The sequence below is a fragment of the Phaenicophaeus curvirostris genome, chromosome Z (genome assembly GCF_032191515.1).
Source record: "Phaenicophaeus curvirostris isolate KB17595 chromosome Z, BPBGC_Pcur_1.0, whole genome shotgun sequence".
Taxonomy (NCBI): Eukaryota; Metazoa; Chordata; class Aves; order Cuculiformes; family Cuculidae; genus Phaenicophaeus; species Phaenicophaeus curvirostris.
In genome coordinates this window covers 65,223,292-65,357,787 of record NC_091431.1, presented here as the reverse complement: position 1 = coordinate 65,357,787, position 134,496 = coordinate 65,223,292, and the positions used below count along the sequence as shown (strand labels likewise).

General features: G+C 55.3%; 9 protein-coding genes across 30 annotated transcripts; 7 read left to right on the top strand and 2 right to left on the bottom strand.

The window, feature by feature from the left end:
- The first annotated feature begins 6,746 nt into the window (after positions 1-6,746).
- Positions 6,747-8,133, top strand: LOC138733344 (avidin-like). Its single transcript, XM_069880456.1, has 4 exons — positions 6,747-6,884; positions 7,016-7,217; positions 7,724-7,844; positions 8,100-8,133. Exons 1-4 carry the CDS (start codon positions 6,813-6,815, stop codon positions 8,131-8,133), a joined length of 429 nt encoding a protein of 142 aa, XP_069736557.1. The 5' UTR covers positions 6,747-6,812.
- A 2,803-nt stretch (positions 8,134-10,936) lies between these two features.
- On the top strand, positions 10,937-12,848 carry LOC138733237 (avidin-like). 2 transcript variants are annotated; one of them, XM_069880262.1, is made up of 5 exons: positions 10,937-11,018; positions 11,656-11,775; positions 11,882-12,092; positions 12,516-12,636; positions 12,710-12,848. In XM_069880262.1, exons 1-5 carry the CDS (start codon positions 10,953-10,955, stop codon positions 12,783-12,785), a joined length of 594 nt encoding a protein of 197 aa, XP_069736363.1. In that variant the 5' UTR covers positions 10,937-10,952; the 3' UTR covers positions 12,786-12,848. The 2 variants fall into 2 exon arrangements, with proteins under 2 accessions (XP_069736363.1, XP_069736362.1); XM_069880261.1 differs by having other exon boundaries at positions 11,879-12,092.
- Positions 12,849-17,193: 4,345 nt separating this feature from the next.
- On the top strand, positions 17,194-19,013 carry LOC138733342 (avidin-like). Its single transcript, XM_069880453.1, has 4 exons — positions 17,194-17,292; positions 17,897-18,110; positions 18,528-18,648; positions 18,865-19,013. Exons 1-4 carry the CDS (start codon positions 17,221-17,223, stop codon positions 18,962-18,964), a joined length of 507 nt encoding a protein of 168 aa, XP_069736554.1. The 5' UTR covers positions 17,194-17,220; the 3' UTR covers positions 18,965-19,013.
- A 1,911-nt stretch (positions 19,014-20,924) lies between these two features.
- LOC138733564 (avidin-like) lies at positions 20,925-22,584 on the top strand. The gene is made up of 4 exons (XM_069880876.1): positions 20,925-21,022; positions 21,553-21,763; positions 21,853-21,985; positions 22,396-22,584. The coding sequence occupies exons 1-4, from the start codon at positions 20,951-20,953 to the stop codon at positions 22,427-22,429; spliced, it is 450 nt and encodes a 149-aa protein (XP_069736977.1). The 5' UTR covers positions 20,925-20,950; the 3' UTR covers positions 22,430-22,584.
- Positions 22,585-25,573: 2,989 nt separating this feature from the next.
- On the bottom strand, positions 25,574-31,683 carry CREB3 (cAMP responsive element binding protein 3). 6 transcript variants are annotated; one of them, XM_069880443.1, is made up of 9 exons: positions 30,910-31,683; positions 30,560-30,827; positions 30,215-30,327; positions 29,904-29,993; positions 29,256-29,371; positions 27,836-27,904; positions 27,597-27,681; positions 27,407-27,468; positions 25,574-26,829 (listed from the first exon to the last, which is right to left on the bottom strand). In XM_069880443.1, the coding sequence occupies exons 1-9, from the start codon at positions 31,045-31,047 to the stop codon at positions 26,730-26,732; spliced, it is 1,041 nt and encodes a 346-aa protein (XP_069736544.1). In that variant the 5' UTR covers positions 31,048-31,683; the 3' UTR covers positions 25,574-26,729. The 6 variants fall into 6 exon arrangements, with proteins under 6 accessions (XP_069736544.1, XP_069736539.1, XP_069736542.1 ...); XM_069880444.1 differs by lacking the exon at positions 25,574-26,829 and adding an exon at positions 26,856-27,010; XM_069880438.1 differs by having other exon boundaries at positions 25,574-27,010; positions 27,407-27,681.
- A 1,974-nt stretch (positions 31,684-33,657) lies between these two features.
- Positions 33,658-71,079, top strand: TLN1 (talin 1). 4 transcript variants are annotated; one of them, XM_069880758.1, is made up of 58 exons: positions 33,658-33,714; positions 39,768-39,931; positions 42,180-42,277; positions 42,504-42,633; positions 42,867-43,019; positions 43,316-43,458; positions 43,864-43,991; positions 44,473-44,533; positions 44,828-44,932; positions 45,257-45,412; positions 45,649-45,750; positions 45,970-46,046; positions 46,228-46,408; positions 47,386-47,499; positions 47,817-47,925; positions 48,358-48,566; positions 48,677-48,775; positions 48,971-49,021; positions 50,677-50,844; positions 51,115-51,409; positions 51,511-51,677; positions 52,042-52,170; positions 53,190-53,303; positions 53,430-53,543; positions 53,692-53,826; positions 53,977-54,105; positions 54,218-54,320; positions 54,394-54,602; positions 54,697-54,816; positions 55,884-56,081; positions 56,417-56,556; positions 56,656-56,749; positions 56,924-57,013; positions 57,172-57,294; positions 57,476-57,619; positions 57,903-58,064; positions 58,153-58,293; positions 58,544-58,725; positions 59,068-59,200; positions 59,324-59,425; positions 59,555-59,725; positions 59,889-60,038; positions 60,153-60,254; positions 60,378-60,497; positions 60,799-60,945; positions 61,973-62,139; positions 62,384-62,567; positions 62,823-62,948; positions 63,253-63,369; positions 63,449-63,634; positions 63,744-63,863; positions 67,046-67,142; positions 67,284-67,408; positions 67,712-67,837; positions 67,977-68,039; positions 68,299-68,481; positions 69,154-69,279; positions 69,861-71,079. In XM_069880758.1, the coding sequence occupies exons 2-58, from the start codon at positions 39,802-39,804 to the stop codon at positions 69,990-69,992; spliced, it is 7,680 nt and encodes a 2,559-aa protein (XP_069736859.1). In that variant the 5' UTR covers positions 33,658-33,714; positions 39,768-39,801; the 3' UTR covers positions 69,993-71,079. The 4 variants fall into 4 exon arrangements, with proteins under 4 accessions (XP_069736859.1, XP_069736860.1, XP_069736861.1 ...); XM_069880759.1 differs by having other exon boundaries at positions 33,659-33,714; positions 63,744-63,851; positions 67,037-67,142; XM_069880760.1 differs by lacking the exon at positions 48,971-49,021 and having other exon boundaries at positions 33,659-33,714.
- Positions 71,080-74,886: 3,807 nt separating this feature from the next.
- On the top strand, positions 74,887-89,812 carry TPM2 (tropomyosin 2). 12 transcript variants are annotated; one of them, XM_069881036.1, is made up of 9 exons: positions 74,887-75,064; positions 76,129-76,254; positions 83,612-83,745; positions 84,767-84,884; positions 85,021-85,091; positions 85,828-85,903; positions 86,035-86,097; positions 86,437-86,506; positions 89,516-89,812. In XM_069881036.1, exons 1-9 carry the CDS (start codon positions 74,951-74,953, stop codon positions 89,596-89,598), a joined length of 855 nt encoding a protein of 284 aa, XP_069737137.1. In that variant the 5' UTR covers positions 74,887-74,950; the 3' UTR covers positions 89,599-89,812. The 12 variants fall into 12 exon arrangements, with proteins under 12 accessions (XP_069737137.1, XP_069737135.1, XP_069737140.1 ...); XM_069881034.1 differs by lacking the exon at positions 85,828-85,903 and adding an exon at positions 85,320-85,395; XM_069881039.1 differs by lacking the exon at positions 89,516-89,812 and adding an exon at positions 88,311-89,508.
- Positions 89,813-95,839: 6,027 nt separating this feature from the next.
- Positions 95,840-103,859, top strand: LOC138733014 (gamma-secretase subunit Aph-1b-like). The gene is made up of 7 exons (XM_069879886.1): positions 95,840-96,033; positions 99,440-99,610; positions 101,566-101,639; positions 101,810-101,932; positions 102,246-102,373; positions 102,566-102,689; positions 102,930-103,859. Exons 1-7 carry the CDS (start codon positions 95,921-95,923, stop codon positions 102,965-102,967), a joined length of 771 nt encoding a protein of 256 aa, XP_069735987.1. The 5' UTR covers positions 95,840-95,920; the 3' UTR covers positions 102,968-103,859.
- A 655-nt stretch (positions 103,860-104,514) lies between these two features.
- CA9 (carbonic anhydrase 9) lies at positions 104,515-122,035 on the bottom strand. Of its 2 annotated transcripts, XM_069879883.1 has the most exons (12): positions 121,816-122,035; positions 114,356-114,385; positions 112,927-113,097; positions 110,360-110,502; positions 109,497-109,589; positions 109,151-109,217; positions 108,654-108,811; positions 108,370-108,511; positions 105,366-105,389; positions 105,156-105,185; positions 104,950-105,043; positions 104,515-104,797 (listed from the first exon to the last, which is right to left on the bottom strand). In XM_069879883.1, exons 1-12 carry the CDS (start codon positions 121,934-121,936, stop codon positions 104,734-104,736), a joined length of 1,137 nt encoding a protein of 378 aa, XP_069735984.1. In that variant the 5' UTR covers positions 121,937-122,035; the 3' UTR covers positions 104,515-104,733. The 2 variants fall into 2 exon arrangements, with proteins under 2 accessions (XP_069735984.1, XP_069735985.1); XM_069879884.1 differs by lacking the exon at positions 105,366-105,389.
- Positions 122,036-134,496: the final 12,461 nt, after the last annotated feature.

The window sequence follows — 134,496 nt, the reverse complement described above, 5'->3', positions numbered from 1 at the left end:
ACAAGTCTTACAAGGAATGGCTGAGAGATTTGGGGTGGTTTAGCCTGGAGAAGAGGAGGCTGAGAAGAGACCTTATTGTTCTCTGCAACTACCTGAAAGGAGGTTGTAGAGAGGAAGGAGCAGGACAAGAGGAAATGGCCTCAAGCTCCACCAGAGGAGGTCCAGGCTAGACATGAGGAAAAAATATTTCATGGAACGGGTCATTGGGCACTGGAACAGTCTGCCCAGGGAGGTGGTCGAGTCTCCTTTTCCTGGAGGTGTTTAGACGGGTGGATGAGGTGCTGAGGGGCATGGTTTAGTGATTGATAGGAATGGTTGGATTCGATGATCCAGTGGGTCCTTTCCAACCTAGTGATTCTATGATTCTATGATTCTATGATCCTTCTTTTTCAATTTTACGTCAACCTCTAATACATCTGTTTTCTTCCTGTTTTCTAAAAACTTGGCTAAAGGCGTCCCCTTCTCTGTGTTGCGTTTATTTTACATTTTAAATTGATCAGACTGTGTAATTCTCCCAGTTTTCTGTCTTATGCAGACCAGGCAGCATAACCCTCTTCTATTTTACCACAATTTAACATTTTGAAGCAGGTAGGCAAGATTCACTGGGTTTGGTGCATCCAGCATCAAAGATTGAGGCAAACTCAACCATTGGCACAGACAGGATGTTGGTTTAGATAAAAGAGTTTCTGACTGTAGTCGCTTAGTCCTAAGTGAGTCACCAGTCTGTTATGAATTTACACATGACAGCCACTACAACAGACCCCACACCTAGGATCCCACTAATTTATGTGTTTTCCTGCCAAAAGTGCTTCTGTGGGGAGCAGGGGTGCCCCAGGGCTGGACCTTCACTGAATCACATCCTCGTTCTGCCCTGCCTGGGGCCAGTCATTTTTACATCCCTTTCCTCCTTCCTCTATCAGTGAAATATCTGAAGGCTGCACCTGCACGGTTTTTGGGGAGCTGTCCTTGCTCCTGGGACAGGAACCCCGCGGGCACCATCCCCCCGGGACTGGAGGGGGTTCTGCCTCCAAGTTAGAACTACAGGCACTCCTCACGACTTTAGTCGCTCCCTGCCCACAAAGGCCAACATCAGTTGCTTGCTCTGATGCTGTCCCTTAATCCTTAAGTGCTGTTAGGGCCAGGTGGGAAGCAACCTGTCCTCCCCACTGTGATTGCACCCCAGCCCTTGCCTGCCCTGGAAGCTGGAGCTGCCCAGTGCTGCCCATGGGTGACAAATACCCTTTTTTTCACTCCCCGGGAGAGCGTTCTGCATCAGCCTGGGCACAGGAATAATGCAGTCCGGGCAGCACAGGTTGTCCCTGATGCAGCCCCCTCAACCAGCCCAGGTCTGATGGAGAACCACCAAGCTGCTCTCCTTTAAGGTCACTGTGTTGAGGCTGGAGGGGAGCAGGAGTGCCAGGACAGGGGCTGGGCTCACCTGGGCTGCCTGCCTCCATTTGTCTTGTGTTGGCAGCCACCAGGGACAGTGATGTCCTGATCCAGCTAGCAAGGGACAAAAGCTGGTGCCAAAGCCAGCACAGTTGCTGACCCAGCTGGGTGTTATTGCTGTGACCCATCAGCATGGCTCCTTAACCCCAGGGCATGGGCTGCCCACAGGCTTTCTTTCAAAGGTTGGGGCATTTGGTCTGCAGGAAGGGGCAGTTCTGCTCTCTGCCGCTCTCTTGCCTGTATCACATCGATAAAGGTGGTATCTGCTCGGCTCAGCTATCAGCAGCTCCCGCAGGGCCACTGCTGCGGGCTGGGAGGACGAGACTTGGTCACAGATAGGATTTTCTATAACATTTGCATCGCTACCGTTTTTCAAGGGTGACTCAATCTCAGCTGGAGCAGCAACTTTAATTGTTCATTAACCCTTTCTTCTCATTATCCATTATCCCCTTCTTGACCCCTGGCGTACACCAGTTTAAACCGCAGCCCTGCCAGCTTTTGACTTCTTCATAGAATCATAGAATCATAGAATCATAGAATCATAGAATAACCAGGTTGGAAGAGACCCACCGGATCATCGAGTCCAACCATTCCTATCAAGCACTAAACCATATCCCTTAGCACCTCGTCCACCTGTGTCTTAAACACCTCCAGGGAAGGTGACTCCACCACCTCCCTCAGCAGCCTGTTCCAGTGCCCAATGACCCTTTCTGTGAAAAATTTCTTCCTAATGTCCAGCCTGACCCTCCCCTGGTGGAGCTTGAGGCCATTCCCTCTTGTCCTGTCCCCTGTCACTTGGGAGAACAGGCCAGCTCCCTCCTCTCCACAACCTCCTTTCAGGTAGTTATAGAGAGCAATGAGGTCTCCCCTCAGCCTCCTCTTCTCCAGGCTAAACAACCCCAGCTCTCTCAGCTGTTCCTCATAAGGCCTGTTCTCCAGCCCCTTCACCAGCTTCATTGCTCTTCTCTGGACTCACTCCAGAGCCTCAACATCCTTCTTGTGGTGAGGGGCCCAGAACTGAACACAGGATTCGAGGAGCAGTCTCACCAGTGCCGAGTACAGAGGGAGAATAACCTCCCTGGACCTGCTGGCCACGCCGTTTCTGATCCAAGCCAAGATGCCATTGGCCTTCTTGGCCACCTGGGCCACTGCTGGCTCATGTTCAGTCGCTGTCAACCAACACCCCCAGGTCCCTCTCCTCCAGGCAGCTTTCTAGACAGACTTCTCCTAGTCTGTAGACACTTCGGCACATTCTGCCTCGGTCTTCCCTGCCCGTTCCCCCTTGCCCAGGACTCCAGCCTGGCACTGCAGGATTTACCCGTGCTAATGATTGCCAGCACCGTGCCGCTTCGCTGGCTGCCCTTTGGAGGGTGCAAACCCCGTGGAGATCTCCCAGCTCTTGCCTTGTTTTACTTTGGAGTCTGCTAAGAATGGTCAATAAATCCACATCCTTGAGAAGCGAGCTGATCCCAGTCCTTGCAAGACACTTCACTCAGATAGAGATTGTTCAGTACAGGAAGTGTTATGAGCAGATAACACCAATATTGTTTGTGTGATGCTCGTTATCACAAACCTTGGCTATGCTACAGATGGTGCCTACTTTCTGAGAAAACAGCCAAAGCCAACTGCAGCTTCATGGGAAAACATACCTTGTTGTGCAGTTAATTTCCCAGACCGAGAGAAACAAACACCAAGGTTGGAATTTCCCACAGGCAACTCCTTGCTGGCTGGGGGCTCCTGTGGGCAGGGGTGCGAGAGGGCTGTAGGGCTCCAGCAGAGGGGAGAAGGGGCATTGGGATTTTGGCAGCAGAAAAGCAAAGCTCCCCAGTGCAGGTAGCAATGAATTTTACTGTCAGAGAGAAAATGAAGCTGAAGAGTGAGATTATAAAAAAAGAAAAAAATTGGGAAGCATTTCTGAGATGTTGCATACAGTTGCCTTGACTCCATTTTAAGAAAAAGAACATTTTCATGTAACAGAATCATTTAGGTTGCAAAACACTCTTAAAATCATCGAGTTCAACCATTAACTTAATAACATGAAGTTCACCACTAAACTATGTCCCTAAGTGCCACGTCTATTGGGATTTTTGGGCTGACATACCCATAGAAATCCTCCTAACTCTTCTTTGTGTCACTTGCCAAGTTCAGCCCCAGCTGCACCGTAGACTTCCTCATCTTGTCTCTACACTACCATACACCATTTCTATACTCTTCCCAGGATACGCGTCCCCACTGCCACTGGTTGTGCATCTCTTTCTTGCCCTTTGGTTCCACCAGCAGGTCTCCACTCGGTCATGCTGATCTCTTGCTTTCCCTCTCCCAGTTTCTTACATCTGGGGACTGAGAGCTCTTGTTCTTTATGGAAAGCTTCCTTAAAGATCTGCCAGCTCTATTGTGCTTCCTCATCCCTGAGGGCAGTGTCCCACAGGGTCCTATTTACCTTAAAGATCGGGAATTTTGCTTTCCTAAAATTCCAGCTCCTGATTTTACTCCCCATCTGGCCCATTTTCCTCAGGACTACAAACTCCACCAGTGTGTGATGACTGCAGACCAGGCTGTCTCCAAACCTGACATTACTGATTATCTCACTTGTGCTGCTGACAATCAGGTCCAGTAACACTTCCCTGCTGGTAGGGTTGACTGTGTTACCTGGCCTAAGAAGTTATCCTCAATGCATTCCAGGAGTCTCCTGCGTTGCCTACAGCTCACCACGTAAGTTTTTCAGCAGATGTCCGTGTGGTTGAAATCCCTCAGCAGGACATGAGCCTGTGAGCATGAGGCCTCCCATAGCTGGAGTAAGATGGCTTCATCAATAGGGTCCCCTCAATTGCGTGGCCTGTAGTAGACACCACACGTGAGGTTCCCTTTGTTGTCTCACTCTCTAATTCTTACCCATAAGCTTTCAACCTGCTCATGGCTGTTCTTCAGAGACAGCCCTTCACAGCCTATCCATTTCTTGATGCAGAAGACAATCCTTCTGCCCCTCTTCCTTGCTTATCCTTTCTGAACAGCATACAACCATCAATAGACACACTCCTGTCATGGAATTTGCACTACCAAGTGTCAGTAATGGCAAATAGGTTGTAGCTTTCTAGCAGCACGGTGGCTTCCAACTCCTGTTTGCTGTCCATACTGTATGCAATTGGTGTAGAGGCATTTCAGCTGGGCTGTTGGCCATGCCACTTTCCTAGACGAACACACCTTAATTCCTGTGCTGTATTGCACCACTGCTCTCCTGCTGTCTATGATTACCCCAGGACTCTCTGGCTCATCTACGTAAGACTTCAGGTGTGCTGCAGTGCACCCAGCATGTCACAGGACAACAGGCTGAGGGCCCTTTCTAGCACCCCATCCCTTTAACCCTACCACGTCCTCCCATGTCTTGTCACGGGTGAGCCCTTCTCTCTTCAAGCATAGTTTCAAGCTCTGTCAGTCATCCCTGCTAGCTCATGAGCAAAGGCCCTCTTCTGCCTTTGAGAACCAGCAGGCCTAATTCCGTGTCATCTATCCCATTATCAACAAATCCAAAATTCAGCTGGCTGCACCAACATCCCCACGTCCTTTTCCCCAGGCAGCTTTCCAGCCACTCTTCCCCAAGCCTGTAGTGCTACACAGGGTTGTTGTGGCCCAAGAGCAGAACCCAGCACTTATCAACACTCACCCAGAACTTACTGAGGGTGTGCTCCACCAGATCATTAATAAAGCTACTGAACAGAACTGGCCCAGCACTGAGCCCTGGGGAACATCACTTGTGACCAGCTGCCAACTGGATTTAACTCCATCCACCACAAATCTTTGGGACCAGCCATACTGCTAGTTTTTTTTTATGCAGCAAAGAGTGCACACATCCAAGCCATGAGCAGCCAGTTTCTCCAGCAAAATGTTGTAGGAAATGGTGTCAAGGGCTTTACTCAAGACCAGGCAGACAACATGTGCAGCCTTCCCCTCATCCACCAAGCGGGTCACCTTGTCATAGAAACAGATGGGGTTACTCAGGCAGGACCTGCCTCTCCTAAATCCTTGCTAGCTGAGTCTCATCCCCTGGCTGTCCTGTATGTGTCATGTGATGGCACTCAAGATGATCTGCTCCATAACCTTTCCCAGAACTGAGGTTAGGCTGATGGCCCTGTAGTTCTGGAATGCTCCTTCCAGTGAGTCTTGTAGATGTGCGTCACGTTTGCTGACCACCAGTCAATCTGGATCGCCTCGGTTAACCAGGACTGCTGATAAATGATGGAATGTGGGTTGGTGAGCACTTCCGTCACCTCCTTCAGTACACCTAGATGGATCCCATCCAGCTCCATAGACTTACGTTTGTCTAGGTGGTGTTAACAGGTCACTAACCATTTTCTCTCAGATTATGGGGGCTTCGTTCAAATCCTCGTCACCGTCTTCCAGCTCAGGGGTCTTGGTAGCTAGAGAACAACGGGTCTTACCATGAAAGATTGGGGCAAAGAAGACAACAAGTGCCATAGTTTCTGATGCAGGGGTCTCCATCAGCTCTTGCTGTCATGACTGGGGAATTAAAACACACATGTATTAGGAGACTGTCTTGAAAATCACTGAGGAATGTGTGAGAAAATCTCCTGTAAACTGAGTCACCTTGACTTCCCTGTCCAGCAACAACTATGAAGTAAACAGAATTATATAAATATGTGCTGAGAAGTATTTGAGAATCCCTATATAAATCCAGTTTTTGTCAGCTTTAAAATGTGATATCTAAGATAGTCAAGCAATGTTTATTTTTCATAAGCAAAATAATTTCCTTTCAACAAAAGCAATCTTGTGAAAACAGCAGCAAACCTTCATGCCAGTCCTAGGCTAGAGACAACAAGCACTTTGTGGCTGTTTAGGTACTGGGATGGGTATAGAGCAAAGCCCCAAGAGCAGCCCAGTGCTGGGGGGTTTTGTGGGAGGATGCCTGAAGAGGAGAGTCAGGGTGAGTCTGTGTGCTGCAGCCAAACCTGGGGTGCATTTGTGCTAAGGGTCTTTGACATGTCTATGCACCCTGGGCACAGCAATGGGGTGACAAACAGGTGGCAGAAGGGACAACAGCCCTTGAGAAGGGATTTCCCTTGCTAAGCATCCGTCTTGGCAGTCACTCATGTGAAGAAGCCAAGGCCTCCCTGCAAGGTGCAAGGGAAACGTGAGCAAGGATGGGTGGTTTCTGGGAATATCTGTGAGCACTTATCCTCTCACGTGTCTGGGATGCATGAATTTGGATACACTCAGGTTGCCCAACATCCTTACCAGAGCTGCCACCCATAATCTGGCAGCAATAAAAGGGCGAGGGAGCAAGCACATTGACAGAGCCCTCCGAGGAGCATATCCCTGCGTACATTAGCTCTCTGCCTGCTGCGGAGATGGAGCAAGTGACTCCCTTTCTCCTGGTGCTCAGCCTGGCCCTGGTGGCTCCTGGCCTCTTTGCAGGAAAGGTAATGGCAATGCTGGGATGCATGGGACAGGGTGGGCAGGGAGGCTGCGTCTCCTGGGGCTGCCCACCCCTGCCACTCTGTCTGTGCCCAATCTGTGCTGTGGCACCTATTCTAAGTCCCCTCTGCTCTAGTGCAACTTGACTGGATCCTGGATCAATGACCTGGGCTCCAACATGACCATTTGGCCCATAGACAAAGAAGGCAACTTCAACGGCATCTACTACACGGCTGTGAAAGACACCCCAAATGACCCCAAACGTTCACCACTTCTGGGGTCCCAGCAACCCTCAGAATACCCCACCTTTGGCTTCACTGTTAACTGGACCTTTACAGGTGCTTCACGTTTCCCAGCATCCCTGCAGTGTCCCCTGATCTCCCTAGTTCCCCTTGTGACCCAAAGGTCCCCTACCCTCCCTGAGGGGTCCCCAGAGTTCCTCTCCCTTCCTTGTGAAGACCGTGATGCTCCCCTGCCATCCTCTGTGGGCCCCTGGTGATTCCCTGGCTCCAGCTGCGGTGACCCCAGTGCTCTCCCATCTCCTGTGGTGTCCCTGATGGTCCCCCACCCCTGATCCTGGAGCTCCTTGGCTGGTGTCACATCCCAGTCCCAGAAAGCAGAAATTGTGCTGGGGGCTGAAGCGCGCTGCTCTCTGCTCATCCCCACACGAGATGTTGACCTCTCTGACACCTCCTGCCTGCTCTCCCCATCACTGCTGTCACCAGAGGGCAGGGACAGCCTGGATCTGCTGTCCCCTGCTCTGAGACAGGCCGCAGAACCACTGCTGAGAACTGACCTGCCTCCTTGGCCGTGCTCAACCCCAGCTCTTGCCCTGTCCCTGCAGACTCCGTCACCGTCTTCACAGGCCAGTGTTTTGTGGATGAAGATGGAAAGGAGATTTTGAAGACCATGTGGCTCCTGCGTTCACATGAGAACAGCATCAAGGACGACTGGAAAGCCACCAGGTAAGTCTCTGTCCCTGCCCTGCATGGGTGCCCTGTACATCCCTGAGGGCCTGGGGAGCCCGGCAGAGCTGCTGCCAGTGCAGGGGTGACTGAGGATGAGCCACTCGTGCACAGCGTCCTTGGGGGTCCTGCCAAGGTGAAAGGGCTGCTAGGGGTGGGACGAGGCTGGGGGGTGTTTGGCAGCAGGAGAGTGTGTTTGTCCTGCGCAGGGATGCATTTCCCATTCTTACATGTCCTCCCTCTGTGTACCTGCAGGGTTGGCTACAACAACTTCACTCGCATCAAGTGATGGGGATCAGAGATGCCTGCACCCTGGGGCCCACACCCTGCTGCCCCGCTGGCATCCAGAGGTTCTCTGCTGCCCCAGGACTGGGCTGGGATCCCACCTGCTCCCAGCATCCTGGCTGGGAAACACATTCTCACACTGCCCTGCTTCCTCCCAGTGCCTCCCGTCAGCCCGGTGGTGGGTCCCTCCCCTTCTCGAGTCTTGCTGCTCCTGCTTATGGAGTCAAATAAACCCTTCTCTGCCTTGCAGTGAGCTGTGTTCTGTGTGTCCGTGGGGTGCAAGAGGTCACTCGGTGGCCATGGATAGGATGATGGTGGTGGCTGAGGCAGGGCCTGCTGGTGATTCAGGGGTCTGAGAAGGTCTGGTCAGGACAGCAGGTGCCTGATCCCTCTTCATGGCCTTGGCTTCAGGCCTCAGCAGGTGCCTTCTTGCCTGTGCAGCCACTTGGGGTACACACAGGGCCCCAGGCAGCCTCCCCAGAAGGGAGCAGCAGAATGCTCCACAGCTGGGCATCAGGGTGAAGGATAGAATTATAGAATCAATAGGTTGGAAAAGAGCTTTCAAATCAGCAAGCCCAACCATACCTGTCCAGCACGACAGCTTCCACTGGACTGGAGGATGGCTGATGTTGCGCCCATCTACTAGAAGGGGCAGGGGTAAGGAGACTTGGATGGGGCAGGGGCTTTGAGGCAGAGAGCACTCAGTGCCCTGGGAAAGCTTCAGGGCTGGCTCACCATCCTCTTCCTCTCATGGTGCACCTGTCCTTGCCCAGCTTTCCACAGGCTCTGCTCCTCTCCCTCCTTCCCTGCTGGGCTTTGGGACTGCTCTCAGACACAGCAGATCCCAGACACACACATTCTCATCCTCACCTCTGCATCCTTACCCTCACCACTGTAACCTCATCCTCACTCTCCCACCCCCGTTGTTACCCTTGCATCCTCATCCTCACCCCTGCCTTCCACATGAGACCTCTCGATTCATCCCTGTTGCACACAGGCATCCTCGGCACTGTGCTGACCACCCTGGGCTCATTCTCATCCCCGTCCTCCCCAAACTCCCACAATCACTGTCACCAGCAGCACGAGTGGGTCCCCAGTGCTTCCCCAAATGTTGTGTGAGGGTGAAGCCCCGGGACCTGAGAGGGAAGGTGAGGCTGGGTGCTCCAGGGGAGGGAGCCCTGCCACCACGGCACAAGGTGCCACTGAGAACACACCTGACAGCAGGAGTCCCAGGGTGTAAGACTTCATTTCTAGCCTTTCATCATGTACACGGCCGCAAGTTCCCTATCTCTCTGTGTCTCCTGAGAAGGCAGCCAACGGGACAGGCAGCCAATGTAAGCACTCTGCTTGCTTAACAGAGGAACAGAAACAGCAAGAAAAACCATGGTGTTTACAGGAAGCCAGCACTGATAATGTCACCATCTCCCAAGCTGTGCCCCTCGGCTAACCCAAACATCTCTCATGCTGGCCTTGATTCCCATACATCCCTGCCCTTGATCCTTCAGGAGGCAGTTCTGCACCTCAGCAGCAACAGCCCACCCTGGTCTGATCCTGCCCCTACACTCACTGATCTTTTGCTCTCTCCTGGTACATGACACCAGAGTTGCCAGCCTCTGACTCACAGCATGTTCCCTGGGGTTTTTCTGTTGCTGTTGAGGCAGGTTTGCTTCCTTCATCTGCCTAATGCCTGCAGTGACTGCAGACCACCAGTTGTCCCAGCACACTCAACTTCACCCTTCCCTCATGCCCCCTCATGCTTCTGTCCACCCCTGCAGTGACCCCTCCGATATCCACATCTCTGTCTCCATCTGTGCCCATGCCCATCCACATGCTTGTCACTGTCCCTACTCCTCCTCCCCTGCCCACAACCCCATCTCCATTCCCTCCCCTACCCCTATCTCTGTCCTTGTATCCGCCCATCCCATCTGCATTCCTGCTTCCACTCACATGCCTGTCCCTGCCCCCATTCCCTCCTCCTCTCCTGTCTGCCACTCCATCTCCATCCTTACTCTCCCCTCTGCCCTCATCCCCTTTCCTATACCCATCTCTGTCTCCAGCCCTTCCTCCATCCTCTCCTCTGCCCCAATCCCTATCCCTGTCCTTGTCTTCAACATTCCCCCGTCCCTTTTCCCATCCCATCTCCATGTCCATCCCCATCCCAAGCGACATCCTTGCCCCTGACTCTATCCCCATCTTTGTCCTAGCCAGTGCCCCCTACCCCATCCTCATTTCTGCCCTCATTCCTGATCCCACCTTCCTCATCCCTAAACTCATCCCCATCTCATTCCTTGACCCTGCCCCAATAACTGTCCCTGTCATCACCCATACCTCTGACCCCTTTCCCATCCCCATCTCCGCATCCATCCCCATCTACAGAACCTTCCTCAACCCTAAACCCATCCCCATCTGCGTCCTAGCCAGTTCCTCCATCCCCATCCTCATCTCTGACCCATCCCTGTTCCCATCTTGTATTCCTTCTCTTTTTCCTCACCCTTGCCCCCATCCTCACTTGTGCCCTCATCTCCTTTCCAGTCCCGATCTCCATACCCATCTCCCTCCTTGCCTTTACTCCCATTCCTATCCTTGCCCTCACCTGTGGCCCCATCCCTTTCCTCATTGTCACCTCTGCCCTGAGCCCTATCCCCATCTCCACCCACACCCCCATCCCCATTTCTAGCCTCACCCCTGCCTTCATCCCCCTCCTCGTCTCTCCTGCCAGTGCCACCCCCTTTTCAGGAAGGCAGCGGGAGCGGGGCTTGGCCGAGGCTATAAAGACCCGTGAAATCCTGAAACGCCGGGATTCGGTTTCACAACTCAGGCTGGATGAGCCGCCTCAGCTCCATCATCGCGCTGCCGGTCGGGGTGGCTCTGGCCGCGGTGGGAAGACAGGTGGGAGTGGGGAGCGATCGTGCTGGGAGAGACGTGGGAAGCCCCCGCGGGAGGATGTACGGGGGTCCCGGCGTGCAGGGGGCTTGTGCGGGAGAGCATCACCGGGAGGACAGGGGTGGGAGATGCAGCCCTTGGGGGGGGGGGGGACACACGCGTGGGGCACCCACCCTGGGGGGTTAAAGGGGAGGGATCTGCAGCCTTTGGGGGGGACACGTGTGAGAGATCCACAACGGGGGGGCGGGGGGCAGGGAGGCGCATAGGTGGGAGCTGCAGCCTTTGGGGAGGGACACACACGGGAGACCCACCTTCAGGGGGAGAATCACTGGCAGCAAGGGCATTCCCTGCTCTAGCAGGGGGTCTATGTGTCCAGGGGTCAGACAGTTCACCTGGCAGGGCTGGAGCAGGGTTCCTGCCTGTAATTCCTCCCTGGATGGGGCTCCCACCTTATCTTTTCATCTTCACCTCCTCCTGTTGCTCAGCTCCCCCCAGCTTTTGGCCCTCCTGACTCGGCAGAGATGGTGTCAACTTTATAAATCGTGTCTCTTAGAAATGAGCGTCTGGGCACTTGCGGGGCTCCAGAGACACCCTGCAGTGCCGCTGCCCACACCTTGCCCCCACATTTCCTCTCTTTTCCAAGATCCTCTGCCACGCCGCAGAGATCTCCAGAGATGAAAAGGCTGAAACAAAGGAGAAAAAGGCAACCAACTCCAAGTGGTGGCTAAGCCACAAGCAGAAACACGCTACAAGCAACACCAAGGTGAGTTTGACACCCTGTGGGTACAGGCATGGGGCTCATCCTGTGGGACGGGGTAGGGGCTGTGCGCAGACAGTCCCTGGGGACACGTCTTTTTGTTCTCCAGCAGTGCAACCTGACTGGCTTGTGGGAGAATGACCTGGGCTCTAGGATGCAGGTGTCTAAGGTTGACGGCCAGGGCAACTTCTCTGGCGTGTACCACACTGCTGTGTCAAGTGCCCAGAAACCCATCGAACCGTGCCCCCTTGTTGGCTCCCAGCACTTGGATGAGGACGGGCAGTGCACCTTTGGCTTCACTGTGAACTGGAACAAGTTTTCTGGTCAGTAACTGCAGCGGTGGCTGTGCCTGGATGGGATGGTGGGATGGCAAGGGAGCTCAGACAGGTCCCAGCGCCCATGCCATTTCCTCTGTCCCCTGTCCTGTCCCCAGTCTTTTCCCCCAGTCCTTTCCTCATCTCTCCCTGCTCTGGACAGTGCCAGAGAATCAGAGAATCCTAAAATGGTTTGGGTTGGAAGGAATCTCAGAGATCATCCAGATCCAACCCCCTGCCACAGGCAGGGGCACCTCCCACTAGACCAGGCTGCTCAAGAATCCATCCAACCTGTCCCTGAACACCTCCAGGGATGGAGTAACTGCTAGTTCGCTGGTAACCTGTGCCAGGGCCTCACCACCCTCATTGTGAACTGTCTGCAGGTAGCAGGACACATGAAACTCTGTCTGCTAACAGCCACTCTTCTCTCAGACTCCACAGCTGTCTTTGTGGGACAATGTTTTGCTGGGGAAGGTGGGGAGGAAATCCTGCACACCTCCTGGCTGCTGCGGGAGAAGGTTGACTCCCTGCCCGATGACTGGAAAGCTACCAGGTGAGCCAAGGGACACCCCTCTAGGCCTCCTGCCTCTTCACTGCTCGGGCATTTATATTCCGTTTCCCCACAGGACTGGCCGCAACGTCTTTGTTCGGGTTGGCCAAAAGGAGGAAGGAGAATCCTCTCCATCCAGACAGGCTTTGTAGACCCGAAGAACCCTCAGCAGCATCAATGTGTTGATCTCTAAATAGAAATAAAGGTTTTTTCCTTCAAACAACCTTTTTCAGTTTGTGGCTATGTCTGGAGAAGCTAAGCTAAAGCACTGCAGGGAGTGCGGAGTGAAGCTCTCAGCCTGTTATTCCAAGAAGAGACTGGCTGCAAGAAACCCCCTTTTCCAGCCCAAAGGGACCCTCTGACAGCAAGTACAGGACAGCACTGAGTCTTTTCTTCGTGATGCTGGGTGATCATGTTGGGAGGGTAAGGTAGGGGGCCCTTCTGCACCCCAAAAACTGGCTGGAAGCCTCCCCTGCCTCCGAGTCTATCCTCAGACAGGCAGCTGTAGGAGACTGTCCATGCTCCTGGTGAGCGATGAGGGCTCCTCTCTGCTAGCAGCACAGTGCTGGTATCTGCAGCACATACAAGCCTCAAAACTCTTCTTAGGGAAATGTGTGTGATTTACGGGAAAGTGGACCCGCAGCCAATCCAGCCTCAAGCCCCGTCCTACCAGACCTTGTGACTCATTGTAATGGGCAGTGCTGATGCTGCCTGTCTCGCCTTCCAGTTGAAATGAATGATTTCCGGGAAACACAGCTCCAGGTCGGAATCACTTCAGATGGTGCCGTACATCCCATGCTGGCACGCTGCCTGTGATTGGAGCAGCCTAAAGGCAGCAGTGGGCTGGCAGAGCTGCCGCATCCCAGCGCTCCCCGGGTTTTCCTGCCACAAATGCAGTGGGAGAGCTTTACTGACAGCATCTGTGGCTTTAGTAAGTTTTCCTCCTGCTCTGTATTTTAGCCTATTATTGCCTCCATGTCAACATTTCCCTGGGACAGGGCTTGCTGGAGGCTGTGCAGCAGTCCTGGGGCGCTCCAGCAAGGCAGCAGTGCTGACCATAGTTGGAACTGTCTGCAGACCCTTGCAGGTGGCCATGGTGCCAGTGAGAAGCTCAGTGGGCTTGGGCTGGCAGAGCTGTTTGCAAGGCCAGTTCCTCAATGCTGGCACCCAGCAAGGCTGTGATGCATCCAGCATCTTGATTATGGGGTGGCAGTTGGTAGGACGTGGTGCATTAGGGTGCCTGCAGGCATCCACAGGGGAAGTGTGGCTGAGGATGCTTCCCCATGGGTGCTGGAAATGCATCAGCATGGTGTTTTTACTGAGATGCAGGAGCTGCTCATGTTTGCTCTGCCCCTCTGAGCCCCAAACCCAGCACTATTTGCCTCCTTCCAGCTTGGGTTCATCAGCAAGGCAAAGATGAGCAGTGGCATCCCCTGCAGCCCCACTGCAGACCTACCTCTGGGAGGAAGACTAGCCGTTGCGGTTGCATGGCAAGCCTTAGTCATGGTCATTCACATGCTGTGAATCCCTTCAGAGAGGTCAAGGAGGCAAGAGGCACCTGCCAGTCATGTGCAGCCTGTGGCTGCTGCCTTGTCTGTGTTGCACAGGATCTCAGACAGTCTACTGGTTAAAGAAGGAAAAACTAATTTGTTGGGATCTTGGCATGCTCACATAGGGGATCAAACCCTTGAAACAGTCAGTCACTGTCCAGATAGAGAAGAACTCTCCATTGCAGGGGTCCTACAGCACTTCCATGTCTTAACCACATGCAGCATTTCTGCAGGGACTGTTCCTATTGACTGTTTACAATTGTCTCAACACTGAACATCTCAGCACCCAAAATCTGTCTCAGTCCAGCCCTTGTCCCACCTAAGCAGATGCAGCCTGGGCATTCCCAGGTCACTCAGGGACACCATGGCTGGTCAGCCCACGTGTGAGCACAGGCACAGCCTGGTCCCCAGACACACTAGAGTGATGACAGAAGAATAAATTTGATTTTCAAGACTATAAGTTAATTTATAAATTAAATCCCATAGGTCATGCTCCTTCTGACATGTCCACGTGGTTGTCACTCCCACCAGCTCAACCACTCAGCACCACACACCTTGCTCTGCTTCTCCACCTCTCTCCTTGCCCAGCTCTGCATACAGTCTTGCCAAGCGTGGACTGTCATCCTGGGAGGATGGAAGAGCTCCTTGGCCAGGTCCCCAGCACTTTTGGGGCTGGCCAGGAGCCAGAGCACCCTCCCAGGCATGATCTGCCTCCCCAAGCCGTGGCTAAGCTCATCACACTCGGCAGCATCTACTCCAGGGTGGCTGGTGGACCTGCAGCTTGCCCAGCTCCCCCTCTGCATCTCCCCGGGATGCCCACTCCTGTCACCCTGCCTGTACCCAGGCTGTGTCACAGCAGCAATGTTGAGTCCCTTCTGCTCCAGTGTGTGCTCACCAGGTGCTGGATCAGTGATGTAGGCTCCAGAACAATCCTCAGGGCCATGAATGGAAAAGGTGACTTCAGTGGCTCCTACCACATGGCCAAGAGAGACACCACAAACAAGATCTGGCTGTCAGCCCTGCAGAGATCCCAGCACTGCATGAACCAGAAGAGCCAGCCCTCCTTCAGCTTCACTGTCAGCTGGAGGATTTCAGGTGCTTCTCCTTTCCCAGCCTCCCGCAGCGTTCCCAGAGCTCCCCTGGCCTCCATTTAAAGTTCTTTATGCTATTCTGTTCTCCCTGCAGCATCCTTAATAATGACCCTCTGTCTTCCCCTGTCCCCAATGCTTCCACAGATCTCCCCAACTTTGTCCTTGATGGTCCCCTGCCTTCTTGTGGTGTCCCCAGTGGTCCCCAATTCCCAACCCCAGAGCTGCATGGCTGGTGGCACCTCCTGGTCTCACCTCTGCCTCTTTTCCAGGCAGATCCTGTCCAAGACAAGGTGGGGCAGAGCTCAGTGTAGGCTCATCCGGGCTCATCCCCTTACCTCCTACATATCCCAGCTCTGTCCAGTGCTATGTCACTGGTCCCAGCAGGGCAGGAGGTTGAGGAGGGAAATATTACTCACCCACAAACAGCCTTTTCCACTCACAAACCAGCAAGCTGGTGGCTTAACGGATGAAAACCCCCATCCTGGTGCCCTCTCACACCTCCCACACCTTTCCCACAGTCTCCACCACCATCTCCATGGGCCATCGCTTCATGGGTGAGGATGGGGAGAAAACACTAAGGACAGCATGGATCATTCAAGATGAGATTGACAGCCTCCAGGATGATGGAAATCCAGTGGATGGGTCCTGGGCAGACCAGGGCTGTTGGATACTTCTCTGTCCCTGCTCTGTGGTGAGGCTGCACCCACGGGTGCAGGATAGAGACTCCTTGGTGTGTGCTGAGTTCTAGGTGTGGGTGCCAATGCTGGGAGGCAACTTGGCATCAAACAATGGGTAACAGTGCCAGAACATCAAGGACTTTTGGAGCAAGTCCCTGGGATGGGAGCTGAAGGCAGCTACTGTAATTTTATAATTAAAAATAAAGTGCAATTTGCACATGCGAATCACTGCATCCCATTCCCCAGGAAAAGGAAAGCGGTCCTTCTCATGTCCTCATGCCCAGGGAAAATGTGTCTCTAGAGGATGTCCAAAGCAAATACTTGTCCCCCATGCAGTGTCCTGCTTTGCACAGAAAGATCCTGTCAGAACTGGACACAGCCAGATGCCAGCTCTGTCTTCCCCTGTGGCATCAGCAGCAACATATTCACCCAGCAGGAGGGATATCTTGGAGGAGGTGTCTGTGTCTGTACAAGAGCCAGGTGGTTCAAGGACCCCTGCCCACTTGCCCATCTTTGTTAGTCTTCTACTGTTAGGGACCCCTCGGGAGGGCTCTGCTGTGTAGCTGTACCCTGCCCAGCCTCAAAGCACCATGCACAGGGCATCGCCTCCCTTAGGGTCTGTGCACAAAGCATCCCTTCCAGAGGGACAACCAATGTTAAAATCTGCATATCCCCCAGAAGAGCACTTCTGCTGTGACTATTTCAGGGTTCCTACGAGCTCCCACTGCAGTGACAGTCACAGTTCCTAAGCTTAGGGGAAGTCCACAACAGCTGGGAGGAGAACAGCTTAGAAACAGCAGCAGAAACTTGTAGTGCAGTAGAGCACTGCCATGAGGATAAACTGTGAGCAGACACACCACCCATCAGCACAGTAGAGAGGAGTCGGTCCGGCTGTGCTTGCTGCAGCATTGAGTTTGGATGGCAGCACGGGGACGGTGGCAGGGGGCAGTGCAAGGCTGTGCCCACCCTAAGGACATCATCGCAGAGCAAGGAATGGGCTCTGGCAGAGCCTCTTGGATACTGGATGTGCAAGCCATACCTATGCCCCCACCTCTCTGTACAGCCGTGCTCATCCCTGCATTCCACCAGCACTGCCCAGGTCATGCAGACCTCCTTGCCTCGCCTGTGCTGTTCCAGGAGCTGCCATCCAACTCCTTGCCCCTCGACTGCCAGCCTGGAGCCTGCTGGGCTCCAGTTACAGGCTTATAAAGGGGGTCGGGGTGTGGGGCTGGGAGGGAGCTGTGCCGGACTCTTCACAGCCCTGCAGCCATGGGGAGCAGTGCAGTCACCCTGTTCCTCGCCCTTGTCCTGGTGGTGTGCGTCGCCTCGGCGGAGAGGAAGGTACGGGGGCAGGTGGTGATGGGGATGTGGCAGGTGTGGGACTGGGATGTGGAGCAGGCAGCTGGGAGGTCCTCTCTGAAATGCCATTTTAGGCTGGAACAAGTGGGAGAGCTCTGCAAGCACCTGGTTCAGGCAGTTGCAGGGTATCTTTGCTTCAACCCCAGCTGATCCATCACAATCTCCACAAAGCTTTGCACCCACAGAGGCACCACGTATGGGGCATCCTTCCTGCAGGCTCTGTGTTGAGGGTTACCATGCAAGGAGCATCCTTTCCCACCTGGTCTCTGCCTGGGGGTACCGTGCACGCAGCTTCTCCTCCCATGGGATCTGCACCCAGGGAACCAGAGCACGCAGAGGACATCTCTCTCTACAGGATCCTCGCCCAGGGGCACCACCCGTGCTGCTTGTCTGGGATACGCTGGCAAGGCTGCATGATCCATTCAGCTGCTGGCAGCACTGGGGGAGCATTTCTTCAATCTGGGGGCAGGCAGAGCTGTTGCAGCCACAGCGGGGCTCATGGCTCTGGTGGTGGGGTGGTAGGAGGGATGGCGTCCCCCTCCGCACCACGCGGAGGGGTGGAGGACCTGTGGCCATTTTCCTTCAGTGCCAGCTCAGCGGGCTGTGGAGAAACGAACAGCAGTCACTGATGGAGATTTCGGCAGTGAGGGACAACGGGGACTTCCATGGAAAATACCTCACACAGGTCACCCTTGCCGGTGTCTGTGCCCGTGCCTCCCCCCTGAGGGGTATCCAGCAGCAGCCCAGCGAGAGCGGCTGGCCAACCTTTGCCTTCACGGTGCGCTGGGACAAATTCTCCAGTAAGTTCTGCAACACCCAGGATTGGCACCACAGGGATGGTAGGAGCCACACAGGTAGCCAGCAGGAGTTTGACTCTGCTGGAAAGTGTGCTGGGTGATGCTCTGATGCAGCCAGATGGAGGGAGGCAGCAATGCCTGCCCAGCATGGGGCTGGCAGACAGTGCAGGGCTCATGTAGGACATCCTCTCCCCACCTGCTATCTTTGCGCTGCAGTGGGTGCAGGCTCTGTCAGTGCACAGGGGATGCAGGGCTGCGGTGTCTGGCTCAGCTGAGGGAGCCGCAGGGAAGGACAGGTCCCCCCAGCGTGGGTTGGGTGGGCATGCGGCTGTCAGGATGGGAACGTGGCTGTGGGAAAGGGAAGGAGCCAGTAAGTGTGGTTGCTGTCCCCACCAACCCCCCAGAAAATGCTTTCCTCAGATGCCACCACCACCTTTGCGGGTCAGTGCTTCGTGGACTCAGGCGGGAAAGAGACGCTGACCACAATGTGGCTGCTACGCGAAGCTGTTGGATCCCTCCAGGAGGACTGGAAAGCCACAAGGTAGTGAGGGGACGTGGCAGGCAGCAATCCCACAGAGAGCCCTTGAGGATGAGCATCCCTCTGGGCAAGTGGTTCACCCTTCATGTTCCCTGAGCGTGGGTTTGCAGCAAGGATGCCAGTGCCTCATGGCTAGGGGCTTGCCCTGGGGCATTTAGGGACATCCCTGAGTAGGTCACAATTGCAGGTCATCTCACAGAAATTCTCTGCTTCCCATAGGGTGGGCAAAAACGTCTTCACACGCAAACGCACCCCAAAAGGAAAGATCCTGCCGAGTTTGTCCCCTTCCTGTGAGGACCCAGCTTCACTTGCCCCATGACGGCATCCTCTGGCTACAGCCTGAACTGTTAAGGCAAGCAAAACCAGCCTCTCACTTTATATAAAAAATAAATAAACAAAAGTAATGTCAGTTATAGTTGTCTTTTTTAAAACTACCTTTCCACCCCATCGGAGGCAGCTTCTTTCTACATGGGTGCTGGTGCAGAGGAGAGGACTCACCACTGCCTTTCCCTGGGGACATCTGGATCCTCCTCAGTTCCCCCCACCCAGCTCCCTGGGCTCATTTCCCACCTCAGTCTAAGCAGAACTTCCACCCTGCGCCATCACTTCCCGCCTGCCTCCTTGTGGGTTCTGAATCCAGCCACCTTCCTTGCAGTGCCCTCATACCCATCCCCACCAGATGCCTTTCCAGCCTTGGGATTTCCCGTAGGGTTGAGTGGTGGAGGTAACAGTATTGGTAGATGTGAAATGTTGGCAAAGAACTTCTTTCACGCTGCTCAGCACCCAAAGTAAAATGTGCATAGTTGTCTGTCTCCCATTTGCATCACATCCTACATTTGCATCACTCCTACTGTCTCCCATTGCATCACATCCCATCACATCTCCCAGGGGTACAAAAAAGGGATTTTACCCTTTTCTGCCACTGGATTTCATCACTGCCACTCATCTGACTCTTGGATGTCTGCCAAGCTTAGTCAGCTGTTTCTTTTGGCAGATCCACGGGTGAAGACAAAGTCTCTTGCGGAATCACTGCAAATATAACGAAGCCCCAGGGATGCCAACACACTATCCGCACAGTCTGTTGAGCCTGGGCCAGCTCCAGCAAGGGTGGTGCGGGCTGCCATGTGGTGGAGTGGTGGCTGTCACCTCCCTGGCACCTCAAAGAGGGCAGCTTGTCCCTGCCAAACAGTGCAGAAAGACGGGGGCTGATGTCAGACTGAAAGGATGGAGCGTAGTGTTCAGGGCAAGAGCAAAATATCCCCTGAGGGCGGAATTTCTTATGTAATAAGCCCATGAGTTTGGAACTGTGAAGGGTGACAGGGAGGAATGATGTGCTAGGAAAGGTCTGATTTCTGCTCACTCCATCCTTCAGGGCCATCAGAACCAGTAGGAGAGGTGCCGAGCAGCAGCACCAGTGGGGTCCCAGGGTTTGCCAGAGCTTATGGCAGGCACTGAGCCCCAGGGTGGGATTCAAACACCTCCAGCACACACACCACAGCCCTGCTACCATCCAGTGCCCCAGACACTGCTCTCCTAGGGATGGTGTGGCTGGATCCCACCTTAATTTTCAGTTTCCCACAGTCCCATGCTTGCTCCAGGCACTGTAGTGAGCAGGAGAGCAGCTGAGGAATGTGGGAACACTGCAGACTCTGGTTTGTACCTCCAGAGTCCCTAAGAGCAGCAAATACAAGAAAGAGGTGGAAATACATGGTTAGCATGCTAAGTGTGTTTAACAAACACACTCACTAGGACCTGAGTACCTCTCTGTGGTTACTTCTACCTCTAACTCTTGCAAAAATGAAGGCAGCAAAATTAGCAGCTTGTATCCAGAAGAGGCTGGGGAAATGTTATTACCATTTAAGCAAAAGGCAGGACAAGTGTTCCCTCTGCCAGCTTGCCTCTGCCAGGAGTGCCCTGGCACCATGTGAGTGACATCCCAGCCAGGGAGTGGTACCAGCGAAGCAAGGAGTGGTTAGATGTTTAAACAGGTAATGGTTTCCTGCATACACAGGAGGTGGGTTCCCAAGGAAGGTAGTTGATGCTCTCTGGACTGACATAAGGGCCTTAAAAACAGCCTGTGCTCCCTCCTCTCTGTACAGCCGTGCTCATCCCTGCATTCCACCAGCGCTGCCCAGGTCATGCAGACCTCCTTGCCTCGCCTGTGCTGTTCCAGGAGCTGCCATCCAACTCCTTGCCCCTCGACTGCCAGCCTGCAGCCTGCTGGGCTCCAGTTACAGGCTTATAAAGGGGGTCGGGGTGTGGGGCTGGGAGGGAGCTGTGCCGGACTCTTCACATCCCTGCAGCCATGGGGAGCAGTGCAGTCACCCTGTTCCTCGCCCTTGTCCAGGTGGTGTGTGTCGCCTCTGCCGAGAGGAAGGTACGGGGACAGGTGGTGATGGGGATATGGCACTGGCACCCTGCGAGACCCCAAAGGCTAGGGGATACAGTGTTCAGCAAGGAGCTGGAGATGGGCTGCCAGAACTGATGGGACCATATCTGGTGCTGGGGGAAAGCCGCAAAGAGGCTGGGAGGGAGGGACCGCTCCGGGAAGGATGTTTCTTCCTATTGGACTCTCTGGAGACAGGCAGAAGGAGCCGTGCCCCACAGAAACCCCATTTCCCATGAAGCATGCAGGGAAATCTTGCACACCCATTGCTTTAGTGTGAGCAGGACCTGCTTTTCCTGGGGTGGGAACAGCAAATAGCCCACAGAAGTGGCTGGACTGGAGTCAGTTAGTGCTGCAAGTGCAGTGCCCGTGCGGAGGCAGCAATGCCAGTGGCACCAGCTTCACACAGGGTCCACAGCGCATACCCTAGTGCTGCAGCCATCTCTGGGCAGAGCCAGCATGGGAGCAAGATGCCCTCTCTGCCTGGCTGGTCACCTCGAGCCACAATGCTGGTTTTTCAGTGCCTCCTCTCCGGGACCTGGCGGAGCGACACTGGCTGCCGGATGGTCGTGTCTGTCCTCAGTGAGGATGGCAGGTTCTCCGGTTCATACCTGCCAGGGCCAGCAGCTGGTGGCCCCGAAATCCTCACCTCAGCACTGGAGGGGTCCCAGCAGGATGCAGGAGTGGTCCCACAGCCCACCTTCTCCTTCACCGTGCATTGGCGGCTCCAAGGTATGTGGGAGTGGACCATCATCCTGCAGCAGGGATGGGATGCCATTGTGCCTCACCACCCTGAATCATATCACTTCGGACCCTTCCAGACGCCGAGACAACCCGGACGAGTGCTTTCCTTGGACAGTGCTACGTGGGCACCAAGGGGGAGGAGACCCTGCATGCCCTGTGGCTCATGCGAGAGGCAGCTGACAGCCCCAGCGATGACTGGAAAGCCACACGGTGAGCATCAGGTCCCAGCTACTTCCCTGCTGAGTTTCCCAAGCCCTGGGGCTGGAGAGGAGATAAACCCCACCAGATCAGGCATGGCAGGATCAGTAGGGTGAAACAGGTTTGTCACCGGTCACAAGCAGGGGCTAAGGGGCATCTCTGCAAGGTGGCTCCTGCATCCTGTGTGTGCCCCCGGGTGGGTGATCCCAGAACGAGGTCTGGCAGGGATTCTCCTTGCATGCTCTCCTGCAGGAAAAGAGCAGGACACCGTGCCAGCACCTGGTGCAGCCTCCACAACAGGGTGTTTGGGGCCTGGGGCATCCTACTCAGCACCCAGCATGGCAGAAGGGAGCACAGCGCTCCACCTTGGAGTGCTCCACCTTGCCCCAAGGTGAGCCACAGTGATGTGGGATTTCCTGCAGGATTGGCACCAGCATTTTCACCCGGATAAATTAGCAGCAAGCGGAGAAATCCAGCTGGCACAGGACCACAAAGAGATGGCACTTCCCCCAGACCGGCTCTGACCATGCTGGCGTGCTGCATTTCAGCAGCTCTCGGCCCACAGGTTCATGTTTTCCCAGGCAAGTTCAGCTCAGTGTGAATGAAGAGTGTCAGGCGCGAAATAAAGGGTTTCTGTGAGGATGCAGGGCTTGCCTCTGGTTTCTGCCCTGCCTCAAAGGTGCTTGTTTGTCTTGCCCCACTGCAGCATTGCCAAGGGAAGCAGAGTCCCTGGAGATGGGGTTGTCCCATGTCTCTTCCCTGGCAGCGTGCAGCATTGCTTTGCCTGCAAACCTACCGCTGTGCTGCAGGCACCTTGTCCCTTAGGGGTTGCTTCCAAAAGGTGTGCAGAGCAAAACAATCTGTGTCCAGGCAGCCAGGTGAGACACAGCCTTGGTGGGATGCTGTGGGCAGCGTGTCCCAGGGCTGCAGAGCTGGCTGCAGGCAGAGCCTTCCCCGTGCCAAGCAGAGCAGAGGAAGTTTCTCAGCCGCTGAAACGCACAAGGTGGCTGCAAATGGCTTTTGCAGAGCCGGCAGCCTCCTGTTCCCAGGGACGGCGGATGCACGACGATGGCCAGATGCCAGCCACCTCAGGGCTAGGGGCAGCTCCCAAGCAGCCCATCCCAGGAGAGTCCCCTTGATGTGGCTGCGCTCTCTGAGCAATGCACACATGGGGGTCTCCAGCCAAGCCCCTGCTGCACGGCATGTGTCCAGGGAAAGAGAAGAGGTTAAGGACATATTTGGCACCAGGTGGGGTTTTTTTCAAAAAAAAACCCAGCCCAGCCCAGCATCCCTGCTTTCTGCCTCAGACACCTCGCCAAAGCGGTCCCAGCACTACTGGTTCCCTACTACACCAGGGCTGAGATGCCCAGTTTCAGGACCTGGGGTGAAACTGTGTGTCCATCATCGAATTCCCTGTTGTTTTTTAACCAGGCATCCAGATTTCTGCTAGTTTTTCTTTTTCAACCAATACCCAGCAGCTGGTGCTAGTGGATAAAAATAGGATGGATGATGACATGGGGTTTGGGTTTCCCTTCAAAAGGAGTGTATGTCTTACTTCTGCTGCTGACTGAAATAACCTACTTTCCCAGAAATCCTAATTCCTTTAAAAGAAAGCAAAACTTGATTGCTTTAAAGCCATGAAAAGGAGGTGTTTTTTACTGGCCTCACAATCCAAGTTCCCCTTGGCAAAGGCAGGCAAATTTTGTTCCATGCTTTCATAACTTTCAATATTTGGCTACCATGGAAAGGAGGTGGCACTACTGACACCCAAGGAGTCATCAAGCAAAAAGAGAGAGCTTCCAGTCAGCAACGCCCACATGGGACTTGCCAAGGGCTAAGCAGAATATTTTGCTCTGAAAGACTCATATTTCTGGTTTGTTGGTGTTCTCTCACAATGCTGATGCAGGTACCTATTGGGACATGCGTGGGGTATGGGTCAGGCTTGGGAATAACAGTTGGAACACAACAGGGAGGGCAATCAAGGGCCATAAAACCGACCGAAGCCGGAGCGTGGGGCTGTGTGTGTGCAGGCAGCACCGATGCACGCACAGCCTGTGCTCCGATCCCTGCAGCATGCAAGGGAAAAAGATGCCATGGAGGGTCTACAGTGAGGAGGAGAAGGAGGAGGCAGAACTAATGGGCTCATCCTGCCCCTCTGCCTGATGGAAACAAGGTGTGAGCCTCTTCAGCCGAAGGATTCATTCCAATCATTTTTATCACAGCTGCCCTTTAACCCAAGGCATGAAGCCCAGGCTGGGCTTCCTTCCTCTCACTGCTCAGAGCTGACGGTTGTGGGACCAGTGAAAAACAGCAGCCCTGTGGCAGCACAAGACGAGAGCACAGAGCAACCACCCCCAAAATTCTCAAGGCAGACACATCCCCGGTGGGCTCTGTGATATCCCAGCCTCTGCTGCAAGCTCTCTGCATAGAAGAGCTGCGCTGGCTGGCAAACACTCGCTGGAGCATGTGTTTGGCTGTGTTTGATGAGGAGCCTGCTGTGCTCACCTGGCTCCCTGCCGGCTCTCCCAGAGCTATCTCCTCTCCTGACATTTGGCCAAGCAAGCCAGACCGTTTCGGAGCGTGGTGCTGACCACCGGTCACCGGTTCGGGTGATGGCTGCCAGCTTGGCTGGCAACACCGCTGTATTTTGCTTTGGATGACTCAGACAAAATCAATTAGTGCTGGGGCAGGAACTCTAGGTGACATCAGTGGCATTACACACCCTGCCCTTGAACTGCAAAAAATGAAATGAAAATGAGGACAGGTTTGTAGACCTTCCTGCTACTGCACAGGGCTCCTGAGAAAAACGGTCCAGTGGTTCCCCGGGGATGCTCTTGGGCTGCCTGCCCTGGCCAGCTCATATTTGTGCCCTGATCCTGTTGTGAGGGTGCCACTGCCTGTTCTGAGACCAGGCCAGTGGGTGAGCATTCAATTTTATATCTCACTTGCCCGCACAAACACCCTTTGCTTCCCAAGTGAGTTGCAAGCATGGTGCTGCCGGCACCCATATCCTCTCTGGGCTCTCATCCCCATGCTGGGCTCCACAACCTGAGCCCATGGACCCAGTGATCCCAACCAAACCCAGGGCACAGCCCTGATTTAGCAACCACTCGGCAGGCAGGACCCTTCCCGCAGCCGCCAGCCGAGGGGACAGGGCTGTTGCACCATCCTGACTGTGCTCCGTTTCCTGCGATTGTGCAGCTCCTCGTTATGACAGCAGCAGTGGGGCCAGACACCGGCTCCTTGCACTTCCTACTGGGGAAGCTGCTCGCTTCCGCGGCAGCTTGGGTGCTGGGTGCTCACAACATCCACTTGTCTCCAGAAGTGGCTGAACGGTGCTTTTGCCCTCTTGAAGGGAGGTGAGCAGAGAGCAGCCACCCCACAAATCCGCACCATGCCTCAACCAGCCCCTCTGCACAGCCACGGGAAGGGAAGGCAGTGCTCATTCCCTTTCGTTAGGCTGTGAGAGATATCTCCCCCCAGCCTCTCCCAGATTCCTCCCATGTTCCCAGCCCCTGGCGCAGCCCCTCTCCTGCACCCACAAGCACAGCCCCTCACTGAACTGACCACAGACAGCATAGTCACATAAGTATTTATTTATTTACTTGTTATTAGTAAGTAAATTATTATCCAGGTCTATTTGAAGATAGCCCTGCTTATTGCTGAGAGCTTGAACTATGCAACCTTTAGAGGGCCCTTACAGTCTATTCTATGTGATTCTATGAAACGTCCTGAAGTAGGATGAGGAGAGATGCTCAAAAGGTACCACTAAGTTGCACTCCAGGAAAAAAATATTGCTTGCCCACTCTAAGTGTTTCTGCTCAGCCCTGGGGAGCAACCAGAGCTAGCAGACTGAATCATCAACCAGCACAGTAAAGGTAGGGGACACAAGGACACAAGTTTGAAACTGTCCTGTGGACAAAAAAGGCTTCAGAAAAGCAAGCAGCTCTGCTGCTCAGCAGTCCAGTTCAATGAATGCCTTTTCCAGGAGGCCCAGAAGCCCCGCTTTCAGGGCTGTGGTATATAAAAGGCTCAGCCACTACAGAGGGGAAACAGCACACCTAGCTTGGGAAAGGCTTCACGTTACCTTCTCTAGCCAGGCCAGGAGCTGTGCCCATGGCTCAAAAAGCTAGCAGGAACAGGGGACACCCAGGGTCTGTCGCAATGGCAGGACCACTCCCCTGTGAGGGCACTGAAGGTCAGCTTGCTATCTCACACCTAGAACTCAGGCACCACTGTGGGGTTATGTGGAAGGCACAGGGGACATGGTTAAAAAGTGGAGAAGCCAATTTGTTCACCTCCATGTAGGCAGGGAATATGCAAGGCAGTGGCTCTCATCACCAACTTCATCCTATCAGCTAAAGCATAGGCACCTCTGGCCCAGCCTCCTTCCTCCTCTGTGTCACAGCTCTTTCCCACGAGCCACAGGATGTACCCCGGGCTGCAAGCCACATCAGCAACTAGCAAAGTTCCTACCACATCTACGATAGTCTTGCTATAGATACACAAAGCAAAGTGGCAGAGCAGGTCAACCCTAAAATAACCCTAGTAAGCCCTCTGAGCTGCTAGTAATCAAGAGAGTATTCAGAAGTACCAGATCTGATAGATTATCTATTAATACAGCTCTGTTTGGCAGGATGCCTAGCATCACCGCAAGAGGCAGGAGGCAGAGGTGGTTACATCTCATCAGCATGGTGCTGCGGGATGACAGAATTGGCAGTATGTTGCATCTGCTCCTGCCCATCGGCTTTCCAAGCTACTGCTGCATGCTAGTAGTTGCTCTGGGAGCGCTGCACGGAGGCTGGGGAGGGCTTTGCTCGGAGCCTATTGCTGCCATAGGGTCAGAAGATGAGCCGCTGTAGAGAGAAAGTCCGGGATCAGGGTTGGGTGGACTCTGCCCTTCCTCCTGTAACATATTGAGGCTTCCTGACATGATGAAGGGGTCCTTAGGCTCTGGGTTGAACCCCTCTACCACAGAATCCTCCTGCAAATGAGGTTTTAACTGGCCTGAGAACTCAGGGATCTGCTGTGATAGCACTGCAAGAGAGGTACAGACAGCCTTGTTACTCCTAGGCTCTTGCCGTCCTGCTCAAAGCCCATGAGAAGGGAACAAACTGTTCAACTAGGGCTGTCTCCTCCTCCCAGGGGAGGTGGGGACAGGACGCTGCACAGCTGCCAGGCATAAGCACAGCTTGTGCTCCGAGAGGGAATGGATCCCTCCCGCTCTTGTACTGACCCTGGTGCAGGGCCCTGCCCCCAGGCCAGCCCCTGCAACAGGGCTGAGGAGCAGTCCGGAGCTGGGGTGAGGAAGCACAGCCAAACGTTGTGGCCACTCCAGGTGAGGGGCTGCTAGGCTGGAAGCATCCCAGAGTTCGGGCTGTCTCTGAGAAAGTGACTTCACTTGGAGCCACACCTCAGCTCCTGAGCACTCACCTCTCAGTTCCTCTGGCTCGGAGCAGGGGAAGAGGATGAGGCAGAAAGACAGAAAACACGACCTGGAAGAAGGAAGGAGATCACCAAAGACCTCAGCAAGGGACATAACCAGCTGCAAATAATGCCTCTCTCCCCAGCCTATAAGGATGGCAGAGACCCCTTCACAGACACTGGGGCTGAAGCCACTCACCATAGTGCAGGCTTTCCTTCTCATAGCTTTGGTGGTGGGCTTCCTGACCAAGGCCTGCAGTTTCCTTAACCGCTTGGGCAATAGCCTGCAGGAGAGCAGGTAACACAGGTGAATGGAGCAGCTGAACCAAAAGCTGAACGCTTTCCTCCTCCCCTTTGCAGCCAAGGACAGACCACAATCCCGAGAAGAGGAACGGCGACACATCACATCTCCTGTCACATCCAACAATGGGAACTCACATGTTCCGCTTTCTGACCAGCTGCACCTTCTTTGCCAGCTTGTGGTTCGGAGCCGTACCAGCTGCCACTCTTCCCAGAGCAAGATGAACAGCACAGGGGAAAAACAGAAAGGTTTTGTTAGTGAGCAACAAGAACTACCCCAGAGTTTCTCCTCAGGTAATCGGCCACTACCTTTGGGTGGCTGGGGCAGATAAAATTGCTCCTGGGGTCTACCTGGTACAACATGGAGCAAAGCCCAGAGAACAACACCTCACACCAGGTTTGGGGAGGGGTAGCCCTGCCCTGCCTAGTCCCACAGAGAACCACCAGACTAATCCCTAAGGATACTCGCTCTTGGTGACATTCCTTCCCTGCAGACTCACAGCATCAGGCCGTATTGCAAACTAGCCTGAGCTGGAGAACATGCTGGACCTGGCAGGCCAGCACTTGGCTTAAACAGAGCAAGCTCTGACCTCCTCCAGTCATTGGAGGGACTATGCCCCGAGGAAAGCTGCTGACGCTTCACAGGGGCAGCTTCACTTTCTTCCTGGAGTGGCAAGACCCCCAGCAGCATCACAGCACAGCTGCTTGCAACCAGTTCCTCCTGCTCACAAACCCTGGCAGCACAATCGGCACAACTAATTCCATTTTATGAGGGAAGTAGCTGCAACCCAGCAGGTCACATGTTTGTCACGTGTTTGTTCTCATCCCCTCATTATCAGGCCCTGAAGGTCCCGGGCACCAAGTAGACAAACCAAACAGATTTCTTCTTCCCTTCCCTACCAGCCTCAAGGTTCCTGGGTACCAGGCCGATTACTCTCTTCCTTACCAGCTTTGAAGGTCCCAGGCACATGGCCAGCCCAGTGTTGTTGATGACCCTGTCACAGAGCAGGGAAGCGTAACAGCACACAGAGCACTGTCCATAAAATCAAGCAGTTACAAGTCCTAAGGGGAAATCTGGACTGGAGCTGCTATTAGACAGCGAGACCCAGGACCTTTCCTGATCAGCAACACCTCCACCATTGCCTGATTCCTCCCAGGATTGAGGGAGTGGCTCATATTCCTTTATATCACTTTTAAGCCTAGATTATGAGCATTATATTTACACAGCAAACCATGTATTAAGATCTGACACAATCTGCAGAGGGTCCAGGTGATTAGAAATCATAAGTTAAGTTGTATTAGGATCTAGATGATTAGAAATCCTAAGTTGTATTATAAATTCTGTATTGCATCACTTTTTGATTGTACTACATTGATTATGCTGACAGAAATCCCATGCCATTCTCATCATAAATTCTGTGCCACAGTAATCATAACACATTACAAAAATAAAGTTTTAATTGAAATAACGATGTATTACCATCAACATTCCGCCAAGGATTCCTAAAAGAACCTGTCTGTCCCCTCCATGTCGGGTGACACTACTGTGTGCCCATACCTGTATTCCAGGCCATCCTCAAACATCCTCCTCCTGCGACGACTATTCCGACTATTCCGGGCTGACTGCTTGTTTCGGATCCTACGACGCACTTTCTTCAGAAGCAGTTTTTCAGCCTGCAAGGGTCATTTGTCATTAGCAGCAATGCCAAGGCACTGGCAATCCTTACAAACCCCGCATACATCTCAGTGTTCAGCCCACATGTTTTGTCCACTGTCCCTCCCACGCCACTGAATGAATTGCAAGGCAAACTCTGGCCTGCTTATGCTGCCGGCAGCTTCCCCAGTGTAGCAAAAGCGAGAGATGAAAAGCACACAGCTCACAAGCCACTAGGGAAGCAGGGAAAAATAAGTTGGAAGCATCTATGGGGTAATCGCCTTCTGCAAGAGGTCGTGAGTTGGGAGACCAAGAGCAGCCAGGTCTCATTGCTTTCTGTATCTCCCTGAGGCTGTTGCGCACATGGACACCCCTCAGGCCTCGGAAGGAGGAGAAGGACACCAAGCCCTGCCACACACCGCCCTGAACACAGCACCTTGTCACCAATGCTCTCATCAAGGCACCATCCTGTCTTTTCAAATCCCTACTCTAGCTAAAGTGTTTGTGCGGTCCATGTCTGTGAAGTAGTGACAGGCTGTAGCGAGGACTCACTTTGATCAACGGCAAACAGCTCAGTAATGCAACACTTTCTTTCTCCAGGAGCAGCCTTTCCTCCTCTGTCAGGACCACCTGTGGAAATAACTAGAAAATAACAAAAATATGGCCACTGAGAATAGGAAGCAAAAGGAGTCCACCTCACAACAGAGATGGCATTCAGAAAGGACATCCAACGGTGATCAGCTCTCCCAAAGCAGCACCATGCTTTCCTCAGAGATATACCCCCCAGGACCCACACCAGGAGAGAAGGGGATATGTGACCAAAACTAGCAAAGGCTGGGGCCCGTGTGCACAGCAGTCAGTACCTGCATGATGGCTTCAGACAAAAACTGGGGTCCGTTGTCCACATCAACGACCATGGGGAAACTGAAGCTCTGTTCCAGTGCTCTGCTTGCGCCTTCCAAACCCATCCATGTCCCTGGAGAAGGGAAAGAAAGGAGAGTTGAGCGCTGAGCCTCAGTGAGGCAGCACCTGATAAGGCAGCACCTGACCAGCCAGCCCTGAGTAGCTTAAAAACACAATTCTACTGCAGCAGAAAGCCACTAAACTCTGCTCCCTCCACCACTGCCTGGCACCCACCCCAAAACCCCCTGTGTGGGACTGCTTGTTTGCCTGTACCAGGATAGAAGGAGCCCAAACAGATCACTTACCAAAGCCAATGGAAACATCTTGTTGGGCCATGTCAGACATCACACTTTGCAGACCAGGCCAGTCCTCATGGAGGGAATAGTTGTGATCGACCTGCACAGTGCCTGAGCTCCAAGGGATGCTGACAGAGTTGCTGCCAGGGATATGGGACAGATGGCAATACTCAGAAATGCCACTGTCAGGAGGGTAACAACCCTGCAGTGTGCCTGGTTTGTCTTCAATGAGGCCTAACACAGAGTTGATGAGGTCATCCAACTCCTTGTCCAAGAGCTGTGGAGAAAAGGCTTTTACTCAGCAGGGAGCCAAACCTCCTGATCCACAACCCAGCAGCAATTACTTACAGAGAACTCACCTCGGGGTCTTGTAGGTTACAGTCTTCCAGCAGACCGTTCTCCTCCACTGGGATTTTAGAGCAGGGAATATCATCCCTCAGGATGATGTCAATCAAGTCCTCCTCTCCCAGGACAGCCAGTTCATCCGAGCATGACATCTGAGCAGGACAACAAAAGCGAGTGCTGGCAGTAGGGGAGACACCAGCAGTCCTTCAAGATGTCCCTCATCTCCTGTGGAGAGTTTTCCCACACAACGGCAACAGCTGTCGGGGCTCTGCAGTGACGGTTGGCCCACAAGCCCCAACAAGGCTATTACACCAGCACCAGCAGCCCCACCACACCAGTTTCCCCACCAGACTACTGGGATTCAGCCACAGGAACCCCGCTGCACCCAGAACAAAAAAGCTGAAGGAAAGAGAGGGAAAGTAGAAGGGCCCTATACTTTCTACCGTGCAGAGTGCACAAGATCCTGCTGTTCCACTGAAGCTCAAAGGTGCTGTACCCACAGCATGCAGCCGGCAAGGCCAGTCTCCTATGGCAGGCAAATTATTAAAGAAAGTCATCTTGTGGGGCTGGCTAAAAAGGTTGTATCAATGATTAGAAGAAGATAAAACGATAATTAATTGACGACTGAATGAAAACGAAATGGTAATAAAAGGGTGATCGAGTAACAATTGGAGAGTAATTAAACAGTGACTTGACAGTGATTAAAACAATGATTTAGGCAGCCGGCAAACACCCAACCTCTCACCACAGTTCTAATATTTAAGCTGTAGCTGTAATTACAAAAATGTCACTGGTACGCAATGTACTTACAGGTGAAATGTAAAATGTTGCTTACCTTGATGTAGGTACCAGATGATGGGACAAGGGTCTCAGCCCGAGGAGCAACCCAGAGAAGTGTCCCTGCTGTAGGGTGGCTTGCTGCTGCGTGCGCTGCTGCTGCACAGGAGAGCTCAGTGGGCTCGGGGAGGCTGCAGGCTTTTATAGCGTAAAGCGATGGACTCGTAGCCTTGGTGTTTGTGCAGGTATGCCAGCAGCAGTTTTAGTTTTGTCTGGTCCCAGCTCTGGCTGGCGCCACTATCTCTTGATAAGACATGGCCCAGACTCGTTGGTCCCTGAGAAGATGCAGCCTCGCAGGGTTCTCACGGTTTGCCTGGTGGGGCAGATACCAGCCAGCGGCTCCTGGACCAAAGCATGGCTCGCTCACTCGGAGCGGGGCATCCTTCACCCATCCCCACCAGCACCGTTAACCTTTGACACGTGGCTGGGAGATGCTACAGCCCCAAAGTGACCACAATAACCCCACACCCCCACCCAGAAAAGAGGAGGCTGGGTCAGACACAGCACAGGGCGGCCGTGCCAGCTGCCTGGGAGCGGGAAGCGGAGTGTGTGAGCACAGCCTCACGGCTGGAAAGTGGGACAGGGCGAGGAAGGAGAAGGAGCTGGCAGGAGCGCCTCGGACCCCACTGACAGCGAGGGTGCTGGGAGCAGGGACCGGGCAGGCAGGGGGGGACGGGGAATCAGAGGGGACAGCGGGACGGGGGACGAGAGCAGGCAGCGCTGGCACCACCCCAGAGGGACCAGGAGACCTCGCGCAGCCCACAGGCTGGGGCGTGCGGCAACCGGGGCGCTGTGGCGGGGCAAGGGTGGTGACATCGGCGGCGGTGGGGACAACGGTGGCAACAGGGACAGCGGCGGTGACATCGCTGGCGATGGGGATAACGGCGGTGAGGGGGGTAAGAGCGGTGACACCTGCGGTTCAGGCTCGGCCCCGCCCCGCGCGCCCCCGGGCTCGGCCCCGCCCCCCGCCTCCCCCCCCGCCTCCGCGCCACCGGCGGTGACGTCACCCGCCTCCCGGCGCGCCACGCGCGAGGCCACGCCCCCTGCCGGCGGGTGGTGCCGCGGCGCGCGCCCATTGGCCCAGGCACGGGGCGGGGGAGGGGGGGAAGCGAGGGGGCGCGCGGCCGTGGCGGGAAAAGCTGGATGGAGGGTGGCGGGAAAAGTTGCATGGAAGTTGGAGGGGGGGGATGCGGGCGCTGAGCCGAGCCCAGCCCGTCCTGGATACCGGGGGCAGGGTCTGAGCTGGGCCCATCCCGGGTACCGGGGCTACGGCAGGAGAGGGGCTGAGCCGAGCTGAGCCCATCCCGGGATGCGGGCGCCGTTCCTAGCCCGTCCCGGGATGCCGGGATGCAGGCACCGTTCCTAGCCCATCCCGGGATGTCGGGATGCAGGCACCGTTCCCAGCCCATCCCGGGATGTCGGGATGCAGGCACCGTTCCCAGCCCATCCCGGGATGTCGGGATGCTGGTGCCGTTCCCAGCCCATCCCGGGATGCTGGTGCCGTTCCCAGTTCATCACCGAGATGCCGGGATGCGGGGATGCGGGAGCCGTTCCCAGCCCGTTCTGGGATGCCGGTGCTGTTCCCAGCCCGTCCCGGAGTGCCAGGATGCGCGGGCCGTTCCGTACCCATCCCGCGATACTGGGGCGCAGGCACCATTCCCAGCCCGTCCCGGGATGCGGGGATGCCAGCGCCGTTCCCCGTCCATCCCCGGGATGCCGGTGCTGTTCCCAGGCCGTCCCGGAGTGCCAGGATGCGGGAGCCGTTCCGTCCATCCCGGGATGCGGGGACGCGGGAGCCGCTCCCAGCCCGCCCCGGGATGCGGGGATAAGGGAGCCGTTCCCGGCCCGTCCCGGGGCACCGGGAAGCGGCGGGGCGCAGCGCATGCGCGGCGGGCGGGAGGCGGGCGGTGCCGCCCCGCTCCGCTCCGTTCCGCTCCGCTCAGCCTCGGCGGCGGCGCCGCGCTGCTGCTCCCCGCGCTCAGGTACGGGGCCGGGGCCCGCCGGGGCCCGGTGTCCGCGGGAGGGACCGGGGGCGGGGGGCGGGGGTGATCTCCGCGCGGGGTCCCGGTGCGCGGCAGCGCCCGGGGGGGGCCGGAAACGGGTGTCCCGGGCGGAGCCACCGCCCCCCGCTCCCCCCGTCCCGCGGGGGATGGGGAGCGTCCCGGTTACCGGAGGCTCCGGGGGGGACCTCGGTCTGGCTGCGGGGCGGGCACCGACGCTCATCCGGGTTGGCGGTGGGGGGGGGTGTCCCGATAGTCCCGGCGCCGCCCCGGAGGAGCCGCGCCCGCATCGCCGCCCCGGGGCCACGGCTGCACCCCCGGTGCCGCTTGCCGGCTGGAAGGGTGTCTCCGGGCCGCGTCTCGGGTTTTGGGTGGGGACGGCGGGGGACGCGCTCCCCGCGGCCCCGGGGGTCACTCCGGGGCGGGACGGCCGGTCGCGGACCCCCCGGGGTGGGACACGGGGTGGGACACGGGGGTCTCACCGGCCCCCACCGCGTCCCGGCTGCAGCAGCAGCGAACCGGGCGAGGGAATCGCAGCCCCGGCCTCCGCCTGCTCCTTGCTTCACGGACACCCGGGATGGGGCAGCGGGGTGGGACGCGGGGCTCTGACCCCATCGGGGACGAGTGTGGGTCCCAGCTGGAGCTGTGAAGGAGGCAAAGGGCGCTCTGCTCCGTCCTCTGCCTGCTCCCTTCCCAGCCCTGCTCCCCACAGCCGGGGAGGTCACCCCTGCGCTCACACCGATCGTTCCAGGGTGGGACAGCTGGCCGTAGCCACCCAGGATGGGTCACTGGGGTGGGACACGCGGATCTGACCCCGTCGGGGACAAGTGTGGGTCCCCACCGGGCGAGGGAAACGCAGCCCCGTCCTCTACCTATTCCCTGCATCCTGGCCTGGTGTCCTGGGAATCCTCTGCCTGTTCTGCTGGGTCACAGCCACCCATGATGGGGCCCTGGGGTGGGACACGCAGAGCTGACCCCATCGGGGACGAGTGTGGGTCCCAGCTGAGGCAGTGAACCAAGTGAGGGGGTCTGTGCTCTGTCCCTGCCCAGCCCTGCTCCCCACAGCCAGGGAGGTCATCCCTGCGTTGGCACCAGTCATTCCAGGGTGGGACAGCTGGTCCTAGCCGCCCAGGACGTGTCGCTGGGGTGGGACAAGCGGATCTGACCCCATCGGGGACAAGTGTGGGTCCCCACCGTGTCCCAGCTGGAGCAGCAAACTGGGTGAGGGAAACACAGCCCCATCCCCTGCCTTTTCCCTGCCTAGCCCCGCTCCTCGATGGATCCTGCCCATGCCCCTGCGAGCTCCCCGTCCCTTTGAATCTGCCGGCAGGATGTCTACATGCTTCTGCTGTGGCTTCATCGCTGGCTGTTAGACCCATATTTGGTAGCAATAATTGTTTACTCTCTTCTTCTCTCTTCCCTGCGCCTTGCTGCTCAGAAGGGGAGGGGACATATTTTTGGGATCTTTGACTTCCCCAGAGCCCATGGGCTGCCTGGTAAAGGGACCAAAACCCCGCTGCAGACTATGGGGTGAATCCCCCGAGAACTAAATGAGCAGTGCTCGGACATGCGTCTTGCTTGCTGGGCAGCAGTGGCAGGAGCTTAGCGCATCCTGAAATCCCAGCAGATTTGGAGAAGGAGAGTGGGAAGGCTGGGGAGGAGGGAACAGGGGGCTTCCTCTTTTGAATTGGGTTTTGCAGACCGCTGGGTGAAGAAATGCCCCCTGAAACCCACCTGCGCTCTCGCTTTCGTCTTTCTGCCTGGCATGGCAATTGGCAAATCGCTTGCCCTGGCAAACAGGGATGCCCAGGTTGGGGCACCTGGTGGTCTCTGGAGGCTGTGTGAGTGCCGTCCACCGCCCAAGTGCTGCCACCGGTGTGTGGTGCTGGAGGGTCAGCTTGCTAGGGACACGGAAGAGGCTCCAGACAGAGGTGCTGGGCAAACGCATTGGATGCATGAGAAACATCAGCAGTTAATGTCCAGAGCTGCTTCACATCGTCGTGCGTGAGCTTGCGTGCAGGCCGCTGCTGTGATTCCCCGTTTCCCACACCAAACTGGGCTGCTCTCCCTACAGGGGCAAGAGGATGCTCCTGCCGCAGCCGTGGGTAACACCCAGGTGGTTGCAGGGATGCCAGACTCAGTGGCCACTTGTGCTCCCCAGGAAAAACCTCGGACCTGGCTGGAAGAAATCATTTTGCTGTCCAGTGTGGATGTGCAGCTGAGAAAGAGGAACAGGGCTGAATCAGCTCGGCAGCAAGCATCACCATCACTGGCTGGTGCCACCAGCTCAGCTGTCCCATCGGCGTGGGGCCGAGCCACCCGCGCCCCCAGTGCCAACCACGACTGTGTGTACTGGTCCCATACTGGAGAATCCTGCCACTGTCTGGTCTGGCTTCTTACCAGGTTAATTTTTGACCCGGTTCATTGTGCTGTTGTGCAAATTGCCATGTGCCAGGAAGGCCACTGCTGGCAAACTTCTCAGTGGCCCAGTACCTGCCTGGTTTTGTCAGCGGCCAGGCTGGCAGCCCCATACCTGTGGAAAACCCCAGCAGCTGATAGAACTTCCTGCAGCCAACTCCCAGCCCCGGGGTGGTCTAGTGCAGGGCTTTTCCCAAGGGGAATGTGGCATTGTCTTAAAAAAAAAAAACAAACAAACCCAAAGAAACACAGACCTCATCCTGAGTCTCCTTTAGCAAGAGCACATTAAAAACCTTAAAATTGTTGTGTTTTAAAGATTTGCAGCTTGTTCTGGAAACTGGCTGCGAGTTCGCCAGCAGGCTGCTGTTGGATTTTAGTTGATTTGAGGGTTTTTTTTTGAAAAGATGTTAGACCTCCTCTGTAACCGTTCTCACAGTGCTGAACGCCACCGGTACAAATATAGCAGTTACGTCACGTGACGGAAAACTCACTCGCAGTGGTCCCGGCAATGATGCTGTGGTTCCTCGGTGCCTGCAGCCACCCCTGCCTGCGCGGCTCCTGCCTCGACACAGAGCCCAGAAACCTCCACCACCACGGTGGGTTTGCTCACCTGGTGCGAGATGGAGACAGCCAGGGTGGGGGAATAAAACCCTGTCAAGAGCTGCCTCCCTGCATTTTGGGATTGGCTCAGGAGCGCGTTTGCGGCTCGAAGAGTTGCATGCAGCTTGCTATAAAATGCAGAAGTGTGTTAATCTGCCCGCTGGCTGGTGGGCTAACTGCTCGGGTGGCTTATCTGCCTTTGCATACCAACAACCGATTGAGAACTGGTTTGCTTGCTCTGGAGGCAAGCCAGCGCCAGAAATTCGGTCTGTGTTCATCAAGACTTGGTTTGTTTGGGTTTTTTCTTCTTTTTCTTTCCAGAGGAGCGGCTTGAATTTTGCTGCCCTTTTTCTTTCTTTTTCTGGTTTGCAACACCGGGCTCCCATGCTGTCTCATCCAATTATGTCTCATCCAGCTTTTCCTTCCCCATGTGGTACCCAGAGGGGAGAGGTCTGCAGGGACCGAGCCCTCAGCCAGTGCCCTCACAGGAGGCAGCAGATTTCCAGACCCTGTGTGATTAATTGCTGCGTTCTCTGAGACATTGCTCCAGGGTTTGATGAGGTGTGTTTCTTACGCAGCAGAGAGCATTTCTGCTTTAGGCATTGATGCCAGCGAATTTTTTCTCCTGGAGCCTGAACTGTGTCCGTAGAATATGGGAATTAAAAGGAAACATCTCCCTTTCCTGCGAAGGATTGCTCGATATTGTGAACACCTTGCTTATTGAGCTCTTTCATCTTTGTAATAGCTTGGGAGTAGAAAGGCTTGAGCAGTCATCTTACTGTGGTGTCTTGGAAAGCGCAGTGGATCCTTTGATGGGCGTGCTGAGTTCGCCGGCACAACACCTCATTTTTTGTGGTTTTGGGACGGCAAGATGAGACTGCAGAAATGACCAGGCATGGTCTGGCTCCTCTCAGTTCCTCTCTGCCATCCGGTGTCCTCCCCTCCCCTTCCTCCATGGTCTCTGACCTTGTCCTAGCAGTGGCATGTTCTCCTTTTCCTGCGGAGGGAGGAAAGCAGCGTTATGCTCAGCTTGAGAATATTTTTAGATATACAGAAGATGGCCTGGTGACCGCAGCAGTCTGCCCCTGCATATGAAATATTCAAAAAATCCTTTCTATGGCAGGGTGTTCCTTGTCCGTTCAGCTCCGCAGCTTTGCTGAGGCTTCTGGGTGGACAGCAATGACTCGGGCGGGCACCTTCGCCTCCTCCTTCCCACTGCCACCAGGCTTCCTCACTCCGGACCTCCCTTGCTCTGGACCCAAAATGCATTTCATTCCTTGTCAGCAGAGCTGGTGGGGGCCGCGGGCCTCCACAGAAACATTGCTGAACGGCTCAGGAATGCGGAGCTGGAGCCACTCCATGTGCTGGCGGAGGCGGCACGTTCCTCCATCCCTGCCCGCCTCCCTGCACAACTAGCATGGCTTTATGGCTCTGCAGGAGCAGGACCTCTGCCCCCTGACTTGCTCTAGGCAGGTATCAAATGTAGGAACTTCTTATCTGTCACAGGTCCTGCCCCTAGCCCACTCGGGTCCATGGTTGAAAGCAGCTCTTGCTGGTGTAGCCCCTTCTGTGAGCAATTGGAGCTGGCAGTGCCGGGCAGGGATGCTTGCTGTGTGCTGCTGTGATGTATGAGAGGCAAGGAGAGCTGCCAGCAAAGCCTTGCCCAAGAACCTTCCTATGCCAGGCTGAGGATGCACGTGGCCAGCAACCTTTCCTTGACAGCCATAATAGGAGGCCTGGTAGGAGAAAATCAATCTAAAAGAGAACAAGCAGATAGAGTGCATCCTGCCAGGGCTCTTGCATCCTCCTGCCAGCTGGGATTTAATGGAAAGACAGCCTGGGTCGAGGCAGAGCAGTGGTCTCCTTCCCCATGAGCAGGCTCTTGGGGAGAGGAAAAGGGATGTCACTGCTGGAAAGTGTCAGTTTGGGACCAGCTGCAGACTGGGGATGCTAAGAAGGGCAGGGAGAAGGATGTGATGCAGCCTCCTCGAGGGGCGCAGCAACCTGGGAAAGAGCTGGAAACTGCTGCACAGCGAGTAAACCCAAAGGAACAGGCTCTACAGCAGGCAAGGGGGGTGCTTATTTACAACCTCCATTTACTGTTTGTCATTTATTTCCAAATTTGCTCTGCTGTAAGAATATTGTCATTTTAGTTAAGTACTATTAATCGTGGTGGGTGTCAGAGCCCTTTTGAGCAATACTTGCTCTGAAGCTGATGTACGCAATCCTTCAAGCTTGAAGCTGATCCTTCAAGCTGGACCCAGCTTGGGGCCTGTTTCACGTGGTGCATTGTGCCTATCGTGTGCCCTTGCAAGGAGACTTGAATCCCTTGCCCTCCTGGGCACGTCATCCTGTGCAGGGATTCCCTGGCCCTGTGTGCAGCCGCTGCTGCTCTAGACCCTGATCTCTGAGCACTCACTCGCTATGAGTGGTGCTTTCCCTAGGTAATTATTTTTAATGGGTGGGTTCAGTGCCTGCTGCCCTTATCTCGCCTCCCCAAGCAGCTCCAAACTTTTCCATCCCTCTGGGTCTGTGTGTCCTTGGGCTGCCAGCTCAGCACCATCCAGTGCTGATGTGGGGGACCCTGATAGCAAGGGCAGAGCCACCACGGCTCTGGGTCAAAGCTTGGTTTTCCTCTTGTGGCTTCTGTGTCCGGCAGGTTTAATTATAACCCTTTTGTCGCACTCTCCTGGCTTATCTCTCCTGCTCCTGCACACTTGCTTCCTCCGTGCTGGCAGTGCATCTGCTGGGTACCAGCACCCATTGCTCCTGTGGTCACTCAGACTTTGGGACCTTGGAACGAGGAGACAAGGATCCCAGCCCTTGCCAGAGACCCTGGGGTTGGCACGGTGCTGGAAAGTTGGGGTCACCAGCACAGGGTGCAGCCTTTGCTTGCTACTAGAAGCCGTGTCCTGCCTTTTGGGGAGCAGAGCTGCTGCTAGAAGGGAGGAGGAGGAAGGACCTCGTGCACTGGAGGGGCCAGCAGCCAGAGGTAACCCATCTGTCTCCTCCAGCAGGTGACGCAGGAGTGGGGACAGCCCAGCCGCCACAATGGTTGCCCTCTCCCTGAAGATCAGCATCGGCAATGTGGTGAAGACGATGCAGTTTGAACCCTCCACCATGGTGTACGACGCCTGCCGAATGATCCGCGAGCGGGTGCCTGAGGCCCAGATGGGGCAGCGTAAGTGCACGGTGGGGCTGGCTGCTCTATCAGGGCCACCCCAGCTTTGGTCCTGGTATTTCACTGGTGTCCCTTTCCTTTCCTGTCTCTGTCCATCTGCGCTTTCCCAGAGCAGTGGAGGTAGGGGGCGGGGGGGGAAGTAAGGTCCAAGTCCTTCTGCCCAATGGAGATGAGGGGCTGAGCTCCTCATGCTCTTTCTTTGACACCCCAGAAGAAATCTGGGGGTTTGGAAGGTAGGAAGGCACATCTAGAGTGAATATTCATCGAGCAATGTGCGCCTGCTGCTCTTTTTTATCTCTGTACCTCTCTTGCTTGCATCCATCAGCAGTAGCCAGGACTAAGTAGCTTTAAACAGTTGTGGGGATTATAGCGAGTGTTAATAAACCATGTAAGTTATTTTTTCCTTACTTGGGGGATATATATAGTCAGACCTTTGTCAGGTCAGTCCCCCACCAGTAGCTCTCTGCCAGACCTGTGGTGGTGCTCCATGACCTTGCTAAGCCTTCTCGGTTCTAATATTTCCCTGCTGCTGCCAGGCTCAGTATTAGGCTGATGGCTCACAAGCTCATGATGTGACTCATGCCCATGCGGATGTGGCCTGTCGCTGATGTGGATGGGGGGGGATGGAGTTCTGGGACATCATTTTGGGGGCTCTCCTGGGTCCCTGCCGCCCCCGAAAGTGGCTGTGCCACAAGCAGCAAGCAGGAGGTCAGGAGTCGTGGGAAGAGGAGGGGGAGCGAAGCAACATCTGGGAGCAGTGAATTCCTTGAGGATGAAAGGAAATGCCTTCTCGTGTCATGCCCAACTGTCCAGTGGTCTGACAGACCATGGCTTTCAGTTTTAGAAAGGGAGTGGATGTTTGCGTGGATGCGGGGCTGTAGCCTTCGTGGAGGCAGCAGCATTGCATTTCCTGCTTCTGGGTGTGCGCCAGACTGCTTATAAAAAAAAAGGCAAGGGGAAAGCCTTAAAGGGAACTGCTTATTCCCGAGTTCCTTTTCAGTTGCTCACAGCTTTTCTTCTCCTATCAGTTTGCTGCAGCTTTTGTTTCTCTTTGCTCTACTTACTCAGGGACACTCGGCGTTCCCTTTCTGAGCTGCCTGGGTATTTTGTCGATTTTGTGCTGGGTGAGCTTCAACATAGGTTTCCTGCTTTCCTCTTAACTCTGTTTTGGGAACTGTCTCTCCCTGCCCAAGCTATGGATCTGGGGCAAGCTGCTCAATTTTCAGTGCTTTAGAGTTATCCTATTGGAATTTGTTTTCAAAATAGCTTTTTTTAAAAAAAAAAAATTAAAAATAAAATGGCATGCCTCCCTGATTTTTCTGCTCCGTATTTAGTTGAATCCTAATGGCAGTGTTAACCAGGCGGGAGCAGGGCGGCTCAGGAATTTGTCCCTCCCCGCAGAGAGCTGCCAATGAGATGACGCATTATAAACATAGCCAGCCAAGACAGCCTGCGGCACAGGGTTGTTGCAAAGGTGGAGAAGGACCTTTCCCAGGGCAAAGCCAGGCGTGGTCCTGGCCTCTTGCAACAGGAAAACAGAACTATCCCTGTGGGTATGAGCTGGGGTGCCACTGCCTGAGCTCCAGAAGCAGCACTTTCCCAAACTACCCCATCCCTGAGGGAGCTCTTTTTGGTGAACAGCGCTCATTCACCAGCTCTGAGACCATGAAAGCCTTGATCCCATTCTCTGTCAGCCTTCTCCTCCCAAAACAGAGGAATCCCAGCTCCTTTAGTCCCTTGTACCCAGGCTCCATCATTTACATTGCTGCTTTGTGTATCTTTTCAAACTCAGCCACATGTTCTGGGGAGGTTCAGACAACTCCATGACAGAGCCCTCCAAGTGTGGATGTGCCTAGGTTTTATAGACCAGTTCCCAGCACCCTTCTGGGTGATGCCCAGCATTTTACTAGCTTGCTTTGGCCACTGCTACACGTTGCACTGAAGACTCCTGAGAGCTGTCAGCCACAGCTCCACGCTTTTCCTGCTGTTGTGACTATCAGTTCCAAGTTCAGCATTGCGTAGGCGTGCTTCAGATGATTTTTTCCATAGATAACTGTGTTAAAAAGTATACCTGGAGGTTTGCTTGCCAGGGTTGTTGCCACTCATTAGGTTTAGGCTCTGGTGTTCATGGTACTGCCGTGCCTCATGCTCTAACCTGTGCTGCTGCACATCTCTGGGCACCGGCTGGCATCTTGGTGGCTCTGTCCTGTGCAGGATTACCCAGGCAAACACTTCACCTGTTTTTTAGCCAATGATTTTGGGCTGTTCCTCTCGGATGAAGACCCAAAGAAAGGGATCTGGCTGGAGGCTGGGAAGGCTCTGGACTACTACATGCTTCGGAATGGGGTAAGCGTCCATCCCATGTCCCGTGGTACCAACCTGGTACCCACCCATCTTGGCTCCGTGGCTGGATGTGACCACAGTGTAGAGGTGTGGGTGGGTGTCTGTCCTGCTGCTTTGCATTGTGCCCTGCAGCACCACACGTCTCCTCAACAGCTGCGCTGGGGAAACGGGGGTGTTTGGTATGATGGTGGGTTGTGGATGCCCTGCTCCAGTGCCACTGTGCCCACAGGACACCATGGAGTACAAGAAGAAGCAGCGGCCCCTGAAGATCCGCATGCTGGATGGAACAGTGAAAACAGTGATGGTCGATGACTCCAAAACTGTCACAGACATGCTCATGACAATCTGTGCCCGGATCGGTGAGAGAAGGGGGCAGCAACAGGGAGGAGGAAGGGAGGTTGGGGAGAGATTGCAGCATCTGATGGGGGAACTAGGGGAGCAGCAGCAACTCTGTGGCAGATGACTCGGCAGCAGGGATATCAGAGTGGCGCATGACACTGGGGAGGGGACACTGCTCTGCTCCCCTGCTTCACTCCAGGCTCTGTACTGAGCAGCATTGTCATGCTGAGCTTGGTCCTCTGCTCTCCTGCAGGCATCACCAACTACGATGAGTACTCACTTGTTCGGGAGATTATGGAAGAGAAGAAGGAGGAGGTGACTGGCACTCTAAAGAAGGACAAGACCCTTCTGCGAGATGAGAAGAAGATGGAGAAGCTGAAGCAGAAGCTGCACACAGATGACGAGTGTATGTGCCTGCACGTGTTAAGGACAGGTTCAGCCTTTGCTGAGGGCAGTGGGGAGTGGAGGGGAAATCCCTGCTAGGGGAAGATCCATTGCAGGGGACTGGAAGTGGCAGTGGGGAGGATTGTGACAAGGGAATATGTGCCCACGCTCCCTGGATTGTCTCCTGCTTGGAAGCCCAGGGCAAAGGGGGAGAGTCAGGTTGCTCTCATGTGTTTCATGCTCCACGTGAGCAGCCCTGAGGCCAGAATCTACCTGCCTGGGTGCCTATTCTTGTTCATGTGCTGGCATTGCCTTTAGTGAATTGGCTGGACCATGGCCGGACCCTGCGTGAGCAAGGCATTGACGACAACGAAACACTGCTGCTGCGGCGCAAGTTCTTCTACTCTGACCAGAACGTGGACTCAAGAGATCCTGTGCAGCTCAACCTGCTCTATGTGCAGGTACAGATCCCTAGAGCTCCCAGCTCTGCTGCCCTATGCTTGTCCCCTGCTCGGGGGCTGAATTTTTTGCCAGCAGCCACCACACAGGGCACTTCAGGATGCCCAGTTATCTCCAGGATAAAAGCCAGCACTGGCAAATCCAACCCTATCCCTCTGTGTATCCTGGAGCTCCCCAGTGGGTTCCATGTCTCTTTTAACTGTTAGGAACCATTCTGAATTCCTGCTGCTGTTCCTCTCCCAGGCATGGGTGATGGTCCCCGTGGGAATAGCCTTGTCCTAGATCCTGCTCTTTTCCAGGACTGCTTCTTTTCTGTCTGGAAAACAGCTCTTGCCTGATGTGGAGGGAAGCAGCGGCAGGGCTGCGTGGCTGCCCAGCCCACAGCGGTGTCTTCTCTTCCCACACAGGCGCGTGACGACATTCTGAATGGTTCCCACCCTGTCTCCTTTGACAAAGCCTGCGAGTTTGCTGGCTACCAGTGCCAGATCCAGTTTGGGGCGCACAACGAACAGAAGCACAAGCCAGGCTTTCTGGAGTGAGTGTCTTAGGGAGTCCCAGGAGGCTTGAGCGGCTCGGCAGCCCCCAGCACTGCACCAGCACATGGGGCTTAGGGACAAGGATACCCCTGGAGCAATCCCTTTCCTCGCTGCAGCACGGTGCTCAGGTGTAGAGGTCCTCTCTGGCTGCAAGGGGTGCCAGCCCCATCTCCTACTCCCTCTTGTCACCCCCCAGGACATTCAACCACCTCTGGTGAGGGGACCTGCAGCCTGTTCTCCCCCAGTAGTGCAGGAGAGGCTGCAGCCTCAGCCCCTCCACTCCACTCTCAACAGGGCAGCTCCGGGGTTAGCTTTCATTACTGCAGCAGCCTCTCTTGTATCCTTCCCGCTGCCCAAAGCTCCCAGGCCATGCCCTGGCAGGGGTTTGTCCAGGGCTCTGGGTTGGGCGTCTCTGTAGTTGAAGGCAAATGCTGGCTTCGGGCTCTGCTGCTAACAGCTGGTTTGTCTGTCTCTTGGCAGACTCAAGGATTTCCTGCCCAAGGAGTACATCAAGCAGAAAGGGGAGCGCAAGATCTTCATGGTACGTGCAAGGGTCATGTTCAGGCCTAGGGCTCTTGTTCTTCCTCACCGAAGGCTGTGGCTGCTCTTGTCTCTGGGGGCAACGTTCAGCAAGTAGGTGGGTGAGAAATAGGCGTGTGAAACTGTAGGTGTGCAGACAAGGCAGCTCCTGAAGAGCCAGAGGTCACAGGGATGCTTTAATAGGGGCGGGGGATGCCATTGGAGTGGGGGAAACTTGGAAGGGCTGTGACAATGCAGAAGGGGCATAGTGAGGGGACGGTGAAGCTAGCACCTTGTTCTCTCTTTGCTATTACAGGCCCACAAGAACTGTGGGAACATGAGTGAGATTGAAGCCAAAGTTCGCTACGTGAAACTTGCCCGTTCCCTGAAGACGTATGGAGTCTCCTTCTTCTTGGTCAAGGTAGAGCAGTGGCTTCCCAAAGTCCCACCTCTCACCAGCCAAAATTCCTCTTCCCCAGCATCCCTCCATCTTTCATGTCTACAGCTGCTGCCCTTCAACCCACATTGCTTTGTTATTTTCTGTGTCTCCTTCTTGCCTTTTCCTGTACACTGCCATCCCACTTCTTTGTTCCTGCTCTTTCTCTTTTTCAAACCTCATGCCATGTCATGACCACTGAAAAGTGTGACCCTAGGGGTGTTTGGTAGCCACAGCAGGCCTCAAAGGTCTCTACCTGGATGGATCTGTCCTGGGGACAGCCCACAACCCATCTCTTGTGGCCTGCAGGAGAAGATGAAGGGGAAGAACAAGCTGGTTCCGCGGCTGCTGGGGATCACCAAGGAGTGTGTGATGCGCGTGGATGAGAAGACCAAGGAAGTGATTCAGGAGTGGAGCCTGACCAACATCAAGCGCTGGGCGGCCTCGCCCAAGAGCTTCACCTTGGTAGGTGCCAGCCCTGGTCCTCAACCTCCCTCCCTGACAGTGTCCTCGTAGCGGGCTGCTTTCACCTCAGCCCTTCTCCTGGTCATTGCCCTGTGGTGGGAGGCCTTGCCCTTCACTGGTGCCTCTCCTGGCTGCCTTTTTGGAGGCTGGCACTTGGGTGCTTAGCGCATACCAGAGGGGCTCAGGATGGCTGCCAGTGCCCTGCTCCGGTGCTACCTTGTGCCCTGCTATTGCAGGATTTTGGAGATTACCAGGATGGTTACTACTCGGTGCAGACCACAGAAGGGGAGCAGATTGCCCAGTTGATCGCCGGCTACATCGACATCATCCTCAAAAAGGTGAATCTGTGCTGAGAAGGGCACCGATAACTGGCTGCTGTCTGGAGAGGGGTGTAGAGTGCCCCTTCCAGCTACCTCCAGGAAGTCATTCATAGAATGGTGCTGCTTGGAGAGCTGGAGATGGGTCAGGGGGACCCTGTGGTATAATGCCTGGGCTGCAGGAGGAGGAGAAGGCTAGGAGTTATGTGCTGACTGACACATTTCTCTTTCACTCCACAGAAAAAGAGCAAAGACCACTTTGGACTGGAAGGGGATGAGGAGTCCACCATGCTGGAAGACTCCGTGTCTCCAAAGAAGTAAGTCCTCCAGAAGCAAGTTAGCTGCCAAGCAGAAGGTGAAAGGAGAGCGAGCTCCAGCCGAACTTACAGCACAGCGTGTCTGGAGGAATTGCTGCTAGTCCTTCAGTGGCAGCACTCCCGAAGAGCCTGATGCTGGGGCTGGGGGCATTCCTTGACCTAGTATGTCTCTCCATTACAGGTCAACAGTCTTGCAGCAGCAGTTTAACCGCGTAGGCAAGGCAGAGCTGGGCTCAGTGGCTCTGCCAGCCATCATGCGGACAGGGGCTGGAGGGCCAGAAAACTTCCAGGTGGGCACGATGCCACAGCCCCAGCTGCAAATCACCAGTGGCCAGATGCACCGAGGACACATGCCTCCCCTGGTAAGCTCTCCCCGTGCCCACCCCCGGGCACAAACTCCGCAAGGTGCCCATCAGGCTCACATGGACTCATCTATTTGGGTTTGTGGCTAGGCGTTGGCTTGCCATGAAGAGCTGGGGCTCTGTGCCTCTGGCCTCATGTCCTTGCTGGCCTGGCTGAGCTGGCGTCCTCCCACACCCATGCAACAAACTTGAGCTACACCCTGGTGCTTTTCCCTAGCCAGCAGCTGCAGCCTCTCCTTCAGGTTGAGCTGCTTCTAGCTGTGTGTCCCATCCACCCCTCTGGAGCCACCTTGTGCCTGGCTTTGGCACCCACCATGTACTCTGCAGCCAAAGAATCACTTGGAAAAGGCCGCAAAGAGGCTGTTTTCTTTGGCCTCGCTCAACCCAATGTGGGGCTTGCTGTTAAAGCCTTGTGGGGTCCCATGTCACCTGCTCTCCACTCCCCAAGAGCTGGTTAGTTGTGAAACTCACTGGTATTCACGTTTGGATGGGGCATTTCCCAGTGAAAGGTGCAGAGGAGAGACCCTCTTTTTGTTAGGTGCACCCCTCTTTGTGGAGGCGCCTATGTGGTCGCTGTCATAGAATCATAGAATCACCAGGTTGGAAAAGACCCACCGGATCATCGAGTCCAACCATTCCTATCAAACACTAAACCATGACCCTCAGCACCTTGTCCACCCGTCCCTTAAACACCTCCAGGGAAGGGGACTCAACCACCTCCCTGGGCAGCCTGCTTCAGTGCCCAATGACCCTTTCTGTGAAAGGCTTTTTCCTAATGTCCAGCCTGAACGTGTCCTGGCGGAGCTTGAAGCCATTCCCCCTTGTCCTGTCCCCTGCCGCTTGGAAGAAGAGGCCATCACCCTCCTCTCCACAACAGCATGTTATCTCATGTTGCGGGGGCGGGGGGGCACTTGAACAAAATATTTAAGCCTAGATTTCAAGCCTTTGGCATACCTCAGTCTGTCCCTATGTTCCAGACTTCAGCCCAGCAAGCCCTGACTGGAACCATCAACTCCAGCATGCAGGCTGTGCACGCAGCCCAGGCCACGCTGGACGACTTTGAGACCTTGCCGCCCCTCGGGCAGGATGCTGTGAGTGCCAGCTGAGGACAGGGTGCTGGGAGGTGGAGTTTGCTGGCTGGGCTGGGTGACTGATTGTGTTCACAGGAGAGCTTTCAGCAGCTTCGGGGAAGATCTGCCTGTAGAGGTGGGGTTGTCTCCCACTCTAGGAGCCGGAGTTGAGGAGACACTTGGTCACATTGCTTTCTCAGGATGGGCTAAGGAGTTTTGGGTGGTCACAGCTCTTCCTACTTCCCTGCCTCCTCTTTTCTGCATCTCTCTGTGTGGGCATGGGTGTGGCTTCCCACCATCTCCTCCGCTGCCTCTTGACCGTGTTTTCCCAATTTCAGGCATCTAAAGCTTGGCGGAAAAACAAGATGGATGAGTCAAAACATGAGATCCACTCCCAAGTGGATGCTATCACTGCTGGCACAGCCTCAGTGGTCAACCTCACTGCAGGTATGTGGAGGGCTGGAGAAGAGAGATGCCCTCCATCAGGAGGAGCCAGGCTGCTCTAGCTGGAGTTAAATCAGCCCCTGCTGCTGCTAATGTGCCTGTAAAGTCAACTGTGCCCTTGCAGCTTGCCCTGCGTTTAGATGCCCCAGCATCCCGGCCTGTGCCCAGCCCAGTCTTTCCCAGTCCTTGGCTGACCTCTCTGCTGAACCAGGAGCTCCATGCCTAGCTCCAGGCACAGCCATGGCACAGTGTAGCTCTCCTTTCCCTGGCTCTCCTGCCCAAACTAGGCTGATGTGACCACCTTTCAGGCTTAGAAGCCAGGAGTTCCCTCCCCGTGCTCCCAGAAAGGAGGACCACAGCAGTGACAGGCACAGGGATGCTCTTTGAGCATCACTTGGAGCACGTCCCATCCTAACTCATCTCCTCCTTGTGCAGGAGATCCAGCGGACACAGACTACACTGCCGTGGGCTGCGCTGTCACCACCATCTCTTCCAACCTGACGGAGATGTCCAAGGGCGTGAAGCTGCTGGCCGCGCTGATGGAGGACGAGGGAGGGAATGGGCGGCAGCTTCTGCAGGCAGCCAAGAACCTGGCAAGCGCCGTCTCAGACCTGCTGAAAACAGCACAGCCTGCTAGTGCTGAGGTGGGGACAGGAGGGACTGTGGGTCCTAGGAGAGGGTGGGAGCCAAGGGGAACCTTTGGTTAAGTTTTTAGGGCTTATTCCTAGTGTTGCTTTTGCCTTGTTCCTCACAGCCACGCCAGAATCTCCTGCAGGCTGCTGGCCTGGTGGGCCAGACCAGCGGGGAGCTGTTGCAGCAGATTGGAGAGAGTGACACCGATCCACGGTTCCAGGTGAGCGCAGTTGTTGGCAGTCAGGGACACCGACTCCCTAGAACATTTGGCCTTTGCACAGAACTGGCAAGAGGGCTCTGAAGTTTGGCCAGAGCTTGGCAGTGACTTTGCTGAGGTAGGGGATAGGCCGTTGCCCATCTCTGTGCCTAGAGCCACTGTGATATAATGCCTCTTATCTTGTGGATTCCCATGTAGATCCCAGAAAGCCGGCGTGCTTGGATCCTGCCTACCTCAGACCCAAAGACGGTAAAAGGGGGCTGTAGGCTTGGCTTGGTGGTCCTTGCCCTCTCTGATGTGAAGGGTACAATCAACTGAACTCTTTGGAGAAGGGCTCTTGTCAAAAAATCTGCTTTTCTGGTGGTTGGTCTTCAGAAGTCCATGCACTCGGGTTGCCACTCAGGTGACTGCTGCTCCAGGTGTCCTTCACAGCAGCCTTGGCTCCTGCCTGCTGCTCCCTGCCTGCGGGAGCTGCCAGTGTGATTGTATCAGAGAACCAGGTGGCTAGAGAGAACCTTGTGGGGCGATTTTTTTGTCTGAGCTGACTTTGATCTGGCTTGCTTTCCCATGACTACTCCCTCCAGCACCTGAAAAATAGCACACCGGCCTAGGGAGGAGGATTTAGCTATAACATAGGCCAAAACAGACTCCAGAAAGAAGGGGAGTCTGTTTGCAACAACCACACAGCCTCAGCATGAGCTGAAAAGCCTGCATAGAGAGCCAAGGGGAGCAAAAAACCTATCACCAGGGCAGGAGGCCATGTTCAGCCAGGCAGCAGTACCAGGAACAGATTTAGGACCTGGAAAGCGATTTGCACGTGTGCAATGGGATGTTCTGCCCTGCAGCTGCCAGACCCGAGTGTATCTACTTCCCTCCTTGGTCTTGGATGCTTTGATCTGGGATCTCTGAAGCTGGGTGCATGCATTCTCTGATCTCTCCTGTCTGGAAAGGTGGCAGATCGCAGCGGGAGTAGTCTTGGCTTGCAGAAGGCAAGGGCATGCTGTAATGTTTTTGGCTTGGTGGCCAGAGGTTTAGCTGTCGTGGAGGGGTGTGGAGCCGCTTGCTGTGAGCGCACACACACCAGAAGAGCTGCAGGTGCAGCAGGCAGACTGTGCTGCCCTGCATACCACTTGCTGTCTGGCACTGCTGCTGCCAGTTTTCACCAGCAGTGTGTCACAGGACCTGACCCCAGTGTCTGCAGCGTGCTGTCCTGTCACGTCTGATGCCCTGCAGGAAGGCGTGTTGGCAAGGTGGCCCCGTGACTTCCCTGCTGTATGCTAGGGAGAGGAGGCTGGCTGCTGCATCACACCTCTCCTTTAGCCCTAGGAATGACAGCAGGGATATAGCTCATCCCTAGTGAGCTAGAAAACAGCTGGCAACCAGTGTGGACAGCATCTCCTGCTTAGCTCTTGCAGGTGGGATCAGCCGCTGGGCAGGCAGCTGCCCCCAGTGCAGCTGTGCTGTGGCCAGCCCGTGCCTGCCTGTGTCTGGCAGTGTTTGCTATTTCTCTTGCCATTTGGCTTTGCACTCAGCAGTGCCTTGCCGCGGGTTGTTGCTGTGGTGCAACTGAGGATTCGTTGCAGGTTGTTGTCTGGGGAGCGGACAGTGAGCAGTTTGTGGGTGTCGGGGTGATGCTGAGCACTGCCTGAGCTGCTCTGAGCTGTGTTTGTGGCAGTGCAGGCTGTGACTCAGGGCCAGCCTACAGCCTCGCTGCTGACTGAAGCACAGAGTAAAGATGGGGTCAAGAAGTTGCCAGCTATTCCATGTGTTCGGTGCTGGGACACAGTGGATGAAAGGCCCCGAGAGCTCACATTTCCCCACTGAATATTTCACAAGAGCCCTGTGGGCGGCTGCCGGTGCTCCCGCTGTGGTGGCTCCCGTGCTGACACTCTTTTCCTCCCCAGGACATGCTCATGCAGCTTGCGAAGGCGGTGGCCAGTGCTGCTGCAGCGCTGGTGCTTAAAGCCAAGAATGTGGCTCAGAAAACAGAGGATGCGGCGCTGCAGACGCAGGTGATCGCAGCAGCCACCCAGTGCGCCCTCTCCACCTCCCAGCTAGTGGCCTGCACCAAGGTAAGCAGCGATTTTAACCCTTGCCTTGGCGTGGCTGCAAGCAGCACCTGGCTCGTGGGAGCTCCATGCTGGGGTTGTAGGTGTGTCAGGATCACACATCCTCAGGCGGGATAATAGAGATCTGTCTCCAGAAGCCTGGGCTGCGCTTGCCGCTGTATGCAAGCACTGAGTGTTTTCTTCAGAGAGGCAGAAGCTGTGGGCAGCAGTCCCTGCACAGCTCTTACAAGGAGCCCACCATGCTCACTGCTCAGTCTTTCTCCTCTCCTCCAGGTAGTGGCTCCCACCATCAGCTCCCCGGTCTGCCAGGAGCAGCTGATCGAGGCTGGCAAGTTAGTGGCCAAGTCAGCAGAGGGCTGCGTGGAGGCCTCCAAGGCAGCCACCAACGATGACCAGCTCCTGAAGCAGGTGGGGGTGGCTGCCACTGCTGTCACCCAGGCCCTGAATGACCTGCTGCAGCACATCAAGCAGCATGCCTTGGGCGGGCAACCCATCGGGCGCTACGACCAGGCCACGGACACCATCCTCAATGTCACCGAGAACATATTCAGCTCCATGGGTGATGCTGGTGAGAGTGACTGATGGCACCCAGCATAGAACGCAGTGGATGGGGAGATATCAGGGAGCCCATGGAACTTACTAACAGGCCACCCTTCCTTTCTTTCCCAGGGGAAATGGTGCGTCAGGCTCGTATTCTGGCCCAGGCCACCTCTGACCTTGTCAATGCCATCAAAGCTGATGCTGAGGGAGAGACAGACCTGGAGAACTCGCGCAAGCTGCTGAGTGCAGCCAAGATCCTGGCCGATGCCACTGCGAAGATGGTGGAGGCTGCAAAGGTCAGTGGTGTGGGGAAGGATGGATGCTGGCTTTGGCACCAGCCCCATCCAGTGCTGTTAACTTAGTGCTCTAAAGGGCACGAGCAGCCCCTGGAAGGGGGAGTAGTTTCCAGGGCAAGATCCTGCACCGAGCTGAGGTGCTGTGGTGATGGCATGAGGCTTCTGGAGCTGTGGGTAGTAGCAGAGGAGCTACTAGCTCTTCTGCTGCCGAGCTGTCCTGGAGAGGCTTCGGGCATCTCCACTGCAGGAGAGCAGGCTGCCTTCGGGGGCTTCTTGGCATCAGGCTGGAGCAGAACTGCTGCTGCAGGAGGACAAGGGACCTTGTGATTCCTGCGAGGTGCAATGGGTTTCCTGCTTTCTCTAGGGAGCTGCAGCTCACCCAGACAGCGAGGAGCAGCAGCAGCGGCTGCGTGAGGCAGCAGAGGGGCTCCGCATGGCAACCAATGCTGCAGCCCAGAACGCCATCAAGAAGAAGCTTGTGCACAAGCTGGAGGTGAGAAGCCAGGAAGCAGCCACAGAGGGCAAGGAAGTGTGGTCTAAGAGTGAGATCTGGCCAGAAGTCCCCATGTCCTTGTACTTTCCGGAGGGATAAAGTCCTTCTCACTTTCCCTCCTTTCCCTCCTTTCCCTCCTTTCCCTCCTTTCCCTCCTTTCCCTCCTTTCCCTCCTTTCCCTCCTTTCCTTCTGCCCTTTCTCCTTCTTCCCTTTCTCCCTCCTTCCCTTTCTCCCTCCTTCCCTTTCTCCCTCCTTCCCTTTCTCCCTCCTTCCCTTCCTCCCTCCTTCCCTTCCTCCCTCCTTCCCTTCCTCCCTCCTTCCCTTCCTCCCTCCTTCCCTTCCTCCCTCCTTCCCTTCCTCCCTCCTTCCCTTCCTCCCTCCTTCCCTTCCTCCCTCCTTCCCTTCCTCCCTCCTTCCCTTCCTCCCTCCTTCCCTTCCTCCCTCCTTCCCTTCCTCCCTCCTTCCCTTCCTCCCTCCTTCCCTTCCTCCCTCCTTCCCTTCCTCCCTCCTTCCCTTCCTCCCTCCTTCCCTTCCTCCCTCCTTCCCTTCCTCCCTCCTTCCCTTCCTCCCTCCTTCCCTTCCTCCCTCCTTCCCTTCCTCCCTCCTTCCCTTCCTCCCTCCTTCCCTTCCTCCCTCCTTCCCTTCCTCCCTCCTTCCCTTCCTCCCTCCTTCCCTTCCTCCCTCCTTCCCTTCCTCCCTCCTTCCCTTCCTCCCTCCTTCCCTTCCTCCCTCCTTCCCTTCCTCCCTTTCTCCCTTCCTCCCTTTCTCCCTTCCTCCCTTTCTCCCTTCCTCCCTTCCTCCTTCCCCCCTTTCTCCTTCCTCCATTCTCATCCCTTCCCCCTTCCCTTTCCCCTTTCCTTCCCACTGCTTTGGGACACTGGGCATCAAGGGTGCTGGGGATGCTCCAGTGTCAGAGGGGGAGCCAGAGAAGAGCCGCCTTAGGGCAAGCAGGGCCCTGGCCCTTGCCAGGGCAGCTCAGGGCGGTCTGCCCCTGCTAACCTTTGCCTCCCTCTGCCAGCACGCAGCCAAGCAAGCTGCCGCCTCCGCCACACAGACCATTGCCGCCGCGCAGCACGCCGCCTCCTCCAACAAGAACCCTGCCGCTCAGCAGCAGCTGGTGCAGAGCTGCAAGGTAAGGGCCTGGGCCTTAGTGCTCTTATGAGACCCCATCTTTCCATCACTGCTACTGGATTAGATCCTTGAGGAGTGCCATCTCCTCCTAGATGAGCCTCTCTCTAGTCACCCTTCTCTCCAATAGGTGGTGGCAGAGCAGATCCCAATGCTGGTGCAGGGCGTGCGAGGAAGCCAGTCCCAGCCAGACAGCCCCAGCGCCCAGCTGGCTCTCATTGCTGCCAGCCAGAACTTCCTGCAGGTACCCAGAGCTTTCCACACTGGCTCCAGCATGGGCATTGGTGCATTCACGCTGTGCCTGGCCCTCCTAACAAACCTGCTGCAGGTGGGCAGCAGAGAGAGGCTGCGTGTTTGTCCTGTTCTCACGGCTTCTTCTTTTGTCCCGGCAGCCTGGTGGGAAGATGGTAGCTGCAGCCAAGGCCACCGTCCCCACCATCACGGACCAAGCCTCTGCGATGCAGCTCAGCCAGTGTGCTAAGAACTTGGCTGCAGCTCTGGCCGAGCTCCGCACAGCCGCCCAGAAGGTGAGAGGCTGTGTCGTGTCTTGCTGCAGGACCCTGGCTGTGAGAAGCAGGGGGCCGTGGTGGAGACAGCCTGGTGGCAGGTCACAGTCTCTGCGGCAGCTGGATGGATTTACAGTCACCCCACTCACCTTCCCTTTTCTGCCATCACAGGCTCAGGAGGCATGCGGACCCCTGGAAATAGACTCCGCACTGAGTCTGGTGCAGAGTCTGGAGAGGGACTTGCAGGAAGCCAAGGCAGCTGCCCGCGATGGCAAACTCAAGCCTCTGCCAGGAGAGACGGTGAGGGCACGGGGAAGGGCAGTGCAGGGCGGTGTGGGGTGGGCGCTGGAGTTGGGGGAGCCATAGGGGTGGAGGCTGGTCCACCAGCACATCCCTGTTTATCCACCTGCAGATGGAGAAATGTGCCCAGGACCTGGGGAACAGCACGAAAGCCGTCAGCTCTGCCATCGCTCACCTCCTGGGAGAGGTGGCCCAGGGCAATGAGAACTACACAGGTACTGGCCTCTGCACGAGGGCTGGGAGAGGGGAGGGGTCTGTGCTGGCAGCGACTGACCTCCATTCCCACAGGGATTGCTGCCCGAGAGGTGGCCCAGGCCCTGCGCTCACTCAGCCAGGCTGCCCGTGGCGTGGCAGCCAGCACCCCCGACCCGCAGGCACAGAATGCCATGCTGGAATGTGCCAGCGACGTCATGGATAAAGCCAACAACCTCATCGAGGAGGCGCGGAAAGCAGTGGCTAAGCCTGGTGATCCGGAAAGCCAGCAGCGCTTGGCACAGGTAGGGAGAACGGGGACCCCTGTGTCCCCTGGCAGCTCATGGGAAGAACATGGGACTAGCTGGGTGATGGTGACCTCTTCTTGCTTTTCCACAGGTGGCCAAGGCCGTGTCACAAGCTCTGAGCCGCTGCGTCAACTGCCTGCCAGGGCAGCGGGATGTGGACGCTGCCATCCGCATGGTGGGAGAGGCCAGCAAGAGGCTGCTTGCAGATTCGGTGAGCTGAGCAGTGGTGGAAGAGGAAGGGGAAAGCCTTGTAGGGATGTGAGCTAGTCCATCCACACTGGTTTCCTCTATAGCCTATCCACAAGCATGTGCCAGATCTTCATTATAGAATCATAGAATCACCAGGTTGGAAAAGACCCACCGGGTCATTGAGTCCAGCCATTCCTATGACACACTACACCATGCCCCTCAGCACCTTGTCCACCTGTCCCTTAAACAACTCCGGGGAAGGTGACTCAACCACCTCCCTGGGCAGCCTGTTCTAGTGCCCAATGACCCTTTCTGTGAAAAATTTTTTCCTAATGTCCAGCCTGAAGCTCCCCTGGTGGAGCTTGAGGCCATTCCCTCTCATCCTGTCCCCTGTCACTTGGGAGAGGAAGCCAGCTCCCTCGTCTCCACAACCTCCCTTCAGGTAGTTGCAGAGAGCAATGAGGTCTCCCCTCAGCCTCCTCTTCTCCAGGCTAAACAACCCCGGCTCTCTCAGCCGTTCCTCATAAGGCCTGTTCTCCAGCCCCTTCACCAGCTTTGTTGCTCTTCTCTGGACTCGCTCCAGAGCCGCAACATCCTTCTTGTGGTGAGGGGCCCAGAACTGAACACAGGATTTGAGGTGCAGTCTCACCAGTGCTGAGTACAGAGGGAGAATAACCTCCCTGGACCTGCTGATTTCTGATCCAAGCCAAGATGCCACTGGCCTTCTTGGCCACCTGGGCCAGTGCTGGCTCATATTCAGTCGGTTGTCAACCAACACCCCCAGGTCCTTCTCCTCCAGGCAGCTTTCCAGCCAGACTTCTCCTAGTCTGTAGCTGCACAGGGTTGTTGTGCCCCAAGTGCAGGACCCGGCCTTTGGCCTTGTTAAACCTCATCCCATTGGTCTCAGCCCATCGGTCCAGCCTGTTCAGATCCCTTTGCAGAGCCTCCCTACCCTCCAGCAGATCCACGCTTCCACCCAGCTTAGTGTCATCCGCAAACTTGCTAAGGGTGCACTCAATGCCTTCATCCAGGTCATTCTCTATCTCCATCCTCCTCACTGACTCACCTAACTTCCCTCCCTGCCTCCAGTTCCCTCCAAGCACCAAGAGCTTCCAGGAGGCGCAGAGCCAGTTGAACAGGGCAGCAGCGGGGCTCAACCAGTCTGCCAACGAGCTGGTGCAGGCATCACGTGGAACCCCACAAGACCTGGCCAAGTCCTCTGGCAAATTTGGGCAGGACTTCAATGAGTTTCTGCAGGCGGGAGTGGAGATGGCCAGCCAGTCTCCGGTGAGAGCAAACACAGTTTGGGAAATCTTGGGAGCGGTGGGAGGTTTAGGATACCCAAGAAGGTGGCTGATCATAGGCAGGGTGGCCGGGCAGCAGTGGTTAGGGTGGCTGTGGCCTGTGGCCCATGCAGCCATTGAGATGGTGCCTAGAGCTGTGGAAAACTGCAGCAGCAGGGAGAAAGTGGCCTGGATTAGTTCAGTGGGTTAGTTCTGCCTTGCTGTTGGCGGACAAGTTGGATGAAGGAGCCAGCTTAGCTTGAAAACCACCAGAGAAGGCCCAGGGTGGGCGTGGAGCTTGGAAACCTGCTGCAGGTAACTCCCCTTGGCTCTTTGCAGAATAAGGAAGACCAGGCACAGGTGGTGTCAAACCTGAAGAGCATCTCCATGTCCTCCAGCAAGCTGCTGCTGGCTGCAAAGGCGCTCTCCGCCGACCCCACAGCCCCCAACCTCAAGAATCAGCTGGCAGCAGCAGCACGGTAGGAAGAACTGCTCCCTGTGAGCTGTTTGCTGTAGCAGTGGAGCTGGGTCGCAGAGCCAGTGTTGATCCATGGGTCTGTTTCCCTTGTCACCGGCAGGGCTGTGACTGACAGCATCAACCAGCTGATCACCATGTGCACCCAGCAGGCGCCAGGGCAGAAGGAGTGCGACAATGCCCTGCGGGAGCTGGAGGTGAGAACATTGCATCTTGGCGAGGCAGTGGAGGGGCTGAGATGATTGGGTGCTGAGGCGGCAGGGAGAGGGGAGCTGCTCCTCACCTCAGGGGAGAGCAGGGAGCAAATAGGAGCTGGGAGCAAGTGGAAGGTGTGGACCCTTCCCTTGGATGTGACACCCCTGTCCCTACAGACGGTGAAGGAGCTGTTGGAGAACCCCACCCAGACCGTCAACGACATGTCCTACTTCAACTGCCTTGATAGCGTCATGGAGAACTCCAAGGTGAGCAATGAGCTGGAGGTGGAGGTTTGGGGAAGGATGGGGAGGTCAGGAAAGAATGCAGGGGCAAAGAGGGAGGAGTTTCATACCCCGTTGATGAAGCACATCTTCCTGCAAGGTGTGGGAGTGGGACTCTAAGTGGTGTATGGTGTGTCCTACAGGTGCTGGGCGAGTCCATGGCTGGTATCTCCCAGAACGCCAAGAACAGCAAACTGCCCGAGTTCGGTGACTCCATCAGTGCCGCCTCCAAAGCTCTCTGTGGGCTGACAGAGGCAGCTGCCCAGGTGAGACGTGCTCAGTCCCAGCCTCATGCATTGCCCTGGTGCATCACTGCTGTGTGCACCTCCCTCCTGCCCCTCAAAGCCTGGCCCCATGGTGTGGTGCTGCAAGCCTCCTCCGCAGCCCATGCCTGCTCAGAGCCTCTCCCCTGTGCATGAGCTCTCATCAACTCTTTCGTGCTCCTAGGCTGCCTACCTTGTGGGGGTCTCGGATCCCAATAGCCAGGCTGGACAGCAGGGCTTGGTAGACCCCACTCAGTTTGCCAGAGCTAACCAAGCTATCCAGATGGCCTGCCAGAACCTAGTGGACCCTGCCTGCACCCAGTCCCAGGTACGTACGAGCTGGGGCACCATTACAGGCATTTTCTTGCACGGAAGCAAGTGTGAAGCTAGTTGAAAGAGCTGCACATCAAGAGCTGGCCAAGACTGTGGCTTTGCTGCAATGGTGACAGTCCAGATGGGGAGCTGTATGGGTGTGCAGGACCTTGGTGATCCTTCTTGGATCCCAAGAAGGACCTCTGCTTTCTGGTACTAAACTTGGCCCTGGCAGGGAGGGAGGACTGCGGGGATGGGGAGTCATGATGGATCCTGCCTCACGCTGCTCTTTCCCACAGGTGCTGTCAGCAGCCACCATCGTAGCTAAACACACCTCAGCCCTGTGCAACACATGCCGTCTGGCCTCCTCTCGCACCGCCAACCCTGTGGCCAAGCGCCAGTTTGTCCAGTCAGCCAAGGAGGTGGCCAACAGCACGGCCAACCTGGTGAAGACCATCAAGGTACCATCTTCCTGCCTCAGCTTCGTGGTGGAGGTGGAATTTGGGGCATGGTGGGGACTGGGTAACTGCTCTGGTCTTTCCCCACCAGGCCTTGGATGGTGAGTTCAATGAGGAGAACCGAGAGCGGTGCCGTGCTGCCACTGCCCCTCTGATAGAGGCTGTGGATAACTTGACAGCCTTCGCCTCCAACCCGGAGTTTGCCACTGTTCCTGCCCAGATCAGCCCAGAGGTGGGTGCCACAGGGGCAAGGAGGGTGTGACTTGGCTGTGATGGGGGCTGCCGAAGGGTGGGGAGGAGCTATGTATCCCCTTGTGCTTGGGATGCAGTCTCACTGTGGGTCTGCTACCTCTAACACCTGGCAGGTGACAGCAAGCCTTGGGCTTTGAGGGGCTGCTCCAGGGTGAGGGCGATGGGATAAGGAGTAAATTCCCATGCACGGTCCTTTGCACACATCACCAGCCCGTTGTCTCCTTGTGCAGGGGCGCAGAGCCATGGAGCCCATTGTCTCTGCGGCGAAGACCATGCTGGAGAGCTCTGCTGGCCTCATCCAGACTGCCCGCTCTCTGGCTGTCAACCCCAAGGACCCACCACAGTGGTCAGTGCTGGCTGGTCACTCGCGCACTGTCTCAGACTCCATCAAGAAGCTGATCACCAACATGAGGTGAGGCAAGTCCCGCTTGCTTGGCTGTGGCTGCATCCCTGCTGGCAGGTACCCCTGTTCCTGACGAGCATCCCTGAGGATGTTTTGGCTCATCTTCTCCTTGGGTGCTGCCAGTGTGGGGGAGGCAAGGGATGGGGAAGACACCATCCCTCTTGTCCTGTCTGGGAGCTGCTCCTGTAGCCCTGGCATGAGTTAATAGGAATGCATGCCAGCATGCCCAGGCTCGATCATGCTGTGGTGCCCCAAAGTCTGGGAGAAGTTTCCTGCCCCTCAGCAGCACTGTCTGGGGTAAAGGGGTGGCGTGGCATCTGCCAGCACTGGACTGATCCATCTGTCACGCAGGGACAAAGCTCCAGGACAGCGGGAGTGTGACGAGGCCATTGAGGTCCTGAACAGATGCATGCGGGAGGTGGACCAGGCCTCCCTTGCTGCCATCAGCCAGCAGCTGGCCCCGCGAGAAGATATTTCCCAGGAGGTGAGTTGGGGATACACTGCTGCAAGCTTAATGGGGGTGGGCATCATTCCTCTCCAGTTCCCAGCAGCCCATGGTGATCCCAGCCCTGTTGCAGCCTCATGCAATGTCCTCTTTTTGTGACAGGCTTTGCATAACCAGATGATCACGGCTGTCCAGGAGATCAGCAACTTGATAGAGCCCGTGGCCAGTGCGGCGCGGGCCGAGGCCTCACAGCTGGGGCACAAGGTAATGTGGGGCTGGGAACAGGGAGCTGCTGACGGGGAGCTCTGTGGATGTGGAGGAGCTCACAGTGTGAGCAGAGGCACAATGCAGCTGGGGTTGGAAGATGCTGGTGCTGATGCTGTTCTTCCCTAGGTGTCCCAGATGGCTCAGTACTTCGAACCGCTCATCATGGCAGCTGTCGGCGCTGCCTCCAAGACACCCAACCACCAGCAGCAGATGAACCTCCTGGACCAGACCAAAACACTGGCTGAGTCTGCCTTGCAGATGCTGTACACAGCAAAGGAGGCTGGTGGGAATCCCAAGGTGAGCAGGAGGGGCACGTGTCAGTGGTGTGCTTACCATTACGTGTGAGTGCTGCACGTTGTACATGCGTATGCTGGACACAGAAATCTGATGTAAGCGTGTAGCATCCGTGTTGGGAGGGGAGCTACTGCCCACCTTTCCTAACTCAGGCTTGTCCTTGCAGCAAGCTGCCCACACCCAGGAGGCTCTGGAGGAGGCCGTGCAGATGATGAAAGAAGCAGTGGAGGATTTGACCACCACCCTGAACGAGGCAGCCAGTGCTGCGGGAGTTGTGGGGGGTATGGTGGACTCCATCACCCAGGCCATCAACCAGGTGAGAGAAGCATGGAATGAACCTGGCCAGAGATGGGAGTGGGGAGAAGAAAACGCAAAGTCAAAGGTGTTTAGGCAGGGACTGGAGCTAGACTCTCGTGATGGTCTCTTGCAGCTGGATGAGGGTCCTGTGGGCGAGCCAGAGGGGACTTTTGTGGACTACCAGACCACGATGGTGAAGACAGCCAAAGCCATCGCAGTGACTGTGCAGGAGATGGTGAGTGCCAGCCAGCCTGTCACTGCAGAAAGTGCTGCCTGACCCCAGGCAGGGTGACTGCCCTCCTTTCTTGCCCAGCACAGTAAAGGGCTCCTCTGATTCAGTATCTTCTTCCTTTGGCAGGTCACCAAATCCACTACCAACCCAGATGAGCTGGGCACACTGGCCAACCAACTCACCAACGACTATGGGCAGCTGGCACAAGAGGCCAAGCCGGCTGCACTCACTGCCGAGAACGAGGAGGTGCGAGCGTGGGGAGCAGTGCTGGAGCGTGCTGTGGGGCAGCACCCTGCTGCGTGCAGGGTCTGTTGGGGTGTGAGAGCAGAGGACAGGGACACTCAAAGTTCCTCTTGGAGCTGTGGACAGGCAGCATTCAGATATCCCCTGTGTGGAAATACGGAGCAAAGATGTGTTTTCTTTTACCCCCTTCCAAGTGGGAGGACTGGGAGAGAGGAGCTGGTGGGCTTGGCTGGTATTTCCCAGTGGGTATCATGGATGCAGGGCTTCGCTGCCTGCTGGCTCTCTCACACGTGTTCCTCTCCAGATCGGTTCCCACATCAAGCGCCGGGTGCAGGAGCTGGGACATGGCTGTGCTGCCCTGGTTACCAAGGCTGGAGCCCTGCAGTGCAGCCCCAGCGATGCCTACACCAAGAAGGAGCTGATAGAGAGTGCACGCAAGGTTTCCGAGAAGGTAAGTGGCTCAGAGAGAGGGATAGCAGCAATGAAGTTGGAGAGATGGTAGATTGAGCCATTGAGCCACCACACTGAGTTCTGTCCTGGTCCTGTTGGGGTCTGATGGCACTCTCAGCCATGCTCGCCATGCCCAGCTGGCAGGGTGGATGATGGATCCACCTCTTCAGGCCCTGTAACAGCAGCTGGTGCTGTGGTGGGTGAATGTGATGTCCAGGGGCTGCCTGATAATGTGCTGATGGTGGCCTGCCAGAGGAAACTGATATACATGCTGGTGGCAGCCCACGCTTCTCTATATCAGCCCTTACAGTGGTGCACGTAGTATTTGCTGGATCTCCAGCCAAGCTTGCAGCTCATGCTGGGTGATCAATCTCCTCCTCACTTCAGAGCACACTTCTGAATAACAGATGAAAGCGTGGCTAAAAAACTCTTGTTGATCAGGGTAGAGCAGCAGCATTTGTAAGTAAAATCACAAAACCAGAGCAAACACTTATTCATTGTACCTGGCGCACAGCTTCATGCTCAGGACCTCCTGCAGGTTCTTCCAAGATTGCTTTCCAACTTACTCTTCTATGTGTGCTTGCCCAAGAACAGGAATTGTGTTTACCAGCTTACTGGCTAACAAAGGGATGAGTTGTGGTGTTCTGATGTCCATCACACAGACCTTATTCCTTTGAAAACTACCAGAGTCCAGTGTCTCCTGGCCCCCAAACACAATAGGTGCCCTCAGTTCCAGTAGGAAAACCAGTGGCTACCTAGTAACTTATTTCTGCAAGCCACTATACTCTTCATGGTTAGACATTTAGGGAGGCAGTGTGTTTATAGAGACCTCCAAGATTCACAGTTCTCTGGGTATAACAAAAAAATAAATAACTGGAAGCTAAGAAGGGGTGTCCAGACCACATGATTCCCAGCTCCTCTCCTTGGTGTAGACCAGCTCTGTCCTGGGAGCTGTTGAAGAAGGTGTATGTGGTGGGAATATCCTGAACCTGTTCTGCTGCCCTAGTAAGCCTTCTCATACCCCACAGGTGTCCCATGTGCTAGCAGCTCTTCAGGCTGGGAACCGAGGGACACAGGCCTGCATCACAGCAGCCAGTGCTGTCTCTGGCATCATTGCTGACCTTGACACCACCATCATGTTTGCCACAGCAGGAACTCTCAACCGGGAGAATTCAGAAACCTTCGCTGACCACAGGTACCTGGTCACCTTATCCAGCCTCTGCTGAGCCAAAGGCAGGGGAGCAGGCTCTGTGCCGTGGTCTCCTGTCATTCTGAGCTGTGGACCAGCCCCAAAGATAATTGCAAGTTCAGGGAAAACTGACCCTGTTTTCCCTCCAGCTCGTACATACAGAAGGCAGGGTCCACAGACTCTCTGCGCCCCAAGGACCCTGTGTGCTTATGGAGGGCTGTGTCCTTTCTGACTTTATTCTTCTCCCTAGGGAGGGCATCTTGAAGACAGCCAAGGCTCTGGTGGAGGACACCAAGGTGTTAGTGCAGAACGCCACAGCCAGCCAGGAGAAACTGGCCCAGGCTGCCCAGTCCTCCGTGTCCACCATCACCCGCCTGGCAGAAGTGGTGAAGCTGGGTGCTGCCAGCCTTGGATCTGAAGACCCCGAGACTCAGGTGGGCCTGGGTGTGTGGGGTGAATGGAGGCTGCTTGTAGCTTGCTCGAAGGGGTTGAGTGTTCCTGGTGTCTGTAGTGCTCTGGGTTGGACCCTGTGTGTTGTGGAGAGAGTTGGCAGGGCTTTGACTGGTGCTAGGGCTGAGCTGGACTCCGTGTGTGCCATAGGATTCCCAAACTTCTCACTGCTGGGCCACTTCACCTACAGCCTGAGTGTGACCATAGCCAAGCCGTTGCCCTCTCCTTGCTCTCCCCAGGTGGTCCTGATCAATGCTGTGAAGGATGTGGCCAAGGCACTTGGAGACCTGATTGGTGCCACCAAGGCAGCTGCTGGCAAAGCCGGGGATGATCCTGCTGTCTATCAGCTGAAGAACTCTGCAAAGGTCTGAGCTGGGTGTGATGGGAAGGAGGGGATGGAGCAGCGGGGGCTGGAGAAAGAGCAGGGGACTTCTTTGCATTTTTGGAGGCAGCAGGATGACTGAGAGGCAGGGCAAGAGGGGAGGAAGTGGAACATAAAAGCAGGGGTGTAGCACGCAGAGGGGGCACTGGGGGGAGAACAAGATGAGGTAGTGTGAGTGGAGTATGGTGATGAGGCCACTTTGGACCAAACCACAACAGAGAGATAGATGCCATCAGCGTCCCAGAGCTCGCATGGGGCTTCACCTGGCTCTCTTTTCCATTCCACAGGTGATGGTGACGAACGTCACTTCCTTGCTGAAGACAGTGAAGGCTGTGGAGGATGAGGCCACAAAGGGGACACGGGCGCTGGAGGCCACAATAGAGCACATTCGCCAGGAGCTGGCTGTGAGTACACCCACAGTGCTGCAGCTGCTGTCCCTCCTGCTGGCTGCCCCACACCTCACTGCTGCCTCTCACCTCGCAGGTCTTCTCCACCCCAGTGCCGCCTGCCAAGGTCTCCACCCCGGAGGACTTCATCCGTATGACAAAAGGCATCACGATGGCCACAGCCAAAGCAGTGGCGGCTGGCAACTCGTGTCGGCAGGAGGATGTCATCGCCACAGCGAACCTGAGCCGCCGTGCCATCGCGGATATGCTGCGCTCCTGCAAGGTGGGGTGGAAAGGGGGTGTGGGTCTCTTGTGGGCTTATGGGTGGCTGTGGGTACCAGCAGGGAGTGGTACTGGATGTGAATTGGCGTTTCCCTGTCTCTGGGTTTCAGGAAGCTGCTTACCACCCAGAAGTGAGCGGGGATGTGCGGCAGCGAGCACTGCGCTTTGGGAAGGAGTGTGCTGATGGCTACCTGGAGCTGCTGGAGCATGTGCTGGTGGTGAGTATCCCTGTCCTGGTTTCTAGGGTGGGGAGAGGCTGCCCATGGATGCCGGGTTGCTCCCCAAATCCCAAAGGTCCTCTGGGCTTTCCACCTCTTCCCACTGAGGTCTTTGCACAGCTCTCTTCACTGCTTGTGCCAGCACAGCTCAAGGCCAAGCGTCTGCTGTGAAGCAGGTGTCAGTGAGATAAAGAGGCTCTGAAGAAAGGTATTTGGCTAACAACAGATGGAGATTAACTGGCCGTAAACAGATGGAGGCTGGAAATTCAACAACACAGGAGCAAAATATTGACGTAGCTTCCAGTAAAGTGGTGGGAGTGAGAAACTTCAGGCAGTGTGAAAACAGAGCTTGTTGAGTTTGCAGCAGCGTGGGATGCCCACAGTAGCGGAGGTGATAACTGCAAATACCAGCTGCACCCTTTTGATCTGGATTTCCTCTGTCTGAGTCCTGTAGCTGAGCACTTCAGCTTGCTGCTTTCATTATCTGTCCTACAAGGTAAATGTGGATCGCAGGAAGCAGTAGAAAGGATCCGATGAGAACTTTACAGTGTTTTGCATTGTTGGTGGTATCACAGATGCAGAGGCAAGGGCACTTGAGGATCAGGCAGACCCATCTCTGGAGCTGCAAGAGCCCTCAAACTAGGGTCAGGATAGAGACTGAGGGCAAGTCAGCTCTGCAGTAAGGTTTCACTAAGCTGATTAGAAGGGTTTGGTGAGAGTCTGCCGTTCGGGTTCACCAGATACAAGGCAGTAAAGCTCAGGCTGTGATTTCCTGCAGGGAAAACCCCTTTAGGTGAAGGGTAACCAGCCCTGACAGCACAAAGAGGAGGTGGACAGGAATCGATGGCTAGACATTGAAATTGGGCAGAGGGGAAGTCTAAGGGTGGTTTTATCTGAAGGAGGTAACCACGGAGGTATGGTTCCAAGGAAAGCAGTGAGTTTTCCGTTCTCTGCATCTAGATCAAATGTCTGTCTGGGAGATGCTTTAGCCACATGTGAGTGATGGCATCCAAGGCTGGAGTGCTAAGGAGAAATTCTCTGGATGACCTGTTGTTAGCAGATTATTGGACTAATGACTTAGTGTGGCAGTGCCTGAGATCAGCCCACTTGCTGGAACATGTTATTCCTCTGGTTTTTGAGTGTAACCATAAAGCTGCTGTGTGATATCTCTTGAGTACTGTACATTGGTACACCCTGTGAACTGCTGACCGGAGGTGGATCTGAGTAAGCACACAGTCCGCTCCAGACAGAGACCATTTAGCAGTTTTAAACACACTCTCAGAGCAGACAGCAGACTTCATAGTGTGGCATTTAGTCTGAACACACACACAAGGGCAAACCAGCTATCGTTGTGTGCCGTCAGCTTGGGCACCCCGAGCCTTGTGCAGCTCTGGTGGCTTTGTGGGGATGGCCACACGTGCATCCAGGATAAAGCCATGTCCCTCGACCCCCAGCCTCTGCAGCTATCTGGTCTGCAGAGGCAGGAGCGAAGCTCCTAAATCCCGTTTATCAAGGGACAGCAGGTTCCTAGAAAGCCATGAGCAGGAAGGATGTAGGGAAATGGGAGGGGAAATGGCAGATGCAATGGTGACTCGCTCCCCATTAGCAGCAAGTCCATTGCTTGCAGAGAGTGTGGACAAGCATGATTAGCGTTTAAGACAAAGGGTTGTTTGACTGAGGATGGAAAATGTGGCTTTCGGCAGAGGAGTGGGGAAGCATGCATGTTTTACTGGGGAGGAGAAGGAATTTGAACCTCCATGGGGACTTGGTATTTTAAAATGATAGGTGTCTCTCTCCAAAAGCAGAGAGATCTGCTGGCTAAAAGCTGCAGTAAAGCAGTACAGGGTGGGGAGAAGTAAGGTGTAAAGGGTGTTGAGGAAGAAAGCATATCTGTGGCTGCTTTGGGTGTAGGTGGCTCCCCTGGCCCCAGGAGCCTCAGCCGGTGACTCTGGCTGCCCCAGCCCTGCCAGGCTGAAATGTGAGCTAATGATGGCAGCGTGGCTCCCCAGTAGGGACCTCTGATCCTTCATTCCCACCTCTCCTCTTGGCTGCCCTTCACCCCCTGCTGGAGAGCACCCACCCTTCCCTGCCACCCAGCGCCCGCGTGTCCTGGTCAGGACGTTCACTGCTTTCTTCTCTCTCTTCTTCCTTCCTCCCTGTCAGCCGGTGAGTAAGGCGACGTTGGGGTGCCTGCTGGTGTCTAACCTCAGCATGAGCCTTGCTCACAGTGTGTCTGCGTGCCCAGCCCAGTGCTGGGGTGGCACTTGCGTGTGTCCGCAGGGACCCCAGGGTCCGTGTGTGTGCGTGTGTACTCACACCTGCTCTAGCTGATGAGCAGCTGCTGCCTCTGTGGTGTGAGTTGGGCCAGCAGTGAGCTCTGCTTGTGTGTTCAGGCCCCATGTGTGTGTACACGTGTGTGCTGTGGTGTGTGCATGTCCCCCCTCCACCTCAATGAGGGAACCCCGTGGCTCTGCCAGCCACCTTGCACTAGGGCGACCAACCCTCCTGCGCCTGAACATGGCTCCAGGGTCCTCCCTTTTCATAGAATCGTAGAATCACCAGGTTGGAAAAGACCCATCAGATCATTGAGTCCAACCATTCCTATCGATCACTAAACCATGTCCCTCAGTGCCTCATCCACCTGTCCCTTAAACAACTCCAGGGAAGGTGACTCAACCACCTCCCTGGGCAGCCTGTTCCAGTGCCCAACGACCCTTTCTGTGAAAAATTTTTTCCTAATGTTCAGCCTGAACCTCCCCTGGCGGAGCTTGAGGCCATTGCCTCTTGTCCTGTCCCTTGTCACTTGGGGGAAGAGGCCAGCTTGTGTTTGCAGACAGATCTGCAAAGCGAGGACAGCAAGGGGAAAACACTTCTGGACCTTGAAATGCTTGGGTGGGATGGGGAAGAAATACTGGAAAGGATAGCCACTGAGTGCTGGAAAGCTTGCACCAAGGCACTTGTAGCTGCAAGACATCCCAGAAACTGTGGAAGCAGCAAGGTTGAGGGGAAGCTCATCCCATGCTCAGGCAGGAGGAGACCAGCCAGGGTCACTTGAAAAGCATCACAGACTATGCCTGATCTGTACATGTGTGGGGAATCCAACCTTCCTTCCCCGGAGAGCACACCCCAAGGAGATCTGTGAGGTCCCCCTACTCCAGATGTTTACAACTGCTCCTTCCCTGCAGATCCTGCAGAAGCCAACTCATGAGCTGAAGCAGCAGCTGGCAAGCTATTCCAAGCGTGTGGCCAGCTCCGTCACTGAGCTCATCCAGGCAGCTGAGGCCATGAAAGGTAAGGAAAGGTCTTGCTCAGAGGGGCAGGACCAAGGGCTGGCATTAACGTGGAAGATGCAGGAGCTGATGGAGGAAGTAGGGTGACTCAGAAACGGGGCCACACACAGGCTTAACCTGCTTTGCTTCCCATTTTTTCTAGGGACAGAGTGGGTTGACCCAGAAGACCCCACTGTCATCGCTGAGAATGAGCTGCTGGGGGCAGCAGCTGCCATTGAGGCTGCAGCCAAGAAGTTGGAGCAGCTGAAGCCGAGGGCCAAACCTAAGGTAGCAGTGCTGAGCCCTGGCTGACCTCCATGCTCTGCTTGGGATGAGCTGAGGCTCTCCTCTCTGTGCTTCGGCCAGGTGTGAAGGGTTATGCATGGGAAGCTCCATATGGCCACCGGTCCCCCATCCTATGCTCCTGCTGCCTCCCACATCCCCAGCTGGACCTTCCACAGGCAGCTTCCTGTGCCCCACAGCCCTTAATCCAACTCTGTATGTGCACCCTCGGGCCCCTGACATCATCCAGCTCTGCCCCGTCTGTCCCAGCTCTCCTGCCTGGGACTCACACCCTACTTTTGCCTGCAGCAAGCAGACGAGAGCCTGAACTTTGAGGAGCAGATCCTGGAAGCTGCCAAATCCATTGCTGCAGCCACCAGCGCCCTGGTAAAGGCAGCCTCAGCGGCCCAGCGAGAACTAGTGGCTCAAGGAAAGGTAAGGCTGGAAGAGGGAAAGAAATAAGAAAACTTAGGGCTGTGGTGGGTTGTCCCCTCTCTCTGAGGCTGCCTACAGCCCTTGCGCCCTGTGGCCAGCTGTGCTCAGGGTGACAAACATCACTCCTCCTTCTTCACAGGTGGGCGCCATCCCCGCCAACGCAGTGGATGATGGACAGTGGTCCCAGGGACTCATTTCAGCCGTGAGTATGAGGGTCATGCCCAGGAGGTGGGGGAACCCTCCTCTTGGCACGTGCTGCAAAGATGAGGCTGCTCTGTCCTTGTGCTTTTCCTCTGTGGAAGAAGCATCCATGCTTCTTGCTCCCTCTCCCACCAGCTGAGACGTGATGTGGAAGCTGGTTGTTGCCATCCCATGCCCCAAAACCTCCCTGGGGCCGGTCAGGTCATTCCTTCCCTGAGGGAGGTGTCCATACCCCTCCCTGACAGCCTCTCTCACTGCAGGCACGCATGGTGGCAGCTGCCACCAACAACCTGTGTGAGGCGGCCAACGCAGCAGTGCAGGGTCACGCCAGCGAAGAGAAGCTCATCTCATCCGCCAAGCAGGTGGCTGCCTCCACGGCGCAGCTCCTGGTGGCCTGCAAGGTGAAGGCTGACCATGACTCGGAGGCCATGAAGCGGCTCCAGGTGAGTCCCAGGCTGCTTCTCCAGCCCCGGATACCTTCTCCTGCTGCTCGAAGGACGGGTGGGAGTGGAGTGAGAGCACAGACCTCACAGTCCCTGCATGCCGGGGCGCAGGCTGCGGGTCGCTTGGACTTCACTGCCAGCTGTGTGCCAGGCGCATGAGCGATGCTGGGCTGCTGAGCCCAGCGGTGTTTGGGGATGAACTGACACCGGAGTGCCTGAAATGCATGCACTGGCATGCAAGAGGTTAATAATTGGCAGGCACGCTTTGTAGCACCCATACTCCTCAGAGGCCGTAGCTCGCAACAGGTTAATGCTTGTGCGTTGGAGAGTTGACCTGGGGTCCCAGCACCGGTCCCCTGGGGCCAAGCGCTCGGGGGGGTCAGCAGGGCTGCCCCCCAGTCCCTGCCCCGCAGCTCAGACAGGAGACAGAGCCCAGCTGGGAGCAACAGTGCCTGAAATGGTCATGAGCGGGTGGCAAGGCAGCAAGCCATGTAAAGGAATCCCTGCCTGCAGCTCTTGGAACGCCTGGCTGTTTGTCCTGCCCGTCAGCCTGGCCTGACAGGGGTTCTTTCACACACACCCCAAAGGCGGCACTCGTACCCTGAGGCTGTGACTTATGCTTCTGTTTTCCCTCTTCCCCAATGCTTCTGCTTTCCCTCTTCCCTGCTGCAGGCTGCTGGCAATGCAGTAAAGAGAGCGTCTGACAATCTGGTGAAGGCAGCGCAGAAGGCAGCTGCCTTCCAGGACCACGACGAAACGGTGGTGGTGAAGGAGAAGATGGTTGGGGGGATCGCGCAGGTGAGGAGCAGGGTGATTCTGGCAGGGCGAGAGCAGCTCTGGCTGCCACCACAACCTGTCCATGCCCATCTCAGGGGTATGTTCTTCCACCCACCAGCTCAGGGCGTGTCTCGAGCAAGCCTCACAAAATCCTGTGGGTGCACCTGTCCCACCCCGAGCCAGTTAAACACTGTGGCTTCGTCCTTCTCCTGCCAACGCAGGCACAGCCGGTGATGGTGCACACTCCCAGGAGCATAACGCTCTCGTTTCTCCTCGGTGCAGTGCCCACACCATCCCAGTGTCCGTGACACATGTGAAAGTCAGAGCATCTGACAAGGGGTGAGAGGTACGGGGCGCCACAGGTCTGAGTGCTGCCTCCTGGGCACAGGCTTACAGCTGAAATCCCTCCAGAGAGCACATGAGGCTGAGCCCCGGGAACTGTGCTACTCCTCATTATCTCTGGAGTATTGTGGTCCCACTGCAGGGCCAACAGCCCTTGTGCTGCACCAGCCCAGGAAAGCAGTGGCTGGAGAGCCTGACTGTGGGGTTGGCATTGTCTCCCCATCGGAGACAGCTGTGACCCCAGGGCTCTCTCCTGGCAGATCATCGCTGCCCAGGAGGAGATGCTGCGCAAGGAGCGGGAGCTGGAAGAGGCGCGGAAGAAGCTGGCCATGATCCGGCAGCAGCAGTACAAGTTCCTGCCCTCAGAGCTGCGGGACGAGGAGCATAACTGAGCCCCGCACCCTCCCACCGCTCACTGCACAGACTGCCGCCCGCCCACCCGCTCCTATTTAAGATGACCTGCCTTGAGCAAAGGGCTGCCTGGGCTAGATCGTCGCTCTGCACGCACCCAGAGCACCAGGACTAACCCAGCTGCTGCTCCATGCTGGCACTGCACCAGCAACTCTGCTTTGCTGCCCAGCCCACCTTCCCACGCTCACCCAGGACATAGCCAGAGCGCCTGGAGGGACCTGGCTAGGGTGGGAGCCGAGGCTGCACAGCTCAGGGCTCACTCGCCAGCCCCAAGGTGCAGGGCTGGAGAGCTGTCCACTATAGGGGATATTACTGTGTGCCTTTGTTGTTCCCACTCGTGCTCCTTTCTTCTCTCTCCTCCGCACGGGAGGGGAGAGGCGGGCAGCTTGCCCTCTCCTGTGCGATGGGGCGCAGGGAGCAGCATGGTCTCTCACTGAGCTCTCACACAGAGCCGCCTTTCACCTCCAATGCCTTACTGCTGGCTGAATCTTCCTCCTTCTGCTCTTCCTCTGTAGCTTCCCTGGGAGGCACTGAGCACCCCCCATGAGCATATTCTTCAGCCTGGGCCCCTTTGGGGAGCAGCAGGTCTGGAAGCCACAGTGCCTCTGCTAGGGATGGAGGGGGGGATGAGATGGGTTCATCCCCGGAGTTGCTCTTTGCCTTCCCCGCCCCGTGGCCCCAGCCAGCTCTGCCTCCTCCTTCTTCCCAAGTGCCTGCATCGTTTTCCAAGATCTGCGGTATTTTTGTAACTTTTCCGTTTCTCTAGTATCGAGCCTGCAGCTTTCAAAGTTCATTTATTCCCTGCCCCCAGCTCGTGCCCTGCCCACTAACACCCAGCTCTTGCTGGGGTCCCGCAGCCCAACATCCCACACCACCTCAGCTCCGGGACCCCTATCCCTCTCCCCCTTTGCACTCGCTGAGGCTTCTCTCACTATTTTGATACTTAAAGCATCCCATATTAAGCATTGAAGGAAACCAGCTCCCCCCCGAAGCTCTGGGGTGGAGTCGGGGGTGCCGATGTCTCCTTGGAAAGACACGTTCATCAATAAAATCTGGTTTTCCTGCTTTCTTGCTGCCCAGGTATCAACGGGACCCCCAAGGAGAAAGGGAAGGCTGGTGGTCGGGGGTGGGGGGGGCTGCGGGTGCCTGCCCTCCCAGCAGAGGCAGGAGGGGTGGTTGTAGCACGGGTGCTTATACAGCACGGAAAATATTTGAGGCATGTCCAGCCCCAGGCATCCGGCAGGCTGGACCCCCGCTGCCAGCCATGTGCCGGCCCTCGCAGGTGCTGCTGTGGGGCCGCCGCCGCGGGAGGGGGACCTGGGGATTTTGTTTCTGTGGGATTTGTGCTTCAGGAGGGAGCTTGCCAGGCTCCTGGCCCCGTTCCTGCTGCCAGCCGAAAATATCCCAGGGTAGGGTGCTACCAGGATGCAGGTGGAGGAACCCGCAATCACTGGTGGGTAAGTGGCAGTCCTTGCTGTGCTGTGGGTCCGGGAATGTGTCCGAAGCCCTCCCGGCTGCCGGTGCTGAGCTCACGCCCCGAAATAGCCCCCCGGGTCCGACCTGTGCAGGCAGCAGCTGCCTGGACCGTGTCCCCCACCTGTTCCCACCCTGTCACTCAGCGGGGGCTCAGGGGGCCGGAGCGGGGCAACCAGGGATGCTGTGAGGTGCAGCGGGTGGGCTTGCGTGTGTCCCCTGCCCCCAGGACCCGTCCTCGGCAGCGTGAGCGGCGAGGGCAGCATCCTGGCTGGCGACCCCCTGCCTCCTGGCAGGCACAGAGGGGCTGTCACCCCCCGGGACGTTCACCCCTGGATGGGGTCCAGAGTGGATTTGTGGCTCTAGCAGGCATCCCAGCCCTCCCAGCTGTCCCCTGACAATCTGCGTTGGCCTGACCCGGCCCTAGGCTCTCACCCAGGTATCGGCCAGGCATGAGGCTTCTCTGAGCAGCCAGCAAGGGCAGCGAGCGGGCACAGCGGCAGCAGCAGCCCCGGCCTCATCCCAGCGTGCTGGGGCCGTGGGAGCTCTGGCACCCCCAGCACAGGGCTGTGTCCTCAGGGCTGGGGTACAAGGTGGTGGCACAAACACCAGGGGAGTGATGTGGGGTGCAATTCAGCCTAGTCCACTAAATCTTTCCTGCCAGAGCAAGGGGTTGTGTACTTTGGCAGGCAGGTTTGGGTGAGCGCATGCAGGGGCTTGGAGCTAGGATGCTAAAGCCATGAGACAGCAGAACCTCCACAGAGACCCGAATCCAGCTAAAATGGACATGGGCAGGGTAGCCACAGCCCGGCTTCTCGGGGAGCCCAGAGACTGGGCGAGAGGGTGCAGCATGAGTTGCACCCATGAAGTTCAGTTTAGAAGGCAGGACAAGCCTTTCCCCGGGAGCGCAGTCAAACCCTGGCATGGGGCACGCAGCAAGGTCCAGGTCCTTGGAGACCTGAGCCTAAGGTGGAACTGTGCACCAAGGCAGCACTGGGAGGGATGCACACCCACACCCCTCTCCACCTCCTTGTCCCAGAAGTCACTCGAGAAGCTTTGAGGGCAGATTTGTAGACCTGGGCACCTTGGATGGCCCCAGCTGTGCAGTTTGGACTTGACTGTGATGCCTGGACAAAGGAAAATGTGCAGCAAAGGAAAAGTGCATCCTTTAGGAGGACATCTGAGCCTGACCCCAAGGCATCTGCCTCGCTGCTTGTACTATGCACGTCACCATCTTTCCCCTGTTTGCCAAGCCTGCCAAGTTGCTCCCATCAAAGAACCTCACAGAAAACCATCCGTCCTCGCCCAGGAACAACAGAAGATGGATCTTCCCCCTCCCTTTAGAAGCCACGTGCTGGCAGTTGTGGACTTTCCTCATCCAAATATGTGTCTTATTCGTCAATATTAATAGCTCCTCTCCAGAGTCCAGCTATGGCTCTTCTGCTGCTTTCAACAAAGTGCCAGCGGCCCCTTAGTCCTTGGCTGCTCTTGTCTCCCCTGTGCCCCTCACAACCCAGGGCTGAGGGCTCCTCAAAAGCCAGTTTCTCCAGCTCTCAAAAACTTCTTGCTTCTCTCTGCTTGGAGCACCAGTGCCAAAAAGCTGCAGCAGGCAAGGGCTGGATGTGACCCCGGGGTGATGGGCTGGGGAAGGCTGCACACCCCTCCTCTCCCTGTCCCATCACAGCCTCCTCACATGCCGCACGGCTCCCGCAGCCTCTCTACTGGCTCCTTCCAGCCCCAACCCCCTCAGCCTGGAGCCCACCCTGCAGCTGGGAATGCGCCAGAAGCATTTATGAGCATTATTAAAGCACGGGTTATTTTTGGAGGAGTCAGGATTTGAAGGGTTTGCATTTTTTTGCCTGTGGAATACAGTTTATTTAGAGCTGAAAGATAGAGAGGAGCGATGGGCTGCCCGCTTGCCCTGTATCTCCCTGTAATGCCACCCTATGGGCTGTGCACATTTTGGGGTGTCCCTGTGTGGCAGGGACAGTGGCTTCAGGGTTCAAGGCAGTGAGACAGTAGGAGCCAGGAAGCCTGCGTGGAGCTTGGGCCCTGTTGCCCCACCGTGACGCAGGAGCTGGATGGAGAGGTCAGGGGCCCTGATAACTTCCCTCCCAGGGGATTTTCCCTGTGTGGGCAGTGCCAGCCTGTGGGTATCTCTGCAGTGCAACATCCCTGAGTACAACCACAGCTTATGGGTGTCCCCAGCTGCAACCACAGCCCATAGGCATCCTTGTGTGCAATCACAGCTTCAGAGTGTCCTCAAGAATTCAATCTCAAATACTGTGTTCCAGAGTGTCCATTGCTCAGTGCCAACAGGGTATCCCTAATGCAGTGCCCGGGGGTGTCCCTCACCCAGTGCCACTGGGGTCTCCTTAGAGCCATGTCCCAGGGTGTCCCCACCACGATACTCCAGAGTGTCCCTTGCCCGGTGCCACTAGGGTACCCCTGGAGCCATGTCCTGGGATGTCCCTACCACGATGTCCTGGGGTGTCTCTTGCTCGGTGCCACCAGGTTACCCCTAGAACTGTGTCACAAGGTGTCCCTACCATGATGCCCAGGGACGTCCCTTGCCCAGCGCCACCAGGGTCCCCCTCACCCTGATGTGGTGGCACTGGGATATCCCTTGCCCTGATGCACTGCAACTGGGATGTCCCTCACCTGGTGCCACCAGGATACTCCTAGAACCATGTCACAAGGTGTCCCTACGATGATGCCCGGGGACGTGCTTTGCCTGGTGTCACCAGGTACCCCTGGAACCACATTCTGGGATGTCCCTACCACGATGTCCCAGGGTGTCACTCACTCAGTGCCACCAGGTTACCCCCGGAACCGTGTCTCAGGGTGGCCCTACCATGATGCCCAAGGATGTCCCTTGCCCAGTGCCACCAGGTTACCCCTCACCCTGATGCAGTGACACTGGGGTGTCCCTCACCCAGTGCCACCAGGTTACCCCTGGAACCATGTGCCAGGGTGGCCCTACCATGATGCCCAGGGTCGTCCCTTGCCCAGTGCCACTGGGGTGTCCCTCGCCACAATGCAGTGCCACTGGGGTGTCCCTTGCTCCGGTGCAGTGCCACTGGGGTGTCCCTCACCCTGATGAATTGCCACTGCGGTATCCCTTGCCCCGATGCAGTGCCACCGGGGTGTCCCTCGCCCCGATACAGTGCCACCGGGGTGTCCCTCGCCCTGATGAATTGCCACTGGGGTGTCCCTCGCCCCGATACAGTGCCACCGGGGTGTCCCTCGCCCCGTGCCACCCCGCGGGTGCCCCGGTCGGTGCCTCCCGTCCCCGAGCCTGTCCCTATACGGTGCTGGTGTTCGGCGGGGGAGGCGCCGGCACGGCCCCCGCCCGGGGCGGCCCCTCTCCAGCGCTTAAAAGTGATGCGGCGGAGACGGGGGGACACAGAGCTGGTGCTCCCACCGCCCCTCGTGCTTCGCCACCCGCCGCCCACCCGCCGCCACCATGGAAGCCATCAAGAAGAAGATGCAGATGCTGAAACTGGACAAGGAGAACGCCATCGATCGCGCCGAGCAAGCCGAGGCTGACAAGAAGCAGGCGGAGGACCGCTGCAAGCAGGTGGGTGTCCCACCGACTCCTCCGGCACCCACCGGGGACCCTCGCCTTAAGGGTCTCGAGCCCCGGGGACCCCGTCCCGCTGGGTGTCCAGCCTGGAGACCCTCCACCCTAGGGTTGTCCAACCCCGAGGATGCTATCCTGCTGCGTGCCCAGCCTGCAGACCCCTGCCTTGAGGATCTCAAGCCCGGGGGAGCCCGTCCTGCTGGGTGTCCAGCCTAGGGACCCTCACCTTAAGGATCTCCAGACCCCAGGACCTTGTCCCACTGGGTATCCAGCCTGGAGACTCCACTCGAGGGCTGCCCAGACCCAGGGACATCCCCACACTGGCTGCCCAGCCCAGGGACACCATTCTAGGGGTGCCCAGCCCTGGGAACCTCCCCACGCTGGTTGTTCTGCCTGGAGACCCTGCACCGAGGACTTTGCCCGGCTGGGTGTCCTGCCTGTGGATCCCAGCTCTGGAGATGCCCAGCCCTTGAGACCCCACCCTGCTGGATCCCCATTCAGTGGTGCGCCTGTTCAGGGGGACAAGGACTCCTCTCCTGAAGGCAGGGGTCCCCAGACTGGAAAATCAGCAGGACGGGATCCTCAGGGCTGGACAGCCCTAGGGCAGAGGGTGCCCAGGCTGGACACACTGACCACTCACCTTTGTCCCCCCAAACATGCCTTAGCTCAGTGGGACACCTCAATGCCACCTCCCCATCCCACTGCCAGGGAGACCCTTGGGGACAGTGTACTCCCACCTCAGCCACACAGAGATGGAGACCTTCTTGGTGCCCCCAAGAGCTGTGCCACCCAGTCAGGACCTCTCTAGTCCCCTCTGCGCACAGGGAGCTCACCAGTCTCCTACCACCACTGTGTTCAGAGATGCTGGGGGCTGCTCTGGCCCTGGTGACCAAGGGGGTCTCCCCAGTGACGTGTGGACTCAAAGTTGACAGTGAGAGTGTGCCCATGTTCTCTCGCTGTGCCCCCAAGCCTGGGTGCCCCCAGCGGGAGGTTGGCTATCCATTCTAGCCTAATGGTCACTGCTGTCCTCCTCTAACCCTTGCCTTTCGTCCCTTCCCCAGCTGGAGGAAGAACAGCAGGGCCTGCAGAAGAAGCTGAAGGGCACAGAGGATGAGGTGGAGAAGTACTCAGAGTCTGTCAAGGAGGCTCAGGAGAAGCTGGAGCAGGCGGAGAAGAAAGCTACAGACGTACGTAGACATGCCAGCAACTCCTCCCCTGCGCGGGAGCTGGACCTCGGGGAGTTGGGCGGGGGAGGGGTGGGGGGGGGAAGGCGGGTTGAAGGAAGAGGGGGGCCTTATATGGAAAGCGTCTGTGGGGAAGACTGTCAGGATCCCATTCCTGCAATCTTGACACTGAACCAGGTGAAGACGCAGGGCAGGGACCTGACAGCTCCTGCTCAGGGTGGGTAGCCCAGGCCAGCTCCAGCAGGCACCGCTTGGGTCACTGGTCTTGCCTGGAGCTTTGTGACCAGCCTAGTTCCACAAAGCTAATGAGAACGAGTGTTCCAAGATCTGTCACTGTGTCCCGGGCACATGCTTGTAGGAAAAACTCCACAGAACTTGCTAAACTGCGGCAGGAAAGCACAAAAAGAATAGTGAAACGCAAAAAGCCCTGTGGCCAGCTGCCGAGTGCTGGCTGCAAGGAAGGATGCTTGGGGTGCCTGGGGGGGAGGGTGGACTTGGCCATTTGGGGGTCCAATGTACCACCCTGGACCCAGGGAAGGGCAAGGCCAGGAAGGGTTTTATTTAGTGTTGTGACTGATGTTTCTCCTGGGAAATGGATCCCACTGGGAGATGTTAGGAAGGTGTTGAAATTGGCTTGTGCCTGGCTGGAATGAAGGGTGGAACAGCTGTGTGCGGCCACAGAGCCAGTCAGGAACGGCGTATAACGGCCTGTGGTGCCACACAGGGTATTTGACACCCTATAAATAAATACTTCTTTTGATAGCCAGTCCTTCTTTGATGAAAACCAATCCTGGAAATCGGAGGAGAAACTAAAGGGGAGCCGGCTGGAGCATGGCCAGCAGCTTATGGCCAGGCTTTTTAGGACTGAGAACAAAAAATTCAATCCCAGCTGGTTTATCAAGCTAAAACGGGGTGATGTGTCAAATCTCTGAGGCAGCCACCAAGGACAAGGGTGAGGAGATAAGGACAAACAGGAGCAGCACAACTCCCTGAAGGAGCCTGGAAACCTGGAGGGGTAGCTGGGAGGATCCCCAACTTTTTCATTGATCCTACAGACCCGTCCTGGTTTAGTTAGATACTAAACCAAGTAATGAAAATGTTAACAATCCTCTGGAAGGGCATATTTACTCTGGCCTGGGGCAGGCGTATTGAGCTGGGCAGGGTGACTGCTGTGTTCACCCTGGTCTGACTCGATCCATGATTATCTCGAATATGGCAAACTTAATGTGGGTTGAGTGCGGACGGGATGTCCCCAGCGTGCAGCTCAAAGGAAGGGGCAAATGATGACGCGGGGCAGATGTTGGCCATGGGGTGTGGAGTGGTTTGCTGCTGGCAGCACGCTGTGTGATGCCATCCTGGGCAAGAAGGATGGGTTGCCCTGCTTACAGTTGTTTGACGAGTCTGCGGACTTCATCACTGAGAGTCCCATCCCATCGCAGATGGGAACCACCTACCCCTCTAGGGGAAGATGAGGTGGAGGGCATGTGAAGGAGCAACATCAGGGCTGGCAGTCCAGCTGCAATGTGCGCCGCAAGCAGGCCTGGAAGCCCATCCCCAGCACAGGCTGGTGCTGAAGTGCAGACAAGCTGTGCTGTGTGCAGGAATCTGGGAGTCACCAGGTCCCTGCGCCAGGAACCCGAATGTGCTGACAGCACTAAGTGCCAGGGCTGGAGTCACTTCCTCCCCACGACGAGGTGCAGCACAGCTCCCAGCTCCAGCAGAGGAAGCGCAGGACAGATCCCTAGAGCCCATCCACCCACCTCCCCTGGCTGCCAGGACAGCATGTGCCTGTACGGAGCATCCCCATCCATCAGCAAGGTCAGGGCCCATCACAGCCATCCAGGCAGCCTCCGGCTCTCGCCAGAAATGTCAACACCTGCCTTAAAAGAATAAATCTGCCCGTGCTCTGGCACTGCCCTGCCTCCACCACTGGACGGCAATGCACGAAGCTCACGGGAATTGCACCGAGGGGTACAAATGCTGGGTATTTGGAGGGGTGTCAGGCAGTGGCACAGACAGGGAGCTCCTGACACCTGACTGGCAGCTCCATGGTGCTTGGCAGCCCCTTCCCAGCATTTCTGCAAGGACACCATGTCCCGGTCACCATGTCCCTTCGGGGGCAGCCCATGGTCCCCAGGGCAGGATGCAGGTGGGAGCTGCTGGGCACGATGTGGATGGGACAGCGGGTTTAGACAAAGCAGTCTCCTCCAGTCCACTGTGTCCCCAGCCAGTGTCCCGTCCCTTGACCATCCCAGCGGAGCCCAGGGAAACTGCCATTCCCAGGCCATGATCCCGAATGCTTCACCCAAGTTCCCGCCCCGGCTGCTCTCCCCAGCCGAGACTTTGCTCTTATTTGGTGATTCCCTGAGCCAGTGGGAGGGAACGGGCTCTGCTGGGAAGTGACTGCATCCCTGGGTGGGGCCAGAGCCCGAGGCACCCAGTCTGTCTGCTGTGGCACCTGGGTGGCTGCTCACCAACTTGTCCCCTACCCTGCTCCTCAACCTGCCTCCTCACCTGCCCCCTGCCTGCTCGCATCCAGCGCACCCCAGACCCATCGCTGCTGGGACCCCTGTTCCTGCTCTGGGCCCCGTGCGCTGGTGTGGGAGTGCTCTTGGCACCCAGGCATCCAGCTGGGAGAAAGGCAGGATCAGACCAGGACTGAGGCCAAGTGCAAGCCCATGCGATCCCAAGGGATCTGCAGCACCACCTCTTCCACTGCCACTTGGCAGGGGACGCAGGGCTGCAGGGTGCTGATGGTGGTGCAGCCAGGTCCCCCCAGGACCCCTGGCCCCCGAGCTAAGGGCAGCTGGTAGGGTCAACACGGGAACTGGCAACCGTGTGAAGTGCAGCTGGGGCTACCCATGAGCTGTCAGAGCTCCCTAAGTGAGGATTGTGTGCCATCAGTGCCGGTGTCTCCTGATGGATCACGGCACACGCCCTGGCCAGGGTGCAGAACTGGGAGCTGGGGAGCTGGCTTCCCTCGTGGGGCAGAGCTTGCAGGGCAGCTGGGGAATGCAGACGGGAGCCATGGGTCTCCGTGGGACTGCTGGACGTATCCTCGCTTGAGGCAGCAAATATTAAGGGGCTGAACGGGATGACTTCTGGGAACCTGGCTGTGTCCAGGGCTCCAGCCCCAGGTCTCCCAGGAGGTTGCCCAGCAGTAGGCTCTGCCCCATGCTTCTCCTTGACGTACCCACAGCCCCTGGTGGGAAAAAGCCCATGACCCACCCCAGCTCTGCAGAAGGGACGGGGGGACAGGGCTTGGGGAGCAGCTGTAGGTAAGCTGCTCCTGTGCCCGTTGGGGCTCAATGGGGCCAGGCTCGAGCACTCCCAGGTTCCCTGGGCCTCTTTTTCCCTGGGGAAATGGGCTCCTTGTGCTCCTCTCCATCACCCTGGAGCACTTCAGTGGGACTGTGGACTGCTGTCTGGTGGACACCATACACTCTGTCCAGGGAGGGGACTATGTGCCCTCCCTTTTGGGGAGGATGGTGTCCCATAGCCTGAGGGGCACCATATGCCCTGTTTGAGGGTACCCTGTGCCCCTGACTATGTGTTCTGTGCATCTGCCATGGGTGAGGGGCACCAAGCACCCTGCCTGGGCTGGAGGCACAATGTGCCCACTTTGCGGGTACTGTGTGCCCTGTTTGGGGGTACTGTGTGCCCCTGACTATGGGTATTATGCATCTACTGGCAGTGAGGAGCACCATGCGCCCCATCTAGGGTGGGGGCACAGTTTGCCCTGTCTAAAAGTACCATGTGCCCTGTTTAGGGGCACCGTGTACCCCTGGCAACAGATACTGTGCATCTGCTGTGGGTGAGGGGCAGCAGGCCCCCTGCCTAGGGTGGGGGCACACTGTGCCTCTTTGAGGACACAGTTTTCCCTATTTGGGGGTACGATGTGCCCAGTTTGGGGGCACAGTTTGCCCTGTTTGGGGGTACCGTGTGCCCAGCTTGGGGTACCATGTGCCCTGGCGCCACGGGTACTGTGCATCAGCTTGAAGTGGGGGGCACCATGCACCCTGCTTAGGTTGGGGGCACAGTTTGTCCTGTTTGGGGGCACAGTGTTTTCAGTCTGGGGTTGCCGTGTTCCCTGGCCAAGGCTACTGTGCACCTGCCTGGGGTGGGGGCAGAGTTTTCCCAGTTTGGGGGTACCACATGCCCAGTTTGGGGGTACCGTGTGCCCTGGCCATGGGTACCACGCATCATCTTTTTTGAAGGGCAGGACCTTGTACCCTCGGAGCTCACCCCGCGCCCTGTTTCGGGGCGGGGGCCGTGCTGCCCGCCCGCTGCACGGGGAGCAGGAGGCGGAGGAGGAGGAGGAGGAGGAGGAGGAGGAGGAGGAGCAGGAAGGGATGGAGGCAGGGAGCGCTTCCTGCCCGGCTCGGGCGGATCCCATAGAGGGCTCGGCGGCGGCGCGGCCTCACCGCCATGTCCTCCTTCGGCCACATCGAAGCCGTCAGGAAGAAGATCCAGAGCCTGCAGCAGGTGGCCGACGAGGCGGAGGACCGCGCCGAGTACCTGCAGCGGGAGGCCGATGCCGAGCGGCAGGCCCGGGAGCGGGTAAGGGTGCGGGAGGAGGCGAGAGAGGGGGAGCGGCGACTCGGGATGCTCCACCGGCATCCCCCCCGCTGCCCACAAGCCCCCGCCTCCCCCCCCGCATCCCCCCGCGTCCCTCCCCGCATACCCCACGCTGCCCGCATCCCAACCCTCTGCCCACATCCCCTCGCTGCCCGCATCCCTCCCCGCATCTCTCCCCCTGCCCACATCTCCTCGCTGCCCGCATCCCTCCCCAAATCCCCCCGAAGCTCGCATTCCTCCCCGTATCCCTCCCCCTCCCCGCATACCTCCCCATGCCCGCATCCCTCCCCAAATATCCCCGCTGCTCGCATTCTTCCCCTCATCCTTCCCTTTGCCCGCATCCCCTCGCTGCTCGATTACCCACCCCGCATCCCTGCCTGCATCCTCCCCGCTGCTCGCACCCTCCCCCCCTGCCCGCATCCCTCTCCCGCATACCCCTGCTGCCCGCATCTCCTCGCTGCCCTCATCCCCACTCTCATCCCCCGTCATTCCTCCCCGCATCCCTCCCTCTGCCTGCATCCCCTCGCTACCCGGATCCCCCCGCATCCCACCTTGCATCCCCCCCCACTGCCCACACCCTCCTCCATGCCCACATCCCTCCCCACATCCCCTTGCTGCCCACATCCCTCATTCCCCCCGCATCCTGCATCTCCCCGAACCTACCCCCCGCCCCGGTACCACCTTGCTGCCCGCATCCCCCCCGCATCCCTCCCGCTGCCCTTTGAACCGGGATGCTAACGCCGGGACGGTCCCCGGATAGCTGGAGAGCACTGCCATCCCGGGGCTGGGTCGGCTGGAGAGACCCCAGGGCAAGGGGGATGCGGGAGGGATCTCTGCCTCCGGGCTGCCTCCTCCGTGGGTCTTGGGAGGGATGCTTCCCGTGAGGGGCTCCCCAGGAGTTCCCCGGCTAGCGGGACACCGGGGAGGGGTCAGCAGCCAGATCGGCCTTGGCTCTGCCTTGGATCTAGCAGTCCTGGGAAAGGATCCCCTCCTCTCCGAGGCTGGCTGTGTGCGCGGCTGACAATCCTGTGCCTGGTCTCTTGTCTGGCTTCCAGCGGGCTCTATGGTCCGAGTCGCAGCAAGCAGACACAGAGCCTTTGGCTCTCCAGCGTGTCCCTTTGCAGGGGCAAGCCAACCGTTCGTGCTGCCACAGGCCGAAATTTCCACTCTGGCAGTGGGACAGCATTTCCAAGCTGCAGCTTGTTCCTGGTTTGGCTTTTTTTCTTGTTGCTGGGGCTGGTTTCTTTTTCCTGTGCCCACTTCTTTAACATCCTCACCATATCAGGAGCAGCAGAGCTGGGTGCGGTACCCGGGCTGTTGTCTCTCGGGCAGCGTGTGGAGGAAATGGCCCCTTCCTGCAGCTGCAGATCGGGTTCGTCGGTCACTGGGTGCTGCTGGAGAGCTCATGTTCCCAAGTGTCCATCTGAGTAATTCTGACCCGCTTTGAGGGTGATTCCCTGGGGGGAAAACTCCCACCAAGGTGAGGCAGGTGCTGCAGGCTGAGCATTGCCTGGCAAGGGCCAGCCTCAGCTCCCCATTGGGCCATCCTGGCAATGGATGAGCTCTCAGTAAGCGCAGAAAAAGGGTGTTCACCGAGTGGAGGTGGCTGTTACACCAGCCGTGGGGCTGGCCACCCTCCTGGCACGCCGCCTGGCTCACAGGTGTTGAGCGGAGCCAGGCAGGATGACAGCCCTTCGCTGCTCCCATGGACCTCCTGCTTCAGCAACGTCCCTCAGGGCATTCCTGGCGCTGGAACACGAAGCCAGACTGGGCAGCCAGGCCTGCAAATAAGCAGGAGACCTTTTTTCCCCCTGGGCTGGTGCGTGCTTCCCCATGAGTTGGTGCACAGGGCTGCACAGGGCTCCCTGTGTCATCGCCACCCATCCCTTTGCACCTCAGGTTTGTCTACCCCACAGCCCCCGGGCGTGGGGAGCGGGGCTGGGAGCTGCTGAGGCAGCGTTTCCCGGCAGCAGCGGCGGAGCAGGAGGCCTTTACCAAATGGAAAGAGTGCAAGGCCAGGCATTGAGAGGCTGGCAGGGGGCCAGGGCCACTGGTCCCAGCCAGACTCAGCTCCCGGCTCTGTGCACGGGGGAGCCTGGGAAAGCGGGGGGCCCCGATCCTGCGAGCCCCAGCGGCCGCACAGCCTGGCCAGGTGCCAGCCTGCTGAGGGCGACTCGCTCCATTGCCCCCAGCGCTGCGCTGTGCATCGTCGAGGGGAGGCTGTGCTTGGCTTCAGGCTGCCCCCGCTGCACAGCGCAGGGTGGGTTCCCGCAGGAGAGGCTCCCAGCTCGCTCTGCCGTCGCCTCCTTAAACAGGAAATCCACAAGTGGCTCTGATCTCCTTTTTGGGAGCAAAACCGTATAGGGCATTCCTCCCTCTTTACTCACTGTTCTGCTAACCCCAAATACCATCCCTGTGACGGCATGGCTGCTCCAGCTACCCTTTCCCAGGGAACATGTCTTGACCATCTCCAGGGCAGGAGCTGGAGGTATGAGGACATAGCAGAGGGGCTGGGCTTGTGTGGCCAGAAGGAGCCAGCATCAAACAGGGCACTAGGGATGGAGAAAACTCCCATTGTCTTTACAGAAAGGCAAGGGACTGAGTGATCAGGCATCCCATTCCAGCAAGTGCTGGCTTGTTGCATAGTGCCAAGGAGTGTTCTGGGCAGTGAATGCAGAAGTAACTGCTAAAAATGCCTTTATATATCTATATTTTATAGAAATATTTTTAATAGATTTGAATATAAGACATGAGGTGACCTGAGTTGTTTCTGCTCCCCTAGGCTGAGGCTGAAGTAGCTTCTCTGAACCGCCGTATCCAGCTGGTGGAAGAGGAGCTGGACCGAGCCCAGGAGCGCCTGGCCACTGCCCTGCAGAAGCTGGAGGAGGCTGAAAAGGCGGCTGATGAGAGTGAGAGGTATGATGAGGACAGCAGGGGTGGCATTGGGTCACTATTAATTGCAGACAGCCCCCTTGATTTCGCAGTGGTGTCCCTCTGAAGTGACCTTATGGCGTTTGCCTTGGTTTTCCTGTAGACTTTGAAGGGAGAAAGCAAAGCCACGATGTAGAGAAGTCCCCCAGGTACAAATGTTCTTAAAAAGGCTTTGAAATTTCCAGGGCACCCAAAAATCCTGAAAACTTTGATCTGGTGTTTGTACAATACCAGACTGTAACCAAAGCCAGAGGGTGCTTGGAGCCTGTTTTCTGCCTTCTCCACTCAAGAGCTGAACAATAGCCCAGGAGGGGACGTCTGTGACTTGGAACCACAGTCAACTTTTGAGAAGGAACCTCATTCAAAAAAACAGTTCATCAAAGCACGTTGCCCCATCCATGTGCCAAGCAGGTTTCCCAGGCAGGAGCTATGCAGGCAATGACACTCAGGTTGTATGGGAGTGCCTGGACATGTCGCAGCATTCCTGATAGTTACGTCAGCTCTTCTCTCCATTGGCAAAGACCAGCTTGAGTAACAGCATCAGAGGGAGAAAAGAACAATCTTCAGGAGTCCCTACCGTGGGCGTTTGTTGGGGTTTGATAACCCCCTGCTCGTGAGCATCACTCCTGAATGAGAAAAGGCTGTGACCTGGGATGTATTCTAGTATTTTATAAAGGTTGCTGTTCTGTCAGGCTCTTTTTGTGGAGGTTGCAGCTGCCTTGTCCTGAACTGCACACATTTTTGCCCCACCAGATGTTGGGTTCAGGATCTACCAGGTTGATAGGCATCTTAGCCACATCTTCTGGCTCTGGAACATGTAACTGTGCGCGAGAGCATACTTGAGGCGCCACTGGTGTGATCCCACTGTGTGGGGTGGACAGCAAGGCCATGTCCTGTGTGTCTGGAACTGGAGGATGGCAGGGTCAGGGCACAGGGGGCAAGCAGAAAGTGCAGGTGCCACCCTGACTCACAACAATAACCATCTTCTGGCTTGGGCTTTCCTCAGAGGCATGAAAGTCATCGAAAACAGAGCCATGAAGGATGAGGAGAAGATGGAACTCCAGGAAATGCAGCTGAAGGAGGCGAAGCACATAGCAGAGGAGGCTGACCGCAAATATGAGGAGGTGCGTGCCCACACCCACATGCACCCTTCCCCGAGTCCTGACCCCGCGCAGCACCCGGGACCACATCCCTGCATCCCTTTTGCACCCATCGAGGGCAAGCACAGAAGCAACACATCCCTCTTGCTGCCATCTATAGGTTGCTCGCAAGCTGGTCGTCCTTGAGGGAGAGCTGGAGCGTTCAGAGGAGAGAGCAGAGGTGGCAGAGAGGTGAGTGGGCCTCCTGGTGAGCAGTGTGTGGGGTCCTGTGCAGCCCTCACCCCAAGTCCCTGGCAGCCCTGGGTACAGGGTTGTCACATCCTGGGAGTGGCTGGGTCTGCCGTCAGGGTGGTCCTTGGGCTCTCAGGCTGCGGGCAGGGGAATACTGGTCTGCTGGCAGCACATCCTTGACCCTGTTCTCTGCTGTCCTCCCCCCGGGGTGCCCCTCTTCCACCCCAGCCGATTGAGACAGTTGGAAGAAGAGCTGCGGACCATGGACCAGTCTCTCAAATCCCTCATTGCCTCAGAGGAAGAGGTACTGGGGCAGGGGTATGGGGCAACGTGCAGCAGCCCCCTTCTCTGTCGCTGCCTCTTGAACTGTGCGAGCCATCTCTCTCCTCTCTGCACTGCTGTCTCCACCACAGACCTCTCCTCACCTGCCCCTCCAGTGGCACGCTCCTCCATCCCTCCATGCCTGTTCTCCTTCTCAGAGGGTCTGGCAAGAGCTCAGCCAGCAGTGATGCACGGGGTGTCCGTGTTAAGAGGCACAAGGAACGGATGAACGGATGCGTCCCAGCAGCTCCCACTCAAAGCAGCTCTGCTCCTTCTCCACCTGCACTGAGTTTTCTCCTCTCTCAACTTGTTCTCTCTCTTTCTTTCCTCCTTCCCTGTGCCCGCTCTTCCTGCTCCCCTCTTTCCTGCCCCTCGGCCCTGCTCCCCTTCCTGATGACCCCTGCTTGGGATGTAGTAAATGTGGTGACCTAGAGGAGGAGCTGAAAATTGTCACCAACAACTTGAAGTCCCTGGAGGCCCAGGCTGACAAGGTAGGACCTAGCGGGGCTGCTGGTGCTGGGTAGAGTGTGTGGGGTCTGTGGGTGCTGGGGTTGCCTAATGGGGTGAAGGATAACCAGAAACACACCATGGGACTCACAGGTGCCTATCTCTGTCTCTGCAGTATTCCACCAAGGAGGACAAGTACGAGGAGGAGATCAAGCTTCTAGGGGAAAAACTGAAGGAGGTAAGGGGTGCACGGTCAGCACTGCACTGGTGCAGGCCTGAGTTTGCCATCCGATGTGGGGTTTGACCCTGTTATGCTCGTGTCCTCTCACTCTTCTCAAAACTATAGCCCTGCAGTGTGGCGGGTGCCAGGGTTTGGGATTTTCCTGTGGAGGGGGACATGAGCCTGCTCTGGTTTAGACTGTGGGTCTTCACAAGGCCTTTGTCCCTCACCTTTCCCAGGGGAGGGCTTGTGGGGGTGATGTGGGAGATGCAGATGGGGTGGATTTGGCATGCAGTGCAGCCTGCACCGTCCTTGTTGTGCCCCACTGCTCACCTTCCTCCCTTTATGCTTCCACAGGCTGAGACCCGAGCGGAGTTTGCAGAAAGGTCTGTGGCAAAGCTGGAGAAAACCATCGATGATCTAGAAGGTAAAATGTCCCCATTTCCTGGGGAGCTCTTGCTGGGATGTGTCACCTGCGGGGCCAGACAGGGCTTGGTTGGGATGAGGGCCTGGGTAGGAATCCCAGGATGGGGAAAGCTGGATGCTGTGGTGTCTGCTGTAGGAGCACAGAGCTGCTGCGGTCTGGGCTCTGCTCTCAGGTGCAGAATGGGGCTGCTGCCTGTGCCCGCGCACTCCCGCTGCCCTCGCCCTCCCCTGCTCACAGCCACTCTCTCTCTCTTTGCTGCCTGCCCCGACCCTGCTCCACTGCCTGCCCCTGTCCACCCTTGCCTGCAGACGAAGTGTATGCGCAGAAGATGAAGTACAAAGCCATCAGTGAGGAGCTGGACAATGCACTTAATGACATCACCTCCCTCTGAGCCCTCCACCAGGCACCAGCACTGCACACTCTTGCCTGCCTCTCCCCTCCCTTGCACAGCCACTTGCCTGCCTGGCTGCCCCACTGCTCTCCCTGCCCACTTTGTCCTCCTCTGTTGTATTATCCTGTGCCTGCCCATCAGCTCCTTTGAGACAGCAGCCAGTGTGGAGTGTTCCTGCAATACAACTCTCTGGGGGGAGATGAGGAGGAAGTTTTTAGGGATGTTTGGTGGGGCAGAGGATCGGCCTCTGGGACCCCATAGACCAGGTAGACCGGTACGGTTACAAGGTTTGTGCCTCAGCATTGCCCAGTAGGGAGTAGGGCTGTTCGCAGGAGCCCTCTGTTCCAGTAGTTCTTTCCTCTGCTCCCCAGCACCACAAGCACCAGGGAACCCGCAGCTCAAAGGCTGGGGTGTCACTTGCCTCACATAACCCCCCCCAACTAAGGCCCCCCAGTTCTGTTTGCTGGGCCCAAGGTGAGGAGGACACGCACAGGGGAAGCAGCACCTCAACCGCCAAAGTTCAGACCCTGGGGATGGAAGTTTGGGTCTGACTGTGCAGCAGCCATTTCCCAGCCAGGCAGGCAGGCAAGCAGGCAGCCCTGAGCCCCATGGCTCCTCTCTGCCCCTAACTTCCTTCTGTCCTTTGCACATTGCTCTTGAGTTTGCATTTCATGACTTTTATTTTGTGTTCTGTCCCTCTGGGCTACTGAGTTGGTTTCAATAAAGCGTTTTCTTTCCTTGGTTTCTCCTTTGTTTTCTTCATGCCATGCTGTCCCTCATCTCCTGCCTGTCTCACACGGCTGCCAGCAGCAGGGTGGTAGGAGGTGGTGCAGGCAGCTTGGGGCCGTGGGACCCTTGGGGCGGCTATGGCCGAGTCCTGAGTGGCTCCCATGCTTCCAGGCTCTCGGGATGGGGTCCTTTGTGCCTCAGCCTTGAGGATCGTCCCTGCCACTCCATGTCTTTCATGCACAGCTTTTCTCATCTTGTGTCATCTTCTGCGTGACTCTTTTGGCCTGAAATAGCAAGATTAGACCTGGTCCTGTACATTCCCTGTCCCCACTCCCAGACATTTCTTGCAAGCAGCAGCCTCAGCCCTGACATCTCTCCTGCATCACCATCCCATGACGAAAGGGCTGATCCTACCCTTCAGCATTGATCCCGAAATGGGCTCCTCATGCCCCTCCTTCTCCTTCCTCAGCATCCTTCCCTGTCCCACAGCCCAGTTCCCAAACTGATGGACTCCCAGTCCCATCCCTGTCCCTGGACCAGCTGCCTCCTCCTGCCAGTTCAGTTTGTCCCTGGCTGGGTGACTCTGGGATTCCAGTGAGGCCTTTGGGGAATGCTGTCTTTTTTCACTGACTTGCTTTTCTCTCTCTCTTCCCTCTGCTGCACTGATGTCTCCATTTTCTCTAGAACGCTCCCGGCAGGAGGCTGAGAAAAACCGCGTTCTCACTAACGAGCTGCGGGTCATCCTTACTGAACTTAACAACTGAGCTGCCCAGAGCTCCCAGCCCAGCCTCCCACACTCAGGCTGCCGCTGGCCCCACTCCCTGCCCAGTTTCGGTCAGGCCGGCTTGTGGCTGGGGCTCGGCAGGGTGTGGAGCCTTGGCTTATCCCCCCCAGGGGTAACCACCCTGCTTGGTGGGGACAAGGAGCCCCTCTGGAGCTGATTGATTTTTCCTGGGAGAGGTATAAGGGGTTTTGTGATGTCCTAGGACATCTATGCAGTGTTGACTGTCCCCCAGCACCAGCCTGGCATTGCTGGGGAGGGATGCGGTGGTTTGTGTTGCTACCTTCCTCCCCTCGTCACAGGAGTCGGCGGCCAGCCTTTGCCTCCTCGCGCTGGTAATCCAGACTATGCAGGGAGGATCCCCTCAGAGTGGGGCCCCTGCAGGGAGCTGGGATGGGAGCTGGGAGCAGCAGCACCCACTGCCCCAGACTTGGGGCAAGGGCCAGGGAAGGGTCTAACAGTTTGTTGGGAGAAGGGGCTGGTTTGGCAGAGCTCCTGTCTCAAGAAGGAAGGAGGATGCCATTTGGAAGTGAGTGCCGGAGGAGGCTGCCTCGGCAGCGGGCTGCCTGGCAGAGCTTGTCCCTGCAGCCTCATTAGCTCTGCTCCTTCTCTCTGCTGTTGTCTCTGCCCACTTTCCCAGGCTACTGTCTCACTCTTCACGAAACACCAGTGGGTCATGCAGCAGGCACTGGCTCTCCTCTTTCACTGGCCAAGGGTTTGTGCACGTGCCCACAGCCAGCCTGTGGTGATGCCCCGGGGTAGGATGTGCTCGTGACTGGCCAGGGAATGGTACCTGCCAGTGGTACCCACGCTGTGGGGCAACAGGGCAGCAGGGTGCCAGGGGAGGGTAGGAATGCTGTAGAGACCTCCTGCCCCAAGCAACCACTCCTGGCAGGTTCCAGAGTGGCTGGGCTCATCCCTGCAGGTGGTAGGCATGCTTGCATGGACTCTGCTTCCAGGGATGCCCCACTGGGCTGGAGGCTGGTGCCATACTGAAATGTTTGTCTGTGTGTGTGGGTCTGTACTTGGTGTGTGTGTGGGTCTGGCTGCACCTGGGTGCACTTGGGCTGTGTCTGTGTGTGTGGCTGTGTGTCCCTTGTATTCACAGAGAGTCTGGCCAGTGCCAAAGAGGAGAACGTGGGCATCCACCAGGTCCTGGACCAGACTTTGTTGGAGCTGAACAACCTCTGAGCTGCCCTGGGGAGCCCTCATCCCTCTTCCCTACCCAACACATGCACCCCACAGGCACACTCAGGACGTCATCAGCTGAACTGCGTCTTGGCCAAATCCACATATCCATGGAGAAGGGAAGCCCTTACTCCTTACTCACGGGGATCTTGTCTGTGCACAGCCTGAATGGCTCTGTCCTGTCTTCATGTTCATATATTAAAGCAGTTTGACAAGACAGATGGGTGTGTTTGTTTCTTGGGGCAGGCTGAGGCAGAGGGAGGTGTGGTAGGGTTTTCCCTGCCTGGTTCATGCAAGGAGGCTCCACAGGGGCTTGGGTCCAGCGTGGGCATGGCCAGCATAAGGATGTCTGTCCTCTGCAGTCAGAGAGGAGCTGGGAGCAGTAACAGACATGGTCTGGTGTTCCCTTATCTCCGTGGGTTCCTTGGGATGCACAGGAAACCTCCATGACTCAAGCTTGGTCCAAGCTGACCATCAAGCAAATAGTGATACATGTATGTCACTGGCATGTCCCCTTCCACAGCCAGCACGTTCAGTATCTGGGGAAGCCACAAGGTCTTACACTTTTCCATGCAGTCTGCGTCATGGTTCATGTTCATGACACCATCTGAGGACTCGGACAAGCATGTGACCATGCATACACACATTATTAGTTATCAGTGTCTTCTCCAGGTCTGGGCTTAGCTGCTTACCCTGCATACTGGTTGCATTTTCTGCTAATAGTTGCTGCCTAAGGGACAGCTGTATAAACTAGAAAACATTAATGCCGTAGGCAACTGCTTCCCAAAGCGTTCAGGAAGTTTCCTCCTGCCTTGCTGTATTTTCTCCAAAACAAAGAGAAGAGCAGCAGGATGTGCCTCATCGCTGTCACCAGAATGGACTAGATTCCTTGGGGAATGCCCAAAGTCATGATCTAGTCCTGCTCTACTTCAGACCCTTCCACAATGTGCGTCGAGCCCTGTGGTCCCACACTGTGTGGCGGATATCCCTCTAAAAGCACAGCCTCATGCTGCCAGGAAACGTAATTCATGCTGACCTCTTGCTGAGCCAGGCCACGGCCCCAGTGAGCAGCCAGCAGGGATAGCTTTCGTTATCTGCTTTCCTTTATTTGCTGTGCCTCTCAGGGAAGCAGGATGGTAAGATTGCATCTCTTTCCTGTCCAGGTGCTGCCGGCCTCCTGCCTCTCCACCCCTAGCCCGGCACTTCTGGTTTGTGGTTCTGAGATCTTCTTCTACAGGGAAAAGGCTCTCCTTGGGTGGGGTGCTCATTTTCTGATTGTCCTACCAGGCTGAGAAACCTGCCGTGAGCTGCAGCCTCTCGCCCTGGATCTACTGGTGGGAAGGATGGTCCACCTTGCTTTTCCACAGCACGCTGGCAGAGCAATTCCATTGTTCAGGCAAAGCATCTTCCAGGCAGGGGCTTATCTGGCTGCAAAAGGGACAAGAGTGTAACCACCTCTTCCTCTGTCAGCCTGCACCCTGTACTGTAAACAAGCCTGCTCTGCGTTCCTATCAGGGTGCGTCCCCAGCGCCAAGCCCTTGTACATCCTTCGCCTTCCTTCTGGGACAAAGAGCCCTTTCACACTCAACATTTTTTCCCATTAGCTGCTGCTGCCTCCTTGTTTGGACCAGTCCATTTAACTTAAGCACTTACACCCCACTGCAAGAGCCCCTGTTTTTTTCACTCTGAACTTTCTGTGATTTAGCAGTGAGATCCTGGCTGCTGTTCCCAGGTGATGCTGTGCCTCAAAGACTTGAGGCTATCTCTCACAGTTCAGCAAAGCTTCCCATTTTCTCCACCCTCCCACACATCTCCTTCCCTCTGTGGTCCTGCAGAAAGTTGGAGGCGAGGGGAAGCTCCAAGAAGCCGGTCATGGTGGAGCCACTAGAAGGGAGACTCAAGCTGGAGGCACGTCTCCCCACGTCTGTCACTTAGCCCCACACTGAGGACTGCAATGCCTGTCTCCTCCTTCCTCTCCCAGCACTTCTCCCATGAACTTCAACCTTTGGATTTGTTTATCTTGGCCTTCCAAGGCCAAAGATCTCCCCTATGCTGCCACCCCATTGATAAACTACCCCATTAACCTTCCACTTACGCTCTCTCCTCAAGTTTTCTCATCACTCTGAAGCCTCATTTTGTCTCCAAATCCTTCCTGTTCAATACCTGGCACACCAAAGCAGAAGAACCACACAACAGCATTGCAGAGACATTTTTATGACACATGCTGAGCCATGCAGAGCTGGACACAGACCACTGCTACCCCCTGCTCCCTCCCTGCATTTACAGCCCAAGATATGTGGGTGAGGGCAAGAAAAGCCATGCGTCTGAGCTGTGTGGCATTTCGGGGCTCCGGGTGATTTTGGAGCAGGTCAGGCTGCTTAAAAGCCAAGTGCTACACAAAGCTCCCCATCTCCAAATAAAAAAAACTCTGTGGAAAACTGGTTGGCTGGCCGGGCCCAGAGAGTGGTGGGAAATGGAGTTAAATCCAGCTGGAGGCCAGTTACAAGTGGTGTCCCCAGGGCTGAGTGGTGTGTCCAGCCCTGGTCAATGTCTTTATCAATGACCTGGATGGAGTCATTGAGTGCACCCTTAGCAAGTTTGCGGATGACACTAAGATGGGTGGGAGTGTGGATCTGCTGGAGGGTAAGAAGGCTCCAAAGGGATCTGAACAGGCTGGACCGCTGGGCTGAGTCCAATGGGATGAGGTTTAACAAGGCCAAATGCCGGGTCCTGCACTTGGGGCACAACAACCCTGTGCAGCTACAGACTAGGAGAAGTCTGGCTGGAAAGCTGCCTGGAGGAGAAGGACCTGGGGGTGTTCGTTGACAGCGACTGAACATGAGCCAGCAGTGGCCCAGGTGGCCAAGAAGGCCAATGGCATCTTGGCTTGTATAAGAAACAACGTGACCAGCGGGTCCAGGGAGGTTATTCTCCCTCTGTACTCGGCACTGGTGAGACCGCTCCTCGAATCCTGTGTTCAGTTCTGGGCCCCTCACCACAAGAAGGATGTTGAGGCTCTGGAGCGAGTCCAGAGAAAAGCAATGAAACTGGTGAAGGGGCTGGAGAACAGGACTTATGAGAAGCAGCTGAGACAGCTGGGGTTGTTTAGCCTGGAGAAGAGGAGGCTGAGGGGAGACCTCATTGCTCTCTAGAACTACCTGAAAGGAGATTGTAGAGAGGAGGGTGCTGGCCTCTTCTCCCAAGTGACAGGGGACAGGACAAGAGGGAATGGCCTCAAGCTCTGCCAGGGGAGGTTTAGGCTGGACATTAGGAAAAAGATTTTCATGGAAAGGGTCATTGGGCACTGAAACAGGCTGCCCAGGGAGGTGGTTGAGTCACCTTCCCTGGAGGTGTTTAAGGGACAGGTGAACGAGGTGCTGAGGGGCATGGTTTAGTGTTTGATAGGAATGGTTGGTTTGATGATCCAGTGGGTCTTTTCCAACCTGGTGATTCTATGATTCTGTGAACTGAGGGTGGAGCTGGCTGTGCAGGGGGAGCGTGTGGCCCAGGGGCTGCAGCGGGTCTGGGAGCAGTGCTGGGGATCCCCTGCAGTGAGGCAGCTCAATGTCAGAGGGACAGGCAGCTAGGGACCCGTGGGGACAGCCAGTACACCTCACCCAAGCCTCGGGATCCCTGGTTGGCCCAGGTCCTGTCTGGTAGTGTGGGGAAAACCTCATTAGGTGGCACTGGATCACAGACTCATTTGGCTGGAAAAGGCCTTTGAGGTCATCGAGTCCAATCATACCTGTCCACTACTAAATCATACCCCTAAGCACCTCATCTACCTGTTTTTTAAATATCTCCAGGGATGGTGACTCGACCACCTCCCTGGGCAGCCTGTTTCAGTGCTTCACCACTCTTTTGCTAAAGAAATTGTTCCCAATATCCAGTCTAAATCTCCCCTGGCGCAACTCATCTTATTGCTGGTTTCGTGGGATGAGAGACCAACGCCCACCTCACACAACCTCCTCTCAGGAAGTTGTAGAGAGCTATGATGTTTCCCCTCAGCCTTCTCTTCTCCAGTCTAACTCTCCCCCAAGCCTACAGTGTTACATGGGGGGTTGTTGCAATGGAAGTGCAGGACTCAGCACTGAGCCTTGTTGAACCCCATACAACTGGCCTCAGCCCATCGATCCACCTTGTCCAGATCTCTCTGTTGCTTGCCTGGGTGCCAGCTGTGTCCTTTGACGAGGAGACCAGGTTCCATCCCGTGACAGGACCAAGCTACCCCCAGTGACAGGCAGAATACTTCCACCCCCTGCCCTGTGATGGGCGATCTCCACACACCTCCCCCCCCCAGTGCTGGCTGTCCACCTGTGACAGCACCTGGTGCCCCTGGTGACAGCCCTGAGCCCTCTGGGATAGGCCCCCCGTGATGGAACCTGGTCCCCATCCCACTGACAGCCTCAAGCCCCCCTTGATGGGATCCATTCCATGGGGTGACAGCCCTGAGCCCCTATGATGGGACATGGTCCCCATCCCACCAACAGCCTCAAGCCCCACTTGGTGGGATCCATTCCATGAGGTGAGAGCCCTGAGCCCCCATGATGGGACCTGGTCCCCCTCCCAGGTGACAGCCCTGAGCTCCCATGATGGGTCCCAGTCCCCGCGTCATACCCCCTGGGTACATCTCCGAGCCCCTGTGATGGGACCCTGTGTCCCCAACAATGACAACCCTGATCTCCCGTGATGGGACCTGGTCCCTCCCTGGTGACAGACCTGAGTCCCTGAGATGAGTCTCTGTCCCCTCCCACGATGTGTCCCTGTACCCCCCCAATGTGTTCCTGCTCCCCACAATGTGTTCCCATACCCCACCCCATGATGTGTCACTGTCCCTCTCCCCAATGTGTCCCTGTCTCTCCCATGATGTGCCCTTGTCCTCCCTGTCCCTACCATCCCCGTCCCCCCTTTCCCAGTCCTCCATGTGTCCCTGTCCCCCCATGCGTCCCTGTACCCCCGTCCCCGTCCCCCTCATGAATCCCTGTCCCCCCATGTGTTGCTGTCCTTCCTATCCCTGTCCCCATCCCCCCATGTGTCCCTCCCCCCATGTGTCCCTGTCCCCCATGTGCTGCTGTCCTTCCTATCCCTGTCCCCTGCCCTCTACGTGTCCCTGTCCCCCCGTCCCCGTCCACCCTATGAGTCCCTGTCCCCCCATGTGTTACTGTTCTTTCTATCCCTGTCCCCATCCCCCCATGTGTCCCTGTCCCCTGCCCCCTACGTGTCCCTGCCCCCCCATGTGTCCCTGTCCCCCCTGTCTCCATCCACCCCATGTGTCCCTGTCCCCCCATGTGTTGCTGTCCTTCCTGTCCCTCCAGCAGATCCACACTTCCACCCAGCTTAGTGTCATCCGCAAACTTGCTAAGGGTGCACTCAATGCCTTCATCCAGGTAATCGATATTAACAGTTATATTAATATTTATATTAATACTAATGTTTATATTAATATTTTATAGTTATATAATTCTATATTTAATAAAAGTGAATGGATACAATAAACTTTACGAACTTAAAAAAGTGAATACTGATTTTTTTAATAAAACACACAGGGTTTGATTTCTACTAAATTTGGTAAGATTACTGTAGAAAAATATTGCCCTCTGTTTAACACTAAATACACTTAAAAATACTAGCTACGATAACTGTGTGATCCTCATTGTGGTTTTGTGTTAAAGAGTCTTAAGGACCATCGTGACTCAACCTCAAAAGTCATGAGGTGCTCAATTATAAATTAAGGAGCTATTCTTAGAGAAGGTCTGACACTATTTGCTGATACTTTGTGTTCAACTCTCTGCTGTCCCCGTCCCCTTCCCCCCATGTGTCCCTGTCCCGTTCCCACCCCCCGTTTCCCTGTCCCCAACGCCCCCATGTCCCTGCCCCCCCATGTGTCCCTATCCGCCCCGTCTATGTCCCCCCATGTGTTGCTGTCCTCCCTGTCCCAGTCCCGCCATGTGTCTCTGTCCCCTGTCCCCCCCGTGTCCCTGTCCCCGTCCCCCCCCACGATGTGTCCCTCTCCCCCCCGTGTCCCTGTTCCCCGTCCTCGTCCCCTCCCGTGTCCCTGTCCCCTCCGGTGTGTCCCTGCCCGTGCCCCCGTCCCCGTCCCCCCACCCGGTCCCTGTCCCTCCCCTTCCCGTCCTACCCCGTGCCCACGTCCCCCCCACCCCCCGTCCCCGCCCCCACGACGTGTCCCTGTCCCCGGTCCCCGCCCCGGTGCGGGGCTGCGCGCGCAGGCGGCGCTGACGTCGCGGCCCCGGAAGCGGCCGGGGGGCAGCGGGCGCGGGGCGGGTTCGAGCCTCCCGGCGGCGTCCCGGGCCCGAGCGGCGCCGACATGACCCTGGCCGTGTTCTTCGGGTGCACCTTCATCGCCTTCGGGCCCGCGCTCGGCCTCTTCCTCTTCACCATCGCCCGCGAGCCGCTGCGCATCATCATCCTCATCGCCGGGTCCGTACCGGGGCGGGACCAGTATGGGCGTGATGGGGAACTGGGACTGTGCTGGGACCAGTAAGGGCGTGATGGGGCACTGGGAACATTGCTGGGACCAGTATGGGCGTGATGGGGAACTGGGAACATTGCTGGGACCAGTATGGGCGTGATGGGGAACTGGGAACGTTGCTGGGACCAGTAAGGGCGTGATGGGTCACTGAGACCAGTAAGGGCATGATGGGGCACTGGGACCAGTAAGGGCGTGATGGGGAACTGGGACTGTGCTGGGACCAGTATGGGCGTGATGGGGAACTGGGACCAATAAGGGTATGATGGGGCACTGGGACCAGTAAGGGCGTGATGGGGCACTGGGACCAGTATGGGTGTGATGGGGAACTGGGACCATTACTGATGGGGCACTGGGACCAGTATGGGCGTGATGGGTCACTGGGATCAGTAAGGGCATGATGGGACACTGGGAACATTGCTGGGACCAATATGGGTGTGATGTGGCACTGGGAACATTGCTGGGACCAGTATGGGTGTGATGGGGCGTTGGTACTACTGCTAGGACAAGTATGAGCATGATGGGGCTCTGGTACTGCTGTCGGTACTGGTGCAGCACTGGGGTTGACACTGGTACCAATATGACTGTCCCATGACTCCTGGGTTGTGGGACAGCAAGATGGTGACCAGTGGGGTAGAGGAGGATCCTCCACTGTAGAGGAGGATCAGGTTCGTGACCACCTGGGGAACCTAAACATTTATATGTCTATGGGACCTCATGAGATGCATCCCAGAGTCCTGAGGCAGTTGGCATATGTGGTTGTCAAGCCACTCTCCATGATATCTGAAAAGTCATGGCAGTCAGGAGAAGCCCCTGGTGACCAGCAGAAGGGAAATGTTGTGCCCATTTTTAAAAAGGGCAGAGTAGACTATCCTGGGAACTACCAAACTGTCAGCCTCACATCTGTGCCTGGGAAGATCATGGAACAGATCCTCCTAGGAGCTATGTTAAAGCACACGGAGGACATGGAGGTGATTAATGGCAGCCAGCACAGCTTCACCAGGGGCAAATCCTGTGTGACCAATTCAGTGGCTTTCTATGATGGGGTAACTGCAGCAGTGGACATGGGTAAATCGATGGATGTGATCTACCTGGACTTCTGTAAAGCTTTTGACATGATCCCCCACACATCCTCCTCTCTAAACTGGAGAGATGTCGATTTGATGGGTGCATGGTACAGTGGGTAGGAAACTATTTGGTTGTTCGTATTCAGAGAGTAGTGGTCAATGGCTCAAAGTCCAGATGGAGATCCGTAACAAGTGGTGTCCCTCAGCGGTCTGTACTGGAACCAGTGCTGTTTAATATCTTCTTCAATGATATTGACAGCGAGATTGAGTGCACCATCAGCAAGTTCGCAGATGACACCAAGCTGAGTGGTGCAGTTGCCACACCAGAAGGACGGGATGTCATCCAGAGGGACCTGGACAGGCTGGAGAAGTGGGGCTGTGAGAAATTCATGAGGTTCAATGAGGCCAAGTGCAAGGTCTAGCACTTGGGTTGGGGCAGTCCCCGATTTCAATACATGATGGGGGATGATGTGATTGAGAGCTGCCCTGCAGAGAAGGACTTAGGGTTGCTCATTGGTGAAAAGCTCGACATGAGCTGGCAATATGTGCTCACAGCCCAGAAAGCCAACTGTATCCTGGGCTATATCAAAAGAAGTGTGGCCAGAAGGGTGAGGGAGGTGATTCTGCCACTCTGTTCATCTCTTGTGAGACCTCATCTGGGTTACTGTGTCCAGTTCTGGAATCCTCAGCATCCGAAGCATGTGGAACTGTCAGAACAGGTCCAGAGGAGGGCTACAAAGATGATCAGAGAGCTGGTGCACCTCCCATACGAAGACAGGCTGAGAAAGTTGGGGTTGTTCAGCCTGGAGAAGAGAAGGCTCCAAGGAGATCTTATAGTGACCTTCCAGTAACTGAAGGGAGCCTACAAGAAGGCTGAAGAAGGACTATTCATAAAGGCTTGTGGCGATAGGACAAGGGGGAATGGGTATAAACTGGAGAGGGGCAGATTTAGACTAGGCATTAGGAAGAATTTCTTCATCATGAGAGTGGTGAGACACTGGAACATGTTGCCAAGGGAGGTCAGGGATAACCCATCCCTGGAAGTGCTCAAGGACAGGTTGGATGGGGCCTTGGGCAGCCTGATCTAGTGGGATGTCCCTGCCCATAGCAGGGGATTTGGAACTAGATGATCTTTAAGGTCCCTTCCAATCCAAACTATTCTATGATTCTATGATTCAATATGGGCATGTGGGGCACTGGTACCATTGCTAGTGCTGGTACTGGTATGAGTGAGACATGGCACTGGAACCAGTGCTGGCACCAGTATGGGCGTGATGGGGCACTAGTACTGCTGTTGGTACTGGTGCGGCACCAGGGTTGGTTCTGGTGCCAGGATGGGTGTAATGGGGCAGTGGTACCCGTGCTGGTACTGGTACCAGTATGAGTCTGACAGAGGAACTGGTACGGTAGTAGTGCCAGTATGGGTGTGATGAGGCACTGGTACTGGTGCTGGTTACCTGTTTCAGTTATGGTGCTAGTATAGGTGTGACAAGAGCACTAGTACCAGTTTTGATACTTGGTAACAATATGGGTCCAAAGGGTACCAGTTCCAGTACTGGTACCAGTATGGACATGACAGGGACAGTCCTGGTGCTGTTGTGGGTATGACAGAAGACCAGTATCAGTGCTCATACTGGTGCTGTTACCTGCGTGACTGGGACACCATTGTTTTCTTACTGGTGCCACCTTGGGCACATTAGGGACACCAGTGCTCGTACTGGTGCTCACGGTTATAGCAGGAGCACCAGTGCTGGTGCTCATATTCTTCTGAGTGTGACGGGAGCACCAGTATCCGTACTTGTACTGGTACCATTGAGGGCACAGCAGGAGCACCAATACTTGTACTGGTACCATTATAAGTGTGACAGGGGCACCAGTACAGGTATTCCCCGTAATGTCACCATGGTCACCACGTGCTGTGGACATGTTGAGGAGGATATTGGTTTTGGGACTGCCATGGGGCCAGTAGGGCACTGGTACTAGTACCACTGCGGGATCAGTAAGATATGGTACTGGAACTGGTACCAGTGTGGATACCAGCCTCACACGGGTACTGGTGTGGGCACAGCGGGGTCACTGGTGCCAGTTCTGGTTACTAGCACAGGAGTGCAGGCAAAGCAACGGTGCCAGTATGGGCTCCAGCTGCTCAGCACTGGTACCAGAATGGCACTGGTACTGATGGGAGAGTGGGTGAGACCAAGGTGCAGCTGCCAGTAGGCGTCATGCCGACGGGCATGGACGTGGCACCAGCACAGCACTGGTGCCAGCAGGCTCTCTCTCTCTCTTGCAGGGCATTCTTCTGGCTGGTGTCACTGCTGCTCTCCTCCCTCATCTGGTTTATCGCGGTTAAAGCCAGTGACCCCCGGGATGAGCCGCTGCAGAGGGGGCTCCTGATATTCGGAGTGGTCTTCTCTGTGCTGCTGCAGGAGGTCTTCCGCTTCCTCTACTACAAGCTCCTCAGGTAAGGGCATCTCCCACCCTGCCCTGGCACTGCGGGGTGGCCCCTGCCCTTGGCACTGGTAAGGCTGCACCTTGAATCCTGTGTTCAGTTTTGGGCCCCTCACTACGAGAAAGACAGTGAGGGGCTGGAGCATCCAGAGGGGGGCAATGAAGCTGGGGAGGGCTCTGAAGCACAGGGTTTACTGAGGAATAGCTGAGGAATCTGGGGCTGTTTAATCTGGAGAAAAGGAGGCTGAGGGGAGACTTTATCTCTCTCTACAACTTCCGGAAAGGAGGTTGTGTGAAGTGGGTGTTGGTCTCTTCACCTAAGTAACAGGTGATAGAATTGAGAGGAAATGGCCTCAAGTTGTGCAAGGGGAGCCTTAGATTACATACTGGAAAAACTTCTTCACTGAAAGAGTGGTGAAGCACTGGAACAGGCTGCCCAGGGAAGTGGTGGAGTCTTCATCCTTGGTTGGAGGTGTTCAAAAATTGTGTAGCTGTGGCACTTTGGGACATGATTTAGTAGGCACCGTGGTGGGCTGATGGTTGGACTTGATGATCCTAGAGGTCTTCTCCAACCTCAGTGATTCTGTGATTGTATGGCCCTCCCAATCATGGCAGGTGCCAGATTTTAGCTGGGAGCTCCTGGGCTGTGGCGATGCCAATTGTGGCACCAAGATGCCTCTGTCCTCTCTGGAAGCACGCAGAAGTGGGCCTCAGGTGGTGAAGCAGAGCAGCCCTAAGTGCTGGAGGAGCCAGGGCTGAGGTGACTGGTAGCATCTCCCTGACTTCAGGACAGATAGGCTGTGGGATTGGGCTGGCACAGGATGTGTCACATCCTCTCTGCCCTGGTGACAAGCGCCAGCAGTGCTCCAACAGCTGGAGGGGATGCCAGGCTCTGGAAAACACCCGCTTTGCTGTGCGGGGGATGGAGAAGGGGCAGGGACCTGCTCTCGGCTCCTGGCAATTCTCAGTCCTTTCTTAGGGCTGGTTTTGTGCGAGTGGGGCTGGCCTGAATGTGGTTTTGAGGCTCTGCGTGGTGGCACATCATCCGTCTCAGCCCGGGGCAAAGTCTCAGCCTCCGTGGCGCCACCAGCCTGGAGCACGAGGGATTGTGCTGCCTGCTGGGAGAGCACGCGCTGCACTCTGTACTGTGCTCAGACAGACAGACAGGCGCTGTGCTGTGTATGGGCTGGACAGACAGACAAGGATTGGCATCGTTTGTATCCCCAGCTTTCCCAGCTGGCTGGGTGCTGGCGAGGGGCGAGAGGAACTCCGCGGATGGCCCGTTGTGTTTTCTCACTGCTCCCTGCAGCAGGGCACTGCCAGAGGCCGGCAGGCAGAGGGTAGCAGAGCTCCGCGGAGCAGCCTCTAACAGAAACCACCACTCTCCTTTCACCCTGCAGATCTCCAGCTGCAGGCCCTGCTGTCCTCCCCAGGTTGAGGAGCCATCTGCCATCCTTCTCACCCACCACACCTCTAGCTAATCAAAATTACAAAGCCTACCTCTCCCAGTTTCTCCCCACAAAGAACTTTTCTAGCTCTTTGAGCTCCTCTCTGCACCCTCCCCATTTTCCCCTGTTATCTTCTAGGAGTATAAATGCAGAGATCAAGTATGCTCTCATGGCACAGACCTCCCGGACTGGCACTGGGTCTGTTTTCTGTATCGGGGTGCTGCTCACATCGCACTTGATGTCCTGGTTGCCTCAGTCCTGCTCCATGGGGCTGGCTGGCACTCTTGCCCCTCTGTAGAGAATTATGTGGTTTTCACATGTGTGGTTTGTCTGTTGGATTAGAGTAGTCATGCAGATGGTCTCCACAGCAGATATTGTGGTTTGGTGATGCAGAGGTTACTGGGAGGATGGCATGGTGCAGAGTGAGACCCCAGCTCCCGTCTGCTCCATCGTGGTGCTGCACGATGCCCTGGGAGTTGGCCAGACTGTGTCAAGCTCCAGCATCCTGTCTTCCTTACAGGAAAGCCATTGAGGGGCTGATGGCCCTCAGTGAGGATGGTTGTTCCCCTATTTCCATCCAGCAAATGGCATATGGTGAGTGCTGCGCAGAACGGGGCACCCTGACTACAGGGCCGAGGTTGATCCTGACCAGGGCTGGGCACAATACGGGGGGAAAGGGAGGTTTTTTTACCCCAAAGCTGTCTGGGAGGTGCCTGGGTTGTCCCTGGGTGCCTCAGGGCTTGACAGTGTCCCTGTCCTGGCAGTGGCTGGCGTTGGCTTCGGGCTTATGAGTGGCGCTTTCTCCATGATCAATCTCCTGGCAGACGCATTAGGACCTGGCACTGTGGGCATCCATGGGGACTCGCAGCTCTACTTCCTGACCTCAGGTGAATGACTGGCAACCTTTGCTCACAGAGGCTGTTGAACCAGGGGCCTTGAGTCTCCCCTCCGTGCTGCACCCTTTACCCATCTGAGCCCCATACAGACACCTGTCACATCTCTCTGTGCCAAACCCTTCTTTCTGACCCCTGTGACCTCCCTGCTTCACTCTCTGACACACTGGTCTGCCTCCGCACCTCATAGTCTAGCCCAACACTGCCCATACACCTCCTTCCCAGCTCCTTTCCAACTCTTCCAAAGCCTGCAGGGCAGGGCGGGGTGGGTGACACCCTGGTGACACCCCTCTGCCACTCCCCACAGCTTTTATGACCATGGTGCTGATTTTCCTTCACACCTTCTGGGGGATCCTCTTCTTCCACGGCTGCGAGCACCGGCGCTGGTGGGAGATCGCTGCAGTTGTTGTCATGCACCTTGCTGTTTCGGGGTCGGTGAGTAGCTGGGGGGCACCCATGGGGTGTTCTGGTCTGCGTGCTGGAGGGTTATGGACCCTTCACAAACAGAATCCCAGAACTGGTGTTCCCCCATCCTGCTCCACTTGTCAAGGTGGTGACGAAGGCACCCGTCCTGTCCCTGTCCTCTCCTGCCCACTTACCTGTCTTCTGTCCTGTCTTTTTCCCCAGACGTTTTGCAACCCACTGTACGTGGGCAGCCTGGTGCCCTCCTACTTGCTGATGGCTATCGCTGCTGTCTGGGCTTACCTGCTCTCAGGGGGATCTGCCCAGAACGTGCGGCGCTTTCTGCTCTGTAAGTCCTGCTCCATAAAGGGGATGAAGGACCCTACAGGTCCCTCTGTGTACCAGGACCTATGCTGGGGTGGGAGGAGCGTGTCCCAGGGGCTGGAACAAGGGCATCATCTCCTTGGCTACCAGACTGGAGGAGACGCTAGGGTTTGGGACTGTGGTTGGCTTGTTGCCTCCGCTGGCGAAAGTGGATGGGGTAAGGAGTCTGGTGAAAACTGACCCCCTCCTCTCTTGGTTCTTACAGGCCTACGTAGTGGAGCCAGCCCCCAGCCGGGATCCTGAGGCCCTGTGGGATGTTCCTGTCCGCAGCCACCCCTGCCCTCCCTTCCATCCTGGCAACGAGAACAGCCATCACCTTCTCTGCAATACTTCTTCTCCTGGACTGAGGGGCCCTGGCAGTCCCAGCGGGGCAGGTGCTGGGGTCCAGCTGTGGCAGCCAGCCAACTGGTGTGGCTGGCTTGCTCCAGTGTCCTTTTGGGAGCCCTGAAACAGCTTAGTTTTGGGGGACCTGGCTTTGCTGGCCCTACTGAGTGGAGCCCCAGTTAGCCTGCCTTGGAAGGATGCTACCTTGGACTGTTGGAAGCCTGTGCCCAAAGAAATCCATTCCTTCTACCCCCCACCACAGAAGACATGCTGTCCCCTGTGCCAGCAGGGACCTCACATCGCCTCCTCACTGCAGGATGAAGGAAGTGGCTTTTCAAAATGCTACCGCACTGTGGGTTGCGGGTGACCACTGTGGTGCTACTTTCTCCGCCTCTTTGCCCATCTTCACTGCCCTGGGAGCCACGGCCCCGGCACTGGACTGCAGTCACTGCAGTGATCCAGCATCCTGGTGCAGTGAGGATGGTGCTGGGGGACCCGAGGGGACTGACAGCACTTTGGACGGGAGGACAGGGTAAAGACCAAAGCATCCAGCAGATGTGGAGGGTGGTGGAGGGCTCAGGGGGAGATGCAACCCTGCAGGTGGTGCCAGCACAGCTTGGGAGAGGGTTCAAGGGGCCATTCTAGGGGATATTGCTCTCTCCTGCACTTGTAGGGTGATTTCCAGGCAGGCACTGGCCCTGATGCTGTGCCACAGGGCTGGGAAGGAGAAACTGCTGTCAGGCTCCAGGCTGAGAGGGCAGTTTTATCCACAGTGGGCTTTTATACCAATAAAAGGAAGTACCACAGACAAGCAGGGCTCTGTGTGGCCAGTGGTGCTGCCATCATGGGGAGAGCAGGAGCACTCTGCAGCAGTGGTGACTCGTGCTGGTGTGACAGGTGGGTCTGGCAGGTGCAGACCCCAGTTGCCTGGAGGTCTTGCTTTTGCACTGTCCATCCTAACAGTCTTGCTGCTTTGGGGTGGAGGCCGCTGAGAGCTAGAGACCTGCAGGTTCCTACCCTCTCCTGGACCTGGCCCCTTTGTCTTGGTTTTGGTGTGGCTGTATAGCTCCCTGGGGCTTGGCTTTAGTTGCACTGGAGCTGCCAGGGAAGGTGGGAGGCAGTCGTGGATATGGGACTGCTCCAGCTGTGGTAGAGCTGGAGGAAACCTGAGTAGGGGCTGGCCAGTGAGGGAGCAGTGGCTCTGCCACCATCGCCTCTACCTCTGCCTTTCTCTAGCCCTACCGAGCTGTGGCTATGTTTTTCCAGTGCTTTGCACAAATACTAGGAGGAAGAAGTCCCAGAGCGATGGAGGGCAGGGCGAGCCTGTGCAAGGAGCCCTACACTGCTTGCTCTGGAGCTCTGCCCAGGGGATGGAAGCCAATGCTGTGTGCTGGCTGGGAAGGGGTCCTTGCTCACCTCTCTCCAGCTCCACAGCTTCAAGCAAAGACAGCAGAGAGGGTTGGCACCATGGGAAGCTTTTACTTTTTTTTTTAATACACATTTTTACCTTTTTTTATAACAAAAATATTTGCTGGGGCCAGATGCTGCCCCAGGCAGTCTGTGTGAGCAGCTCATGCGGCTGAGGGATGCTGGAGTGCTGGCCCTCCCTCAGCCCAGGTGGGAGGGAGGGGGGTGGCATGGCAGGCTGAGCCAGCAGGGCCAGGACCGCCACAGAGGTGTGGGGTTCATGCAGTGTTCTCAGTGGCAGCAGCTGTGTAGATGACCTTGGATTTGGTTGGGGAGTCCAGCCTGGCAGGGGAGGAAGGAGAGGAATGTTAGAGCAGTCAAGGGGGCCCTGCTAACCCATCTTACTGCCCAAACAACCACTCATAACCCCCTTCTCATGCCCCAGATCCGTGCCACCCTCAGGTCCCCTCCTCCCGAAGCTCCCCCTCACTCACCGTGTGTTCTGGCTGCGGTGCTTGTAGATGTACAACAGGAAGGCCAATGCAGTGATGGCAAAGAGCACCCCAAAGAGTACGGCCAACACATCCCCTGCAAGCCAAGAACAGGCTTGTTACACAGGGGATGGCCCCCGGTGGAGGGAGGTCAGCAGCCTGAAGGCAGAGGGGACATGAAGCCAGCAGCCTTGGCTGAGCGTGCTTACCTGCGTGAAATGAAGAGCTGGAGTGTCTGTCTGCAAAGGAGACAAAGATGAGAGGATAAGAGCCAGCTGCATAAATACTAGGGCAGCCCTGCAAACCTGCTGTGGCTGCCTGCCCCCAGCTCTGTACGTAGCTGCCAGAACACCCCTTCCCAGAGAGACACATCCCTCCCCTGGCCACCTCCCACTCCTTCAGGTCAGCTCTGCACATACCTGCTGCTTCCAAGCCATCACCATCTGGAAAAGAGACAGCACTATTAAGAGGGTGCCCGAGGTGTTTCAGGAGGGAAGTGTCAAGCCTGCAGGGCTTCAGGCTGTGCTACCAAAGCGAAGCTGCTTGCAAGTATCTTCATCACCCGCAAGGAGGCAGGGGGAAAGCTGCCCGCTGGATGTCCAGCAGCGCACAGCATCTTGCTGCTGGAAGCCTGGTCCTGACACACTACCAGGAGCATTGAGGGCAGGAAGGGAATAAAAATGGATCTCTGAACCGCAACCCACAGAGAAGTCTCATTGAGCTCAGCCAGAAACTCCTCCACCACTGCTGTCTCTGCCTGGAAAACAGGCAGGCAGGGTTCCAAGCCCTGCAGCACCTCACAGCTGCAACAAACCCCACAGGAGACCTTGGAGAGGGGCAGGAGGGTGAGCCCAGTAGGCAGTGATGCTAGGGAAAGCTGCCTATAGGAAGGTGGTGAACAGCCTGGGAGGTGGCTGCAGCTGTTGCTGGCAGGGCATGCTACAGAGGGGTGTCTCGGTGGCCCTATATGAAGGGTGGGGGCTGTCCTAGGCAAATATTTAACAATGTGGCTTTTAAACAGCTGCATTATCATCTGTACACTGCTCAGGTATTGCGCACAGAGTGGCACTATCTGTGGGCTGTATCCAGCTGCATGGTCACTGCAGGGAAACCACTGCCTTCACCCAGCAGCCAGGGGCAGGAGCAGCTCTTCTGAACAAGGGGTGACTGGGGAAAGTTCAACAGGCGTGGGCGCAGGAGGTGCAACTGCAGGAGAAAAGAGATGTGACCCCACAGCACCCCATATTAGCACTCAGTGGCCCCAGGGAAGTTATCAGCACTGAAGAAATAATCAGCATTCCCACGCACCCAAGGTAAGGGACCAGTAACCTCATGTGGGAGTACTCAGAAGTGGTCCTGGCACTCCAGGAACCAGGGCTGTGTTAAAGTGGGGATTGGTTAGATAGAAACAGCAAACAAGGAAAGGAAAAAAAGTGAGCTGAGTAATTTGCCCCTCATCCCAGCCCTGGTGGCTGGAGGCTTTGGAACAGCTTCTGCAAGAAAGTGGTAAAAGAAAGGCTTGGAGGTAAATGGAAAATATGATAAAGTATCTAACAGGTTTACCAAAGATAGAGCATGCCAGCCTAACCCGGTATCTTTCTTAGATAAGTGATATTCTAGACAAAGAAAATGTGGTAGATTTTATCTCTCCCAACTTCAGTGAAGCATTTGATGCAGTGCCACATGGGAACTGCTAGCCAGGCTGAAGGCCACAGTGATTAAAAGCTTGCAGCCGTTCATGAGCTGGTTGCAGGTAGGACGGTGAAGGGAAGTGCCTTGCACCCTGTGTGTGGTTACGGCAGCATTGCCTAAGGGCCTGGGACCAAGCCTGTTTCTATTAGTGCTATTTCTATTAGTCACCTTGACACAAGGTGTAGGAAACGCCATCAAAACAAGAAAGGAACAGGATGTTAGACGGAAAAAACCCAGTGACCTCAAAGAGCAGCAACAGGCAAGAATTCAGCGATGCAGAGCGATAGTCACACCTGAGGATTAACAGGAATTTCTATTCATTATTGGAAGCCACCAATGCAAGAAAGACCATCAAGGATGAGCTGAGGATTGGCAGGTGGAGATGTGTTGGGCAGGGGATGGTCAGCCTGTCCAGGATGGCTGTGTGGCCGCACTGGTAGAGCACAGTCTTTAGGAAGAGGAATCCTGCACTGCCCTTGCTGCAGGGCTTGGCAGCAGGGTGTTCACTACAGCTCCTACCAAATTTAGCTGTTACATCTGGGGATGAAGAAACTAGTTGGATGCTCAGACCCGGCTGTTTGCCTTTGACCATACATCCTCTAGTCCTGCTACTGTTGTTTCTGCAAGACTGAGGATAAGTAGGTTTGCAGATGATGCTAAACTGGGAGGTAGTGTGGATCTGCTGAAGGGTAGGGAGGCTCTGCAAAGGGATCTGAACAGGCTGGACCGCTGGGCAGAGTCCAATGGCATGAGGTTTAACAAGGCCAAGTGCCGGGTCCTGCACTTGGGGCACAACAACCCTGTGCAGCTACAGACTAGGAGAAGTCTGTCTAGAAAGCTGCCTGGAGGAGAAGGACCTGGGGGTGTTGGTTGACAGCGACTGAACATGAGCCAGCAGTGGCCCAGGTGGCCAAGAAGGCCAATGGCATCTTGGCTTGTATCAGAAACGGTGTGACCAGCAGGTCCAGGAAGGTTATTCTCCCTCTGTACTCGGCACTGGTGAGACCGCTCCTCAAATCTTGTGTTCAGTCCTGGGCCCCTCACCACAAGAAGGATGTTGAGGCTCTGGAGCGAGTCCAGAGAAGAGCAACAAAGCTGGGGAAGGGGCTGGAGAACAGGCCTTATGAGGAATGGCTGAGAGAGCTGGGGTTGTTTAGCCTGGAGAAGAGGAGGCTGAGGGGAGACCTTATTGCTCTCTACAACTACCTGAAAGGAGATTGTGGAGAGGAGGGAGCTGGCCTCTTCTCCCAATTGACAGGGGACAGGACAAGAGGGAATGGCCTCAAGCTGCGCCAGGTGAGGTTAAGAGAAGATATCCGAAAAAGATTTTTCACAGAAAGGGTCATTGGAACAGCCAGCCCAGGTAGGTAGTTGAGTGACCGTCCTTGGAGGTGTTTAAAAGACGGGTAGATGAGGTGCTCAGGGACATGGTTTAGTGGCAGATAGGAATGGTTGGACTCAATGATCAATGAGGTCTTTTCCAACCTCATGATTCTATGATTCTTTAGGATTCTTTAGTTCCTAAAAACTGATCCTCCCCACACAAGGTAAGACAAGTGCTGGAATGGTGGAAAGCAAGACCCTGGGACCAGCTCTGCTCTGAGTCACTTGCCAGGCAGGTCTAACTCATGCAAATGCTGCATTTCTGCAAGAGACATGAAGCCCCAAGACCCCCTCCTCACCCCATCCCTGCAGCTGGGTGCAGCCTGAGCACGTTCATGCGTGCCTTACCAGCAGGCAGGTGCTTTGCTGGAGGCAGGGTGGTCTGGAAACTTGCCAGCACCCGTCGCCCATGCAGGCCCTTCACCGGCCTGTAGTTGTTCTGCAGAGGTCTGTTGTCATCGTTTCTCAGGCTCATCACCAGCATCGACATCTGGAAGGAGAACGGCGTGAGCATGGTGGGGTTCATCCCACCTTTGGGAGCCGGGTGGGCCCCAGGAGAGGGGAATGGATGGTGCACACTTGCAGGGAGAGTCTGGGCAAGACCCAGTGTGGAGCTCCTTGCCCTGACAGACCTGGTAATGAGAGATCAGCATGGTCTGGTTGAAGATTGTCCATTTCACTGTTTGGAAGCAGGGAGGGGTGGTCAGAGAGCCATTGTAGTGGAAGTACTGTTTCAGGTTGTCAGGCAGCAGATCTGCTATGTTGAATCCAGACACCAAGACTTCCTCACCTGGGAAAAGAAACAATGTGGGAGTGAGACAAGGAAACCATTTGGAGGAGAACAGGTAGGACCAGCACAGAGATTACAGGCAGCCTGGCACTGCATATGCCAGCGTCAACACTGCTGCCTACAGTGTGCTGCAGAAAGAGCAGTGGGTTTGCCCTGGAGGCAGGGGAAAGCACATGCAAGCAGAGGGCACCTTGGAAAGCCATCTCTGTACAAGCTGTGCAATGCTCCCCTTCTCATGTACATACAGCGAAATGCCTTCTGCAGCCTGTCTGCTGTGCAGCAGGTTTCTCTGCTGGGCTGCAGCCCCTGAGATAAGTATGAGATGTAAGAGGACCTTACCTTTTCTTTGGATTTTGTACAGATGCTGGAATATTTCCTGATAGTACGGGTTCTCTCTTGGCCCAACCTGCAACACAGACCCCCCATGGTAATGATGAGCACAGAAGTCAAACGAAGACTGACTGGTGCTGGCAGAGCCAGCAGGTAGGAACCACTCTCGGACAGTGGCATCCTGTCCCAGTGACACCTTCCTCCCATCAGGGCTGCTCTGCCCTCGCTCTCCCCTTCTCCCCAGGAGTGTTTGTGCCTCTGTCTGTCCCTAGAACTGTGTCTGATTCTGCCCACCACAGTCCCACCCTCCCCCTGCTACTACCACTTCTTGCCCAGGGCTGAGCCATGGACTCACCTCCAGGAAGGCTCCCAGTACGGCCAGTCCATCCGGCTGGACCTTTGCCTCCTCAAAGCCATTGTACTTGGTGTTGTAGTGGACCACGTGGATCTGTGAAGGAAACATGCAATGATGATGCAGGACAGGCACCTCCAGGAGGTACTCTTCCCTGCTGGAGCAAGAACCAGGAGAGATGTGCACTCCTGACAAATACGCCTCCTAGGAGGGGAACATGCTGCTGGGGCCAAGTAAACGTGCTGCTGTGAAGCAGCAAGCATGAAGGTCTGCCCGCAGGAGCTTCCTTGGTTCAGGGCAGCAAACCAGCACTCTGCCCTACATACCAGGGGGTCACACTGCACAGTCAGGCTCAGTTTGAGGACAGCAACAAGAGAAGTAGGGATAAAACCAGATGGGAGCTGGCAGAGCAGGAGGACAGTGTGTACAGAGTAAACAGCCCCACAGCTCCCAAAGCAGGCTGCTGACAGCCACCTAGGGATCTGGTTCCTCCAGCCTGGGAACCGACACAGCTCCAGCTCCATCAGCCCTGGTCCAGGCTGCAGCATGGGGATACAGCACAGTGCTCAGATGCAGCCAGCTCCAGCCACCTGTGAACTGAGCATTCTAGAGGGTGTTCTCCTTCTTGTCTCTGCGCTGCAGGCTGCAGCACATCTGGGTCTTGTTTTAAGTGCTCAGCACCAAAGCATGGGCTCCTACACTGAACTCTGCTGCTGCAGAGCTACCTGAGGAGCAGGGATCTTGGCCAAGGGTTACAACACCCAGGGACAACCAGGACCACGGGTTAGGAGGACAGCACTCCAGTTCCCTTACTGCTTAGCACTCGGGGAAGCGAGGATGCATCCATCGCCACGAGGACTCCTTACCTCTGCTCCAAAGCGGTGCCCATTGACAGTGTGCTCCGAACCGGGTCCTGATGGTGAGCCCCAGTGCAGGTGCAGCTGCACAGCTCGGTACTGCTGGGCATAGCCACCAGTGATGGCCAGTGACTCAGGCAACGTGAGGACAACTGCAGAGGCAGAAGGAAAAGTTTGGTCAGTAAAACAAAGCCCAGTCCATCTCACAGGTACACAGCAGAGGTTTCTCAAGGGAAGGTGGTCACCCTGGGCTTGTGAAAATTGATCAAAACAAACAAACATGCTTTAAGTCTTTAATGAGGCTACGGGCAAGTCAATATCCTGAGATGTGCCAATACAGCATGGTTTAACTTTTGACTTTAGGTTGTAGGACATCCCAGTAAATAGACCAGCGTCAAAAATAGCTGCTATGTAAATGCTGGAAAGTGAAAAGCCTCTCTGCAGAAACTCCCACAGACCAGGTCCAAGTCAAATGTTATCCAACAATCTATTCAGTAAGTGAGAATAATATAAAGAGATTGTGGATAAAATTCATGGAGAAAGGTATTGGCAGAGCAGTGAATATCTATGAGAGCAGGGCTGTTGGTCAGAGCTGCAGCTGCCCAAGGAGGTAGTGGAGGCCCCATCCCCAGAAACATTAAAGGTCAGGTTTGATAGGGCTCTGAGCAACCTGATCCAGTTAAAGATGTCCCTGCTCCTGCAGTGGGGGCTGGACTAGGTAATCTGTAAATGTTCCTTCTGACTAAACGCATTCTATGATTCTATGATTCTATGATTCTATGCTTCCACGAGAGCAGGGCACTTGGTCAGAGAATGCTGCAGCTCTTGGCAAGCTGGGATCTTTCAAATAAAGCAGCCCATGAGTATATGACAGCACTGGAGTTGGTGACAAGAGAGCATTAAATCTTTTGAAAGCATTTAGAGCTAGAATTCTGCCTCTGAGGGTACAGTAAATACATACTTGCTTTTGCCTTTTACTTTAATGTGGTTTAGCTGGTTATCTTGGACCCATGCAGCAGTGTGGCATATCCAAAAGCTGAATTACCCAGACAAGTGGCAAAAATATTAGGAGCATCACTGGGTCCTGAGAACATGTCCTGTCCTTCTAAGCACCTTTTCCTCATTTTTAATGTCAACTCTTTTCCTTCCTCCGTCTTTATAGGTGAAGTGTCCCTTAGTCATATCACTGAGATAGGGTACAGATCCGGGATTAACCACATAATAGGCTGTGATGAGTCATTTCTCTCCTGCCACTGGGTTCAGAAATACAAAACTCAAACATGGGAAGTGGGAGACTGCTCCCTTCCTGGGAATTTATCTGCTGTTGCATTTCTTCTGTATATCTAAATTGATGCATTCTTCTATGAGCTACCTGAGTCATTTTCAGGGCCTTGATAAAGCTTATGCAGCGTATACTCTTTGTATTACCACAAGGATTAACTGTACAAATATCTTACTGACTTGGAACTTTTTATTTATCTATGGCTTTTCATAAAGCGGACCAGTAGTTGACAGAATAAAAGAGGCATCTTATAAGCATGTGAAAAACTACACCTCCCCCCCAGCCCCACAGCAATGAACATGCTCTGACTGCTTTTCTAAACACCAAGCAACACCAGATGCCAGGGTGTCTGAAATAGCAACTACTGAGCTCAACTAGTTTAAGTCTACAGGCACACTAGGGCATGAGGCCATAATATAAAGCTCTGTGCACACACCACATGGCTGATCTGACCATGCACAGCAAGTCCAACCTGTTGAGTTTGGTGTGTACACAGGTCAACCCCATCTCACTAGCTACCGGGGTAAGAAGGTTCCTTATCACATTGTCAGCAAGTTTTAAGTCCCTTTCTCTGCCACTTTGTCTTAGCTTTGGGACTGGCAGACACCAGCATGTGTGAAACATTCTGCTTGCTCCCAGTAAAAGCTAGTAGCAACCAGGACCCACCATCATCCCCTGCTGTGGAGTAATGAATGGAAAGCAGATGTGCCTTTCCTCTGTAGCTGGCATGGTGAGACTGATACTGAAATATTGTGAAGAAGTCATTCTCCAAACTTCCTAAAACATTCCAGAATTGGAGAAGGAGGGGGGAAGAATATAAAGAAAATTCTTAAGATCTTGAGGCAGCATCCCAAAGCACTGACTTTGTGAAGAAGTGAGCCAATGCTCAGCCCTCAGAGACTAAGAGTTAGGTACCTTAAAGGCTAAGTCACATCAGAGACTGACTAGTCTTTGTAAGTGAATGTGGGAGAGGAGCCAACTACTTCACACCTGCATCAGAAATACCAGGGACACATGGGTTATAATAGATTCCTGGAGACAGCTTTCAAAGGCGATGACTGAGTAGGGAGCTCTTCATCTCCTGGTTTCTCCCCTCTAGCCAGGAAAGCACATGGACCTGTAAAGGCCCAAGAGCCTGATGATTCCCTTTTGGTCTTGAAGGCAATGCAACTGCAGCCTAGCAGAGAATCCCCTTCCCAGAGCCCAGAGGAAGGGCGGAGAAGCCTGGTCCTTCTGGGAAAGGCTGAGTGGGCTCTGCCTGTGCTCCAGCCCCTACTTGTGTCTTTGCACCCACCTGTGTGCCCATTGTTGGTCAGCCTGAGCTTCTCGCTGGCAGGCAGGCTGTAGCCAGAGAGCTGGATCGGCCGCAGCTGAGGGCTGAAGATGGTCTTGGCTGTGTCAATATTGATGGGTGACTGCATGTTGCCCGCACAGTCCGGGTCGTTTGTACCCCAGTGCTCCTGGTCTGGTAAAAGGAGGAAAGACCCAGTGAGACCACCTGGGCAAGAAGCCCTTCAGAAAGGGAGTTTGGAGGGTGGCAGGGAAGGGGATGGGCACAAGCCAGGGAATGAACCAAGCACATAGGGTTAGTTTCCATCTGGTTAGCTTAGGAACAGCTCTGTGCCACTATGTGACTGTTTGCAGATGTATCAGAAAAGGTCTTGGAGCATGGTGAGCTGCCAGGAAAGTCTATTTTTGGGGTGTTTGGGAAGAGTACAAGAAGATCATTTACAAGTGGACTTGGCAGACCTAGGATCTGCTGCTCTGCAGCTCATCATACACTTGCTGCCTTGCATGGCTTGGCCCCTGTGGCAGTTTTTGACCCACCACTTCACTTGCTCTGCTGCTTGAGTGAGGCACCGCACTTGTACCTTGTGAGATCACACAAGTTCGCAGCCACAGGATTCTCCAACATTAACAGTACCAGTACAGCCCTCCAAAGGTCCATCTCACATTGCTGGGTTAGCTGCTTAAACTGCCACCTCTCCCCACTGCCACAGCTGGGATAAGTGCAGCTGATGCTCCAGAAACTTCCCCTTGCCACAGTGCACTGCTTCTAGCATTATCTTGGACCATTAAGCCCAGGCTCATCTGCAGCTCAGCCCTTTGCAGGATGCCTGCAAAGATGGAGCTAGGCATTAGCAAGTCCAAGACAGCCCCCATTCCTAAGCAGAGTGATAGTGTCTGGCCTGACCCACCACCACAGCAGGAAGGGGGGCATTTGTGCTAGTGCTGCAGCGATGCCCATCATGGGTACTGTGGAGAAGCCCCCAAGCTGTGTTGGGAGGGCTGGGCCAGTCATATTGTGGAGGGAAGGTGACAGAGGACACAGGTGAGGACACAAGCTAATCCCTGGGCAGGTCAAAGTCCCAGCACTGGCTCTAAGTCCAGCCTGGAAAGCCCAGCCTGCTTCCTCATTTGGCACAAGATCAGGGGAGCTCCCATTCAGGGAGGAGCCCTACCCTGAGGGGCATCCCCCCAGACCCAGGGGGCTGAGGAAACTTGTGGAAGATTTGCTCCTTCCTGAAAAAATTGGAGCAATCCCCAGCTCTTCAGCTCATCTGTGCCCAGGTACGGGCATGCTGAAGCATCAGGGTCAGACAGGAGGGAAGGGTAAGCCACGGAGTGCGCACAGGAGCCCTGTAATCATTAACCACTGCTGGCTCTGGCCCAGGGTCTGCTGGGTGGTAGGAAAAAAGCAGGAGTAACTGCAGGGTATTTACCTTCATAGCTCCAGTGACTGTGGCCAGGACCTTGAAAAAAAGAGAAAAAAACCACATGAATGGAAGGGAAAGGTTGGCAGCATACACACCCCTGCCAGGCAGTACTCCCAGCCCCAGCAGCAGGTCTCTGGGCTCCCACTGCTTTCAATCCTTCTCCTTGCCTTCACCTTCCCAATCCTCCTGCTGCCCCTGCAAAGAGGATGCTACTGAAAGGCGTTTTTCTCCCCTGAGCAGGGCCAGGTCTCCTGCACACATCAGCCTAGAGCCCAGGGCTTGACGCTTTGTTATCATCCTTATAATGGAAAAATCACAGATATTGGCTTCCGTCAGTGAGAAGCCGTCCCAGTGCTTTCTCAGCTACTCTGGAGCAGCCAAAACCTCCTGCTGTCCCAAGACAAAACACTTACGGAGGCAGGTTTGTAGCTTCCCTGACAAGGCTCCATAAGCGAGAGCAGGAGAGGAAGCAGCTGTCCTGGTGGCTCTCCTGTGATGCCAAAGTGCTGGAGGGGTTGTGGGGAAGGGCAGCTCCCCCACCATGAGGAGTCTCAGCAGCAAGCTACGTTGCACCATGGATGCCCTCCTCCCACCAGGGAAAGCAGCCCCAGCATTCTGAGTAGAGGAAGAAAACGAGCAACAAATCCTCATCTTCCTCCACAGCTAGTGCCCCTACCGTGGTTGCAGAGTGCCCAGCAAAATGTGCCAGATCTAACACCCAGCTCCTGTCCTGGCAGCCCTCTGCCCCAGCTAAATCAAGCACCCCAATTCCCACCCAGAGCTGCATGACGGTCCTGCCGCACACAAACCCTTTCCTTAGCAGACTTCATTGCTTTCTACAACTACGCGAAAGGAGGTTGTGGAGAGGAGGGAGCTGGTCTCTTCTCCCAAGTGACAGGGGACAGGACAAGGGAGAATGGCCTCAAGCTCCACCAGGGGAGGTTCAGGCTTGACATCAGGAAAAAATATTTCATTGAAAGGGTCATTGGGCACTGGAACAGGCTGCCCAGGGAGGTGGTTGAATCACCTTCCCTGTAGGTGTTTCAAGGATGAGGTGCTGAGGGACATGGTTTAGTGATCAATAGGAATGGTTGGACTCGATGATCCGATGGGTCTTTTCCAACCTAGAGTTTCTGTGATTCTGTGAAAAGCAGGAGGAACTTCTGCACATCCCGCTTTACCCATGGGGTGTGACAGTAGCCACAGCAGGGCAGGACGCACCTTGGTGTGTCCCGAGTGTCCCACAGCTGGGGGTGTTCCTAGCGTGCAGATTTACAGGGAGAAAAGCCCTCTTGGGACAAGTCCTGTGAATATCCTGGTATGGTCCACTCATCAGGCCTCACACCACCACACTCCTTCACAGCTGCCAGCAAAGCCCATGCCCCCAGAACATCACTGGAGCTGGCTTTAGAGCCTCTTCTCAGTTGCCCCCACCCAAATACCTTGGCAATCACCAGCCCTCCTGCATGCAACCAGCTGCAGGCAAAGGGATGTGAGGCTTGGAGTTGTCACAAGCTGAGAAATGTGGCCCATAAGGATTATGCCCCTGCCCTGACTGGCACAACAGGAAACTTGTGGGCTCCTCCTCTGCCTGTCCTTAGTACCATGCCTGTCAATGCAGACAGGCTGTTATCACATCCCACCCAAGAAGAGCAGGAGCTGAGGATAATGGTGTTGGACAGGCTTGGGGTGAAGGCGTCTATGTACCTAGCAGCAAAGGGCAGCATTTAGAGTCATTTCCATCACCTCCCGAGGGTGCAAGGACATGGAGCCGCATTTAGCAGGTGCAGTCCATCCCCAATACCATCTCTGTCCCTTGGTGGGGCCAAATGCCTACCCGCCTTGCTGGATTGCAAGAGGGGCTCAAGCAGGCGCTGCTCCGGTCCCCGTCCCTGCTGCTGACAACAGATATCGACAGCCACTTGCTATTAATAGGAACAGATTCCAGCTCAGGGGTGAGAAAGGAAGAGGAACACTTTCCCAGGCCCAGATGTCCTAAGCAAGACCCCAGCTCAGTAGGATGCTGCCCTCCTTTCAGCAATGATCCATGCATAGGCGCTGCCGGAGGCCTTTGGTGCAGCTGCTGCTCTGAAGAGCGCATGGCCATGGCAAAACCAGGCTGGAGGGTGCTTAGGCACACCAGGAGTCGCAGAGATGGGAACAACCCTCAGGGCTTGCTCCAGCATCACCAGTGACTCATCTCTGCAGTGCTTCTGGAGCTCAGGAGTGATGTTCTGGAGTCACTCGACCAGGCGAAGGGTACTCCCAAATGCATATGAAGGGGCAGCAAGCTGTGTCAGGCAGGAACATATGTGCCCCAGGACAGATTGCAATGCTCTCTCCATGTCTGCTTGCATGGTACTGCCTAGGGATGGACCCAGCTGTGCTGCAGAAAGCTGAGATTCATCCTGCACACCGTGATCACACAACGGTTACCTGCTCCCCAGACAGTGATTATGCATCAAATTCTACAGTAAAACAACCCTCCTCTAGAAACCTCTCTCCCATAACTTGCCTTGCCTGGCTCTATCATCTACATAACATGGTCATGGCTCATGTACAAGAGCCATGTTTGCTGCTTCCTAGGCAGGATTCCCCTCCTGGAGCATGAGGGTGCCTGTTAGCACAGGGGCACTCGCTTTGGGACAGTCCTGCCACAGATAAGGCACAGAAGCCCTCGGGTTGGCATGTGGTGCCTTGGTTCATTCACTGCATATGCCTCAACCAGCAGGACCCGCCCCAGTACCCCACTTTTTGCTTACCTCGAGGGACTCTGCCTTCACAGAAAGTAACTCAAACATCACAGATTGAGCAATAGCACCATGCTGGCACCTGCCCTGCTGTCTCAGCACTGTGCCACTCACCCCAGGCTCCCACAACCCCCCCTGCCCCTCTGTTCCCACAGCTGAGGGGGCTCTGAACCCTCCTTGCAGGCTCCTGCCAGCTCAGCTCAGCAGCTTTGAATGCCCAGGAGGCTGAAGCTGCCTCCAGGAGTCAGTCTGATCCATACCAACTCAACAGACTTGCCCAGAGGTTTCTTGGCGTCAGAGCCAAGAGGACCCAAGAACAATTATCCATGCACTGAAGCCACCCAAAAGCGTTTCCTCATCCTGTGGATCTGGCTGTAGCTATGTCACAGCCAGGCCACCCACTCGAGGAGGCATCTGGCAAGCCCAGCTGTGCAGGGTTGGGTCCCTTTAGCACATGCACCTTGTGCTGCAAGACAGCATCGAGGCAAGCACATCCCAGGCACTGGGTTGGGCTCCTGGCATCTACCCTGGCCTCAGCATGGCTTGTAGGAGCCCTGCAATATGCTGGTCCCTTCCACATAGGGGCATTTGCAATATCACAGCCCTTTGCCATGAACATTAACCTACTGCCCTGCCCAAATGTCGATTTGCATAATTTCATCCTGCCTCCCACGCTCCCCAACAGAGCACGTCTTCTCCCTTGAAAAGCTGTGCGGTGCCAGGTCTCCTGTCTGCTGAACCGCTGCCACTCACCACATCAGACGTGGATGCACCTCGGCGGTGGCTGCTGCAGCTCTTTGCATGTCCTGCCCTCCCTCTGGGCACCCACAGCCCTGGCACGGGCTGCACAGCACTTCCAAAAATGTGAGGGGAAGCAGTCTTGCTGCTACGACGAGCACATTGTGCGATAACATGAAAGAAGAGGATTTCTTGCAGGAATCACAGCACAAAAAATGTAGCAGGTCACCCACAGGAGCTGCCTGCCGTTGCTGGCGAGAAAGTCTCCGTATTCAGCCCTGCAGAGTCCCCTTCCTCCAGCCTGTGATCCAGCAGAGTTTCCCCCTTTTACTCACTCCCTCCTTTACGCTTTCTCCCCCTGTTTCTCGCCCCGTCTCAGCCCTCCCATTTTGGGATACTAGTGCTATTGCAAGAGCCAGCTCCCTCCTTGACATCCAACACCATCCAACAACACTTTCCTGCCGCGTTCAAGCAGACGCTGCCATTACCAGCCTGCTGCTCAGCATGTTCTGCAGCCCAGGAGGAAGGGGAGGAAGGGTTAGGAGCAGCTTTTGGCAGAGTGAGGAGCTAGCATGACTGCGGGCCACTGCTATCCCCCCGTAGAAAAGGCACCAATGCAGCAGGCTGCGCCCAGGAGTAGAGCTCACCACAGGGACAGAGGGCTGAACCATGGGTCCAAGGGACTCAGGATCATTTGCACAGAGCAAGAGGCACCCCTCGGCAGAATCAGGCAACAGGGGGGAGACCAGAGGGTCTCTTGTGTATGTCTGCCTCCTCGATCCTTCATTTGTCACATTCTATGGGATACACAGTCTGAAGCTGCTGCAGGGCACCTAACAATGCTAGAACACTTGTGCCGTTGGCAGCAACACAGCCATGGGTACTGCCTGCCTGCCTTGAACTCCAGCAGAAATACACACACCAGGGATGTGTGTGGTGGACAGGACCGTGGGCTCGCTTCTAGCTCGGACTTCCAGCTGGACACACTGTGCCAGAGCCTCCTCTCCCAGCTGGTTCCCAACCCTGGGCCAGATCTGGGTCAAAGTCCTGTGGGATGAGGCTGGTTTGCAGGGGTTGCCAGGTCAGGACCATTTTGCCGTGTCCCCAAGGGAGGAGCCCCCTTCTGCAGGTCAGGTGTGGTAGGATCAGTAGAGCTCATGTGCCAGAGGGAAGGGAAAATGTGGTGTCATTCCCAATGCTCAGTGAGCCAGGATGTACTAGGACACACAGAAATGCAGAGAATACAGGTCCCAAAGCAGGGAGCAGCCACAGAAGCCAGGTCCCAGCTTACATCCAGGCACCACATCCCTTGAAAGCAATAACCTGATCACAGTACCCAGGCTGTGCAACTGTGCTGATTCTGCCTACAGCCAGCTCCCCAGGCCAGTCTGTGGCAGACATGGCACAGACACAGGGTTAGGGCAGTGGGATGCACGATGTGAGAGCATTCTTCTGCCAAACCCCGCAAGGAGCCTCTCTACAGGAGGGCTGTGTCATACTAGCCATACCTCCCCCAGTACAGCCCTGATTTCTCCATACAGACACGCACCCCGTGCGGCACCCGTGCCCTTTCAGCTCAGAACACCATCCCGTGCACCGCACATGGGGGCACTGATCCCTTCCAAGCCCAGTGGCGTTAAAGCCTCTTTTTGTTTATAAACTCCGACCCACTGCAAGCCTTTGGGATCAGCCTTTAATCCACCACTGCTAGCACAGGTTGCTGCGGGGATTGTTCTTTGTGCCCCTGTGGGAGGACTGTGTGGGCTGTGGGGCCCAAGACTGGGCCAGCTTCTCCTGAGAGAAGCAAGGGTTTGGGTGGAGGAAGGCTTTACTCCAGGGCACATTCCTGCTCCCTGTGAACCCAACTGCCCCAGCAAGTGCCAGGGGAAAGAGGAAATGATTGCAGATTGCAGAGTGCTACAGAAAAGAGGCCATCCCAGAAGAAAGGGTAAAAATGGGGGAATTCCAGGGGACAGATCAGTGCTTGGAGCTGGAGAATGGGATGAATAATGTATATTAAGCAAGATAAATGGCCTCAGACAGAGGAAAAAGCAATCCTGGGATGAACAAGAGGAGGACAAAGAACAGGACAGGTTTGAATGGAGAGAGGAAACAGGCTGAAGTGGGAAAGGGGGTTATTGTTTCCCAAAGACAGCTCTAACACCAGATTGATCTCTGAACAAGCCAGATGCCCTTCAGAGAGCAACTCCATGGCAAAGCCCCAATGACAACTCCTCAGATGCTTGTGCCAAGTACCCAGGGCTGGGAGGCCACCAGCTCTACCTTGTGCACACACCGCGAGGAAGAGGGAGCCAGCACATTACCTGACAGTGGTGCTGAGACCAGCTTCTAGCACCTGGCAGGTCCCTTGGTATGAGACCTGCTCCTCCACAGGACTCCAGCCCAATCTTCAGCCTCTAACACTGGTATAAGATGTGCGAGGCTGCCTGTTCCATACCTACCTCCCTACCACTTCCCACCCCTCACACCTTTCTCCCATCTCCATCCCAGTCTCCCCTCCCACCCATCCCAAAATCCCATGCCCAGCCCCGTGCTGCCAGCGCACCACATCAGTATGCTGAAAGCCTGATGCCCTCCCACCCTGCGGCTTGAGTTGCTTCATCTCTGTGGCAAGGACTATCTGCATCCCCATCCCTGTCCAGTGCTCATCCCGGCAGAAGCAGCTCTGGTACGAAATGTGAATCACTGCAATAACAAAGACAGCTCCTGGCACCAAACAATTGCCCGTCCGCACCCCAAAGCGGCTGCCCCAGCACAGGTCAGGGCAACTCCTTACCAGAGTTAAAACCAAGGACACACTGCGAGGCTGAGCCCGGGAAACAAACCCGCAGGCAAAGCTGGGATGAGGAGCGCAGCCAGGGACAGGAATGTCCCAGTGCAGCGCTGAGCCCCACGAGAGCAAATACATGGCAGCACCCCAAAAATCCCTGCTGAGCACTGGCAGCACCATGGTCCACAGTCAGAAAAGAGACCAAGACCAAAGACATGGGGCTTTTTCGCACCCTGAAATCTGAAAACTCCCATGTTGCTATGAACAGAGCTCTGAGGGTGTGGGGTCACACCACCATCCAGCCCTCAAGTGCAGGCACGTACGCCAAACCCCATGGGGCAGACCCCCATCATATCCGCATCGGGGCCAGAATCTGCCCTCGCTGGGATGTGGGGGGTTGAACGTGGGTGCAGAGCCAGGCAGAGCAGACCCCACTGAGGGGAGGCCACGCTGCCGGACAAAGGGGACCAGCCACCATCCCGCCACGCTGGGGACCAGGGCTGGACCCTCCAAGCAGCCCCAGTCGCTGCACAGCCCCAGCTGCCCCTTACCAACTAGCTGTGACCCCCCTAACCTGATAGAAAAGGGACTTGGCGGGGGGGGGGGGGGGGGGAGGGCTGCAGACAAGGCTGGGGCTCCCAGCTCTTGGGCAGGGGTCGCGCTGCGCACAAGTTGGCGGGAGAAGGGACAAAGGGACGTGCTGGGGGAGGCAGTTCCCACAGCTGGATGATGTTGTGGGGACCCCCGCGCTGAGGCACACCTGGACCCCTAGAAAGGGTAGAACGGGAGGTGCAACAGAAGGTACTGCAGACCTTCCCCAAACACAGCAGCTCCCCCCCAAAACCAAGCTCCCCAGCAGTGGGGAACCCCTCTAAAGCATCAGGCATCCCAAACCCGTACACCGGGGTGCCCCACATATCAAGGATCCCACACCCAGCAAGGGAAGAACCCCGTGCATCAGCGCATCCCGTGCAACGGGGACCCCAAACTCAGTATTGGGGCGCTCCGTGCATCACTGCGCCCGGGCACCTGGGACCCCAAATCCAGCATCGGGGATCCCAAACCCACCACCGGGGATGCCCCGCGCATCAGGATGCCCAGGGGAAAGGGGACCCCAAGCCCCCCCCGCAGCGACGTGCCCCCCGCATCGGGGCGCCCCGCACACGGCGGGAGAACCCCCTGCTCACCTTGCTCATGGGAATGCGGGGGCTCCTCGCCTTCCTGCTCCTGGCTGTGGGGGCTGCCGGCGCCGGCACGGCTCAGGGCGGCCAGGAGCAGGAGGGAGACCCGCAGCCCCGCGCGGTTCATCTCCAGCAAGTGCTCGGGTGCGGGACGGCGGCTCCGTGCCTGCCCGCCCGGCCGCGCGTACGTGAGAGCGGGCGGGGAGGAGGCGGCGGCTCTGACTCAACGCCGCCGCTACCTTTTATAGAGGCTGGAGGCAAAGTCTGACGCCACCCGGCCCGGATCGGTCCGGCCAGGTGAGATGCACCACGTGGGACTCGAACCCGCGACGACCCCCCCGCGGGACTCCCCATCCTCCCCCGGCACCCCGCGCGGGGAAACGGGGAGACCCGTCGGGTCCTCGGACCCCTCTGCGGTGGGTGTCCCCTGCTCAGAAAGGGGTGAGGGACCCCTCGGCCAAGAGTGGCCTCCATCCTCGGTAAAAGGTGAGGGACCCCTCAGCCACGGGTGTCCTCCATCCCCAGTGCTGGGGTTGCAGCCCCTCAACAATGAACGTCTCCTCTCCTCAGTGATGGGTGACGGACCCCTCAGCACTGGGAGTCCATTCTGCTCCATGTTGGGATTGGGATCCCTCAGCCATGGGTATCCCCTCTCCTCAGTGAGGGATGAGGGACCGTTCAGCCATGGGTGTCCTCCATCCTCAGTGTTGAGATTGGGACCCCTCTGCCATAAGTGTCCTCCATCCTCAATATTGGGGTTGGAATGCCTCAACAATGAGTGTCTCTTCTCAGAGACGGCTGAGGTACTCGTCAGCAATGGAGTCTTCTCTCCTTCCTTCTCTCCTCCATGTTAGGATTGGGACCCCTCAGTGACAGGTGTCCTCCATCCTCAGTAAAGGGTGAGGGACCCCGCCACCACGAGTGTCTTCTTTCCTCGGTGAGGGACCCCTCAGTGGTGGAATTTTCCTCTCCCCACTGTTGGCGTTGAGAGCCCTCAACAAGGAGTGTCACCTGTCCTCAGTGGTGGGTGAGAGACCTTTCAGCAATGGGTGTCATCCATCCTCAGTGAGGAGTGAGGGACCACTCAGCCATGGGTGTCCTCCATCCTCAGTGTTGGGGTTGGAATCCCTCTAAAAAGAGTGTCACCTCTCCTCAGTGATGGGTGAGGGACCCCTCAGCGATGGGAGTCCATTCAGCTCCATGTTGGGTTTGGGACCCCTCAGCCATAGGTATGCCCTCTCCTCAGTGAGGGATGAGGGGCCTCTCGGCCATGGGTGTCCTCCATCCTCAGTGTTGGGGTTGGAACCCCTCAACAATGAGTGTCCCTTCTCCTCATTGATGGTTGAGGGACTCCTCAGCAATCGAGTCGTCTCTCCTCTGTGTTGGGATTGGGATCCCTCAGGCATGGGTGTCCTCTATCCTCAGTTTTGGGATTGGGACCCATCAGCCACGGGTGCCTTCTCTCCTCACTAAGAGACCCCTCAGTGGTGAAAGTTTCCTCTCCCCAGTGTTGGGGTTGGAACCCCTCAACAATGAATGTCTCCTCTCTTCAGTGATGGGTGAGGGACCCCTCAGACATGGGTGTCCTCCATCCTCAGTGCTGGGGTTAGGACCTCTCAGTAATAGGTGTCCCCTTTCCTCAGTGAGGGGTGAGGAACTCCTCAGTGGTGGAATTTTCCTCTCCTCAGTGCTGGACTTGGAACCCATCAACAATGGCTGTCCCCTTTCCTCAGCAGTGGGGGAGAAACCCTCGGTAATGGGTGTACCCTTTCCTCAATGATGGGTGATGGACCCCTCAGTGATGGGTGTCCCCTCTCCTCAGTGAGGGATTGGGACCTCTCAGCAGTGAGTGTTCCCTCTCCTCAGCAATGGGTGAAGGATCCCTTGGTAGTGGATGTTCTCTTTCCTCACTGTTGGGCTTAGGACTCCTCAGCCATGGGTGTCCCTTCTCCTCAGCAATAGGTGAGGATGCCTCAGTGGTGGAAGTCTGCTCTCCCCAGTGTTGGGGTTGGGACCACCGAACACTGGGTGTCCCCTTTCCTCAGCAGTGGGTGAGGAATCCTCAGCAATGGTTGTAGCCTTTCCTCAGTGATGGATGAAGGATCCTGTGGTGATAGATGTCTGCTCTCCTCAGTGGTGGATGAGGGACCCCTCAGCCATGGATGTCCTCTCTCCTTGGTGTTGGGGTTGGGACCTCTCAGCAGTGAGTGGCCCCTTTCCTCAGTGATGGGTGAAGGATCCCTTGGTGGTGGGTATCCTCTCTCCTTAGTGTTGCAATTGGGACTCCTCAGCCACGGGGCTTTCCTCTACTCAGCAATGGGTTAGGGACCCCTCAGTGGTGGAATTCTCGTCTCCTCGGTGTTGGGTTTGAGACCCTTCAGAGATGGATGTCCCCTCTCCCTGATGATGGGGGAGGAACCCTCAGCAACAGGCGTACCCTTCATTCAGTGATGGGTGAAGGACACCTAAGTGGTTCATGTCTCCTCAGCCATGGATGTCCTCTGTCCTCAGTGTTGGGATTATGACCACTTAGCCATGGGTTTCCCTTCTCCTAGCGAAGGGTGAGACACCCCTCAGTGATGGGTGTCCTCACTCCTCAGCAATGGGTGAAGGATCCCTCAGTGGAGGGTGTCCCCTCTCATCAGTGAGGGATGAGGGACCTCTCAGCCATGAGTGTCCCCTCTCCCCAGCAATGAGTGAAGGATTCCTCAGTGGTAGGTGTCTCATCTCCTCAGTGTTGGCATTGGAACCTCTCAGCCATGGGTGTCCTTTCTCCTCAAAGATGGGTGGGGAACTCTTCAGCCACAGGTGTCTCCTTTCCTCAGCAACAGGTGAAGTCAGTGGTCAGTGTCCCCTCTCCTCAGTGAGGGATGAGGGATCCCTCAGCCATTGGTATCCCCACTCCTCAGCCATGGGTAAGGCATCCCTCAGTGGTGCAACATCTCCTCTCCTCTGTTTTAGGGTTGGGACCCCTCAGCCATGGATGTCCCCTGTCCTTAGTGATGGGATTGAGACCTCTCAGCCATGGACATTCCTTCTCTTCAATGATGGGTGAGGGACCCTTTAGCAGTGTCTCCTCTCAGCAGTCAGCAAAGGATTGTTCAGCAGCAGGTGTCCCTTTTCCTCAGCAATGGGTGAAGGATCCCTCGGTGGTCAGTGTCCTCTCTCCTCAGTGAGGGAAGAGGGACCCCTCGACCATGTGTGTCCCCACTCCTCAGCAACGGGTAAGGGATCCCTCAGTGGTGCAACATCTCATCTCCTCAGTGTTGGGGATGGGATCCCTTAGCAATGGGTGTCCCCTAACCTCAGTGTTGGGTTCAGGACCTCTCAGCCATGGGTGTATGTTTTCCTCAACAGCAGGTGAAGGGGACAGTTGTGGGTGTCTTCTCTCCCCAGTGTTGCAGTTTGGACTCTCAGCCATGCATGTCCCCTCTCCTCAGTGAAGGGTGAGGACACCCCTCCCCTCCCCTCCTCTCCTCTCCTCTCCTTTTCAGTGCTTTTTGTCCTTTTCAGTGCTTGCACTCTTCAGCATCTTCAGAAATTGTCTAAAAAAGCACATTAGCAGTAACGGGACAGAATTAGCTGTGACTCTGATTTAGGGCAACAAAGGACTGAAATTGCCTTGAAGAGTTCAAGGGGGTAACAGTGGTGTTGAGTGACCAGGCACGTCAACGGCAGATTGTGGTCTGCACTGGTAGACGCAAGGTGATGCACAGTTGATGTAATCAAGGGTGCACAACATAAGGCTGGACCTAAATTAGCTAATGCAACTCACAGAAGAGATCAGAGTCATGGCGATGTCATCTCACTGCTTGCCAAGAAAATAGTGAAGTAAACATCATGGATTACCAAGAAAAAGCCAAAAAAAAAAAAAGCACCCAAAACAAATCCTCTCTTTTCTGCTGTTGTATAAATCTTGGGCGAAACCTCCTCTCAGTTGTTGACCTTGGTTTTGTTTCTCCCACCACAAAAGGGTCAGAATCAGAAGCAGCAGACACGGGGCCCCAGGGCTGTCAGGGGCAGGCTGCATGGATGTGCACCCTGGTGAAGTCTGTGCCCCATAGCATCCCAGCTTGTATGGGACCAGGGAGTAGGGAACGCACATTTACTGTCTTGGGACAGCAGATTTACAGCACAATCCATTGAAATCATCAAGCAGGAAGTTTGAATCCAACCAGCAAAATATTTTTCATGGGTTGCAGAATGGGGTAATTCCTCATCCAGTGGGCAATTTGTGCACAGTCAAGAAGATACTGGATAAGTTAATGGAATAGTTTCCTCTTGATGCTACCAGAATCCCAGCTTTGGGCCTCACACCTCTGCTAAACTAGTTTGCTCAGCGGTTTCCCAGCACAAGTCACTGGTCATCCCAGGACTTTTTCATTATGAATGTGCTTAGCCCACTGCAAGAGGGCTCAAGACCCCTCAAGTGGGACAGAAGGTCCTGCTGGGGCTAGATTTTGCACTGAGTAGAAGGAACACCTCCCAAAAAGCTGGCAGCTGGGAACAGAAGCCACCTACCCTTGGCAACACGGCACCATGGGCACCTACCCTCCACTGTGCCTCACTCACACCTGGCCTCTCTGGAGAGTTCTGTTACTGGAGGTGACCTGTAGGTAGGATCAATGCTCTCCCAAACTACAGCCTTTATTCTGATTCACCTTGTTCCTTCCAACATTGGCTAGACTGAGGCATCAGATAAGAAGATAATCATTTATCAAGGCTTAAGGAAACAGGTCTGTGAGAGGAAAACAAACCATAAAACACAATTCCAATGCTCATTCTTTCTCATGTTCCTTCAGTTTACTTATTAATGGTCTTTATCATGAATAAAAAGGAAGAAGATAGCCAGGTGTCAGAGGAAGGCCAGGCTCATTCTGCCACCTTTTCAGGACAAGGCCCGTGCAATTCCCTCCTCAGAGCTGCGGATATCCCTTCTGCTTGCTTCCCAAGAGAGGTTACCCAGTGTTCGTTTGACTCGGCATAAATCGAGAAATCAGGGACCTGTCACCTCCACTGCCCTATCTTTCTTAGGTTTCATTGTCCTCCCTCTTCATGGCTCTTCAAAGCTGAGCATATCATATCACAGAAATTGTAATCACACGTGCCTTCTTACCACCTATAATCTCTTATACTTTGTCAGCTTTTTTGTAAAGGCAATACTTGGCAGCTTGGGTAACTTCATCTTCAAGGCACTTCGGATGTCCCTCCTGTGATCCATAACCCTATCCCATGAGGCTTGCAGGTCAGGTGGAAGAGCACAGCATTTGTCTTACCGTACAACGTTTTCACACCAATGTAATATCCCGAACAAAGGACATGTGCCAATCTTCTCTGATAGACTTATATCAGAGGAGATCTGGTCAGCTGGATTCGGACCCCTGTAAGCAGCACATCTCTGTGCCCTTTGACGTATCTTGAAATGCACAGCACCAAACCTCCGCTCGGCTTAGTATAGATCCAGCCTGAATCACAAAGCACCAGTGTCCCAGGGAAGTTCTGTGATCCTCAGCAGCACAGGATGCACTGGGATGGGTGACAATTGATGTACTTCTGGAAACACTGGCTGGTCTTGTTTTACTTCTAGGGTTGTGGGGAGGGATGACCTCTAAATGCTTGTAAAAGAATTTATTCTCAGTAAAACTAACGCCATTCCCAGGAAAATTAACTCATGTCAAGATAAGGCTTGGATGTCTAGAATAACTTAGAAGTTAGAATTCTATGATTCTAACTTTGGGACTCTGGGTCTGATTCAAATTTGTACCAGTAATCCTTTCCCACGGGATATACTAATGAATTCCTGACCTCTTTTCCAGGCTTATTGTCTGTTACTTTTAATGTAACAGCAGCAGGCACTAGTTTGTCAGTGCTGTTGTTGTGCCTGTTCACGGTCTAGAAGTTCCCTGGATAACTTTCAGATGAAACCGGACTGGTATATGCCATTCACTGAGGTGAATCCCAGACACGAGCACCTGCAGTTTGTGTTTCGTTACTGAGATTTGGTTAGAGTTGCCTAAATAATAATCTTTACTCCAGGGTGGTATTAGACTCTGCTTTGCAGTTGCAAAAGGTCTCTTAAAAGAAATGTCTCCTACCAGTTCTTGTTCTCATCTCTATAGTTGTACATTCATTGTTCTGGTACCTTCAGCTGCTCCAGACCTTCTCAACCACAGTGAATAGCTTATCTCCAGCAAATAGCCAACTTGCAGTGCCTAAGGGTTGGACAGCAAAGAATATTTTGAGGGAAGAGTATTAAATATTTTGCTGCTGTCCCTTGGTTTTCTAGGATACTAGTTCCTAATTTCAGAAAAATCCCAGCACCCATGTTATGGGGCTCTAGATCCCACCTGGCCAGACCCTAGTCTTCTCAACTGTGTAACCAACTTGTAGGAAGCAAGTAGCTGGAGGAGCCTGTTGACTTGGGAGGTCCTGGACCAGGGCCACCCCCATGATATGGCAGCTACTTTGGAGCTATGAATTATAGCAGCTCTACTACAGATGGTTTTAGAATATATATTTTTGTGTTTCTATGTGCAATTATAATGTATAATATTTGTATATTCATCATTACCTACTGGTAAAGCCTAAAAAGAAAAAATCTTGTATAGTGAGGAACTGATTATTATTTCAAGAGATTTACTTACAAATCTGAGTCTCAAAATTTCGGGAAAATAGAAAGGCTGACTTCAGGCAAGGTCTACATAGGAGCCTCTGGATCACCGTGTCAGTCTGTTCCAGATAAGCAAGGAACCTCCCCAGCAGCTGCTGGCCAACACCAACTACAGCGTTGTCCCAGCAGGATAAAAATGTAGAGACTGGGAGCTGGCAAACACTTCCAAGAGCAGTGAGTTGCACCGTGATCTATCTCAAGCAGTGAATAAGTCAATCTTTTTAATTACAGCAAACAGAACAAGATTTTACCTATAGCTATGTGCAAATTAGGACTGACAGCACTTGCCTGGGCACTGAATCTGATCCCCTTTGTTAAAAAGCTGCTACGTGGCCTCCCGCACGAACTTGATCAAGCTATATGTGGAAAACATGGTCCTCCTCCTGCCTTGTAATTCCTTGGGCTTATTATAAAACCTCAGTGTTTATGAATCTTCTTTGATTTTTCCATTAAAATGCATTCATTTGTTCCTATGCGAAGGCTGCCCTTTTGGTTGTATTTATTCCCTCACTTATTTATAGGCAGCCCTACTCAAACTGTGTTTTAAAAGGTTAGAGAGAAGTCCAAAAGAGCTTAGCTTATCAGGACATAAATGCCTCTTCTTCTCATGATCTTATTAAACCTCTGCACCTCTTCAAGTTTTAATTATTTTTTTTCTGAATAATTTACATAGTGAATCATACATTTAACATATAAGGAAAATATTTCTGCTACATGGTAAGCACATAGTATGTGTGCTCATAGTAAGCACAAAATCAGTGGTTTGCTTGGTCTTTTTTCTTTTCCTACACTAATTGGTATCAGCAGTTCTCATTAGCAGCTCACCAGCAGTCAGGAACATGAGATTTCATGCTACAACAAGCGGTTCATGACTAGCTGGCTGAGGAAGGAGGCTGTCCCACTCTCGAGTACTGCGTGCAGTTTTGGGCACCACAGTATAAAAAGACTATAAAGCTACTGGAGAGTGTCCAGAGGAGAGCCAAGAAGTTGGTGAAGGGTTTAGAGGGGAAGTTGTATGGGGAGCAGCTGAAGTCACTTGATCTGCTCAGCCTGAAGAAGAGGAGACTGAGGGGAGACCTCATCGCAATTTACTGCTTCCTTACAAATGAGGGAGGAGGAACCAGTGCTGACCTTTTCTCTGTGGTGACCAATGATAGGACCAGAGGGAATGGCAGGAAGGTGTGCAACGGGAGGGTTAGGTTGGATATTAGGAAAAGGTTCTTCCCCAGCAGGTGGTGGAGCGCTGGAACAGCTTCCCAGGGAAGCAGCCATGGTGCCAAGCCTGACAATGCTCAAGAAACATGTGTGCAATGCCCTCAGACACATGGTGTGAATTTGGGGGTTGTCGTGTGCAGGGACAAGTGTTGGACTTGATGGTCCTTGTGGGTCCCTTCCAACTCAGGACATTCTCCAGGAAACTACAGGCTTGTCAGTCTGATCTCAGTGCCAGGGAAAGTCATGGAACAGGTGATCCTGAGTGCTATCATGAAGCACATGCAAGAGAACCGGGTGATCAGGCCCCGTCAACATGGGTTCACAAAAGGCAGGTCTTGCCAAACTAACCTGATCGCCTTCTATGACAAAGTGACTCGGCTGCTGGATGAGGGAAAGGCTGTGGATGTATCTTCCTGGACTTCAGTAAAGCCTTTGACACAGTTTCTCACAGCATTCTGCTCAGGAAACTGTCACCTCTGGCCTGGACAGGCGCACACTCTCCTGGGTGGAAAACTGGTTGGCTGGCCGGGCCCAGAGAGTGGTGGGAAATGGAGTTAACTCCAGCTGGAGGCCAGTGACAAGTGGGGTTCCCCAGGGCTCAGTGCTGGGTCCAGCTCTGTTCAATTTCTTTATCAATGACCTGGATGAAGGCATCGAGTGCACCCTTAGCAAGTTTGCGGATGACACTAAGCTGGGTGAAAGTGTTGATCTGCTGGAGGGTCGGGAGGCTCCAAAGGGATCTGAACAGGCTGGGCCGCTGGGCTGAGTCCAATGGGATGAGGTTTAACAAGGCCAAGTGCCAGGTCTTGCACTTGGGGCACTACAACCCTGTGCAGCTACAGACTAGGAGAAGTCTGTCTAGAAAGCTGCCTGGAGGAGAGGGACCTGGGGGTGTTGGTTGACAGCGACTGAACATGAGCCAGCAGTGGCCCAGGTGGCCAAGAAGGCCAATGGCATCTTGGCTTGGATCAGAAACGGCGTGGCCAGCAGGTCCAGGGAGGTTATTCTCCCTCTGTACTCGGCACTGGTGAGACCGCTCCTCGAATCCTGTGTTCAGTTCTGGGCCCCTCACCACAAGAAGGATGTTGAGGCTCTGGAGCGAGTCCAGAGAAGAGCAACGAAGCTGGTGAAGGGGCTGGAGAACAGGCCTTATGAGGAGCGACTAAGAGAGCTGGGGTTGTTTAGCCTGGAGAAGAGGAGGCTGAGGGGTGACCTCATTGCTCTCTACAACTACCTGAAAGGAGTTCTTCACAATGCAGTGCTTCTTTTCTTGAGATAACCTATTATTTTTCCCTTGAATCTTTACAGTCCTTATGCCCATCTTCCTCACTTTAATTAGTACTCAAACCTGAAATCACTTTAAATAACTTATTGAAATCCTGGTACAGTGACCCATAATGCTTCCTTTCTCCAGAGAGAGACTGGCTTAGTTTGGTACAAAATCATTGTACCAAACACACATTCAAATCTCTCCTTCTTCCTGCTTAATCTCTACGTTTCCTTCTTCTATTGATAACTAGATCCGTTTTTCTCCACTGAAAGTGAGGTACTTTTATCTGTCTCTTGTGCGGCACCACCTCCAGCTGAACACCAGACCTGCTAGTTGTTGCTTCTTTCAGCTCTCTGACTATGAACTCCAAGCCATTTGAATCTCTTAATCTCTGTGCTTTCTTCTGTATTGAGTGACCTGTTCTTATACTTGCTTTTTCATAGAGTCATAGAATGGTTTGGGTTGGAAGGGACCTTAGAGATCATCTCACTCCAACACCCTTGCCATGGGCAGGGGTACATTCCATTGGATCAGGTTGCTCAGAGCCTGGCCTTGGAAACATTCATGAATGGGGCAACCATGACTTCTTGGGGGAACCTGTGCCAGTGCCTGGTCACCCTCACAGGAAAAAAATTCTTCTGAATATTTAATCTAACTCTCCTTTCTTTCAGCTGAAAACCCTTACCCCTCATCCTGTCCCTGCACTCCCTGATAAAGAACCCCTCCCCAGATTTCCTGGAGCCCCTTTTAAGTACTGGAAAGCTGCTATAAGGTCTTCCCTGAGCCTTCTCTTCTCCAGGCTAAGCAAGACAAACTCTCAGCCTGCCCTTGAATGGGAGGTGGTCCAGCACTCTGATCCTCTTCCTGGCCCTGCTCTGGACTCACTCTAACAGACCCATGCCATTCCTGGGCTGAGAACTCCAGAACTGAATGTGGGACTCCAGGTGGGATTTCATGAGAGCAGAGTAGAGGAGCAGAATCTCCTTCCTCAATCTGCTTCTCACACTTCTGATGCAGCCCCGGATTTGGTTGGCTTTCTGGGCTGCAAGCGCGCATTGCTGGCTCATGTTTGGCTTCTTACCCAACAGCACTCCCAAGTCTTCTTTGCTGGGTTCTCTGCTTCTGTTGTGATGTCTAGCAACATGGAACCAGACATTTGTTCAGTTGTGAAGTCACAATTAACAATTTTTAATCTTTATGTAGCAGCCATCTCTGCTCTATTGTTCCCTCAGTCTCACACAAATACTACTTTTGTGGTGTATATTAGAGTTTCCTCTGCAGGATCTCATCCCGGAATGATTCTTGGGTTTCTTCTCTATGTTCATCTCCAAGCCACAGCATCCTTTGCTGATCCACCACTTTTACAACTGCTAGCAGATTCTTTGTTCATTCTCAGTATGATTCACTGGAGTTATACAACTACTGAGGGCTGGAGTTGCCTCCTAAAATATTTACACATTATTCAGGACACAAGTTTCAGATGGCTTTTGTTCTGAGTGAACAAAAAAATTCCATGCCACTCTTTATTCCATGCCAAGTCCTCGTGCTTCTCAATTCAGGTGACTTCATTAACTGGTTTCTGTAATTTATTTCTCTTACTGCTGTCCTTGAAATTAAGAATCATGCTTGTAAACTTTTTTAACCTTCTACTTGTGTAACTAAAATTTTATCACTCAATGTAAGGTTATTTTCTGTAACAAGCTTGTGTACAGAAATTTCCTCACATGTAAGAAACGTTAATCACCATGACCTCAGGCTAGTTCCCTGGGTATTTTAATTGAGCAAGCAATGGCTGGTACAAGTGTCTCCTACTAGAAGCCATCAGCAAACTCTGAATTGTGTTATAGTCACAGGAAACTACCAAGATACTCCCCTGCCTCTTGCCACAGTGTGAACTGGCATTAGGGAAACAGAAACTTCTTAATGAATAAGAAATGAGCAAAGCTGAGGATCTTCTCTGTAATTTACAGAAAGTTGTGAAATGTTTCCTGGTAAACATTTCCCCAGAACTGCAAACTCCATACCCCTAGAAACCAAACATGTTTCACTACTTAGATGATATTTGGTGCTGGTTAGAGCTACTCAGATCACTGGCATCAGAGGTACCTGTGTGATGACTTTTTCTTTCTTAAAATCTTCTCCAAAAAGGGAAACAAACTAAGAAAGCCTCTGCTGGTGCCATAAAACCACAAACCAGATACCTAAAGGTAGAGAAAATTAAAAATAAGCACTCTGAATTACTGTGGCAGTGTCTTACAGACCTGAAGAAGTTAAAACAAAATAAAAAGTAACTGGGATATCAGGTAGGATACTCCTATGGCAGAGCAAATGAGGAGTTTGCAGTTATAGACTTAGAGCTGTGAAATTCTGCCTAACTATGCATCACCTCACCCAGTCACCCTGGCACTGACCCAGCAGCTTGTGCGTGACTCAATCTTCGTTTCTGGGAAACACATGGTTTGAACAAACCATGGATGGAGCTCCAAAAACTTAGGGGGACTTAGGATTTCCATGAGGAATCTCCTCCAATGAATGTTGAAATTATTTGTTTAATATTTGTTTTTTGTTAGTCTGACTATAATGCCGCACTGCTCGTTTTACCATGGTGCTAGTCCAGGACGCCCATGTATTTTCACATACCCTATCTGAAGAACCTCTCAAGAGCCAGCTTGACGAACTAATCAAATGAAGCCCTTTAAATTTCTCTCTGAACGACATTTTTACTGCCTTACAGCAGTCTGCAGTTTTTCCTGTACCCCCTCCAATTTTCCATCAAATTTATTTCAAAGATGCAGATGCCAGAACAGGACCCTTTACATCAATCTCAGGCTCATCAAAACAGCTCATGGAGGAAGAATCCCTTCCTTGCTCCCTACTGAATGAAAAACCATTAGCTCCTCCTGGCACAGAGTCCTGGTAGGAATTCACAATATTCTGCTTATAGGACTCAAGATCATTTTCCAGTACATGGATTTCCAGGAAAAAACCTTTCATTTCCTAAGGCTGCTCTGTTACTTGCCTGCATGCTTGGCTTTCATGGGCCATACCTTCAAAGAGACCCAGGCCACTTAGGTCTCACAGTTAATCCTCACTTTGCTAACTTTTAAATCTGGGATTTTCCCCAGAGGGCTCTTGTATTGACCTCCAAATAGATTGCCCCCACCTACAGCCAGTCTCTGCTGTCAGAACTCCTGACAGTCATCCCGGCAGGGCATTTCACAAGGGTTGGAACTGTTCTGCTATCAAAAATGTCCAGAAACTGAGCTCTGGAGGTCAGATGCCCTGAGCGTCTCTGGTGCCACTTGTGTGGAAGTCAGCAGATGGAAAACAAGAATCCTCTTTAACACATAGCAGGCCAGGATACTTGAGATCCAATACACCCCATCACCTCTGTTGTTAATCATCATCCTCTTCAGAGATGAGCTGGCAAAATAGGCTGAAGAAAAGGAAGTTGGATTCACAAATGACGCTTTCTTGGTTGCGACACAGGAGAGAAGAGCCAAGAGCGCTGTCAGAGAGCCTCACAGAAATC

What these genes read in the sequence shown, in the direction of transcription:
- LOC138733237 (XM_069880261.1), top strand. Translation starts at nt 10,953, where the DNA reads ATGAGCCGCCTCAGCTCCATCATCGCGCTGCCGGTCGGGGTGGCTCTG. An exon ending in GAACTGGAACAAGTTTTCTG is followed by an intron (nt 12,093 to 12,515) that starts GTCAGTAACTGC and finishes CTCTTCTCTCAG; the next exon opens with ACTCCACAGCTGTCTTTGTG. An exon ending in GATGACTGGAAAGCTACCAG is followed by an intron (nt 12,637 to 12,709) that starts GTGAGCCAAGGG and finishes GTTTCCCCACAG; the next exon opens with GACTGGCCGCAACGTCTTTG.
- TLN1 (XM_069880758.1), top strand. Translation starts at nt 39,802, where the DNA reads ATGGTTGCCCTCTCCCTGAAGATCAGCATCGGCAATGTGGTGAAGACG. An exon ending in GACAATCTGTGCCCGGATCG is followed by an intron (nt 42,634 to 42,866) that starts GTGAGAGAAGGG and finishes GCTCTCCTGCAG; the next exon opens with GCATCACCAACTACGATGAG. An exon ending in AGTGGTCAACCTCACTGCAG is followed by an intron (nt 47,926 to 48,357) that starts GTATGTGGAGGG and finishes CTCCTTGTGCAG; the next exon opens with GAGATCCAGCGGACACAGAC.
- LOC138733564 (XM_069880876.1), top strand. Translation starts at nt 20,951, where the DNA reads ATGGGGAGCAGTGCAGTCACCCTGTTCCTCGCCCTTGTCCAGGTGGTG. An exon ending in TCGCCTCTGCCGAGAGGAAG is followed by an intron (nt 21,023 to 21,552) that starts GTACGGGGACAG and finishes CTGGTTTTTCAG; the next exon opens with TGCCTCCTCTCCGGGACCTG. An exon ending in GATGACTGGAAAGCCACACG is followed by an intron (nt 21,986 to 22,395) that starts GTGAGCATCAGG and finishes GATTTCCTGCAG; the next exon opens with GATTGGCACCAGCATTTTCA.
- LOC138733342 (XM_069880453.1), top strand. Translation starts at nt 17,221, where the DNA reads ATGGGGAGCAGTGCAGTCACCCTGTTCCTCGCCCTTGTCCTGGTGGTG. An exon ending in GCGCTGGGACAAATTCTCCA is followed by an intron (nt 18,111 to 18,527) that starts GTAAGTTCTGCA and finishes TGCTTTCCTCAG; the next exon opens with ATGCCACCACCACCTTTGCG. An exon ending in GAGGACTGGAAAGCCACAAG is followed by an intron (nt 18,649 to 18,864) that starts GTAGTGAGGGGA and finishes TGCTTCCCATAG; the next exon opens with GGTGGGCAAAAACGTCTTCA.
- CA9 (XM_069879883.1), bottom strand. Translation starts at nt 121,936, where the DNA reads ATGAACCGCGCGGGGCTGCGGGTCTCCCTCCTGCTCCTGGCCGCCCTG. An exon ending in TACTGGGAGCCTTCCTGGAG is followed by an intron (nt 109,218 to 109,496) that starts GTGAGTCCATGG and finishes TCTGTGTTGCAG; the next exon opens with GTTGGGCCAAGAGAGAACCC. An exon ending in TGATGGCTTGGAAGCAGCAG is followed by an intron (nt 105,186 to 105,365) that starts GTATGTGCAGAG and finishes TCTCCTTTGCAG; the next exon opens with ACAGACACTCCAGCTCTTCA.
- TPM2 (XM_069881036.1), top strand. Translation starts at nt 74,951, where the DNA reads ATGGAAGCCATCAAGAAGAAGATGCAGATGCTGAAACTGGACAAGGAG. An exon ending in CTGACCGCAAATATGAGGAG is followed by an intron (nt 84,885 to 85,020) that starts GTGCGTGCCCAC and finishes TGCCATCTATAG; the next exon opens with GTTGCTCGCAAGCTGGTCGT. An exon ending in AACCATCGATGATCTAGAAG is followed by an intron (nt 86,507 to 89,515) that starts GTAAAATGTCCC and finishes TTGTATTCACAG; the next exon opens with AGAGTCTGGCCAGTGCCAAA.
- LOC138733014 (XM_069879886.1), top strand. Translation starts at nt 95,921, where the DNA reads ATGACCCTGGCCGTGTTCTTCGGGTGCACCTTCATCGCCTTCGGGCCC. An exon ending in GCTCTACTTCCTGACCTCAG is followed by an intron (nt 101,933 to 102,245) that starts GTGAATGACTGG and finishes CACTCCCCACAG; the next exon opens with CTTTTATGACCATGGTGCTG. An exon ending in CGTGCGGCGCTTTCTGCTCT is followed by an intron (nt 102,690 to 102,929) that starts GTAAGTCCTGCT and finishes TGGTTCTTACAG; the next exon opens with GCCTACGTAGTGGAGCCAGC.
- CREB3 (XM_069880438.1), bottom strand. Translation starts at nt 31,047, where the DNA reads ATGTCATGCTCGGATGAACTGGCTGTCCTGGGAGAGGAGGACTTGATT. An exon ending in AGATGTTTCCATTGGCTTTG is followed by an intron (nt 30,328 to 30,559) that starts GTAAGTGATCTG and finishes TCCCTTCTCCAG; the next exon opens with GGACATGGATGGGTTTGGAA. An exon ending in GAGGATGGCCTGGAATACAG is followed by an intron (nt 27,905 to 29,255) that starts GTATGGGCACAC and finishes TGCTCTGGGAAG; the next exon opens with AGTGGCAGCTGGTACGGCTC.
- LOC138733344 (XM_069880456.1), top strand. Translation starts at nt 6,813, where the DNA reads ATGGAGCAAGTGACTCCCTTTCTCCTGGTGCTCAGCCTGGCCCTGGTG. An exon ending in TGTTAACTGGACCTTTACAG is followed by an intron (nt 7,218 to 7,723) that starts GTGCTTCACGTT and finishes CTGTCCCTGCAG; the next exon opens with ACTCCGTCACCGTCTTCACA. An exon ending in GACGACTGGAAAGCCACCAG is followed by an intron (nt 7,845 to 8,099) that starts GTAAGTCTCTGT and finishes GTGTACCTGCAG; the next exon opens with GGTTGGCTACAACAACTTCA.